Raw genomic sequence first — 113952 nt, 5'->3', positions numbered from 1 at the left:
ATTCACTTCCAATCTTAAGTATGTGTGCATATAACCAACCTCTGCAACAACAACAACAAAAAACACCATATTGTTCTGTACTGTACCATGGACGTGGTGTGCCCCTCCTTCCCCATAGCCAAGTAGTCCAAGTTCACTGTCTTCCTCGTGTTCATGTTCCAACTCTCCAGTCTAATCTTTCTGCTAATACCAGAATCAGGCTCCACGTCTTTTTTTCATAGTATATTTCCTATTGAGCCTAGTATAGGAGAGTTATAAAATCCTCCACTATAGACACAGTATATTTCCTATTGAGCCTAGTATAGTACCTATACACTACATGTATAGTAAACTTTTGTCTAGTACAGTAGCGTACTTCTGTTCCCTACATTGAGAGAAATTATTCATAATGTCAATCGGCTCGATCCTAGGAGAATGCACTGGTTGCAAAAATAGCGGGCCCCAAACAGGAAGTATATCTGGCGTTGACCTTGTTTGACTCTATCCTGTGGTCTCTGGAGGACTCAGCGTAGCGTAGCATAGCAACCCCTGTTAGTTATAGCACTAATAACATGCAGCAACTAACTGCACTAAACCATGAACAGACCTAGATGACTGTTTAACATGTAATGGCTACATCTTTCACTTTGTTCAATATTCATTCCTGTAGATTTGTTTAAAAGAAAACAAAGAATTTCATTTCATACAGGCCTATATCACTTATTAATATTGATACCAAATTTGACAATGAAGGTCTTATACTGAATTCAAGTTTACAAGCTGTTAGGATAACCCCTATTTTTCTTTTTCAGAACCATGTTATATTGGCTTCTACTATTTCAATTGAACAATAAAATATGTTCAATTCAATCCAAAACTTTTCCCTCGATTTTGTAGCAGTTGGATACATCAGAGTTAAACAAAACGTTCAATATTGTAATTTTTTTCCTTCTCAGTGGCCTTCAAGTATTATCAAATCGGATTGTTTGAGTATGCTTATAGTTCCTGATGAAGGCAAAGAGACTTTGTTCCTGGTAACCAGCGGGTCACTGTAACCGGGGGGAGGAGACACAAATAACAGGGGATATGAATGGCCTGGCTTCCAAAAGAACATATCATCAAGTAACATGACAAGTTCATCTGAGGAGAACACAAGGAACAAGGGGAGGAGAAGCTCCTTTTCTGTCTCTTCCCAACCTTCCCTGCCCCCACCCCTTTTTTTATATTTCTCTCTTACTGTAGCTTTGGCTTTCTGTACGCCGTGCTCTCTCTCTTTCTCACAAGCACACAAACATGCACATACACAACCATCACACACAAACACACTCACACACTAAGCAAATAATAGACTGTAGGTAATATTCTAAAACTGAAGAAAATAGTTTAGGCCTTGGCTACATGATGCTGTGCATTGTAGTAGGCCTACCTGTACTGACAAAATGTCGACTTTTGACGTTCCTTTGTTGAAAGTAGTTACTGCTAATAACCACGAGCCACTTCAACATAAATCCAGACTCGTTCTCTCGTCTTCTTCTACGTTGTGTCCATGAATGTGATCGTTTCTGCAGGATCTAAATGCAACACGCCAACAATAACAACTTAAACCTAAATTGGAAGTGCAGAAATGCTGAAAAGCATTCAAACATGCTCCTTCTGAAATTGAGACCCTACAATCATACTATACAGTACAAGTCCCTTCATGCATTGAACATTGCTTGCATCAGAATGATCTGGTTCATACTGGTTTCTGGACAGGTCTGTAGGTAACAGCAGTGACTCGACCGTTAGTTACCAAAGAAGTAGTTCCCCCATTCCTTATCAGCTCATGTAATGTTGTAATTCAGTTTGACATCTCTGTTTCACCATTTAACACATTTGGTAGAGAGAGCTGTTGTGTTACACAGCTTCCAGGGCTTTCTAAAGAGTTACCTTTTTAGATGTGACTGTATTATGACTTGAACTGTCATAATAATTCATGCAAAAACCTTGAGATCAGGGTCTCCATTTTGAAAATATATCAAATCACCCAAAACATCAACATATCATAACTGTTTGTGTGTGCAGAGATACAGTAAATATGTTACGGACACATTGTAAGAGACTTTGAACGCCTGAATATAATCAAAGAGCAAAACTGTCCATATTCATATTATGGCCGCTGATACTAGAGCCAACTTGTTGACTTTACTATGTTCTCTATAGAACTGCTCTATATTTGTGGGAGTCATCTTCTTTTGATCATACCAATTCTACATTCCAGTGTTTCCTCCACTACAGACAATGTAGGAGACTGGTTGCTGATTTTTCACTATGTTTTAAACCTTATGGGATTGAATTCTGCGAGAAAGATAAACCATAGTGTAAATATGCAAAAGTCCTTTTATCTCAAAGTACTTTCCTTTTAAAGTTTTGAGAGGCAGCGCTGGTGCATTTTTTTTTTTTTTTTTTAGGGCTGTAGGGTATAGTATTTATGGCATAGTAGTTTGATTAGGCTTTCTTTGCCTCATAACGATGCATTAAATGTTATTGTTCACTAAAACCTTGAATGGCCAGAGCCAGCCATGAGACCACTATGAGGCCTATTTCTTTATCCTCGGGTGACTGTTCTACCTAAAACGTCCTACACAAACAAAGCTGTCCATCACATTTCATATAAAAGAATGCATCTCATCCTGGGCGGCTGCCTCACACGCTAAACGTTTGACCCTGAAGTGAACAGCTACCACTATAGCAAGCTTCACTGGGTTAACAAAGTGCACACTATGCTCGTCGTCTAACTCATTCTCTCTACCTCTTCATCCAAAACTCTGCTTAATTTCTACAGTACAGTAATGGCGGAGATTCGGCGGCGGGGGCGAGGCAGACACGTGTACAGGAGGAAGGTGACGGTGGAAAAGAGGAATAGTTCAAAAGATAAAAGATATGAGTAAAGGAGAGGTAGATGAAAAACATAGAGTCACAGGGCGCTGGCATAGAAGCAGTATTAAAAATGGAAATACCTGGAGGTAGATTTAATAAAGGACAGAGCAGGGATCTCGGCAGACATGATCCAAGGGGAACAGGCCATGGTGGTGGAGAAAAAAGTGTGGGAGGAAAAGAGAGGAGAGCGCGTTTCTATATCCCTCTCTTTCCCTTGCAGGATGAGGGAAAGGCTGAGCGGCGTGCTGGCGAGCAACCCCACTCGAACAGGGGCTGGGGCTTGAGAGCAGTCTCTGCCATGCCCTCCTCTATCCCTGCCCTCCTCTATCCCTGCCCTCCCCTCTCCCTGCCCACTTTGGCCCAGCTGCCGAGAGCGAGAGAGAGAGAGACAGAGAGAGCATGAGGTCACAACAGCCTGCTCAAACAGATGACTTTCGAAAAGAAAAATCATATTTTGGGTTAGAACTGAAGTTGTTCAATAGCGGAAATTGAGCTCTTGAACTTTGAAATCCTCTCTGAAAGAGTGGTTGTAAGGAAGAATGAAACAAAGTCACCCCGCAAGGCCCTTAAACCCAAACACTGACAGTCTATCATCATCAACACACCTCACAGTAACACACTGAGGCAGAGGGAGCAGGAAAAAACACACGAACGCGGAGATAAGTATCAGAATGAAATACTTACATCGGTTCTCGCACCCCAAAAAGCTTTGCCAGACTTATTACATCAAAACAACTCAACGCTGGAGATTTCTGATGCATTTGGGGAGAAAAAGAGGAGGAGTTAAAGAATGCAGAGACTTCTCTCAGAGCGTGCAGTGAAGCCTTTTGTCAGCAGTTGGCATCAGTCCCAGGTAGTACATGCCTCACAATTCCCATTTTCGGTAGTCATTACAGACGTCTTTAGCTGTTCTGCACCTGCCTGTGTTTTTGTTTTGATTAGAAGCAAAACTAAGGGTGAGGAAAACTTCTGGGAACAGACGGCAGTAGTAAGATAAATCCAATGACAGAGTTCCACGGGACTCCATGCCAAAATAATCACCAAAATAATCCAGTGTCACTGTGCCAAAAAGTCTCTTTCCCTCCCTTCCTCCTCCGTCTGTCCGTCTTCCTCCTCCGTCTGTCCGTCTTCCTCCTCCGTCTGTCCACCAGAGAGCGAGAGAGACATAGACACATTCAGTATGTCACATAGACAAATGCTGCAGTCAAGAACTGTCATCATCCTCTTCTTTTCTCAGGCATTATCCCGGGCAGCTCTCTCTTTGACGTCATCTGCTCTTTTGTTATTTTCTCATTTATTTCTGTCCTTCAATGTTTCTCAATCCTCATACACGCTCCTCCCAATGTGTTTTATGTTTTCTTGTATATATTCCCCTTTTAATAAACCCTAACAATTATCTAGAAAGAAATTATGTTACCAATACTTCAGGAGCGAGCGCAGAGAGGAACAGGAGAATACTCCCTTTAAAAATCTTTCTCTGTGTCTCTCTCTTCCTGCTCACCAGCAGTGAGCTTGTAAAAGTTTCAGCTGCAATGGCTTGGGCCAGCCTCCATTGGCAGCGGTTCAAAAGAGCGCTGCCTGTTTCTAAGTCTCTGTTAGGCAGCTCGGGCTGGCTCCCTGCTCTCTCTCTCACTCCACCCTCAATTGGGAAAGCTTCAGGGGCAGTGGCCACGCTCAGGCATCCCTCTCAGGGCATTGCCAGTTCAGGCAGTGCACAGTAACCAGCCATCTTTTTCTGTTTTTTTAGGGCAAGGATCAACATCTCTCCAAGACTCTGACCAACACAATCACATACTGAACAGTAACAATAGGACTTTGTGCTGTCATCTCTCATGTGTATGTATGCCCAGCAGAGAGTGAGAGAGAAAATGCAGGCTGTTCTCTAATGCAGCGCTACTTCCTGGATCCCTTGTCCTCCATTTCAGATGTGTGTCAGGCAAGGCAGGCAGACAGGAAGGCAAGCAGGCAGGCAGGCACGCTGACAGGCAGGCAGGGCAGAGCAGGACAGGCAGACAGACAGGCAGCCAAGCAGAGAGGCAGGCAGAGCAGGGCAGGCAGACAGACAGGCAGCCAAGCAGAGAGGCAGGCAGGGAAGAGCAGGGCAGGCAGACAGACAGGCAGCCAAGCAGAGAGGCAGGCAGGGCAGAGCAGGGCAGGCAGACAGGCAGGACAGGCTCTCATGAGGTTCATGGCTGTTTGCTCTAGAGTTCATAGCAGGTTCTGAATGCCTCGCCCGAATTATTGTATACAACTCTGGACTGGGCTAGGCCCTGGAACCTCTGCCAAATATGTTCTTTCCTTTCATGTGAAGATTTTGATTTATGATATTTCTGTTGATTTTAATATAATTAATAGATTATGTTTTTCAATACAATATTTTTAGAAATGCGTACAGCTATTTAAATGTGATTTATTTTCAAAGGTTGAATAAAAATACAATAACAAATCTCGACTTGATATAGAGAATCTTTCATTGGTATAAAATGGGTAGTATAGCTTGATGGTTTACGATCAGAAAACAGTAACCCAACCACCCACCAACTACCTGCACATAGCTCTCCTGTTCCACAGAGACACTCGGGTGCTGTGACGGCCCTATCATTACAGTCTTGTTTGCACAACTGTGCCTCTCCCACAGCCAGTGTCAAATCAGGACACTGTCCTCCAGGCAAGATGTCACCCCGCTGCAGGGAAAGGCTGTGTTGTATCATGGGTAAATTGTGACTCACTGATCTACTAATAATAATGAGTAGTTATTTATTACATTTACATTTACATTTACGTCATTTAGCAGACGCTCTTATCCAGAACGACTTACAAATTGGTGCATTCACCTTATAGCCAGTGGGATAACCACTTTACAAATATTATTTTTTGTGGGGGTGGGGTGGGGTAAGAAGGATTACTTTATCCTATCCCAGGTGTTCCTTAAAGAGGTGGGGTTTCAAATGTCTCCGGAAGGTGGTGAGTGACTCCGCTGTCCTGGCGTCGTGAGGGAGCTTGTTCCACCATTGGGGTGCCAGAGCAGCGAACAGTTTTGACTGGGCTGAGCGGGAACTATGCTTCCGCAGAGGAAGGGGAGCCAGCAGGCCAGAGGTGGATGAACGCAATGCCCTCGTTTGGGTGTAGGGACTGATCAGAGCCTGAAGGTACGGAGGTGCCGTTCCCCTCACAGCTCCATAGGCAAGCACCATGGTCTTGTAACAGATGCGAGCTTCAACTGGAAGCCAGTGGAGTGTGCGGAGGAGCGGGGTGACGTGAGAGAACTTGGGAAGGTTGAACACCAGACGGGCTGCGGCATTCATTTATGATGCAAGGTAATTTGTAGATCGGTCAGTCTCGACTCGCCTTTAAAGCCGGCTGCAATGTCGAACGTGCCCATAGTCTCTCTGTGCCTGGCCCAGTACGACCTGTTCTTCATTTCAGGAAGGTGTTTCCTCCACTGCCTTTATTCACGACCCTTAAAAGATCTGATCGGACTGGATATGTTAAAGCCACATGGCGGAAACTGGGTGGTGAAGCTATTGCTTACACCTACCAAGTTGTCTCAGATTCATAAAAGGGGAGTGAAGGAGGACATAGGGGAGGGAAGTTCTTGGAATGAAATGCAGCCTGGTGGCTCTGCAAACAGCCTCAACCCTTGCCCAGTTATCAGGAAACACATTGACCCTTAACACAGCTAGCTGTCTGACAAATGGAAAGTCAGACGTGTTTCACATCTCTATGTAGGCTAGTGTTGTTGCAAGAGGAAGGAAGGGGCAGCAGTAGCATACTGTACGCTGTTTGTGTATAGTTGAAGGAGTGTGCTGTGGAAGAGAGATAGAGATATGAGTCACTCTAGGGATTAAAACACATGTGTCTGGATACGTAAATTCAGTAAATTCAAAAATGTACTCTATTCACCTATTGTCACTGAACAGAACTTTGTAAGTCTACAACAATTCATGGCAACTCTGAAAACGTATTGTGATGCAATCAAAACCCATGTATGCTGTGACTTTACTAAATGTCTGGCTGTTAATATATATATTTTTAATTGCATACAATGTACATCGCAAATTGGTCCTAATCATTTGCTAATCCCTTGCAAACCACACTGTTTTTTAAATGATGCTTAACGACTGTACATGTGAATATACAGTGCTCTGTGTGTGTGTGTATGTGTGTGTGTGTGTGTGTGTGTGTGTGTGTGTGTGTGTGTGTGTGTGTGTGTGTGTGTGCAGTTGATGTGGAATCTATTAACTTAATGGTCTCTGTAGCCCCAGAACACACACTCTCCACTGGGACCCTCCATTAGCTGCAGGCTTACGCACACACACACACACACACACACACACACACACAAACACACACAGGCACACAACCCTGGCCGTTGGTGGTGAAATCATCCTCTGGCTGAGCACATACATAACGGTTGCCCTTCTTCGGGGAATCCTGGCTTTCCTCTCTCTTCTATTTTTGCTTTCACCAAAGTATTTTTCAGGGTTTATCAGTTGAAGGCAAAAGCCAAGTGTAACATTATCCGGTTTTTCTTGTTTGGTTATTTTTAGTTTGTGGATTGGAAACACTAGAGAGGCTGAAGAGAAAAGTAAACAGGCCCTTGATTTTTTTCTTTGTTAGATTTCACACAGCACTGGATCGGCATCGGCCTGCTCTAGTAACCTTTTCCTAATGTCACCATTTGACTGTTGTCTCTTGTCTGTTTGCTGTGTGGAGTTTCACATGGTAGCCCTGAGGGAGAACACTGGAGTTCCAACAAAGAGATGGGCCTGTAAGTCACTCTGGATAAGAGCGTCTGCTAAATGACGTAAATGGAAATGGAAATGGAATGTGAGACCGCTGTTACTGAGAACTATCAAAATGTGATTCTCAGGAAAATGTGACGTCCTGGAGTTGAGTCTCACCGTTTTGTATTGTATCTACAACTAAATGTCTCAACTGATAAACATGTGGTTGTTTATTTCAAACAAATAAAACAATTCTGAAAAGGGTGGGGGGGAGGGGGGGGACAAAACCCCCCCTACCGCATCTTTCACTCAACAATCAAGAATATGGTTGCTACCAGTGGAGGCTGCTGAGGGACATTCTCATAATAATGTCTGGAAAGGAGCAAATGGAATGGCATCAAACACGTGGAACCCATGTGTTTGATGTATTTGATACCATTCCACTGATTCTAATCCAGCCTTTACCATGAGCCCGTCCTCCCCAATTAAGGTGCCACCAGCCTCCTGTGATTGCTACGTTTCCTTCCCTCATTGGTTGTGCTTCGCGGAGCACTCTGTCTGTAAATAGAGTTCAGAGAGGAGAAGGGCTTCTCAGGTGATATCAACCACACAACTCCTCATCAACAGGATCATGTTGGCCGGGATCTCTCTCTTGGACTCACACAGCCATGGCCTCAACTGGCTGAGTATACTGCCCTACAAAAGTACAGTATACTGCTCTATACAGATCAAAAATGTTTCACCAAATTCATAGTTACTGCACTTTGCCTTTGTTTTACGCTAGTATATACAGTTGAAGTCGGAAGTTTACATACACTTACGTTGGAGTCAATAAAACTCGTTTTTCAACCACTCCACAAATTTCTTGTTAACAAACTATAGTTTCGGCAAGTCGGTTAGGACATCTAATTTGAGCATGACACAAGTAATTTTTCCAACAATTGTTTACAGACAGATTATTTCACTTATAATTCACTGTATCACAATTCCAGTGGGTCAGAAGTTTACATACACTAAGTTGACTGTGCCTTTGAGTCAATTGGAGGTGTACCTGTGGATGTATTTCAAGGCCTACCTTCAAACTCAGTGCCTCTATGCTTGACATCATGGGAAAATCAAAAGAAATCAGCCAAGACCTCAGAAAATAAATTGTAGACCTCCACAAGTCTGGTTCATTCTTGGGAGCAATTCCCAAATGCCTGAAGGTACCACGTTCATCTGTCCAAACAATAGTATGCAAGTATAAACACCATGGGACCACACAGCCGTCATACCGCTCAGGAAGTAGACACGTTCTGTCTCCTAGAGATGAACGTACTTTGGTGCGAAAAGTGCAAATCAATCCCAGAACAACAGCAAAGGACCTTGTGAAGATGCTGGAAGAAACAGATACAAAACTATCTACAGTTGAAGTCGGAAGTTTACATACACCTTAGCCAAATACATTTAAACTCAGTTTTTCACAATTCCTGACATTTAGTCCTGGTAAAAATTCCCTGTCTTAGGTCAGTTAGGATCACCACTTTATTTTAAGAATGTGAAATGTTAGAATAATAGTAGTGAGAATTATTTCAGCTTTTATTTCTGGGTCAGAAGTTTACATACACTCAATTAGTATTTGGTAGCATTGCCTTTAAATTGTTTAACTTGGGTCAAACGTGTCGGGTAGCCTTCCACAAGCTTCCCACAATAAGTTGGGTGAATTTTGGCCCATTCCTCCTGACAGAGCTGGTGTAACTGAGTCAGGTTTGTAGGCCTCCTTGCTCGCACACGCTTTTTCAGTTCTGCCCACACATTTTCTATAGGATTGAGGTCAGGGCTTTGTGATGGCCACTCCAATACCTTGACTTTGTTGTCCTTAAGCCATTTTGCCACATCTTTGGAAGTATGCTTGGGGTCATTGTCCATTTGGAAGACCCATTTGTGACCAAGCTTTAACTTCCTGACTGATGTCTTGAGATGTTGCTTCAATATATCCACATCATTTTCCTTCCTCATGATGCCATCAATTTTGTGAAGTGCACCAGTCCCTCCTGCAGCAAAGCACCCACACAGCATGATGCTGCCACCACTGTGCTTCACGGTTGGGATGGTGTTCTTCGGCTTGCAAGCATTCCCCTTTTTCCTCCAAACATAACGATGGTCATTATGGCCAAACAGTTCTATTTTTGTTTCATCAGACCAAAGGACATTTCTCCAAAAAGTACGATCTTTGTCCCCATGTGCAGTTGCAAACCGTAGTCTGGCTTTTTTATGGCGGTTTTGGAGCAGTGGCTTCTTCCTTGCTGAGCGGCCTTTCAGGTTATGTCGATATAGAACTAATTTTACTGTGGATATAGATACTTTTGTACCTGTTTCCTCCAGCATCTTCACAAGGTCCTTTGCTGTTGTTCTGGGATTTATTTGCACTTTTCGCACCAAAGTACGTTAATCTCTAGGAGACAGAACGCGTCTCCTTCCTGAGTGGTATGACGGCTGCGTGGTCCCATGGTGTTTATACTTGCGTACTATTGTTTGTATAGATGAACGTGGTACTGTCAGGCGTTTGAAAATGTCTAACATGGATGAACCAGACTTGTGGAGGTCTACACATTTTTTTCTGAGGTCTTGGCTGATTTCTTTTGATTTTCCCATGATGTCAAGCAAAGAGGCACTGAGTTTGATGGTAGGCCTTGAAATACATCCACAGGTACACCTCCAATTGACTCAAATGATGTCAATTAGCCTATCAGAAGCTTCTAAAGCCATGACATCATTTTCTGGAATTTTCCAAGCTGTTTAAAGGCACAGTCAACTTAGTGTATGTAAACTTCTGACCCACTGGAATTGTGATACAGTGAATTATAAGTGAAATAATCTGTCTGTAAACAATTGTTGGAAAAATTACTTGTGTCACACACAAAGTAGATGTCCTAATCGACTTGCCAAAACTATAGTTTGTTAACAAGACGTTTGTGGAGTGGTTGAAAAACAAGTTTTAATGACTCCAACCTAAATTGTATTTATTTATTTATTTTATTTCACCTTTATTTAACCAGGTAAGCCAGTTGAGAACAAGTTCTCATTAACAACTGCGACCTGGCCAAGATAAAGCAAAGCATTGCGATAAAAACAACAACACAGAATTACATATGGGGTAAACAAAACATAAAGTCAAAAATACAAACAGAAAATATATATACAGTGTGTGCGAATGTAGTAAGTTATGGAGGTAAGGCAATAAATAGGCCATAGTGCAAAATAGTTACAATTTCGTATTAACACTGGAATGATATATGTGCAAAAGATGATGTGCAAATAGAGATACTGGGGTACAAATTAGCAAAATAAATAACAATATGGGGATGAGGTAGTTGGGTGGGCTAATTTCAGAATGGCTGTGTACAGGTGCAGTGATCGGTAAACTGCTCTGACAACTGACACTTACATTTAGTGAGGGAGGGTGGGTGTTGCTATGGTGACCAGTGAGCTAAGGTAAGACAGGGATTTGCCTAGCAGTGATTTATAGATGACCTGGAGCCAGTGGGTTTGGCGACGAATATGTAGTGAGGGCCAGCCAACAAGAGCGTACAGGTCACAATGGTGGGTAGTATATGGGGCTTTGCTGACAAAATGGATGGCACTGTGATAGACTACATCCAATTTGCTGAGTAGAGTGTTGGAGGCTATTTTGTAAATGACATCGCCGAAGTCAAGGATCGGTAGGATAGTCATTTTTACGAGGGCATGTTTGGCAGCATGAGTGAAGGAGGCTTTGTTGTGAAATAGGAAGCTGATTCTAGATCTAACTTTTGATTGGAGATGCTTAATATGAGTCTGGAACGAGAGTTTACAGTCTAACCAGACACGTAGGTATTTGTAGTTGTCCACATACTCTAGGTCAGACCCGCCGAGAGTAGTGATTCTAGTCGGGTGGGCGGGTGCAAGCAGCGTTCGGTTGAAGAGCATGCATTTAGTTTTACTAGTGTTTAAGAGCAGTTGGAGGCTACGGAAGGAGTGTTGTATGGCGTTGAAGCTCGTTTGGAGGTTTGTTAACACAGTGTCCAATGAAGGGCCAGATGTATACAAAATGGTGTCGTCCGCATAGAGGTGGGTCCGAGCTTCACCAGCAGCAAGAGCAACATCATTGACATACACAGAGAATAGAGTCGGCCCGAGAATTGAACCCTGTGGCACCCCCATAGAGACGGCCAGAGGTCCAGACAACAGGCCCTCCGATTTGACACATTGAACTCTATCTGAGAAGTAGTTGGTGAACCAGGCGAGGCAGTCATTAGAGAAACCAAGGCTATTTAGTCTGCCAATAAGAATGCGGTGGTTGACAGAGTCGAAAGCCTTGGCCAGGTCGATGAAGATGGCTGCGCAGTACTCTCTTTTATCGATCACGGTTATAATATCGTTTAGGACCTTGAGCGTGGCTGAGGTGCACCCATGACCAGCTCGCAAACCGGATTGCATAGCGGAGAAGGTACGGTGGGATTCGAAATGGTCGGTGATCTGTTTGTTAACTTGGCTTTCAAATACTTTCGAAAGGCAGGGCAAGATGGATATAGGTCTGTAACAGTTTGGATCTAGAGTGTCACCCCCTTTGAAGAGGGGGATGACCGCGGCAGCTTTCCAATCTCTGGGGATCTCAGACGTTACGAAATAGAGGTTGAACAGGCTAGAAATAGGGGTTGCGACAATTTCGGCTGCTAATTTTAGAAAGAAAGGGTCCAGATTGTCTAGCCCAGCTGATTTGTAGGGGTTCAGATTTTTCAGCTCTTTCAGAACATCAGCTGTCTGAATTTGTGTGAAGGAGAAGCGGGGGGGGGGGGGTGGGGGGGGGGGGGGGGGGGGGGCAAGTTGCAGCGGAGGGTGCAGAGCTGGTGGCCAGGGTAGTGGTAGCCAGGTGGAATGCATGGTCAGCCGTAGCAAAATGCTTTTTGAAGTTCTCGATTATTGTAGATTTATCGGTGGTGACAGTGTTTCCTAGCCTCAGTGCAGTGGAAGTTGGGAGGAGGTACTCTTATTTTCCATGGACTTTACAGTGTCCCAAAAAAGTTAGTGCTACAGAATGCAAATTTCGGTTTGGAAAAGCTAGCCTTTGCTTTCCTAACTGATTGTGTATATTGGTTCCTGACTTCCCTGAAAAGTTGCATATCGCAGGGGCTGTTCGATGCTAATGCAGTATGCCACAGGATGTTTTTGTGCTGGTCAAGGGCAGTCAAGTCTGAGGAGAACCAGGGGCTATATCTGTTCTTAGTTCTGAATTTTTTTAATGGGGCATGCTTATTTAAGATTGAGAGGAAAGCATTTTTAAAGAACAACCAGGCATCCTCTACTGACGGAATGAGGTCAATATCCATTCAGGATACCCGGGCCAGGTCAATTAGAAAGGCCTGCTCACTAAAGTGTTTTAGGGAGCGTTTGACAGTGATGAGGGGTGGTCGTTTGACCGCGGACCCATTACAGATGCAGGCAATAAGGCAGTGATCGCTGAGATCCTGGTTGAAGACAGCGGAGGTGTATTTAGAGGGTAAATTTGTCAGGATGATATCTATGAGGGTGCCCATGATTACAGATTTAGGGTTGTACCTGGTAGGTTCGTTGATAATTTGTGTGAGTTTGAGGGCATCTAGTTTAGATTGTAGGTTGGCCGGTTTAGGTCACCAAGCAGTACGAACTCTGAGGATAGATGGGGGGCAATCAGTTCACATATGGTGTCCAGGGCACAGCTCGGGGCTGAGGGGGGTCTGTAGGAAGCGGCAACAGTGAGAGACTTATTTCTGGAAAGGTGGATTTTTAGAAGTAGAAGCTCAAACTCAAACCTGGATAGTACGATAGAGCTCTGCAGGCTATCTCTACAGTAGATTGCAACCCCACCCCCTTTGGCAGTTCTATCGAGACGGAAAATGTTGCAGTTGGGGATGGACATTTCTGAATTTTTGGTGGCCTTCCTAAGCCAGGATTCAGACACTGCTAGGACATCAGGGTTGGCGGAGTGTGCTAACGCAGTGAATGACTCAAACTTAGGGAGGAGGCTTCGGATGTTAACGTGCAAGAAACCAATGTTTTTACAGTTACAGAAGTCAACAAATGATAACGCCTGGGGAGTAGGAGTGATACTGGGGGCTACAGGGCCTGGGTTAACCTCTACATCACCAGAGGAACAGAGGAGGAGTAGAATAAGGATACGGCTAAAGACTTTAAGGTCTTCTAGTGCGTTGGGTACAGAGAAAAAAAGGGGCAGGTTTCCGGGCGTTGTAGAATAGATTCAGGGCATTATGTACAGAAAAGGATATGGAATGATATGAGTACAGTGTAGGTAAACCTAAGCGTTGGGTAACGATGAAAGAGATAGCATCACTGGAGGCACTGATTGAGTTGGTCTCCGCGTGTATGGGGGGTGGGACAAAGGAGCTATCTATGGCAGGTTGAGCTGGGCTGGGGGATCTACAGTGAAATAGTACAATAATAAATAACCGAAACAGCAATAAGCAAGGCATATTGACATGGGAGAGATGCATAAAGCAATCACGGGTGTTATTCGAGAGAGCTAAGACAACAGCTGGTAATGGCGACAAAGTTTGGGCTGAGGCTAAACATAAACAGGATGCGGTACCGTATAAAGGAACAGTCCAGCAGGCATCAGCTGTATAGCTGAGTTATCATAAGGTCCGGTGAACAGCAATAGGAGAGTTCGGAGGTAGTTCGGGGGCTGCTATAGCACTAGCGAGCAAGAGGCCACGGCTAGCGTGTGCTAGTGGGCCGGGGCTAGCAGATGGATCTTCGTGGTCGACGTTGTAATGGGAAACCTGTTGTAATCGCATCAGACGATTTCATCGGCAGACCAGTCGTGTTGGATCGGCGGGACTCCGTGTCAACACTAGGAGGTCCCGTCCGGTTGACAGAGAGGTAGATAGCCGGGAGAAGGGCCTGGCTCACGGCTAGCTCGAGGCTGATTAGCCAACAACAACGTCCATTTGATTGCAGCTATCTAGCTACGATGATCCGGTGTTAAAGGTCCAGTGAATCAGTGATTCCGGCAGAAAAACCGATATGTTCTGGGTCGATAATGCGCTGTGCAGACAGTGCAGACTGTGCAGACAGTGCGATAATAGTCCAGGCTAGAGCTGGCTGGTAGATAGTGCAGGCCACGGACAATGGTGAGAAACCGCTAGCGGTGGCTAATGGCAAGTAACTAGTTAGCTGGCTACTCCCGTCCGGTAGACAGAGAGGTAGATAGCCAGGATATGGGCCTGGCTCAAGGCTAACTGGTGCTTGCTTCAGGGGCAGTGGTGATTAGCCAAACAGCAACATCCAATTCGGTTGCGGCTAGCTTGTTGCGATCCGGTGTTAATGTCCAGTGATTCAGTTATTCCGGCAGAAAATCCGATGTTCTGGGTGAAAACCGCTAACGGTGGCTAATAGCAAGTAGCTAGTTAGCTGGCTAGCTAGTATCAACTGGAGAGTCCTTCAGGCTCTGATCAGTCCCTACACCCAAACGAGGGCATTGCGTTCATCCACCTCTGGCCTGCTGGCTCCCCTACCTCTGCTGAAGCACAGTTCCCGCTCAGCCCAGTCAAAACTGTTCGCTGCTCTGGCACCCCAATGGTGGAACAAGCTCCCTCACGACGCCAGGACAGTGGAGTCACTCACCTCCTTCCGGAGACATTTGAAACCCCACCTCTTTAAGGAACACCTGGGATATGATAAAGTAATCCTTCTTACCCCCCCACCCCCCCCCCACCCCCCAAAAAATTGTAAAGTGGTTATCCCACTGGCTATAAGGTGAATGCACCAATTTGTAAGTCGCTCTGGATAAGAGCGTCTGCTAAATGACGTAAATGTAAATGCAAATGTAGATTCTAGATAAACGGTAAGTCAATAATAGAATCCGTTCCACATTGAGTGAGGTGGGTTGCAGGAAAGTATATTTTGTAGAAGGATGAAAAGTGTGATAGGGAAATATGTACGAAAAATACAAAAAATACAAAAAACTGGCTATTTACACAGACACACAACAAAGAACACGACCGCACTGCTATGCCATCTTGGATCCAAATGTTTGTAAACTTCCGACTTCAACTGTATATCGACATAACCTGAAAGGCCGCTCAGCAAGGAAGAAGCCACAGATCCAAAACCGCTATAAAAAAATCCAGACTACGGTTTGCAACTGCACATGGGGACAAAGATCATACTTTTTGGAGAATTATGTGGATATATTGAAGCAACATCTCAAGACATCAGTCAGGAAGTTAAAGCTTTGTCGCAAATGGGTCTTCCAAATGGACAATGACACCAAGCATACAAGTTGTGGCAAAATTGCTTAAGGACAACAAAGTCAAGGTGGCCATCACAAAGCCCTGACCTCAATCCTATAGAAAATTTGTGGGCAGAACTGAAAAGGCGTGTGCGAGCAAGGAGGCCTACAAACCTGACTCAGTTACCCCAGCTCTGTCAGGAGGAATGGGCCAATATTCACCCAACTTATTGTGGGAAGCTTGTGGAAGGCTACCCGAAACGTTTGACCCAAGTTAAACAATTTAAAGGCAATGCTAGCAAATACTAATTGAGTGTATGTAAACTTCTGACCCACTGGGAATGTGATGAAAGAAATAAAAGCTGAAATAAATAATTCTCTCTACTATTATTCTGACATTTCACATTCTTAAAATAAAATGGTGATCCTAACTGACCTAAGACAGGAATTTTTACTAGGATTTAATGTCAGGAATTGTGAAAAACTGAGTTCAAATGTATTTGGCTAAGGTGTATGTAAACTTCCGACTTCAACTGTATACTATATTTTATGTACCAATGCACAAATACATGCTCCATGGGGGAGGCAGCTCGCTCCTACACTACTGATGATTTCCAAACAGCTTACACCTATCCAATCATTTCAGATTTACAGGAGTGCCTATAGGGGGGGGGGGGGGGGGGGGGGTCTCGTGGTTGATTTGGAATGCAGTGTACGTGAAATACTCCATGCACAACGATCATAGATCAGATATTCCTGTTGTGTATAATTATTCTATTATAGTGCCCTGAGAGCCTGGTGCTTGTGCTTCTAGAGCCTCATGTTGTTTATAGTGAATAGTAAAGAGACCTCCTGCCATTGTCCCTGTCTTCAACTCTCCTCTGAACAACAGCTCCTTCAGGCCCTGATTCATTTAGCCCACATTTTCCTGTTTCGTCTTCATTGTTTGCCCTTCCTGAGATTCGGCATCTCTCTCTCTCTCTCTCTCTCTCTCTCTCTCTCTCTCTCTCTCTCTCTCTCTCTCTCTCTCTCTCTCTCTGTGTATGATTCACCAGGCTTTACAGTGCACAGGGTTCATGGCCTCAACCCAATGATTGCATATGAATGGACAAAGCCATCGATCACGTGACACCATTCATTCCAATGTGAAGACTCAATAGCGCATTTGAAGCCAAGGAAGTCAGTTAAGATGGCTTCTCATGAAGACATAACATGCGCAGTTTGAGCTACTCCAGGAAGTGACTTTGCAGGCTAGCTCAGTGCTGCCCCATCTCATTAAATAACAAAAGTTTGAGGCCAACCTGGGTACTGCAGGCTGCCATTAGCAACTAAATTATCATTACTACTTCTGTGTGTGATTTTTAAATAATAAAGGATATACATCTAGTGTATTAGAAGCAATTATTGGTACCATAAATGTATTATAGTTTGTATTTATTTACACAAAGCATCCTGTTCCATTTGCATCCTGTTTCTTGTGGTCCTCTGTAGCTCAATTGGTAGAGCATGGCGCTTCTAAGGCCAGGGTAGTGGGTTCGATCCCCGGGACCACCCATACGTAAAAATGTATGCACACATGACTGTAAGTCGCTTTGGATAAAAGCGTCTGCTAAATGGCATATCATTATTATTATTATTTAACAATGCCTGCAGTACCGTGGTTGGCCTTGAACTTTGTGGCTTCAATGAGATTGGACAGTCGTTCTCCCCTTCCTCAACTACACTGCCTGCTGGGTCGGCAATAAGTGGCAAACTGAAACATCATAATTTCCCCTAGAGCAGGTGTGCTACCACTACTTGGCTTTGTGTGCTTAATAACATAGTTTCCCGCTGGGTCACTGTCTGCACAACCTTAAGAATGAGTCTCCTATCCTGCCCTTTTATTTTTTTGCTATGTATTTTGTGTTTTGATTTTGTTCTGTTTTGTTGTTACAGTTGTTGATGTGTCAAGAATGTTGCTTTAACTAGCCTACTTATCATTATGGATGTAATGTTTACCCCCATCCTGTCATGAGTAACACATTCAGCACGAATAACAACAGCAGGCCTATAATATATGTCAAATTGCTGTGAACACACACACAATCCCCCCCCCCCCCCCCCCCCCCCCCCCCATTCCCCCAGTTACAGTCAGCTAGGAGTACTGTCTCTTTAAGATCTTGACGCCCTCTCCCCAACACCCCTGAGGTCATTGGCCTTCCTTAGGCTGTCTGCCAAGTGCCCTGTTACTGTCAAGGGTTTACAGAAATGGCAGCAAAGCCTATTAGTCTAGACTCTTTTCAACAGGCAACAGGCTGGCTAGTGTGAGGGGCCAAACGGAGAGGAGAGATGAGGGGAAGGGAGGGAGGAGAGGGCTTTCATTGAATACCCTGAATACTGATTTACTGTTGAAACACAGACAGGTGCAGTCTGCAGATGTACATGTGACCTACAGCACTGTATAGTGTAAAGGCTGTATAGTGTAAAGGCTGTATAGTGTACAGGCTGTATATTGTAAAGGCTGTATAGTGTAAAGGCTGTATAGTGTAAAGGCTGTATAGTGTAAAGGCTGTATAGTGTACAGACTGTATATTGTAAAGGCTGTATAGTGTAAAGGCTGTATAGTGTACAGGCTGTATATTGTAAAGGCTGTATAGTGTAAAGGCTGTATACTGTAAAGGCTTGATTACCAACAATGACGAGACCGCCTACAGGGAGGAGGTGAGGGCTCTGGGAGTGTGGTGCCAGGAAAATAACCTCTCACTCAACATCAACAAAACAAAGGAGATGATCGTGGACTTCAGGAAACAGCAGAGGGTACACCCCCCTATCCACATCGACAGGACCACAGTGGAGAAGGTGGAAAGCTTCAAGTTCCTTAGCGTACACATCACCGACAAACTGAAATGGTCCACCTATGCAGACAGTGTGGTGAAGAAGGCGCAACAGAGCCTCTTCAACCTCAGGACGCTGAAGAAATTCGGCTTAGCACCTAAAAAACCCTCACAAACTTTTACAGATGCACAATTGAGAGCATCCTGTCGGGCTGTATCACCGCCTGGTACGGCAACTGCACTTCCTGAAACCGCAGGGCTCTCCAGAGGGTGGTGCGGTCTGCCGAACGCAAACTACCCGCCCTCCAAGACACATACAGCACCGATGTCACAGGAAGGCCTAAAAGATCATCAAGGACATCAACATTTTACATTTTCATTTTTAGCAGATGCTCTTATCCAGAGCGACTTACAGGAGCAATTAGGGTTAAGTGCCTTGCTCAAGGGCACATCGACAGATTTTTCACCTAGTCGGCTCGGGGATTAGAACCAGCGACCTTTCGGTTACTGGCACTACGCTCTTAACCACTAAGCTACCTGCCGCCCTATCAACCACCCGAGCCACTGCCTGTTCACCCCGCTATCATCCAGAAGGCGAGGTCAGTACAGGTGCATCAACGCTGGGACCGAGAGAATGAAAAATAGCTTCTATCTCAAGGCCATCAGACTGTTAAATAGCCATCACTAGCACATTAGAGGCTGCTGCTGCCTATTGAAATCACTGGCCACTTTAAGAAATTGAACACTAGTCACTTTAATAATGTTTACATATCTTGCACTACTCATCTCATATGTATATACTGTATTCTATTCTATAATATTCTACTGTATCTTAGTCCATGCCGCTCTGTCATTGCTTGTCCATATATGTATATATTCTTAAATCCAATTCCTTACTAGTTTTGTGTGTTTTGGGTATATGTTGTGAAATTGTTAGATATTACTGCACTGTAGGAGCTAGAAGCACAAGCATTTCACTACACCCGCTATAACATCTGCTAAACACGTGGATGTGACAAATAAAATGTGATTTGATACTGTAAAGGCTGTATAGTGTAAAGGCTGTATAGTGTAAAGGCTGTATAGTGTAAAGGCTGTTTAGTGTAAAGGCTGTATACGGTACAAGTGATACTGTCATTACTACATTACGACTGATGTTACTGGTTATGCCTACTGATACAACAAATAATTAGACTACTACTACTACCACTACTAATACAACTACTACTACCAATACTACTACCAATACTGCTACTACAACTACTACAACTACTACTACTACTACTACTACCAATACAACTAATACTACTACCAATACTACTAATACTAGTACTACTACTACTACTACTACTACTACTACAACTACTACTACCAATACTACTACCAATACTGCTACTACAACTACTACAACTACTACTACTACTACTACTACCAATACAACTAATACTACTACCAATACTACTAATACTAGTACTACTACTACTACTAATGCTATTACTACTACTACTACTACTACTACTACTACTACTACTACTACTACTACTAGCATATGACCTACTAATGCTACTACTACTACTGCTACTACTACTACTACTACTACTACTACTACCACTACCACTACTACTACTATTAATACTACTACTATTACTACTAGCATATTACCTACTACCACTACTACTACTACTACTACTACTACTACTACTACTACTACTACTACTACTACTACTACTACTACTACTAGCATATTATCTACTACTACTACTACTAGCATATGACCTACTTCTACTACCTGTTGATTTGACTAACAATACATTACTCTCACACCTCTCTGATTCAGAGGGGTTGGGTTAAATGTGGAAGACACATTTCAGTTAATGGAATTCAGTTGTACAACTGACTAGATATCCTCATTTCCCTTCCCTTTTACAACTTCACCACCAGTATTATATTTACTAATAATATAGTACAATGAATGAAAATGGTGAAAATGTATTTACAGTTAGCAGTTAGTGAAGCCTAAATGCAATGTAAGTACACATTTATAATACATAACACATTATTATCATACATTTTACTTATAGAAACATCTAGCTGCAAAGTAAATATTGTAGGGGCCTGTGATTGACTGCCCCTTTGTTCAATGTTCTGTGCTATCTGGGTTCCTTGGGATGTCCCTACCCCAATGAAGTTGAAACTTTAAGGTAAGGGTTAAGGTTAGGGTTAGGTACGGGTTATGGTTAGGGTAGGGGTTAAGGTTAGAGTTTAGGGTAGGGACGTCCCAAGGATCCCATATAGCAGTGACTTTTATTCAATTTGCCTCTAATTAAAATGGCTGTGTACTGTATAATGGCTGTATAGAATCTCTCAAAAGTCTGATTTGCGCCCTCATGTGTTGGCGCTGGCTCCTGCAACGCTTGTGGTATACTGACATTCAGCAGCATCTGGTGGTAGAAAGTGGGAACTACAACTATGCATCATATGACTGTAGCAATATGCTGAAACACCATTCTCCACCATTGGTAAACACACACAGGTTCTCCTTCATATACCAGGGTGAATGTTGAATCTTTTTTTTTTTTATCGTGGCTAGGTCAGAGCACCCTTCAGATAGAGGTTGACACCAACCCTATCAGAACTCACAATTTATTATAAAAAGGATTGAAAGGTCCCCAGATGGTGCAGAGCTGATTCGGGTAAGCTGTAGTGGGGGGAGAGGGTCGGGTGGAGGGGTGAGGATGTCTTTTCCTGGTGGGGTGTGTGGTATTGGCGGCGACCCATTGCCCTGCTAGCAATCTGATTAACAGGTAGTACCCAAGTTGAGGGTAACAGAACCTTTTGTGGGAAATCCTCTTAGTGAAGTGGTCCTATGACCAGCCCACATGGCCAGGATCAGTATGGACCCCTGTGGGCAGTCACAGTGGAGGGCTGTGTGTGGGGAGACCACCTGACCACAACGCAGAGCACGTCCAATGATCAGCACCCACTTAGAGCCAGTCAAAGGTACATAAATATATATACATTCTGTAAATACACTACTGGTCAAAAGTTTTAGAACACCTATTCATTCGAGGGTTTTTCTTTATTTTTACTATTTTCTACATTCTAGAATAATAGTGAAGACATCAAAACTATGAAATAACACATATGGAATCATGTAGTAACCAAAAAAGTGTTAAACAAATCAAAACATATTTTATATTGAGATTCTTCAAATAGCCACCCTTTGCCTTGATGACAGCTTTGCACACTCTTGGCATTCTCTCAACCAGCTTCATGAGGTAGTCACCTAGAATGCATTTCAATTAATAGGTGTGCCTTCTTAAAAGTTAATTTATGGAATTTCCTTCCTTCTTAATGTGTTTGAGCCAATCAGTTGTGTTGTGACAAGGTAGGGGGGGTATATGGAAGATAGCCATATTATGAAAAGATCAGCTCAAATAAGCAAAGAGAAATGACAGTCCATCATTACTGTAAGACATAAAACCCTCAAATGAATAGGTGTTCTAAAACTTTTGACCAGTAGTGTATTTACAGTATGTATATATATTTATGTACCTTTGACTGGCTCTAAGTGGGTGCTGATCATTGGACATGCTCTGCGTAGGTGTGTCTAAACGTTTGACTGGTAGTGTGTATATACAGTGAGGGGAAAAAAGTATTTGATCCCCTGCTGTTTTTGTACGTTTGCCCACTGACAAAGAAATGATCAGTCTATAATTTTAATGGTGGGTTTATTTGAACAGTGAGAGACAGAATACCAACAAAAGAAATCCAGAAAAACGCATGTCAAAAATGTTATAAATGTATTTTAATTTTAATGAGGGAAATAAGTATTTGACCCACTCTCAATCAGAAAGATTTCTGGCTCCCAGGCGTCTTTTATACAGGTAACGAGCTGAGATTAGGAGCACACTCTTAAAGGGAGTACTCCTAATCTCAGTTTGTTTACCTGTATAAAAGACACCTGTCCACAGAAGCAATCAATCAATCAGATTCCAAACTCTCCACCATGGCCAAGACCAAAGAGCTCTCCAAGGATGTCAGGGACTAGATTGTAGACCTACACAAGGCTGGAATGGGCTACAAGACCATCGCCAAGCAGCTTGGTGAGAAGGTGACAACAGTTGGTGAGATTATTCGCAAATGGAAGAAACACAAAATAACTGTCAATCTCCTGGGGCTCCATGCAAGATCTCACCTCGTGGAGTTGCAATGATCATGAGAACGGTGAGGAATCCGCCCAGAACTACACGGGAGGATCTTGTCAATGATCTCAAGGCAGCTGGAACCATAGTCACCAAGAAAACAATTGGTAACACACTACACCGTGAAGGACTGAAATCCTGCAGCGCCCGCAAGGTCCACCTGCTCAAGAAAGCACATATACAGGCCCGTCTGAAGTTTGCCAATGAACATCTGAATGATTCAGAGGAGAACTGGGTGAAAGTGTTGTGGTCAGATGAGACCAAAATCGAGCTCTTTGGCATCAACTCAACTCGCCGTGTTTGGAAGAGGAGGAATGTTGCCTATGACCCCAAGAACACCATCCTCACCGTCAAACATGGAGGTGGAAACATTATGCTTTGAGGTGTTTTTCTGCTAACATTTACATTACATTTACGTCATTTAGCAGACGCTCTTATCCAGAGCGACTTACAAATTGGTGCAATCACCTTATAGCCAGTGGCATAACCACTTTATTATTTATTTTTTTATTTATTTTTTTTTTTTTTTGGGGGGGGGGGGGCGGGGTAGAAGGATGACTTTATCCTATCCCAGGTATTCCTTAAAGAGGTGGGGTTTCAAATGTCTCCGGAAGGTGGTGAGTGACTCCGCTGTCCTGGCGTCGTGAGGGAGCTTGTTCCACCATTGGGGTGCCAGAGCAGCGAACAGTTTTGACTGGGCTGAGGGGGAACTATGCTTCCGCAGAGGAAGGGGAGCCAGCAGGCCAGAGGTGGATGAACGCAATGCCCTCGTTTGGGTGTAGGGACTGATCAGAGCCTGAAGGTACGGAGGTGCCGTTCCCCTCACAGCTCCATAGGCAAGCACCATGGTCTTGTAACAGATGCGAGCTTCAACTGGAAGCCAGTGGAGTGTGCGGAGGAGCGGGGTGACGTGAGAGAACTTGGGAAGGTTGAACACCAGACGGGCTGCGGCATTCTGGATGAGTTGTAGGGGTTTAATGGCACAGGCAGGGAGCCCAGCCAACAGCGAGTTGCAGTAATCCAGACGGGAGATGACAAGTGCCTGGATTAGGACCTGTGCCGCTTCCTGTGTAAGGCAGGGTCGTACTCTCCGAATGTTGTAGAGCATGAACCTACAGGATCGGGTCACCGCCTTGATGTTAGCGGAGAACGACAGGGTGTTGTCCAGGGTCACGCCAAGGCTCTTCGCACTCTGGGAGGAGGACACAATGGAGTTGTCAACCGTGATGGCGAGATCATGGAACGGGCAGTCCTTCCCCGGGAGGAAGAGCAGCTCCGTCTTGCCAAGGTTCAGCTTGAGGTGGTGATCCGTCATCCATACTGATATGTCTGCCAGACATGCAGAGATGCGATTCGCCACCTGGTTATCAGAAGGGGGAAAGGAGAAGATTAGTTGTGTATCGTCAGCGTAGCAATGATAGGAGAGGCCATGTGAGGATATGACAGAGCCAAGTGACTTGGTGTATAGCGAGAATAGGAAAGGGCCTAGAACTGAGCCCTGGGGGACACCAGTGGTGAGAGCACGTGGTGCGGAGACAGCTTCTCGCCACGCCACTTGGTAGGAGCGACCGGTCAGGTAGGACGCAATCCAAGAGTGAGCCGCGCCGGAGATGCCCAGCTCGGAGAGGGTGGAGAGGAGGATCTGATGGTTCACAGTATCAAAGGCAGCAGACAGGTCTAGAAGGACAAGAGCAGAGGAGAGAGAGTTAGCTTTAGCAGTGCGGAGAGCCTCCGTGACACAGAGAAGAGCAGTCTCAGTTGAATGACCAGTCTTGAAACCTGACTGGTTTGGATCAAGAAGGTCATTCTGAGAGAGATAGCAAGAGAGTTGGCTAAAGACGGCACGCTCAATAGTTTTGGAAAGAAAAGAAAGAAGGGATACTGGTCTGTAGTTGTTGACATCAGAGGGATCGAGTGTTGGTTTTTTGAGAAGGGGTGCAACTCTCGCTCTCTTGAAGACGGAAGGGACATAGCCTGCGGTCAAGGATGAGTTGATCAGCGAGGTGAGATAGGGGAGAAGGTCACCGGAGATGGTCTGGAGAAGAGAGGAGGGGATAGGGTCAAGCGGGCAGGTTGTTGGGCGGCCTGCAGTCACAAGTCGCAAGATTTTATCTGGAGAGAGAGGGGAGAAAGAAGTCAAAGCATAGGGTAGGGCAGTGTGAGCAGGACCAGCAGTGTCATTAGTCTTAACAAACGAGGATCGGATGTCGTCAACCTTTTTTTCAAAGTGGTTGACGAAGTCATCCACAGAGAGGGAGGAGGGGGGGGGGGGGGGGGGGGCAAAGAGCAGGGAGGAGAATGTGGCAAAGAGCTTCCTAGGGTTAGAGGCAGATGCTTGGAATTTAGAGTGGTAGAAAGTGGCCTTAGCAGCAGAAACAGATGAAGAAAATGTAGAGAGGAGGGAGTGAAAAGATGCCAGGTCCGCAGGGAGCCTGCTAAGGGGACAGGACAACTTCACCGCATCAAAGGGACGATGGACGGGGCCATGTACCGTCAAATCTTAGGTGAGAACCTCCTTCCCTGAGCCAGGGCATTGAAAATGGGTCGTGGATGGGTATTCCAGCATGACAATGATCCAAAACACACGGCCAAGGCAACAAAGGAGTGGCTGAAAAAGAAGCACATTAAGGTCCTGGAGTGGCCTAGCCAGTCTCCAGACCATAATCCCATAGAAAATCTGTGGAGGGAGCTGAAGGTTCGAGTTGCCAAACGTCAGGCTCGAAACCTTAATGACTTGAAGAAGATCTGCAAAGAGGAGTGGGACAAAATCCCTCCTGAGATGTGTGCAAACCTGGTGGCCAACTACAAGAAACATCTGACCTCTGTGATTGCCAACAAGGGTTTTGCCACCAAGTACTAAGTCATGTTTTTGCAGAGGGGTCAAATACTTATTTCCCTCATTAAAATGCAAAACAATTAATAACATTTTTGACATGCGTTTTTCTGGATTTTTTGGTTGTTGTTATTCTGTCTCTCACTGTTCAAATAAACCTACCATTAAAATTATAGACTGATCATGTCTTTGTCAGTGGGCAAACGTACAAAATCAGCAGGGGATCAAATACTTTTTTCCCTCACTGTATATATGTAAGTGTGTGTGTGTGTGTGTGTGCGTGTGCAAGTAAGTGTGTGTGAGTGAATGTGTGTGTGTGTGTGTGTGTGTGTGTGTGTGTGTGTGTGTGTGTGTGTGTGTGTGTGTGTGTGTGAGTCTGAGCTTGTGTTTATGCCTGCATTTGTCTGTCTGCATATGTGTGTACCACAGGAGGTTGGTGACACCTTAATTGGGGAGTATGGGCTTGTGGTAATGTCTGGAGCGGAATCATGTGTTTGATGCCATTCCATTCGCACCGTTCCAGCCATTATTATGAGCGGTCCTCCCCACACCAGCCTCCATTGGTGTGTACATGCCTTTATCTATTAACAGAGAAAGATTAAGCACAATCATTACAATTGAAAAACACATCCTGTAAATCAATGTATAACATTAATGAAGAAGTCAACATATATTTTTTAAATCATATGCCTACAACAAAAACATGATTTTGTTCTTAATTTGTTCTTTAGAAGGGTTCCTCCCTCCCTTTTGAAATATGTTCAGAACAACAATCCAGTCCTCTAATACAACCACTGTCATTTCCTCTGATACAACCACCCAGTCCTACAACACAGCCATTATCATTTCCTCTGATTCCTACAACTCTCCTCAGAGCACTCATGCCTCTCCAGAAGGATATCCTCAGAGCAGTCTGGACAGATGACAGGTAAGATCTTGGTGCATATCTAAATCTGCAATTGCTACATCCATTGTTGGACTTTTAAATTAATTATATGTACCCATTGATTCTTGAAGAATATAACTTATAAATGCCTCATGAGCTTAGTTGAACTGTTGTACCCTATCAGAACCCAAAATATAAACTTGTTTTACTTAAATGTTTGTAAACAAAGGAAATGTAAACAAACACTATATAACATCAAAACATTGTAAAACATGGTGTTGATATCATGGATGATCAGTCCCTGCATCCATAGTTCTGTCTATGAATTTGAAAATAGTTACATTTCTTCAGCCCCAACCCTCAGATTTTTACAGAAACAGGGGCGGTGAGGCCGCTTAGTTATTGTTTCACCTGCTGATTGCCACTTTAAAGGTATATTTAATTATATTATATAGTATATTAGCACCCTTGCACTTTTCTTAAATAATTCCCTATTTCTTCTTAAATGCCCAGTGCAGTCGAAAACATGATTTTCAGGTGCCTTTTGGTAAACTCCAAGTGGGCTGTCATGTGCCTTTTACTGAGGAGTGGCTTCCGTCTGCCCACTCTACCATAAAGGCCTGATTGGTGGAATGCTGCAGAGATGGTTGTCCTTCTGGAAGGTTCTCCCATCTCCACAGAGCAACTCTGGAGCTCTGTCAGAGTGACCATCGGGTTCTTGGTCACCTCTCTGACCAAGGACCTTCTCCCCCGACTGCTCAGTTTGTCCGGGTGGCCAGCTCTAGGAATAGTCCTGGTGGTTCCAAAACGTATTCCATTTAAGAATGATGGAGGCCACTGTGTTCTTGGGGGACTTCAATGCTGCAGAAATGTTTTGGTACCCTTCCCCAGATCTGTGCCTCGACTCAATCCTGTCTCTGAGCTCTACGGACAATTCCTTCGACCTCATGGCTTGGTTTTTGCTCTGACATGCACTGTCAATTGTGGGACCTTTATATAGACAGGTGTGTGCCTTTCCAAATCATATCCAATCAATTGAATTTACCACAGGTGGAATCCAATGAAGTTGTAGGAACATCTCAAGGATGATCAATGAAAAAGGGATGCACCTGAGCTCAGTTTTCGAGTCTCATACAAAGGGTCTGAATACTTATGTAAATAAGGTATTTCTGATTCTTGGTTTTAATACACTTGCAAAAAATTCAAAAAAAACTGTTTTCGCTTTGTCATTATTGGGTATTGTGTGTAGATTGATGTAGATTTTTTTTATTTAATCAATTTTAGAATATGGCTGTAACGTAACAAAATGTGGACAAAGTCAAGGTCTGAATACTTTCCGAATGCACTGTAAATATTAGGACGAGCAATGTCGGAGTGGCATTGACTAAAATACAGTAGAATAGAATACAGTATATACATATGAGATGAGTAAAGCAGTAAAACATTATTAAAGTGACTAGTGTTCCATTATTAAAGTGGCCAATGATTACATGTCTATGTATATAGGGCAGGGTTGAGTAACCGGGTGGTAGGGTAACCGGGTGGTAGGGTAACCGGGAGGTAGGGTAACCAGGTGGAAGGCGGCTAGTGATGGCTATTTAACAGTCCAATGGCCTTGAGATAGAAGCTGGTTTTCAGTCTCTCGGTCCCAGCTTTGATGCACCTGTACTGACCTCGCCTTCTGGATGATTGCGGGGTGAACAGGCCGTGGCTTGGGTGGTTGATGTCCTTGATGATCTTTTGGGCCTTCCTGTGACATCGGGTTCTGTAGGTGTCCTGGTGGGCGGGCAGTGTACCCCCGGTGATGCGTTGGGCCGACCAATAAGCATAATGGCACAAACCAACCTCTGCTGGGCTGTGTTCAGGAGTATGCAATTCAATAGATATGCATTCACGTAGAACAGACATCACACTCTTTCATGAAGAATAATAAATAATGTCAGCTCTATTCATCACAATGTCATCTCTGTCAAGCCAGAACAAGTGTCTGAGAAAAGGAATTATTCAAAAGTGTCATGCTATTTCAAAATGTATTCCACAGGTCTCAAGATGACTCCACTCCACAGAAGGTAAAAGTCCACCATAACAAAAACCACATCTAGGTAGCTGGGCGTGCCTTTTTTGTCCATTGTTAAGACACTAGTTGTCCATATACATGTCTATTTGTGTCATTTCTTTGGTCCTGTGAGAATAAATTGTTGTGTCCGAGACAAAGTTGGTTGGCTATGAGTCACATCGGCCATTACATCAGGAGGGGGGTGTCAACACGTGTATAGTGGACCAGTGCTTGTCCTCTATGTACTCGTAACACACTCCTCACCCCTCCTCCCACGCCATGTTGGTTCGTCCTGTTGACATGTCTCTGTCTCTGAAGAACAGATGGCTTTACACATAAATCCTATTAGCAACTTTCTGCTGATGGTGAACCATTGAGTCAAAGGCTCCTCACTCTCTTTATTAACCTCCATTGCATTGAATTGCCTCTTTTTGTCTTCCTTTTTTACTAAGAACGTTTTTGGTAAAGAGGAGTTTGAGGTTTATTAGAGCCGAAGTCACTGGCCACACAATGTCTGCAGAGAAGGTAACGTTATAGAAACTGTGTTTTGAAGAGCTTTTGTTGTTGAAAGGATGCAAGAGAGAAGGAATAATGGTGATGGTTCTTATGAACTTAGAAAAAAAATTTATGTAGCATTTTGATTCAGATATACTGTCATGGTGTTTAGATGAATAAAGATGAACTACTTAAGGTTATTGCCCTCTAGATCGTTAGACAATTCAATGGATAGAAGACCAGTTTACCAGTAATCAGATTATTTCAACAGAATGCTGCTGTGGTATTGTTACAGTTGTAAAGTGTCTGATTTCCCCCAGCCTGGCCTGTCGTGCATTGTAGCGCTGGTTATGTAGAATTAGCCACTGGGTTGTGTGGAGGCTCTGGGATAAATGTGCTGTAATGTGGGAAAGACTTGGGGGGTTAGGGGGTTCTATGTTGACTGTCATTCATGAAACAACCAATCATGTCTCTCCTCCTATTTTATGGACATACTACCCAGATTTATTTAAGAAAGAGTGTTGTTAATGGACTGTGGTTGTCATTGGTTATCATGTCATGGTGAAAAACCGACAGGTGGTAAGATGAGAGTGGATCAATTGCCTCTTGCTTCTCTGCCCCACTGGCAGAGGCCTCGTGTCCATTAATACTGAGGGGGAAGGATTTACCCATCTGAAGGATACAAAAATATGAAATATATTGTTTCTTTAACATATTGATGCAGTTGATGCAATGAATTTGGTCATCGGTTTTCCCCCCTCGAAATTGCATGACGGCTTTGTCTATAGGCTGCCATTACTCAAGTGACAGCTTGTCTGAGGTGAGGACAGAAATAGAGCCACATCTTAATGGGATTACTGTGGACATCCATCGCTACACTTCGTCAGTCAGTGTTCAAATGACCAGCAGGATCACAGCACCTGACATCCTTCTTATTCTCGTGTCTAGGGATGCTGTAGTGTGTTGTGGTGTTTTGTAGTGTGTTGTGGTGTGTTGTGGTATGCTGTGGTGTGTTGTGGTGTGTTGTTATGTGGTGTGGTGTGGTGTGGTGTGGTGTGTTGTGGTGTGTTGTTGTGGTGTGTTGTGTTGTGGTGTGTTGTGGTGTGTTGAAAGGGATTTCTGGGAGGTTGGTTGACATAATACCAGAGCAAGGCTCATATAGTGGGACAACTGTCTGGTTACTGTGGGACATGGGACTGATTGGGAGAGAAGCTGTATGTACTTGTGTTTGAATAGAGTTGGGTTGTCCAGTGCACTTCCAACTGCAATGAGAAGAAAACATCTGCCCAATTTCAATAACATTTGCATTGATTTAAAGGTCCAGAACCATTCCTCTCAATACTCGTTTTCCCGAGCAGCCTTCTGTAGTTGATATAACTGTTTATTACTGTAAATCTCTAAAGCACTATTACTACAACCAGTATACAACTACATAACCTCTGTAACACTGGATGTGACGGAACATGTTTACGTGACTGAGGCAGCTGACTGTGATTCTCTCAGTCCTGACCAGTTTGTTTGGTCACTGTGTCATTAGAACAGGTTACATAAAATGGATTATCTAGAATATTCTAATGATTACTATCTGTTCCAAATGAAAACCTTAATGAATTTATCAGTATTTCCTTTTTGAAAGCAAATCGGTTTTAAGAGAATGTCTTGAAACTCTGTACTAAGAAAATATGCATTTTTGGATAATCAAGTGTACTGTATTTATAGTAATGTGATTTTAAATGTACAGTGTTTGATTTGTTTCTGTCTCCATACCTTTCTGCTTGCACTTTCCACTGTCTTTTGAATGGTAAGTCACTAAAATCCTCATGCTCCTACTCACACATTTCCAGTGATGGGAAAAAAGTACCCAATTGTCATACTTAAGTAAAAAATACCTTAATAGAAAATGACTCAAGTAAAAGTGAAAGTCACACAGTAAAATACTACTTGAGTAAAAGTCTAAAAGTATTTGGTTTTAAATATACTTAAGTATCAAAAGTAAAAATAATTTCAAATTCCTTATATCAGAGGTGGCCACTGATTGTCTGAATACCCGTGGTTGGAGTTGTCAACAAAGCAGCATGACAGAAATAGTTTTTGAACTACCGGTAGTTTCCTTGAGAAGATATATACAGAAAAGCGATCTGTGCATTTGAACAACAGCCTTCACTTTTGCATGTAGAAAAACGAATGACACACATGAATGACACACCGAATGACTGCACAGGCTGCCACTATTTTGAACAGATTAGATTATACTATTTAGAACAAGGAGTCAGCTCACGAAAGAACGAGTGCTCCAGGGAGAATGCAACAAGCATGCACATGCAATAAGTGAAAACACATTATCTAACTGGGGATAGCTAGCTAACATAATGTTACAAATCATGATGCGCTAGCCAGTTAACTTTCATTCTGAAATAACATCATATTTCTGAGTTAGTCAGATATTACTTTAGAAATAATTGAAATTGGCATGGGAGCTAACTAGCTAGCAAGCCACCTGCTAGCTATAGCTAGCTAGTTGCTTATCAAAGGTAGATAGCTTACGGGTTAATTTTACAAAATAATCAACCACTATATTTCTAAATGTTTCTCAAAGTTACTCTAGCTGGCTAATTCATTTGATCATGCGTTGTGATACACCCAGTTTTATGCTGTTTTAATCCGCACAACATGTCACCCAGTCATCTACAGCAGAACCTTATAAACAACATCAGGGGGGAACAATAACATTGGCCATGCTTTTTGTCCTACCAGATCCGCAAGGAGAAGGTTCTAGCTAGTGTATCCCTCTGTCCTTCGACTCTTGTTGGATGTAATTGTCTGGTTTATCAGATCCCAGGCTCCTATGACTGTTATGATTATTTATTTACAAGTTAATTACAATTAGCTTTTTGATTTAGCGCCATCTGTACCTGATAGAGCAGATCTTGTCTCACATGCGGAAGTAAAATGTCTGGCTGCGATGGACTCATTGGGGAAGGGATACTAGAGCAGATCCAGAAGTTCTGACTGAACGGACACTCATTTGAGCGCCCCAGGATGGTCCATTTACTTTGTGCTGTTCTAGTTTATGCTATCAAATCCTGCGGTTTCATTGGGGCAGTTTCCCCTCATAGCAAATAGCTGGCAAAACAGTCGAAGCAATGTTCGCATGACCTATGCGCCCACGGAGCTGGGAGTCACTGGGGGGCAGTGTAGTAAGTAACTGAACAGCTTGTTTTGAACAATATATTTTTGAAACAGGAAATTGTACGAATTAACCATACTTTTATGAGCATTTAAAACAGTACAATTAAATAGATTTTTTTTTTTTACCAATCACAAGTGGGGCACCACCCCTAATGCCCTCATGGGCGAGCAGCCACTGCCTTATATTAAGCAAACCAGACGGCACCATGTATGCCGTAAAAAGTACATTATTTTCTTTAGGAATGTAGTGGAGTAAAAGTAAGAGTTGTCTAACATATAAATAGTAAAAGTACAGACAACCCAAAAAACTACTTAAGTAGTACGTTAAAGTATTTTTACTTAAGTACCTTACACCTCTGCACAGTTCCCATTGACATAAATGCATGGTTCATACAAAAGGCAGAGTAATGCATGTACAGTGCCTTCAGAAAGTATTCACACCCCTTGACCCTTTCCACATCATGTTGTGTTACAGCCTGAATTTAAAATTGATTACATTGAGATTGTTTGTCACTGGCCTACACACAATATCCCATAATGTCAGAGTGGAATTATGTTTTTCACATTTTTTCTAAATCAATAAAAAATGAAAAGCTGAAATGTCTTGAGTCAATAAGTATTCAACCCCTTTGTTATGGCAAGCCTAAAGTTCAGGAGTAAAAATGTGCTTAACAAGTCGCATAATAAGTTGCATGGACTCACTCTGTGTGCAATAGTGTTTAACATGATTTTTGAATGACTACCTCATCTCTGTACTCCACACATACAATTATCTGTAAGGTCCCTCAGTTGAGCACTGAATTTCAAACACAGATTCAACCACAAAGACCAGGGAGGTTGTCCAATGCCTCGCAAAGAAGGGCACCTATTGGTAGATTGTGGGAAAAAAAGCTTACATTTAATATCCCTTGGAGCATGCTGAAGTTATTAATTACACTTTGGATGGTGTATCAATGTATCACCCAGATTTCACCATGAGGCCAATGGTGACTTCAAAACAGTTACAGAGTTTAATGGCTGTGATAGGATTGATCAACAACATTGTAGTTATTCCACAATACTAACCTAATTGAGAGAGTGAAAAGAAGGAACCCTGTATAGAATAAAAATATTCCAAAACATGCATCCTGTTTGCAACAAGGCACTAAAGTAATACTGCACAAAATTTGGCAAAGCAATTTTGTTGTCCTGATTACAAAGCGTTAGGTTTGGGGCAAATCCAATACAACACATTACAGTATCACTCTCCAAATTTTCAAGCGTAGTGGTGGCTGCATCATGTTATGGGTATGTTTGTAATCGTTAAGGACTGGGGAGTTTTTCAGGATAAAAAATTAACGGAATGGAGCTAAGCACAGGCAAAATCTTAGAGGAGAACCTGGTTTAGTCTGCTGTCCTCCAGACACTTGGAGATGAATTCACCTTTTAGAAGGACAAGAACTGAAAACACAAGGCCAAATCCATACTGGAGTTGCTTACCAAGAAGACAGGGAATGTTCCTGAGTGGCCAAGTTACAGTTTTAACTTAAATCAACTTGAAAATCTATCGCAAGACCTGAAATTGGTTGTCTAGCAATGATCAACAACCGATTTGACAGAGCTTGAAGATTTGTTTTTAGACTAATGTGCAAATGTTACACAATCAAGGTGTAGAAAGCACTTTGAGACTTACCCAGAAAGACTCACAGCTGTAATCACTGCCAAAGGTTATTCTACAAAGTGTTGATTCATGGGTGTGAATACTTATGTAAATTAGATATTTCTGTATTTCATTTTCAATATATTTGCTAAATTTTCTCAAAACATGTTTTCCTTTTTTTCATTATGGGCTATTGTGTGTAGGTGGGTGTGAAAAAAACATATATTCAATCCATTTTGAATTCAGGCTGTAACACAACAAAATGTGGAATAACTCAAGAGGTATGAATACTTTCTGAAGGCACTGTAGATCTCAAATTAGGATTTTGTCCTTACTTCATATCTGTGTCATCTGTCTCTGGTGTCTGACCCTCTCTCCTCTCCTCGTCTCATCTCTGACTCTTCTTCCTGTAGATAATGCTTTCTAGAAGCCAAAGAAGAAGAAGGCAGAGACAGCGAGCGCAGCCACCAACGGTGCCGATGCAAAGCCCAAAAAGAGCAAGAGCAAGAAGAGTGATGACCTGTCTGGAGAGGAGAGTCCTGCCGTTCAAAGTACAGACTGTTCTGCACAGTTCAGATGACATATCTTCCAATGAGATACATGCAAATTATTGTGTAAAAGTTCACCAACATTTTGGCAGCAAACAGACTGTCTGAGAACCCAGATGAAGTCATCTTGCTGCCAAAATGTTGATTCTTAAATGAATCATTTTTTATCTGAGATAGTGTGCCGCTTCAAAATGTAATGAATGAATATATCCATCACTCAAAACATATACATTTCTTCGGAGGTCATCCCTCTCTCAATCTTCTTAACGATGTTGTTTATTTTCATTATTTTTGTCAAATAGATGGAAAAAAGGTAAAGAAAAAGAAAGCAGATGAAGAAAAAACTGAAAAAGAAAAAGGGAAAGAAAAAGAGAAAGCCAAAGATGAGCCAAAGAAGAAAACTAAAAGCGTGCCAAAGAAAAAGAAAGGTAAGCAGTCAGAAACATAACTGAGATTATGCTCAAGGTGAACTGCATGTTACAGCATCAAAACGTCTGTAAAACCCAATAAAAATGTACTCTTCTTTTCTGCCCAAGGTTCAGATACAGAAGATGACGACGATGATGATGAGGAAGAGAATCCACAGAAGAAGACAAAGAAAAAGATCACAAAGGAAGGTTCTGAAAAAGATGGCAAGGAGAAGAAATCCAAAGCTAAAGGTGGGCAGATGTATAGGAAAGCAATTTTCTTAAAGGTGTTAGTAGACAACAAGAATAAGACCTGCTTTAAGAGGATTAGGTAGGATATTTAAGTGTAATGTTGAGTGAAAGGAAACACTAGTCCTGCACACGAGGTGGAAGGCCACAGCCTTATGCTGTCATCACCTAACAAGCTGTTGCAGATTAGACAACAAGACAGTGTGCAAAACATACAAAAACATATAAACAAGTTTCACGGCCTCCCGAGTGACGCAGCGGTCTAAGGCACTGCAGTGCTTGAGGCGTCACTGCAGATCCGGGTTAGATCCCGGGCTGTGTCGCAGCCGTCCGCGACCGGGAGACCCATGAGGCGACGCATAATTTGGCTGGCCGGCCGGGATGTCCTTGTCCCATCGCACTCTAGCGACTCCTGTGGCGGGCCGGGCGCATGCACGCTAAGACGGTCACCAGTTGTATGGTGTTTCCTCCGACACATTGGTGCGGCTGGCTTCCTGGTTAAGCGAGCAGTGTGTCAAGTAGCAGTGCGGCTTGGCAGTGTCGTGTTTCGGAGGACGTATGGCTCTCGACCTTCGCCTCTCCCGAGTCCGTACGGTAGTTGCAGTGATGGGACAAGACTGTAACTACCAAATGTATATCACGAAATTGGGGAGAAAAAGGGGTTAAATGTTTTTTTAAAGTAAAAAAACATTATTTATTTTTGAAACATAACACTGGTAACGAAATAGTATTTTCGTCACACATCTTTTTTCAGATGACAAAGAGTCTGACAAAAAATCGAAGAAAGACACCAAGAAAAAGGAACCAGCTTCTCTGTTCTCTGTAAATGGAGATAAGGATAAGTCAGACTCCAAGAGCAAGAAGAAAGGTACAGTAAGCGTTAACACTATAGCTTTAAGTATTCATTTTAAACTGCTGCAATTTTAGGGATAATGATCGACTTTGTGGTTGAAAATCTCTAACCCCATCGTCATGTATGATTTGTGTCTAAACATCAGAAGTCTCACACCCCTTTTGCAAGAGCACACACTGCAGTGTTACAGTACCATTGGAAAAACACTGTAGGTACACCGTAATATGATCATAACCTGAAGTGTATTCTCTTAAACCAGCAGCCAAATCGGATAGTGAAGACAGCGAACCAGAAACCAAGTCCAGCAAATCAAAATCAAAGAAGAAGGAGAACGCCAACCCAGCATCCATGTTCTCAGCAGGGGGAGACAAGGACAAGGACAAGGACAAGGACAAGGACAAGGACAAGGACAAGGACAAGGACAAGAAGAAGAAGAAGAAAGGCAAGTGTTTTAAGTTATAATTAAATACAGCTCTGTTGTTTGACTGTCTTCCTGCTGGTCAGTGAAGGAAAGTTGTCTGATATTTCCCTAATGTTCTATTTCCTATCAGCCAAAGCATCAGACAGCGATGATTCTGACCCAGAGGCAGAAAAAGGAAAAAAGAAAAAGGGAAAAGGGAAGAAGAAAAAGGTTTGTGTCTGTTTAGTTAGCTAGGTCACAGTCTGTTTAGTTAGCTAGGTCACAGTCTGTTTAGTTAGCTAGGTCACAGTCTGTTTAATTAGCTAGGTCACAGTCTGTTTAGTTAGCTAGGTCACAGTCTGTTTAGTTAGCTAGGTCACAGTCTGTTTAGTTAGCTAGGTCACAGTCTGTTTAGTTAGCTAGGTCACAGTCTGTTTAGGTAGCTAGGTCACTGTCTGTTTAGTTAGCTAGGTCACAGTCTGTTTAGTTAGCTAGGTCACAGTCTGTTTAGTTAGCTAGGTCACAGTCTGTTTAGTTAGCTAGGTCACAGTCTTGACACAGTGATGGCGGGGTGGGGTATACAATTCTGCAATCCTCTGACCTAAAAGGTCCCCAAATGAACATTGGTTAGAGATGCTGATAAGCTGATAACCATATTTTTTCTTGTCCCACATCCAGGAGGAGAGGCCTCCGTCCCCGGACATTGAGTTTGACAGCCTGGAGGAGTTTGTTCTGCAGCCAGCCCAGCAGGGGGTGACGGTCAAATGCAAGGTGACCCGGGACCAGAGGGGCTTGGACAAAGGCCTATACCCCACATACTATCTCCACCTGGACAATGAAAAGAAGGTGAGGCACTCCCAGAGGACAGGTTTAGGGGTTTTATTGTCATTTTGAAACCAATCCGAGATGGAGCCAACGTGAGCATAAAACCAAGTCGTGGACTTCAAATCAAATTAAATTGTATTGGCCACATGCGCCGAATACAACAGGTGCAGACATTACAGTGAAATGCTTACTTACAGCCCTTAACCAACAGTGCATTTATTTTAATAAAACAGTAGAATAAAACAAAAAAGTGTTGAGAAAAAAAGCAGAAGTAAAATAAAATAACAGTAGGGAGGCTATATATACAGGGGGTACCGGTGCAGAGTCAATGTGCGGGGGCACCGGCTAGTTGAGGTAGTTGAAGTAATATGTACATGTGGGTAGAGTTAAAGTGACTATGCATAAATAATTAACAGAGTAGCAGCAGCGTAAAAATATGGGGTGGGGGGGTAGCCATGATTAGCTGTTTAGGAGTCTTATGGCTTGGGGGTAGAAGCTGTTGAGAAGTCTTTTGGACCTAGACTTGGCACTCCGGTACCGCTTGCCGTGCGGTAGCAGAGAGAACAGTCTATGACTAGGGTGGCTGGAGTCTTTGACAATTTTGAGGGCCTTCCTCTGACACCGCCTGGTATAGAGGTCCTGGATGGCAGGAAGCTTGGCCCCAGTGATGTACTGGGCCGTACGCACTACGCTCTGTAGTGCCTTACGGTCGGAGGCCAAGCAGTTGCCATACCAGGCGGTGATGCAACCAGTCAGGATGCTCTCGATGGTGCAGCTGTAGAATTTTTTGAGGATCTGAGGACCCATGCCAAATCTTTTCAGTCTCCTGAGGGGGAATAGGCTTTGTCGTGCCCTCTTCATGACTGTGTTGGTGTGTTTGGACCATGATAGTTCGTTGGTGATGTGGACACCAAGGAATTTGAAGCTCTCAACCTGTTCCACTACAGCCCCGTCGATGAGAATGGGGGCGTGCTCAGTCCTCTTTTTTTTCCTGTAGTCCACAATCATTACATTTACATTTTTACATTTTTGTCATTTAGCAGACGCTCTTATCCAGAGCGACTTACAGTTAGTGAGTGCATACATTTGTATTTTTCATACTGGCCCCCCGTGGGAATCGAACCCACAACCCTGGCGTTACAAATGCCATGCTCTACCAACTGAGCTACATCCCTGCTGGCCATTCCCTCCCCTACCCTGGACGACGCTGGGCCAATTGTGCGCCGCCCCATGGGTCTCCCGGTCACGGCCGGCTACGACAGAGCCTGGATTTGAACCAGGAGCTCTAGTGACACAGCTAGCACTGCGATGCAGTGCCTTAGACCACTGCGCCACTCGGGAGATGGTCTCCTTTGTCTTGGTCACGTTGAGGGAGAGGTTGTTATCCTGGCACCACATGGCCATGTCTCTGACCTCCTCCCTATAGGCTGTCTCATCGTTGTCGGTGATCAGGCCTACCACTGTTGTGTCGTCTGCAAACTTAATGATGGTGTTGGAGTCGTGCCTGGCCATGCAGTCATGGGTGAACAGGGAGTACAGGAGGGGACTGAGCACGCACCCCTGAGGGGCCCCTGTGTTGAGGATCAGTGTGGCAGATGTGTTGTTACCTACCCTTACCACCTGGGGGTGGCCTGTCAGGAAGTCCAGGATCCAGTTGCAGAGGGAGGTGTTTAGTCCCAGGATCCTTAGCTTAGTGATGAGCTTTGAGGGCACTATGGTGTTGAATGCTGAGCTGTAGTCAATGAATAGCATTCTCACGTAGGTGTTCCTCTTGTCCATGTGGGAAAGGGCAGTGTGGAGTGCAATAGAGATTGCACCATCTGTGGATCTGTTGGGGCGGTATGCAAATTGGAGTGGGTCTAGGGTTTCTGGGATAATGGTGTTGATGTGAGCCATGACCAGCCTTTCAAAGCACTTCATGGCTACAGACGTCAGTGCTACTGGTCGGTAGTCATTTAGGCAGGTTATCTTAGAGTCCTTGGGCACGGGGACTATAGTGGTCTGTTTGAAACATGTTGGTATTACAGACTCAGTCAGGGACATGTTGAAAATGTCAGTGAAGACACTTGCCAGTTGGTCAGCACATGCTCGGAGTACACATCCTGGTAATCCGTCTGGCCCTGTGGCCTTGTGAATGTTGACCTGCTTAAAAGTCTTACTCACATCGGCTACGGAGAGCGTGATCACATAGTCATCCGGAACAGCTGGTGCTCTCATGCATGCTTCAGTGTTGCTTGCCTCGAAGCGAGCATAGAAGTGGTTTAGCTCGTCTGGAAGTCTTGTGTCACTGGGCAGCTCGCGGCTGTGCTTCCCTTTGTAGTCTGTAATAGTTTTCAAGCCCTGCCACATCCGACGAGCGTCAGAGCCGGTGTAGTACGATTCAATCTTAGTCCTGTATTGACTCTTTGCCTGTTTGATGGTTCGTCGGAGGGCATAGCGGGATTTCTTATAAGCGTCCGGGTTAGAGTCCCGCTCCTTGAAAGCGGCAGCTCTACCCTTTAGCTCAGTGCGGATGTTGCCTGTAATCCATGGCTTCTGGTTGGGGTATGTACGTACGGTCTCTGTGGGGATGACATCATCGATGCACTTATTGATGAAGCCAGTGATTGATGTGGTGTACTCCTCAATGCTATCTGAAGAATCCCGGAACATGTTCCAGTCTGTGCTAGCAAAACAGTCCTGTAGCTTAGCATCTGCATCATCTGACCACTTTTTTATTAACCGAGTCACTGGTGCTTCCTGCTTTAGTTTTTGCTTATACGCAGGAATCAGGAGGATAGAGTTATGGTCAGATTTGCCAAATGGAGGGCGAGGGAGAGCTTTGTATGCGTCTCTGTGTGTGGAGTAAAGGTGGTCTAGAGTTTTTTTTCCTCTGGTTGCACATTTCACATGCTGGTAGAAATTAGGTAGAACTGATTTAAGTTTCCCTGCATTAAAGTCCCCGGCCACTAGGAGCGCTGCCTCTGGATGAGCGTTTTCCTGTTGACTTATGGCCTTATACAGCTCATTCAGTTCAATCTTAATGCCAGCATTGGTTTGTGGTGGTAAATAGACAGCTATGAAAAATATAGATGAAAACTCTCTTGGTAAATAGTGTGGTCTACAGCTTATCATAAGATACTCTACCTCAGGCGAGCAAAACCTCGAGACTTCCTTAGTATTTGATTTTGTGCACCAGCTGTTGTTTACAAATATACACAGACCGCCACCCCTTGTCTTACCGGAGTCAGCCGTTCTATCCTGCCGATGTAGCGTATAGCCCGCTAGTTGTATGTTGTCCATGTCGTCGTTCAGCCACGACTCGGTGAAACATAAGATATTACAGTTTTTAATGTCCCGTTGGTAGGATAACCGTAATCTTAAATCATCCAATTTATTCTCAAATGATTGAAGATTGGCTAATAGGATTGATGGGAGCGGCAGTTTACTCGCTCGCCGTCGGATCCTTACAAGGCACCCCGACCTACGTCCACGATATCTCCGTCTCTTCCTCATGCGAATGACGGGGATTTGGGCTTTGTCGGGTGTCTGTAGGATATCCTTCGTTGGCTGCCTCGTTGAAGAAAAAATCTTCGTCCAATACGAGGTGAGTAATCGCTGTCCTGATATCCAGAAGCTCTTTTTGGTTATAAGAGACGATGGCAGAAACATTATGTACAAAATAAATTACAAATAACGCGGAAAAACACACATAATAGTACAATTGGTTAGAGGGCTGTAAAACGGCAGCCTTCTTCTCCGGCGCCATTATTATTAAGGCTAGATAACAGACTTGTGATACAGTGGTGACTAAAATGTAAATGTAAATGTATGATATGTATTTCAGGAATCATTGTCCAGGGGATTAATTATGTGTTTTTACAGGTCTTTCTACTGGCTGGGAGAAAACGAAAGAAAAGCACAACCTCCAATTACCTGATCTCCATAGACCCCACAGACTTGTCAAGGGGTGGAGAAAATTTCATTGGAAAGTTGAGGTATGCTGTAATATACACTACCGTTCAAAAGTTTGGGGTCACTTAGAAATGTCCTTGTTTTCGAAAGAAAAGCATTTTTTTTGTCCATTCAAATAACATCAAATTGATCAGAAATACATTGTAGACATTGTTAATGTTAATGCCTATTGTAGATGGAAACGGCAGATTTTTTATGGAACATCTACATAGGCGTACAGAGGCCCATTATCAGCAACCATCAGTCCTGTGTTCCAATGGCACGTTGTGTTTGCTAATCCAAGTTTATCATTTTAAAAGGCTAATTGATCATTAGAAAACCATTTTGCAATTATGTTAGCACAGCTGAAAACTGATGTGCTGACCTTCTAGGCAGAGTTGCAAAGAAAAAGTCCAGTGTCTGTGTTATTTTGCCCATCTTAATCTTTGATTTATATTGGCCAGTCTGAGATATGGCTTTTTCTTTGCAACTCTGAAGGTCAGCATCCCGGAGTCACCTCTTCACTGTTGACGTTGAGACTGGTGTTTTGCGGGTACTATTTAATGAAGCTGCCAGTTGAGGACCTGTGAGGCGTCTGTTTCTCAAACTAGACACTCTAATGTATTTGTCCTCTTGCTCAGTTGTGCACCGGGGCCTCCCACTCCTCTTTCTATTCTGGTTAGAGCCAGTTTGCGCTGTTCTGTGAAGGGAGTAGTACACAGCATTGTACGAGATCTTCAGTTTCTTGGCAATTTCTCGCATGGAATAGCCTTCATTTCTCAGAACAAGAATAGACTGACGAGTTTCAGAAGTTATTTGTTTCTGGCCATTTTGAGCCTGTAATCGAACCCACAATTGCTGATGCTCCAGATACACAACTAGTCTCAAGAAGGCCAGTTTTATTGCTTCTTTAATCAGCACAACAGTTTTCAGCTGTGCTAACATAATTGCAAAAGGCTTTTCTAATGATCAATTAGCCTTTTAAAATGATAAACTTGGATTAGCAAACACAACGTGCCATTGGAACACAGGACTGATGGTTGCTGATAATGGGCCTCTGTACGCCTATGTAGATATTCCATTAAAAATCAGCCGTTTCCAGCTACAATAGCCATTTACAACATTAACAATGTCTACACTGTATTTCTGATTAATTTGATGTTATTTTAATGGACAAAAAATTGCTTTTCTTTCAAAAACAAGGACATTTCTAAGTGACCCCAAACTTTTGAACAGTAGTGTACATTCATAGATCAAACTGTAACAATTCCATAAAACATGTTTTATTGCAACTGTAATCATGCATTTCATAAGCTCATTTAATTAATGGAGTGATTCTTTACACTCCATAGGTCCAACTACTTGGGCACTAAGTTCACAGTGTTTGATAATGCACTGCACCCAGACAGAGCTCTACCAGACATGTCCAACGCTCGCCAAGAATTAGCAGCCATTATTTACGTAAGGCTTTTGAAATGTACATTGAAGAACCATTTATAAAAGTTTTCCCAAAGGGTTCATAAGTATTTTATAAACTGCTGATTATTTTGGTATAGTTAAGCCATTAAATACATTTTTTAAATGGGTTATAAATGGTTTGTAAAGGGGCTATAAGTATACTGAACAAAAATATAAACGCAACATGCAACCATTTCAAAGATTTTACTGAGTTACAGTTCATATTAGGTAATCAGTAAATTGAAATAAATTCATTAGGCCCTAATCTATGGATTTAACATGACTGGGAATACAGATATGCATCTGTTGGTCACAGATACCTTTAAAGAAAGATAGGGGCATGGATCAGAAAACCAGTCAGTATCTGGCGTGACCACCATTTGCCCCCTGCAGTGAATTGGAACACGCTGTAGTACACATCGATCCAGAGCATCCCAAACATGCTCAATTGGTGATATGTCTGGTGAGTATGCAGGCCATGGAAGAAATGGGACATTTTCAGCTTCCAGGAATTGGGTACAGATCCTTGCAACATGGGGCCATGCATTATCATGCTGAAACAGGAGCTGATGGCGGCAGATAAATGGCACAACAATGGGCCTCAGGATTCCGTCACGGTATCTCTGTGCACTCAAATTGCCATTGATAAAATACAATTGGGTTCGTTGTCCGTAGCTTATGCCTGCCTATACCATAACCCCACCGCCACCATGGGGCACTCTGTTCACAATGTTGACGTCAGCAAACTGCTCGCCCACACAACGCCATACATGTGGTCTGCAGTTGTGAGGCCGGTTGGACATACTGCCAAATTCTTTGGAGGCGGCTTATGGTAGAGAAATAAACATTACATTCTCTGGCAACAGCTCTGGTGAACATTCCATGAGCCAGCATGCCAATTGCATGCTCCTTCAAAACTTGAGACATCTGTGGCATTGTGTTGTGTGGCAAAACTGGCCTTTTATTGTCCCCAGCACAAGGTGCACCTGTGTAATATTCATGCTGTTTAATCAGCTTCTTGGAATGCCACACCTGTCAGGTGGATGGATTATCTTGGTAAATGAGAAATACTCACTAATATGGAGGTAAACAAATGTGTTCACAAAATTAGAGAGAAATAAGCTTTTTGTGCATATGGAAAATTTCGGGGATCTTTTATTTCAGCTCATGAAACATGGGACCAACACTTTACACGTTGCATTTATATTTTTGCACAATGTACATTGCTTTGCAAAAGTATCCATCCCCCTTGGCGTTTTTTCCTATTTTGTTGCATTACAACCTGCAATTTAAATTGATTTTTGTTTGGATTTCATGTAATGGACATACACAAAATAGTCCAAATTGGTGAAATGAAAAAAATAACTTGTTTCAAAAAATTCTAAGAAATAAATTACGGAAAAGTGGTGCGTGCATATGTATTCACCCCCTTTGCTATGAAGCCCCTAAATAAGATCTGGTGCAACCAAGTACCTTCAGAAGTCACATAATTAGTTAAATAAAGTCCACCTGTGTGCAATCTAAGTGTCACATGATCTCAGTATATATACACCTGTTCTTAAAGGCCCCAGAGTCTGCAACACCACTAAGCAAGGGAAACTACAAAGCAAGCGGCACCATGAAGACCAAGGAGCTCTCCAAACAGGTCAGGGACAAAGTTGTGGAGAGGTACCGATTAGGGTTGGGTTATCCAAAAATATCTGAAACTTTGAACATCCCACGGAGCAGCATTAAATCCATTATTACAAAATTGAAAGAATATGGCACCACAACAAACCTGCCAAGAGAGGGCCGCCCACCAAAAATCACGGACCAGGCAAGGAGGACATTAATCAGAGAAAGAAAGAAAAAAATAAGCAAACACGTTTGGTGTTTGCCAAAAGGCATGTGGGAGACTCCCCAAACATATGGAAGAAGGTACTCTGGTCAGATGATACTAAAATTGAGCTTTTTGGCCATCAAGGAAAACGCTATGTCTGGCGCAAACCCAACACCTCTCGTCACCCCGAGAACACCATGTTTTTCATCGGCAGGGACTGGGAAACTGGTCAGAATTGAAGGAATGATGGCACTAAATACTGGGGCATTCTTGAGGGAAACCTGTTTCAGTCTTCCAGAGATTTGAGACTGGGAAGGCAGTTCACCTTCCAGCAGGACAATGACCCTAAGCATACTGCTAAAGCAACACTCGAGTGGTTTAATTGAAAACATTTAAATGTATTGGAATGGCCTAGTCAAAGCCCAGACCTCAATCCAATTGAGAATCTGTGGTATGACTTAAAGATTGCTGTACACCAGCGGAACCCATCCAACTTGAAGGAGCTGGAACAGTCTTGCCTTGAAGAATGGGCAAAAATCCCAGTGGCTAGATGTGCCAAGCTTAAATAGAAATACCCCAAGAGACTTGCAGCTGTAATTGCTGCAAAAGGTGGCTCTACAAAGTATTGACTTGGGGGTGGGGGGGGGGGTGAATAGTTATTCACGCTAATGTTTTCTGTTTAAAAAAAAATCTTATTTCTTGTTTGTTTCACAATAGAAAATATGTTGCATCTTCAAAGTGGTAGGCATGTTATTTAAATCAAATGATACAACCCCCCAAAAAATCCATTTTAATTCCAGGTTGTAAGGCAACAAAATAGGAAAAATACCAAGGGGCGTGAATACTTTCGCAAGCCACTGTAGTTCATAGACTGTTCATTATTAGATTGTTATTACAAAATGTTATTTTAAATTGATCTATGATGGAACCCAACTTCCCTAAAAATGTAATTCCTAATTCCGCTTCTTATCTCTCTGACCTTTGGGTATAGGAAACGAATGTCTTGGGAATGAAGGGTCCCAGAAGGTTGACCGTTATCATCCCAGGGATGGGCAAGGACAGTGAACGAGTACCCCTCCGACCTCGCAGTGTAAGAAAACCGTTGTTATACAGATGTCATTCTGTCTGAGTTATTGATTAGGACCGAACAACACCCCTCTTCATTAAAGACCTTTGTCATGATTTCATCTTTGTAGGATAAGTCGCTCTGGATAAGAGCGTCTGCTAAATGATATAAATGTAAATGTAAATGTAGGAGGTTACATGCTGTGTAGGCTACATACAGTATAGTACAGTGTATCTGATGATTTGCTTTTACCACAATATTCCTCATTGTCCATATTGTTATTGTGACCAGCTGGGTCGTCCCACCAATTCGGTACCTTTTGAGATGTGTAACTTGGTAAAACAATTACTTGATTTCACCTAATTGTAACATTCTGTCATAAAGAGCACATGTTCAACTTCATAAAAAAACAAATTTTCCCATCTCAAGATTTTAAATACAAATGTGACTATAGTATGTGTTAAATAAAGTCAAAGGGTTGACCGTACAGAGTTGATTATTTACATTTAGCAGATGCTCTTATCCAGAGCAATTACGGTTAAGTGCCTTGCTCAAGGGCACATCGACAGATTTTTCACCTAGTCGGCTCGGGGATTAGAACCAGTGACCTTTCGTTTACTGGCACACGCTCTTAACCACTAAGCTACCTGCCGCTACCTAGTTATATCATCTTAAATCAGCCATAAATCCCCTTGTGACATGGAGAATGGAAGCTTGTTGTGTGCAAAAGGGAGTGGCAATTGCAAGCTTCACAATGATTTATTTTTTTACATTCTAGCCTGTCTATCTATGGGTAACAGGGTTGACGTGTTATGCTCGACCCGCTCAGTTTTCCACCACTAAACACCAGAAAATGGCCAAAAAGAGTACAACCAGCTCACCTGCTTTTACTCTATGATTTGACTATTAAATGTTAAATGTTTCTTTTTTTTAAATATATTTCAAAAGGAAGTTTGACCTTATTAAAACGAGAGCTCAGTTCACATAACAGGGTTGACCTTAAAATGAGGGACAGGCGTAAATATATCACTAATCACATGAAATAAATAATCTTCAGAAATGACTTTGTCAAAGCAACAAAAAAAATCAGAATTTTGTAGTCTATATTAAACGACACTTCATTGAATATAACAGGCTTTTAAATTTCTATATTTGTGCCAAATTTCTACTTAAAATATTAATGGGAGGCAAAGGCACTTATTTTGTGGAATGACCCAGCTAATGTTGCTGCATTTCTTCAACCCCCATTTCTTCAGGACAACGATGGTTTACTGATGAAGTTCCAGAATAGAAAGTTGGACAATCTGATCGAACTCCACAACAAGACCCCCACGTGGAATGAGGAGACGGCGTCCCATGTGCTGAACTTCAACGGCAGGGTCACACAGGCCTCCATCAAGAACTTTCAGATCGTCCACAGCAAGGATTGTGAGAAGAGATTCAAACCAAAAATTCTCATTCGCAATCATTACATTACTTACATATTGTTAATTTCTAGTACATATCATAAACAATACAGGTGGACAAAAGTCTAAGAATAAAACAAGTTGAATAAGGTTGAATAAAGTCACAAAACTCCCAAATACAGTATACTTTCTGGGAGTTTTTAGCTAAAGTGTAATTTGCCATTTTCCTGTCAAAAATGTAAATGTTAACTGTTTTTTGTTTGTGTGTGTTTAAAATATTCTATTTATTCTGTTCCAGTGGACTATATTGTGATGCAGTTTGGACGAGTAGCAGACGATGCCTTCACTCTGGACTATAGCTACCCCATGTGTGCAGTGCAGGCCTTTGCCATCGCTCTATCAAGCTTCGATGGCAAAATAACCTGTGAATAAGAGGAAACCATATAGGCTCTGGTGCTTCCTCAAGCTGCTGCAACTCCTTATTGGCATACTACAGATGCCCACTACCAGAAAGAAGAATATCCTTCACCATTCCTCAACATCAGTGCAAGGTACATAGAAGCATTTCATAACACATGGACTGCCTCAGGGATTGTTTTGTTTGTTTGTGTCTCATTGCAATGATAATCATGAGCTGACGGATGTGAGTGGATGCTGATGCTTCATGCAAGTCTGAGCAGCGGAGCTTTGGTGTGCTTTGGCATTACACCATTTCAGTGTTGGGGGATGAAAGTGACATCTGAAGAGTGAGAGCCTATCTTCCACCTACATCAATGATTTTATAGCATAGTACATGTCCAATTTTCATTCATTCTGTTGCTTTTAATTTGGAATGCAAATCCAGTAATGTGTAATCTATTGGTTAAAAATAAACTGTGTCTACGTGTGTCTAATTCATTTCAAAATATGTCAAAGTATATTTATTTAGTACTACTTGTTATTATTATTTTTAGGGTTATGTTTGTTTCCATGCATTATTTCCAGATTATGAAATTGACTTCATTTTACAAATTAGAGGTTTCATTGTGAACAGTTAAAAGGCAGAGGTATGAGGCAATATGCTTTTATCATGTGACTGTGGACAGTCACATGTGTTTCTCTAATCATCTTATTTGCTGTTCTCATTCCACTCAAGCCACAATGTTGTTGTTGTTCTGATACCTGCTTTTTTAAGTTCTATGTTCTCTCTTAGGCTAGATTCTGTCTTTGTATGAATCATGTGGACAAGAGCCTTATATTGACAGATATTGACAAATATATGGCACTGATGTGGACCATTGTTGTTTTGATAAGGATAGTTAATGTATGTTCCAAAGGTAAACAATGCATTTCAGTCTCTTGTCAACTTCTCTTGAATGAAAGTCAAAGTGCCGGCTTGAAGATAACATGCTCAAATAATAATGAATGAATTAATCTGCAAATAAAGTATTACATGTTTCAAACGAATTCTTACAGGAGAAGTGTATTGTTGTATACAGTAAAACCCCAAATATCATGCTGTATAGTTTACTGTGCATTTGACACAGTACTATAGTAGTCTTAACTTTATTGCTAATTGGCAACTCAATTCTCACTGGGAACCTGCATTGATTCAACCTCTTGCTTTTGAATGACAATATTTGTTACTAATGATTTTTAGGATAATGTCAGCAGTTATGATGAGAAAATTGGTTTCAAATTAATCAATTGTTAGTTTTCTAGTTGTAGAGACACTCATACTGTTCTGCAGATGTTGTTACCTTACAAAATGTGAGGTGAGAGAAGAAACTTGAATTTAGGATGTAAAACCTGTTTGGGCTGACAGCTGAGGATCCTGAGAGCCAGGGGAAGGTGTGCTCTCTGCCCGAACCTGCTCCGGCAGTTGTCCAAACTCGCAGAGGCAATGAAGCTGATCACAGACAAGGTTTTTGGACAAATGCAGTGCAATGATGTGCACACTTCCTCAGAGTTGACTTCACAGAAAGTTGTCTTCTTGAAGTGTCCTGTTTAGTTAACAGAGCGAGTTATGACTATGACCCTGTTATTTTACCCACACGTTTTCATTGTCGCCTACATTTCACTAGGCCGACGATAGTTTTTGTTTTGTTTTTTTGTTTAAAAAAAAACATATTTTCAGCAGCAACCAACCCCATTAGGCCTGTAGGCCTACTTCCAATGCCAACAATCGCAATCATTATTTTGACCAACAGAGGGAGCTATTCTATTGTCGGATGTGAATAGGCCTACATGTTCAAATTAAAGCTTCTAAAACATTTAATGAATTCGAACCTGAAAGGGTTACATCATGGAGTGTGACACTTGACATGCATAATGACATTTTCGACCTATATTCGACCTTACTTCAGTGGAATGTGTAATTTCCTCGGCAGGAAACATACAGTAATGTAATAATAATAATAATAATAATAATAATAATAATAATAATAATAATAATAATAATAATAATGACACTGTTTAATGTTTGTGTAGACTAAATGTTAACAATGATATTATTGTTGTTGTTGTGATATTATTACTATTTTTGTTGTAATTATTATAACTTTATTAATTGTAGTCTACAGGTCACAATATAACACACTTAATTTTGCATGAATTATCTATTCCACTGGCTTTACAACAAAGTAGGCTAATAATAGCAATAGAACGTTTCACACTGAGCCAAACAAACCATGTGATATTTGCTGATACTATAAACATTTTACTGCATAGCTGATGTTGTCATTTTATGTGGCAGGGCCAGAGAACAAAAGGCAACTTCAAAGAATAATCATATATTGATAAAGACCTCTCTGGAATATCCTCCTGTAAAAGTCCTCGGGGTGGAGATTTGAGTGCAGGCACTGCCCCTAAGTATTTTGATTGACGGTACCCAATGGCTCCTCCTTGAAAGTTTTTTTCTTCGTTTTCCAGTGTAGTGCGTTCATTGATTTCATACCAAAGTCATACTTAACATTCCACTTACACTGTCAAACCAGGAGAAATATTACTGAAAACTATAAGGCGCCAAAAAAAATCTAGTATAAAAATAAGTAAGCTATCTTCGCTTTTTTCAGGAGGGGTGACTTCCAAAAAAAGGTGAGTAAGCATGAATTTGTTCCCTTTGTTTAAGAGCTTTCGGTGAAGTTTTCATGCTCTCATGGTGAAGTTTTCAGATCATTGTAATTTTTTGCATTTTTCCGTGGAACTCCCTGCCTTTGGGAGGGAAGAAAATTACGGATTGATCGGCTATATATATATATATTGTGTGTGACTTTTTCTGTGTGCAGGACATCTTTGCTAAGCTTTAACTATATTGACTCTACTCATTGACAACCATAAGACGTTAGGAGGCTATTGCTTTCTTTGTCATTACTATGGGACAACAAGCATGTTTCCTTTCTTTTTCGTACAGCTTCTTGGATCTGGATCACTTTCCTCCTAACTTGTTCTCCAGAAGAATCAAGTCTTTACATACCCGAGGATTGACAGACAGAAAAAGGCAAATTGGAGGAATATATAAGTCGATATTTTACGCGCTGTTTTACTGCGCCCCATAGGTAAGTGAATCACCCAATTTGGTAACATTGTGTCGAAGAGAAGAGGCCATATACGAGCCCCCCAACCAATTCATATTGCTAGCTACCGTTGCATCTTTAGAAGCTGACGTTTCAGTAACCAAAAACATATTGTGTCAAGTAACCAAAAACATATACGCACTACTAGGCCTAGGTCAAGAATACACATTTATTTAATCGTATTCTTCATCTTATTACGGTAATCTATTCTGTTATGTGTTCAATACAGGTTTACATAAAACATTAATAGAAAATGGCAACACTGACAAAACAAATCTCAGTTTCACGCGAAACATATACACTGCTGATCTTGCTACATTTTGACATGGTTATTTATGCATATTAATAATATAGGTAAATATACAACAGAGACAAAATATAGCAATCATACCATAACTTAGTCATAACTTATCATAACGTTAGTACACACACCAGAGCACCGTTTAAATGCACTGTTTGTTGTCTACCAAACTTTCAGATTGACTTAGGACACGTGGAAAGTATTTCCTATTTTTGTTCAAAACACATTAATTGTCTGTTTTTATTTTTTATTTTGTATTAATTTGTATTTAGATGTGCCATAATGAATGATGTATTATTCATTTGTGTGTATCCCTTTCTGACTTTGATGAGAAGGATTCTAGTATGTTACGTGTTGCTTCAAGACAGTACTCCACAGTCAAACAGTCTGACAAAAAAGACAGTAGTATTTTTATTAATACTTGTGAAATTATACCACCCAATAGTTTAGAGTCTTAGGTAACAACCCTATTACAGCTGAGTCAATGCACAATAAATGTAGGCTACATGACAATTAGATGCCTCATCATCTCAGTTGTAATAACAGTTTGGACAGCCAAATTAGTGCAGATTTATAATCAAAACATTTCACAGTAGCCTACTGCCGGTATTTAAAGAAAACCTGACTCTTTCCAACAGTTTCTTTCAAACATCCTTTCTATTGTATGGGTAAATAATGTTTAAGTAAGGGGTTTGTACTTTCTTTAGAGTTGTGGATCTTTCTTGATCTCCTCCACAGGGACCAGTGACGTTTCACTGGAAATCCTTACTTAAGGATTTAATCCTTATGTTAGGATTTACAATGCATGGATCTGTGTGCTTATAATTGTATGACTATATAAATACCTCTTCAAGCATCACACCTTTCCTGTTTCGCTTATTAGAAATACAAAAATGTGTGCGATGCTTTGCATAAGATGTATTATTGTTCTTCTTTCTTAACAATCGTGTAAACAGGTGTACACAGCGATGCTACAGTACAATCAGTGTCATTCAACAGGTTTGGCCAAAAAATAGAATGTTGTCTTTCAGGTTCCTTGCTAGGTAATGTTGATAGCCTGTTAACATTTACGGTTGACATTATAGACACAATCTGTGTCTTTGTCATATCTCACACTGTCAAACATTCCTCTGTTACGTTCAAATGGTAAACGAGCCATTCATGTTTATTTTTTTCTCAAAAAAATACTCTGAAATGAGAACAGATTATTACAAAATATTTGACACCACTCGGAAGATGCAACCAGTCAGTCACCATTTGGTCAAACCAAATCACAATTTAGGGCTTGTTTATAATTGACATACGAACATTGACATAATGACATAATGGATCCATTCAAAGTTCCAAACACTAGTCCCAGGTCATCTGAATCCTACAGGCCCAACTGTAACTCTTTCAGATGGACTGAGTTGTTGAAGCACTGCAGGCATTCCCAGTTGCAGTTACACGTTCTCTGACTCTCGAGGAGATAGACCAGTGTTTGCCTATACTGTCAAATCAAATCAAATACATTTTAATTTGTCACATGCGCCGAATACAACAGGTGTAGAACTTACAGTGAAATGCTTACTTACAAGCCCTTAACCAACAATGCAGTTTTAAGAAAAATACAGTTGAAGTCGGAAGTTTACATACACTTAGGTTGGAGTCATTAAAACTTGTTTTTCAACCACTCCACAAATTTCTTGTTAACAAACTATAGTTTTGGCAAGTCGGTTAGGACATCTACTTTGTGCATGACACAAGTAATTTTTCCAAGAATTGTTTACAGACAGATAATTTCACTTATAATTCACTGTATCACAATTCCAGTAGGTCAGAAGTTTACATACACTAAGTTGACTGTGCCTTTAAACAGCTTGGAAAATTCCAGAAAATGATGTCATGGCTTTAGAAGCTTCTGATAGGCTAATTGACGTCATTTGAGTCAATTGGAGGTGTACATGTAGATGTATTTCAAGGCCTACCTTCAAACTCAGTGCCTCTTTCCTTGACATCATGGGAAAATCAAAAGAAATCAGCCAAGACCTCAGAAAAAAAATTGTAGACCTCCACAAGTCTGGTTCATCCTTGGGAGCAATTTCCAAACGCCTGAAGGTACCACGTTCATCTGTACAAACAATAGTATGCAAGTATAAACACCATGGGACCACACAGCCGTCATACCGCTCAGGAAGGAGACGCGTTCTGTCTCCTAGAGATGAATGTACTTTGGTGCGAAAAGTGCAAATCAATACCAGAACTACAGCAAAGTACCTTGTGAAGATGCTGGAGGGAACAGGTACAAAAGTATCTATATCCACAGTAAAACAAGTCCTATATCGACATAACCTGAAAGGCCGCTCAGCAAGGAAGAAGCCACTGCTCCAAAACCGCCATAAAAAAGCCAGACTACGGTTTGCAAGTGCACATGGGGACAAAGATCGTACTTTTTGGAGAAATGTCCTCTGGTCTGATGAAACAAAAATAGAACTGTTTGGCCATAATGACTATCGTTATGTTTGGAGGAAAAATGGGGCTGCTTGCAAGCCGAAGAAAACCATCCCAACCGTGAAGCACGGGGGTGGCAGCATCATGCTGTGGGGGTGCTTTGCTGCAGGAGGGACTGGTGCACTTCACAAAATAGATGGCATCATGAGGAAGGAAGATTATGTGGATATATTGAAGCAACATCTCAAGACATCAGTCAGGAAGTTAAAGCTTGGTTGCAAATGGGTCTTCCAAATGGATAATGACCCCAAGCATACTTCCAAAGTTGTGGCAAAATGGCTTAAGGACAACAAAGTCAAGGTATTGGAGTGGCCATCACAAAGCCCTGACCTCAATCCTATAGAAAATGTGTGGGCAGAACTGAAAAAGCGTGTGCAAGCTAGGAAGCCTACAAACCTGACTCAGTTACACCAGCTCTGTCAGGAGGAATGGGCCAAAATTCACCCATTTTATTGTGGGAAGCTTGTGGAAGGCCACCCGAAACGTTTGACCCAAGTTAAACAATTTAAAGGCAATGCTAGCAAATACTAATTGAGTGTATGTAAACTTCTGACCCACTGGGAATGTGATGAAAGAAATAAAAGCTGAAATAAATCATTCTCTCTACTATTATTCTGACATTTCACATTCTTAAAATAAAGTGGTGATCCTAACTGACTTAAAACAGGGAATTTTTACTAGGATTAAATGTCAGGAATTGTGAAAAACTAAGTTTAAATGTAATTGGCTAAGGTGTATGTAAACTTCCGACTTCAACTGTAAGTGTTACATAAAAAAAAGATAACTAAAACATTTAAATAACAAATAATTAAAGAGCAGCAGTAAAATAACAGTAGCGAGGTTATATACAGGGGGTACCGGTACAGAGTCAATGTGCGGTGGCACAGGTTAGTCTGTCTCCAGTACAGATTGAAGTTGACATATGCTGTTTGGTTGATATTGTGATACAAGTGTTGCTTTTTACAACTAGTACAGTTATACATATAGTAAGTGTAGTGTGTGATGTCTGTTGGAGCATTGTGGCAATATGAGTTTCAGTATAGGGAAACAGTATTTATGCTGACTGAGGGACATGTTTACGTCCCTGTTAGTGAGCATTTCTCCTTTGCCAAGATAATCCATCCAACTGACAGGTGTGGCATATCAAGAAGCTGATTAAAGGGCATGATCATTACACAGGTGCACCTTGTGCAGGGGACAATAAAAGGCCACACTAAAATGTGCAGTTTTGTCACACAACACAATGCCACAGATGTCTCAAGTTTTGAGGGAGCGTGCCATTGGCATGCTGACTGCAGGAATATCCACCAGAGCTGTTGCCAAATAATTGAATGTTAATTTCTCTACCATAAGCTGCCTCCAACATTGTTTTAGAGCATTTGGCAGTACGTCCAACCTGCCTCACAACCGCAGACCACGTGTATGGTGTTGTGTGGATGAGCAGTTTGCTGATGTCAACGTTGTGAACAGAGTGCCCCATGGCAGCAGTGGGGTTATGGTACGGGCAGGCATAAGCTACGGACAAAAAACACAATTTGAATGCACAGAGATACCGTGACGAGATCCTGAGGCCCATTGACGTGCCATTCATCCGCCGCCATCAGCTCATGTTTCAGCATGATAATGCGCGGCCCCATGTCGCAAGGATCTGTACACAATTCCTGTAAGCTGAAAATGTCCCAGTTCTTCCATGGCCTGCATACTCACCAGACATGTAACCCATTGAGCATGTTTTGGATGCTCTGGATCGACGTGTACAACAGCGTGTTCCAGTTCCCGCCAATATCCAGCAACTTCGCACAGCCATTGAAGAGGAGTGGTACAACATTCCACAGGCCACAATCAACAGCCTGATCAACTATATGCGAAGGAGATGTGTCGCCCTGAATGAGGCAAATGGTGGTCTCACCAGATACTGACTGGTTTTCTGATCCACACTCCTACCTTTTTTTAAAGGTATATGTGACCAACAGATGCATATCTGTATTCCCAGCCATGTGAAATCCATAGATTATGGCCTAAAGAATTTATTTCAATTGACTGATTCCCTTATATGAACTGTAACTCAGTAAAATCTTTGAAATTGTTGCATGTTGCGTTTATATTTTTGTTCAGTATACTTCCAAATATTAGAGGTGATGCCTTGTAGAGCAGCCTGCTTTATATCATATTAGTGCAACCAAACACAAAAGCACTCTGGCCTATTGTAGCCTACACTCTTAGAAAAAAAGGTGCTATCTAGAACCTAAAAGGGTTATTCGGCTGTCCTCATAGGAGAACCCTTTGAAGAACCCTTTTGCGTTCCAGGTAGAACCCTTTTGGTTCCAGGCAGAACCCTTTTGGGTTCCATGTACAACCCTTTCCACAGAGAGTTCTATTTGGAACCCAAAAGGGTTCTACATAGAACCAAAAGGGGTTCTACCTGGAACCAAAAATAGTTATCCTATGGGGACAGCCAAATAACCCATTTGGAACCCTTTTTTTCTAAGAGTGTAGATAGTATTGGAGATTTTTTTAGGATTGACTGTGAAGTAATTGGAGCTACATGCACGAACAAGTAAAATACAGTTTTATGGCTGTTATTAATTATTTATACACTTTACTGGCAAAACATGCCTTTAGTTTCACAATTATGTTGTGTAATGAAACCAGGGAAATAGAGTCTTGTCTCTACCTATTTTGAGTGGTCCATTATAAAACAGAACCCATCAAACCATAATTTGAAGTTACATATTGTTGGTTTCAGTTTCCTGTGTTAGAACTGTGTACTGCACTGTTGGAGCTAGGAACACAAGCATTTCACTACACCCGCAATAACATCTGCTAAATATCTGTATGTGACCAATACATTTTGATTTGATTTGAAGTGTAATCCAACACGAACACTTGGTTGACTGAGGAAAGTTGAGACTGAAGATTGATCACACTTAATACACTTTAATATCTACAAAGCTGGACCAAATTACTTTTTCTCTGAACATGTGGAAATTGTGTGCATGTGGAAACAAAAGAAAGCAATGGAAGTATCCTTGGTGAATGAAGGTGTGATATATTAGATTGCGATGGAAGACAGAGAAGAGGAGGGTAAATCTGGGAAGGATTAACATTCTGCTGCTCTGACAGATTCTCCCTCTGTTCTCAGTGTGTTTATGCAACATGCATGTAGCAGGCTAGAGCTCTTGCTCTGCTCTCAGTCCCAACACAATCAGTTCTTCTCAAACAAACTGCAACACTGCAACTCATAGTCTGAATCTAGTCCATGGGCTAAGTATATTTTTACGTCACGCAGCTTTACTTGTAAGGCAAAAGGCCGTAGCTGCCTGTCTGCTTTAAGGCTCCTGGTCAATTATTAGATTATTTTAACCATATCCTCTTAGTGTCTCGTTTCTCTGTTGGTCTCCCTAGCTGTAGTTCCTCAAGCCAGGACAGAAAGGTGGTAGGACTGTTAAGTGCAGAAATTAACTTACAACTAGTTATGGGGGTGAAAATAAAGTTAGATCTCGAGATATCATTTTTGACCATATATCATATAGTTTTGACAATATCACAATATTATTTTTGCGCTAGTTGGCTGTACCTGCACCAAAACTGCTGTATTTTTCCTTCATAGCTTGTTCTCCATCTTCTTTTTAAATAGGGAGCCAATTTGTTTTCAGCATTTTTTATTTCCATGACTGATTTCTCATGGCTCTCTCTTGGCCCTCAGCAGCAGACATATGGTGAGCAATATGTTTGGAACATCAAATCGCAAATAAAATCACTGTATCGAATTGCAATACATGTAGAATCGTGAAAATCGCAATACATATCGTGTTGGCACCTAAGTATCGTTATAATATCGTATCGTGATGTCCCTGGTAATTCCCAGCCCTACTTACAACACGTCCTTTTCCAATTCAAAAGCTGATAATATACGGTAGGTTGATGAGGAAAGTGCAATTTAGGAAACTTTTTTTTAGAAACTCTTTGGAGGGTGATGATATGGCTATTGTCCAGGCATTCATCACTCAGATCTTCATGCATTGGCATGAGTAATGTCATGTGTCCCTATCTTGGGTAATTTAACAATGTAATCAGGAAAATCTTTTTTATGTTGCCACAACTGTGATTTTCATGGTCATTAATAAAATGGGCTATTTGCTGTACTGCAATATAAACAGAGTGACAAGTCAAAAATATTTGTATTTTTAAAATCAACTTTTTTAAAAAGGTAACTGAACTCAATGACTATCACCCCGTAGCATTCACTTCTGTCATCATGAAGTGCTTTGAGAGGCTAGTTAAGGATCATATCACCTCTACCTTACCTGACACCCTAGACCCACTTCAATTTGCATATCGCCCCAATAGATCCACAGACGATGCAATCGCCATCGCACTGCACACTGCCCTATCCCATCTGGACAAGAGGAATACCTATGTAAGAATGATGTTCATTAACTATAGCTCACACTTCAACACCATAGTACCCTCCAAGCTCATCATTAAGCTTGGGGCCCTGGGTCTGAACCCTGCCCTGTGCAAACTGCCCTGTGCAACACCCCAGGTGGTGAAGGTAGGAAACAACACCTCCACTTCGCTGATCCTCAACACAGGAGCCCCACAAGGGTGTGTGCTCAGCCCCCTCGTGTACTCCCTGTTCACCCATGACTGCGTGGCAACGCAGGCATCCAACTCAATCATGAAGTTTGCAGACGTAGTAGGCCTGATTACCAACAATGACGAGACAGCCTACAGGGAGGAGGTGAGGGCCCAGGCGGAGTGGTGCCAGGAAAATAACCTCTCCCTCAACGTCAACAAAACGAAGGAGCACGCCCCTATCCACATCGACGGGACCGCAGTGGAGAAGGTGAAAAGCTTCAAGTTCCTCGGCGTACACATCACTGACAATTTGAAATGGTCCATCCACACAGACAGTGTGGTGAAGAAGGCGCAACAGCGCCTCTTCAACCTCAGGAGGCTGAAGAAATTTGGCTTGGCCCCTAAGACCCTCACAAACCTTTACAGGTGCACAATTCTGAGCATCCTGTATGGCTGTATCACCGCCTGGTATGGCAACTCCACCGCCCGCAACCGCAGGGCTCTCCAGAGGGTGATGCGGTCTGCCCAACGCATCACCGGGGGCACACTGCCTGCCCTCCAGGACACCCACAGCACCCGATGTCACAGGAAGGCCAAAAATATCATCAAGGACATCAACCACCCGAGCCACGGCCTGTTCACCCTGCTACCATCCATAAGGCGAGGTCAGTACAGGTGCATCAAAGCTGGGACCGAGAGACTGAAAAACAGCTTCTGTCTCAAGGCCATCAGACTGTTAAATAGCCATCACTAGCCGGCTACCACCCGGTTACTCAACCCTGCACCTTAGAGGCTTCTGCCCTATATACATAGACATGGAATCACTGGTCACTTTAATAATGGAACACTAGTCACTTTAATAATGTTTACATACTGCTTTACTGATTTAATATGTATACACTGTATTCTATTCTACTGTATTTTAGTCAATGCCACTCCGACATTGCTCATCCTAATATTTATATATTTCTTAATTCCATTCCTTTAGATTTGTGTGTATTGTTGTGAATTATTAGATACTATTGCACGGTTGGAGCTAGGAACACAAGCATTTCGCTACACCACTTCTGGGGGTAGTGCTAAAAGGCAACCAACGTCTGCACAAATGTGCAGAGCTCATTAGTCATTCTTCTGTGGCTTTAACACAAACCAGTGAAGTAGGGCTGTCCCCGACCCCCCCCCAAAAAAAATCTTAGTCGACCTAGTCATCTGTTCTTTTCAATCGATTGGTCAAAATTTTTAAACATATATATATATTTTTTTACATTTAGACACATCCTATGTGTTTTAATTAAATCAACTATATGTATGAGCTTGTCTGATGCTTTAAGCACACAGTGATTAAATAATTAACACACACAAATGACCAGTGGTGTGAGGGGATCCCGAGTGGCGCAGTGGTCTGATGTGTACGCCGAGGAACTTGTGTGACCAACAAAATTTGATTTGTCAATTGTCTTTTGTTTGTAGCGCCCCGTCAATGTTGAGTAAGGACGCACACCTGATTATACAGTGGGGAGAACAAGTATTTGATACACTGCCGATTTTGCAGGTTTTCCTACTTACAAAGCATGTAGAGGTCTGTAATTGTTATCATAGGTACACTTCAACTGTGAGAGACGGAATCTAAAACAAAAATCCAGAAAATCACATTGTATGATTTTTAAGTAATTCATTTGCATTTTATTGCATGACATAAGTATTTGATCACCTACCAACCAGTAAGAATTCCGGCTTTCACAGACCTGTTAGTTTTTCTTTAAGAAGCCCTCCTGTTCTCCACTCATTACCTGTATTAACTGCACCTGTTTGAACTCGTTACCTGTATAATAGACACCTGTCCACACACTCAATCAAACAGACTCCAACCTCTCCACAATGGCCAAGACCAGAGAGCTGTGTAAGGACATCAGGGATAAAATTGTAGACATGCACAAGGCTGGGATGGGCTACAGGACAATAGGCAAGCAGCTTGGTGAGAAGGCAACAACTGTTGGCGCAATTATTAGAAAATGGAAGAAGTTCAAGATGACGGTCAATCACCCTCGGTCTGGGGCTCCATGCAAGATCTCACCTCGTGGGGCATCAATGATCATGAGGAAGGTGAGGGATCAGCCCAGAACTACAAGGCAGGACCTGGTCAATGACCTGAAGAGAGCTGGGACCACAGTCTCAAAGAAAACCATTAGTAACACACTACGCCGTCATGGATTAAAATCTTGCAGCGCACGCAAGGTTCCCCTGCTCAAGCCAGCGCATGTCCAGGCCCATCTGAAGTTTGCCAATGACCATCTGGATGATCCAGAGGAGGAATGGAAGAAGGTCATGTGGTCTGATGAGACAAAAATATAGCTTTTTGGTCTAAACTCCACTCGCCGTGTTTGGAGGAAGAAGAAGGATGAGTACAACCCCAAGAACACCATCCCAACCGTGAAGCATGGAGGTGGAAACATCATTCTTTGGGGATGCTTTTCTGCAAAGGGGACAGGACAACTGCACCGTATTGATGGGAGGATGGATAGGGCCATGTATCGCGAGATCTTGGCCAACAACCTCCTTCCCTCAGTAAGAGCATTGAAGATGGGTCGAGGCTGGGTCTTCCAGCATGACAACGACCCGAAACACACAGCCAGGGCAACTAAGGAGTGGCTCCGTAAGAAGCATCTCAAGGTCCTGGAGTGGCCTTGCCAGTCCCCAGACCTGAACCCAATAGAAAATATTTGGAGGGAGCTGAAAGTCCGTATTGCCCAGCGACAGCCCCGAAACCTGAAGGATCTGGAGAAGGTCTGTATGGAGGAGTGGGCCAAAATCCCTGCTGCAGTGTGTGCAAATCTGGTCAAGACCTGCAGGAAACGTATGATCTCTGTAATTGCAAACAAAGGTTTATGTACCAACTATTAAGTTCTGCTTTTCTGATGTATCAAATACTTATGTCATGCAATAAAATGCAAATTAATTACTTAAAAATCATACAATGTGATTTTCTGGATTTTTGTTTTAGATTCCGTCTCTCACAGTTGAAGTGTACCTATGATAAAAATTACAGACCTCTACATGCTTTGTAAGTAGGAAAACCTGCAAAATCGGCAGTGTATCAAATACTTGTTCTCCCCACTGTACATAGAAGTAGGCCTAGGCTACCTGGCCTGTGTGCAAATGTGTCCATTTGGGGATCTGATACTATTTCTGATTGTCTTAACTCATCACCGCTGTGGAGCTTCTCAAAGTAATTTTTTCTTTCTCCTCAAAACAGCAAGTAAACAAAGTATTTTACACCCATTGAGACTGACAATAGTTCCTCAACGTAGCCTATTTGAAAAATCTTTCCAGCTCTCTTTCGATAACCACTCGGCGTGAAAGGGGAAAATGTCATGCTCTGATCCGGTGGAAGCGTCATAAAATAGGCCTACCTGATTACTTCTTATCCCTTGTGCAAATAGCCTACAGCTATGTCTGCTAGCACCAGCTTCAGACCAGACCCAAGTTAATTGTTGATACAATGTTTCAAGTTCCTTGCAGACAGGCCATGCGTAGCCAATGTGATTTATAGTCTATTTATTTTTCATCAGGATATGTTCTACTTGCGGGCTGCAATGTTTTTATTTGTTGGCTTTATGTATGCTATTTTTACATAGTTGGCAATGGCAATAGAAGTTACTTTTAGAATTTGTATTAACCACATAAGGATTTTTGATACAAAGACTTTATTATAAGTTAAATGAAACTATTCCATGAAAATGTGCATATGAAAATCATAACTTGCACGCAGATCGGTAGAAATGGTAAGATAAATTGGCCTTTTACCTACCGGCAACTTCAGGAGCGTAACAGCAGAATCTGCTACCTCATCCCCATATTGTTATTTACATTGTTATTTATTTTGCTAATTTGCACCCCAGTATCTCTATTTGCACATCATCGTCTGCACATCTATCACTCCAGCGTTAATACTAAATTATAATTGTAATTATTTTGCACTATGGCCTTTTTATTGCCTTACCTCCATAACTTACTACATTTGCACACAATGTATATAGATTTTCTATTATGTTATTGACTGTACGTTTTGTTTATTCCATATGTAACTCTGTGTTGTTGTTGTTTTTACCGCACTACTTTGCTTTATCTTGGCCAGGTCGCAGTTGTAAATGAGAACTTGTTCTCAACTGGCTTACCTGGTTAAATAAAGGTGAAATAAAAATAAAAGGTCGGGAACAGTTTTTCTTTCTTCTGGTTAGGCTATCTTGATCTCTGGCTCCCTCTTGAGTAATTTGCAGTGGTGGAAAAAGTACCCAATTGTCATACTTGAGTAAAAGTAAAGATTCCTTAATAGAAAATGACTCAAGTAAAAGTGAAAGTCACCCAGTAAAATACTAAAAGTCCAAAAGTATTTGCTTTTAAATATACTTAAGTATGAAAAGTAAATGTAATTGCTAAAATATGTTTAAGTATCAAAAGTTAAAGTATAAATAATAAAAAAATGTCTTCTATTAAGCAAACCTCATTTTCTTGTTTTTTATTTATTTACGGATAGCCAGGGGCACGCTCCATCACTAAGATATAATAAGCTTGTGCTTAGAGAGTCCGCCAGATCAGAGGCAGTAGGGATGAACAGGGATGTTCTCTTGATAAGTGCGTGAATTGGACCATTTTCCTGTCCTGCTAAGCATTCAAACTGTAACAAGTACTTTTGGGTGAAGTAAAAGTAAATGTTGTCAAAAATATAAATAGTGAAGTACAAATACCCCAAAAAACTACTCAAAGTAGTACTTTCAAGTATTTTTACTTAAGTACTTTACACATTTTTAACATTTTACATTACATTTTAGTCATTTAGCAGACTAGCAGTGCTAGCTGTGCCACTAGAGATCCTGGTTCGAATCCAGGCTCTGTCGTAGCCGGCCGTGACCGGGAGACCCATGGGGTGGCGCACAATTGGCCCAGCGTCGTCCACGGTAGGGGAGGGAATGGCTGGCAGGGATGTAGCTCAGTTGGTAGAGCATGGTGTTTGCAACGCCAGGGTTGTGGGTTCGATTCCCACGGGGGGCCAGTATGAAAAAATAAAAAATGAATGTATGCACTCACTAATTGTAAGTTGCTCTGGATTAAAAAATGTGGGGGTCCCTCGTGGGAATCGAACCCACAACCCTGCTCTACCAACTGAGCTACATCCCTGCCAGCCATTCCCTCCCCTACCCTGGGCCAATTGTGCGCCACCCCATGGGTCTCCCGGTCGAACCAGGATCTCTAGTGGCACAGCTAGCACTGCGATGCAGTGCCTTAGACCACTGCGCCACTCGGGATCCCCTCACACCACTGGTCATTTGTGTGTGTTAATTATTTAATCACTGTGTGCTTAAAGCATCAGACAAGCTCATACATATAGTTGATTTAATTAAAACACATAGGATGTGTCTATATGTTTTTAAAAAAAATACGTTTAAAAATTTCGACCAATCGATTGAAAAGAACAGATGACTAGGTCGACTAAGATTTTTTTGGGGGGGGTCGGGGACAGCCCTACTTCACTGGTTTGTGTTAAAGCCACAGAAGAATGACTAATGAGCTCTGCACATTTGTGCAGACGTTGGTTGCCTTTTAGCACTACCCCCAGAAGTGGTCTTCCAAATGGTGGCCACTTACCCTTCTGTCAACAGAGGTCTGAACAAATACCACTTGTGACTGTTGCAGACACACAGAGAGAGCCTCAGAGAGATCTGGCCTTTACAACATAGTATAACATCTAAATCAGGCCTCAAGAGTGCATATTAGTTGTATCATTAAGAATATTAATTTGGTAAAATTTTACTTAAATCAGGGTCACACAGAGTGTTTATTGGTAGTCTTAAACAAATCTACTTTGAAACAGAAGTATACACCTCACACACATGGTTATGTGCTTAAAAGAAGACACCTGTACTATGTCAGCTATAGAGTTGAGTTCATTTCTAAGTTTGCATCCCAATATTACAATGTATATATACTATATATACAAAAGTATGTGACACCCCTTCAAATTAGTTGATTCAACATCAGTGCCCGACCTCACTAATGCTCTTGTGGCTGAATGGAAGCAAGTCCTCGCAGCAATGTTCCAACATCTAGTGTAAAGCCTTCTCAGAAGAGTGGAGGCTGTTATAGCAGCAAAGGGCAGACCAACTCCATGTTAATGCCCATGATTTTGGAATGAGATGTTCAATGAGCAGGTGTCCACATATTGTTGGTCATGTATTGTACATCACAGAAGACTGAAATTTGACAAGCTGACTTTTTGGAAAGGTGGCATCCTATGACGGTGCCGCGTTAAAAGTCACTGAGCTCTTCAGTAAGGACATTCTACTGCCAATGTTTGTCTATGGAGATTGCTAGATTTTATACACCTGTCAGCAACGGGTATGGCTGAACTAGCCAAATCCACAAATTTGAAGGGGTGTCCACATACTTTTGTATATACAGTGGGGAGAACAAGTATTTGATACACTGCCGATTTTGCAGGTTTTCCTACTTACAAAGCATGTAGAGGTCTGTAATTTTTATCATAGGTACACTTCAACTGTGAGAGACGGAATCTAAAACAAAAATCTAGAAAATCACATTGTATCATTTTTCAGTAATTAATTTGCATTTTATTGCATGACATAAGTATTTGATCACCTACCAACCAGTAAGAATTCCGGCTCTCACAGACCTGTTCGTTTTTCTTTAAGAAGCCCTCCTGTTCTCCACTCATTACCTGTATTAACTGCACCTGTTTGAACTTGTTACCTGTATAAAAGACACCTGTCCACACACTCAATAAAACAGACTCCAACCTCTCCACAATGGCCAAGACCAGAGAGCTGTGTAAGGACATCAGGGATAAATTGTAGACCTGCACAAGGCTGGGATGGGCTACAGGACAATAGGCAAGCAGCTTGGTGAGAAGGCAACAACTGTTGGCGCAATTATTAGAAAATGGAAGAAGTTCAAGATGACGGTCAATCACCCTCGGTCTGGGGCTCCATGCAAGATCTCACCTCGTGGGGCATCAATGATCATGAGGAAGGTGAAGGATCAGCCCAGAACTACATGTCAGGACCTGGTCAATGACCTAAAGAGAGCTGGGACCACAGTCTCAAAGAAAACCATTAGTAACACACTACGCCGTCACGGATTAAAATCCTGCAGCGCACGCAAGGTCCCCCTGCTCAAGCCATCGCATGTCCAGGCACGTCTGAAGTTTGCCAATGACCATCTGGATGATCCAGAGGAGGAATGGGAGAAGGTCATGTTGTCTGATGTAACAAAAATAGAGCTTTTTGGTCTAAACTCCACTCGCTGTGTTTGGAGGAAGAAGAAGGATGAGTACAACCCCAAGAACACCATCCCAACTGTGAAGCATGGAGGTGGAAACATCATTCTTTGGGGATGCTTTTCTGCAAAGGGGACAGGACGACTGCACCGTATTGAGGGGAGGATGGATGGGGCTATGTAGCGCGAGATCTTGGCCAACAACCTCCTTCCCTCAGTAAGAGCATTGAAGATGGGTCGTGGCTGGGTCTTCCAGCATGACAACGACCCGAAACACACAGCCAGGGCAACTAAGGAGTGGCTCCGTAAGAAGCATCTCAAGGTCCTGGAGTGGCCTAGCCAGTCTCCAGACCTGAACGCAATAGAAAATCTTTGGAGGGAGCTGAAAGTCCATATTGCCCAGCGACAGCCCCGAAACCTGAAGGATCTGGAGAAGGTCTGTATGGAGGAGTGGGCCAAAATCCCTGCTGCAGTGTGTGCAAATCTGGTCAAGACCTACAGGAAACGTATGATCTCTGTAATTGCAAACAAAGGTTTCTGTACCAAATATTAAGTTCTGCTTTTCTGATGTATCAAATACTTATGTCATGCAATAAAATGCAAATTAATTACTGAAAAATGATACAATGTGATTTTCTGGATTTTTGTTTTAGATTCCGTCTCTCACAGTTGAAGTGTACCTATGATAAAAATTACAGACCTCTACATGCTTTGTAAGTAGGAAAACCTGCAAAATCGGCAGTGTATCAAATACTTGTTCTCCCCACTCTATACTGTATAACAAAAACGTTTGACATAGAAACACCACATTTTCGTCAGTAAAAAAAAAGAAGAAACGTTAATTTATTATGAAATTATGAAAAATATTAATAACATTCCACCCATGAGGCCACGAGTTCATTTGACTGCAGGAATGGGCTATAGCCCGGTTCAACCCTCTATGATTCGGTTATAAACATACAGTATATGATGCTATCCTTATTTCCAGGGTCCAATTCAATGTACCCCTCAACAATGACTGTGTCTTAGTAGCCTAATTAAAATACCATTAATCAGCATTTGATTAATGTTAATGCATTGAGGCTTGTTTACATATTCTCCAAATGCAGCAAGGCCCTAACTAACAGAGAAGTTAGAAGACTTCTGGCCTCCCCGACTGCTCAATGGAGGCGCTTGGGAGTGACCTAGAACAGGATAGTCTTTGTGTCCGTTTTTCCCAAATGGCTAAACATTTCAGTTGCTCTTGTTGCGACCAACTGTTGATAGTGACGAACTATACAAACCAATCCTCTAATGTATCCAGAGAATGACAACAGAACTCTGTGGGCCCAATGACCCTTGCTTTATACAGCAGTAAACAGTAGAGCTGTATGAATCTGTTTGTTAGTTTGGGTCTCTAGCTGGTGTCCATTATAAATGACGGGGGCAACAAACCGGGCTTGGCTATCCGGGATCTAGTCCTATGCCTGATGTGTGTGGCCATTGTGTTGGAGTGGTGCTCCAATGACTTTAAGGGGTACTCACTCATACCAATACTTGCTCTTAATCCCTGCCTTTAGAGTGTGGAGTTGGAGGACGACCCCTTTAAAGCCAAACCACACACTTACTGAAGAATTTAGACCATACTAAGCATCATACTTGTCCAGAAGTGTTTTTTAAAGGATCAACATGATTTGTCTGTTAAAGAGTTGTAGGCTACACAATGGCTGTGAAGTCATTTTAAAATGATGATCACCTCTGGGTTTGGGTTTGAAAGTTTGTTCCTTTATTTATTAAAAGCCCCTCTCTCTTCTCAACCTCCTTATTGTTCTTGCAATGCAAGTACCACATCTTAGCTATCCTTTGTAGCCGGACTCCATAAATGATATGGGTAGATGAGTGGCTTTATAAGCGGGTATACTTGTGCATAAATTACGCATGTCGTAAAAGATTAGGGCACCAAACCGCTGGCCTCACCACAGAATGACCAACTCAGGCGAGGAGGAGAGGATGACTGGAAAATGTCAGATTAAACTGCTGAATCAGGCTGTAAAAGAAGCAGTCTGGCACTCTCTCTGCTTTGTGTCAGTCTTTCCTCTGTTTGTCGGCCAGATTAAGGCTTTACTCCATGGGGCCCGTAGGTAGCCTAGCGGTTAAGAGTGGGCAGTAACCGAAAGGTTACTGGTTTGACTCCCCAAGCCGACTAGATGAAAAATCTGTTGATGTGCCCTTGAGCAAGGCACTTAACCCTAATTGCTGTATAAGTGCTTCTGCTTAATGACTAAAATGTAAAGAAAAGACACTGAGGTAGACCCTAGTCTGTGTTGTAGTAGGACAGAGGGATACCTAGTCAGTTACACATCTGAATGCATTCAACCAAAATGTGTCTTTTGCATTTAACCCAACCCCTCTGAATCAGAGAGGTGCGGGGGCCTGCCTTAATCGACATCCACGTCATCAGTGCCCGGGGAGCAGTTGTTGCTAGGGGTAAACTGTCTTGCCCAAGGGCAGAACTGCAGATTTTTCTACCTTGCCGGCTCGGGGATTCGAACCAGTGACCTTTTGCTCCCAATGCTCTTAACCACTAGGCTACCTGCTGCTATTAGTCAATCATTGCCTCATTCAGGTCCTGGGTTGATGTTTTGTACTCGAAGGAACACATTTTTTTTTTATGTGTCATGGCAGGTTGTGAAAGATATAACATTTATATCTCTTTCTGTCAGACTTGGAAATATGTTGGTTGATTTCAGACTTTTCCAACTCAAACATGCCTTTTAGGTTGTATCGAAATGGTATCAAGCTGTGAACTGCCTTACTGACTGTAAATATATGCCCCCCTCTCTCTCTCTCTCTCTCTCTCTCTCTCTCTCTCTCTCTCTCTCTCTCTTTCCCTCCCTCCCTCCCTCCCTCTCTCTCTCTCTCTCTCTCTCTCTTTCCCTCTCTCCCTCTCTCTCTCTCTCCTTCTCACTCTCTCTCTCCTTCTCTCTCTCTCTCTCTCTCTCTTCTCTCTCTCTCTCTCCTTCTCTCACTCTCTCTCTCTCTCCTCTCTCTCTCTCTCCTTCTCACTCACTCTCTCTCACTCTCTCTCTCTCCTTCTCTCTCTGTCTCTCTCACTCTCTCCCTCCTTCTCACTCTCTCTCTCTCTCTCACTCTCTCACTCTCTCCCTCCTTCTCACTCTCTCTCTCTCTCTCGCTCTCTCTCTCTCTCTCTCTCTCTCTCTCTCTCTCTCTCTCTCTCTCTCTCTCTCTCTCTCTCTCCTTCCCTCTTCTTCCCTCTCTCTCCCTCTGCCTCTTGCCGTGTGAGCTGTTGGTCGTCCTCTCACCCTCAGCTCTGATTGTTTCCTGAGCGCCGTGCCAAAGAGGAAGTAGGAGGAAGTTATTGGAGGAGCTGGAGAGAATTTATTAGGGCCAAACACAGACAGGGGAGGGGGAGGGGGAGCTCCTCTAGTGCTCTGTGATGGGGCTCTCATACTCTTGGGAGTCTAGGAGGGGAGGGAGGGCTGGCAGTGTCTTGGCCCTCTCTCTCTCAGAGGCAAGACTCGATGAGGCTACTCAATAGGCACCTCACTTTCCTTTTCAACTGTTGAAATTGAACATTTTTTAAATGGATTTAAACCTGTGTGTGTACTGTAACCTAGTGGTAAAATAAGCTGCTTTTGAGTAGAGAGAGAAAGAGCAAGAGTGTGTGGGTGGGTGGGTGGGTGGGTGGGCTGGTTAAGTGTAAGGCAGTGTCTCCAGCCCTGTCAGAGAGTCTAAAATGTTTACTGTATCTGTAATCTGACCTAAGAGAGCAGCTGCTCCTTCAGTCGCCAAGTCCTGTTGTTCTCCTTGTCAAGTGTGTGTTTGTGAGCCCCGGAGTGTGTGGGTGTCTCCGAGAAAGAGAGAGAATGTGTGCATCTGTGTGTAATTGTGTTTGAGAGTATGCCCTTCAGCCATGAGAATGGGATTTTTTTTCTGGGATTGTGTGCAGAAAGAGAGAAAGATTTTCAAATAATTTGTGCTTGAGTGAGTGTGAGTGTGTGTGTGTGTGTGTGTGTGTGTGTATGTGTCTGGTATAAGTGAAAGATGGGTGTGTGCAGGGCATGGGGTCTGACCTCGGGGGCCATCTCTCCCTCACCAGCAAGTGTCCCAGCTGCAACAGCAGTCCTAACAAAGCCTGCATTCTGACAGACAGGAACAATCTGACTAAAAGCATTATGAATAGATAGGGGGAAGACCATGCAGTCCACCAACATGTACCGTTTTTAAGTTGTTTAGTCATTTAGCAGACACTCTTATCCAGAGCAACTTACAGGAGCAATTAGGGTTACGTGCATTGCTCAAGGGCACAGCCACAGATTCAAACCAGCGACCATTCAGTTACTGGCCCAACACTCTAAACTGCTAGACTACCTGCCGCCCTTTTTCCCTGTAAACAATAATGAGTTGTTAGGACGTCCCCGGGACATCACGAAATGGTCACCTAAAGCCATCAGAACGTTATGTCATGGTCCCCTGGAGGTTTTGTTTAGTTCCCGGTTTGTCCCGAGGACGTCCCCCCCCCCCCCCCCCCTCCCCCCTCCCAAAACAAATGTTTTACCCAGTGCACCCTAGTTTCATTACACATCACCCAGAGCATGCACACCCTAATTTCATTACACATCACACTTTGTTACTGTTGCCAAGCCCCTCAAGACCCTGATTGGTGAACCACTGATCCAGTCACAGCTCTTTGTCTTTTGGCAATGCTAGGGACACCACACATACAGTGCTTTTAACATGTTTTTCAACTTACACATTTGACACACCTGTACATGATTACATTGGGTATGTTCATTCATACAGTAATTATTATTTAACTTGTCCTCACTTGGGATTTGAACTCACACCCTCTTGGTTCATGTCATTCCAATCTTCCTGCTACGCCACCATGTCTGTATCAAGGACTGATTTCACCTGTAGGCCAGGGTTTCCGTTAGGCAAATGTGGCGCCGAACAACGTGAGGGGGAAGATGGTAATTTACCGACCATTTGAGAAATTTACCGGACACATATGTATTGGGTGCATAACCCATTAGGGCATTCACCCACGGTGCTCAGAATGACAGAAATCACATTTAGATTATGGTAATGCATCTTAACAGAACATGCAACTAATGTAATGAAGCAGCCAATAAAACTTCATTTTCAAGCATTTTACAAAATGCAATTTGCGGGAAGACACCATTCTAACAGCGCACCAGATAGCGGTTCCATATGTGACAGAGATGAATAGCTCTGTTAGAAACGTACATGCTGACTAGACCGGGCACGCGCATGTTGATTTTGTCCATCCACACCAGACGCGATCAGGACACGCAGGTTGAAATATCAAAACGAACTCTGAACCAACTATATTAATTTGGGGACAGGTCGAAATGCATGAAACATTCATGGCAATTTAGCTAGCTAGCGTGCTGTTGCTAGCTAATTTTTCCTGGGATATAAATATTGGGTTGTTATTTTACCTGAAATGCACAAGGTCCTCTACTCCGACAATTAATCCACAGATAAAAGGGTAAACCTAGTTAGTTTCTAGTACTCTCTCCTCATTCAGTCTTCTTCTTCTTTGGAATTTATATGGAGGTTGGCAACCAACTTTAAGGTGCATTACCACCACCAACTGGACTGGAGTTTGGACCTCAGTTCATCTTTCAATCACCCACGTGGGTATATACTCCTAATAACCAATGAGGAGATGGGAGAGGTGGGGCTTGCAGCGTGTCAAGCGTCACAAATAGTACCAAGTTCTATTTTAGCGCCTGGCTATGCAGATGCTCGTTGATTTGGCGAGCAGTTTGGATTAAATTATTGAATAACGTATGTGTAAATTTATTTTGCAACGTTCGCGCACATAATGCTAGCGGGGTGGTCAGCATGTTAGAAAGAAGTGGAATCTAAAAATGCAACAACTAGGATGGGTTGCTAATATGAGTAGGATTGTGCCTTTGGCTTCTGGACAACGAAAGAAGATTGATATGAAAATCAATAGAACAGGAGAGAAATGGCATAGCGCTGGGTCCAATAGGGAAGTAAATGGAAATAACTTTGCTAAAATGATGCAATTACTCCTGTCAATACAGAAATAAATAAAATAATTCAAAATACTTCACCAGAAAGCATGAGTTAGCCACAGAGGAATCAAGCATAATTAGCTTCTTAAAAAAAAATTGCTGTGGATTGTTTCAAATCACAAGCTCGTAGGCCAATGCCTATTTGGGAAGGCCGCATTTTGGGCAGCGCGCGTGGCAACAGGCCTAGCTGATTATTGAGTTGTGGCTGTCAGTGAAAAGCATATAAAGTACATGTGAAGATAATATGTCTTGAGTATAATTTAAAATGTTGAGACAAGAAGAAGGGGGGAGGGGTGTGTGGCGAAGTCTCTCTCCAGAATGGCTCAGCGGTCTCCTACCAATTCTTGCGCATTCATTGTTTCATTGTGTGAATTGTTTGCCCTTTGATTTAAAATAAATAAATTCCCCATTACATATGTCACCAGTAGTAATTGTACCCTTAAATCCCTGTCATTTGGTTAAATTCATTTCTGTTAATACATGTATTAGTTACAGTAATTTACCGGTCTCATTCTCAGAATGAAAATGTTGTTTGCAGAGTTCACAACCTGCTACACTTGTGAGAAGCAAGTTTTGGTTTGTTTCCGAGATTAGTAAATTTAGTTTGGAGTGCTGTTTGAAACTGTTCCTCGAAAATGTGCATATGAAAGTCATAACTGGCACGCAGAATGGCAAATGGTAAATTGTAAGCTTCCCCAAATTTGAAACTCACGCGCCGCCTAGGAAGTCTTTATAAATGAATTGCCTCCACGTTTACATGGTCAGATTTGGCCTATAGGCTACTTTGAAGCAAGATAAGACATGCCTCATAATATAAAATAAAACATTCAGGTTTCAAACAATTAAGTATGTTTTCAAAATGCATACCGTTTCCAGCTCACATTGTAAAGTGGTGGGTGACGCACTGATAGCCTGTTGCCTGCACTTGAATGGTGAATGGGAGACGTGCTTAAATTACCAGTTGAGAAATAAAAATAGTAGCTCTTTTTAATCGTGCACCAAAACAGTTTTTAACACGCGATTACATTTAGAATTATTGCACAATGAATGGGCTTATAAAAGCTGAGGAGCTGCAGGAGAAATCCTGCTCAAAATAAGCTCTGAATGCTGTGCACTTGTGATAGTTTTGTTGGATAAATAAGATACACTACCGTTAAAATGTTTGGGATCACTTAGAAATGTCCTTGTTTTCGTAAGAAAAGCAAATTTTTTGTCCATTAAAATAACATCAAATTGATCAGAAATACAGTGTAGACATTGTTAATGTTGTAAATGGCTATTGTAGCTGAAAAACTGCTGATTTTTTATGGAATATCTACATAGGCGTACAGAGGCCCATTGTCAGCCACCATCAGTCCTGTGTTCCAATTGCACGTTGTGTTTGCTAATCCAAGTTTATCATTTTAAAAGGCTAACTGATCATTAGAAAACCCTTTTGCAATTATGTTAGCACAGCTGAAAACTGTTGTGCTGATTAAAGAAGCAATAAAACTGGCCTTCTTGAGACTAGTTGAGTATCTGGAGCATTAGCAATTGTGGGTTCAATTACAGGCTCAAAATGGCAACAAACAAATAACTTTCTTCTGAAACTCGTCAGTCACACATGGGGTGTTCTGAGAAATGAAGGCTATTCCATGCGAGAAATTGCCAAGAAACTGAAGATCTCGTACAACGTTGTGTACTACTACCTTCACAGAACAGCGTAAACTGGCTCTAACCAGAATAGAAAGAGGAGTGTGAGGCCCCGGTGCACAACTGAGCAAGAGGACAAATACATTAGTGTCTAGTTTGAGAAACAGACGCCTCACAGTTCCTCAACTGGCAGCTTCATTAAATAGTACCCACATAACACCAGTCTCAACATCAACAGTGAAGAGGCGACTCTGGGATGCTGACCTTCTAGGCAGAGTTGCAAAGAAAAAGCCATATCTCAGACTGGCCAATAAAAATAAAAGATGGGCAAAAGAACACAGACACTGGACAGAGGAAGATTGGAAAAAAGTGTTATGGACAGACGAATCGAAGTTTGAGGTGTTCGGATCACAAAGAAGAACATTTGTGAGATGCTGGAGGAGTGCTTGGTGCCATCTGTTAAGCATGGTGGAGGCAATGTGATGGTCTGGGGGGTCTTTGGTGGTGGTAAAGTGGGAGATTTGTACAGGGTAAAAGAGATGTTGAAGAAGGAAGGATATCACTCCATTTTGCAACGCCATGCCATACCCTGTGGGCGGCGCTTGATTGGAGCCAATTTTGTCCTACAACAGGACAATGACCCAAAGCACAGCTCCAAACTATGCAATAACTATTTAGGGAAGAAGCAGTCAGCTGGTATTCTGTCCATAATGGAGTGGCCAGCATAGTCACCGGATCTCAACCATATTGAGCTGTTGTGGGAGCAGCTTGACCGTATGGTACGTAAGAAGTGCCCATCAAGCCAATCCAACTTGTGGGAGGTGCTTCAGGAAGCATGGGGTGAAATCTCTTCAGATTACCTCAACCAATTGACAACTAGAATGCCATTGGTCTGCAATGCTGTAATTGCTGCAAGTGGAGGATTCTTTGACGAAAGCAAAGTTTGAAGGACACAATTATTATTTCTATTAAAAATCATTATTTCTAACCTTGTCAATGACTACATTTCCTATGCATTTTGCTATATTTCCTATTCAAACTCATTTCATGTATGTTTTCATGGAAAACAAGGACATTTCTAAGTGACCCCAAACTTTTGAACGGTAGTGTACATGATGACTAACAACAATACAGACAGGCCAATTTAATTCCATAAAATTATATAAATTAACCTATAGATCAATAATCTATAGGTTAACCCTGATGTAGCCCTATTCCTACACTTTGCACTTCTAAGTAAGTCTCACCTCTGTTAAAAATACACTGAATTAAGACTATTATATTCATCATATTGATTCAGGAGTAACATTAAAACACAATAATATGCCCCACCAACATTAAACAACTATACTGAAAACCCAAACTCAAATTGCTCAAATAGATGAATGAAATCAATGAGTGAATAGTCAGATTAACTGATAACTAAAATAGCAGTTTAGATGGTAGGCTTGGGTGGTATCAAGATTTTTCATATCGTCATACCGTCCTTCTCTCATAATGGGATTTGCGGTATTACTGGCATAGCACACAAGGGGCCGCTAAAAACGTAAGAAAAGCGCATTGGGCCTCTTATTACCAGAATGCTAACAAAATTAGCACAAACTAATAGTGAAATCACATAGCTAAATGCAAACCTGCGAAAACCAACATAAATTAATTGCAAAGACAGGCAAATCCAGCTCATACAGTTATACAAGCATAGCTAGTAGCTACCGAATGTCATTTTCGTTGAGTGTGGACATTTACACGTGAAAGTGAACGAGAGAAATTGTGCAAATGAACAAAGTTGTGATGCATGCTTTTCTGAAGGAAGGGCAGAATGTGTACACAGAGCAGATGGGAGAAGAATGGAAGAGAGTAAAAACACTACTAGGAAGCACAGGGGAAAATGGCAGCTGTACAGATAACTCATCCAGTGCTCTTTGACTTCTGGCAGAAAGACATTATAAGGTATCTGATGGCAAACATTTAGTAGTGATTTGAAGTGTAACTTCATGACCTCATGTACGCAGCACAACAGAGACTCACCGATAGATACAGAACGCTATATCTAGAATGCAATGGACTCACCAGCTCCCAGTAAGCTTCATCATTTTAAATAATCTTACAGGTGAAATGAAGAACGCAATCTGCTTTATCTCCTAAGGTATTGCACAAGTTGACTGCAGGTAATAACTTAAAAAGTTAAACACCCCGGTATATGGTATTTACGGTATACCGCCCAAGCCTAGCCTAGCAGATGGCACGCTTTTGCTAAATGCAGAGAGGTATTATAGGTAATGAATGTGTAGGGCACTTCTGAAATTCTGCAGACTTTGTGGCATAGCAGAAAGATCAGCATACCCCAAATCCACAGGTTGGGAGTTCAAATCCCAGGTGGGGTCATATTGAAAAGTTAGTAGTAAGTGATCATTTTAAATATTGTCATTGATTAAAGATTTGTACACTATTTTAGCTGAACAGCGTACCACTTACTTTAAAACCCCATACCATTTAATTACTTTACCTATAATGGTTTGGGACACCTGGGACCATCACTTAACAAAAACCTTCAGGGCACCATGACACAATGTCCCAAGAACGTCCACGGGACAAATCGGGAACAATAAAAAGGTCCCCCAGAGAACGTTCCCATGGGACCATCACGCGCCATCCTAAGGACTAGTAAAATGAATGTCCTGAGAACGTCCTAAAAGGGTCCTGATATGGTCCTCAGTGACGTCCTGGTAGCTTACAGGGAACTACACAAAGGTCCCCCAGAGAATGTTCTCTTGGGACCATCACAAAACCGTTAAGGGATCTATTGGGAACGTCGTCGAATGTCCTCAGGATGTCCCCTGTTAGCTGGGTTGTTACTTTGTTTTAAACGTCACTGTTGACTACATGAGATACAGTTTCATGGCCTTTGTATCTCTAAGGTTACAATTATTTTATTGTTTATGGGCATGACGTTGAGCAAATGCATGTCACTTCAGTATTATCCCACAATTTCAATTTGTAGTGTCACAGTTGAGCGTTGTGTGTTTGTCGAGAGCATTTTACACATTAACTTGAAGTGACTTCATGGTAAGATGACTTCATTTGATTGACATTGTTGGTTGGCTGTCCAGTCCTTGACTACCTTGGGAGGATGGTGTCTGTCTGAAGCTGGTTTCCTCGTCAGTTACACCATTGTCCTAGCTCAATAGGCAGACTTCTCCCTCTCAGGGTATGTCTCTGTAAAACTATTATTTATTTCTGAAATTAATCATGTTTGTTTCGAAGTGCAGCGTACGAATGAAACGTGACTTTCCCACCACTTTTGGAATGGAGCAAGGACAGTCCCCATGTCTCATAGGGTTATAGGATGGCCACCTGCTGTCTCTTTAGAGTTGCGGTTGTCTGTTACTTTTTATCCCCCTCTCTCTCGACAAAAACATATTTTGAATGCATCAGCATGATCTCATCTACATGTACTGTGTGAGTGAATAAATCACTGGTTATCCCTTTACAATCCTCCACCCACAGCCAAAACACACAACCTCTATTTTGTTTTCCTGTCTGTGGCTGTCTGTTTCCCACGTTGACTTTGGACAGTAATACACATGTTATAACACACATACTCTCAGGAGTCTCATGGAATCACATCCTGTGTTTATACCTGAAACCTTCTATAGAAGAAGACATATCAATAGCATATCAAGCATTACATGGGATGTATTAGTTTAGGAGGAAAAGGATAGCAAACTTGCAGAGGCTTTGTAGAAGAGGCCTGTGCAGAGATATACCAACGTGATAGCTGTATGAGGCCTGGGAAAACAGGATTTCTGGGCTGTGAATGGTGGAGTTTGAATGAATGTGCGAGGTGCATAGCTTTCCACTGGTATTTACATTCCTGCTGCACATTGGAATTCTGTAGCATGATGGTCTCAGTCAGGTCTGTGGCTGGACGCACTCCCAGACAATGTGGGAGGGGAAGTGTGTGTGTGTGTGTGCATGTGTGTGTGTCTCACCTGACTTTGTGCTCAATCTGAGCGTACCGTGTCATTCAATCAAGAGGCCTAATATCCCATCTGGCAACAGGTGAAAGACGCTATTCATGGAAAGCATTCTAGAAGAGTTTGTGTGCGATGTTTGTAAGTGTGTGCTTATATTTGTGTCTGTATCAGTGTGCCTCCCATCACAGGCGTGTTGCGTTTCACCCATAAGGAGTCAAAGGGCCTTTCGTCTTTGTGAGGAACAGTTGATTTGATATACAGTCTGTGTCTTCTAAAGGGTTTTGAAGGTTTTACATTTTTGAAGGCCCACATGGTCATGGAGTGCGGAGGCACTGATTTACAGTGTTCTCCCACTACTGTTGTTATGTTGGCATTCCAGGTCAAAGTCATATTGTAGTCTCCTTCAGCCTAATGTAACCTTATGTTACAAAACTCCTTATAATTCCTATGTATGGTTTAGTGTTTTAATAACGTTAACACTGTCTAATAACGTTAACACTGTCTAATAACGTTAACACTGTCTAATAACGTTAACACTGTCTAATAACGTTAACACTGTCTAATAACGTTAACACTGTCTAATAACGTTAACACTGTCTAATAACGTTAACACTGTCTAATAACGTTAATACTGTCTAATAACGTTAACACTGTCTAATAATGTTAACACTGTCTAATAACGTTAACACTGTCTAATAACGTTAACACTGTCTAATAACGTTAACACTGTCTAATAATGTTAACACTGTCTAATAACGTTAACACTGTCTAATAACGTTAACACTGTCTAATAACGTTAACACTGTCTAATAACGTTAATACTGTCTAATAACGTTAACACTGTCTAATAATGTTAACACTGTCTAATAACGTTAACACTGTCTAATAACGTTAACAGTGTCTAATAACGTTAACACTGTCTAATAACGTTAATACTGTCTAATAACGTTAACACTGTCTAATAATGTTAACACTGTCTAATAACGTTAACACTGTCTAATATTGTTAATACTGTCTAATAACGTTAACACTGTCTAATAATGTTAACACTGTCTAATAACGTTAACACTGTCTAATAATGTTAATACTGTCTAATAACGTTAACACTGTCTAATATTGTTAATACTGTCTAATAACTTTAACACTGTCTAATAACGTTAACACTGTCTAATAACTTTAACACTGTCTAATAACGTTAACACTGTCAAATAATGTTAATACTGTCTAATAACGTTAACACTGAAATGGTTGATTGCCTTGGTCCCAGGAGTTCCCAATTATCATAGGCATATTGTAGCATCTGACATTTTAACTTTGTAAAATCATTGTTAATAGTTAAATACACAATCACACAGTTATACGCAGTTGTCTCATTTCCCTTTGTTGTGTCATGGACAATTTGGACTATTCTGCGCTGTTCTACTGCATCGAATTGAATTACCCAGTAATATAGTGAAACAGTCTATATAGGCATAGCGTTGACAATGCCGTCTCTCTCTCTGCTAGTTAACGTCAGGCAGCGTCATGGAGAGGCTGTGAGTGTGGTTGTGTCTCTCTCTCTCTGTCTCTGCTGATGTTGCATTCCAGCAGAAACAATCCTACTGTTTTCCAGACCCCGAAGTGGACGCCTAAATTGGACAATCCGCCCCCCTCCCCTCTTTCCCCTCCTCTCTCTCCCCCCTACATGTATCCCCTGGTCTCCCGTCCTTATTTGGGCAGAGACGTTCTGAGCGCTGGGCGGAGGGGTGGAGTGGGGGAGGGGAGGGGAGGGAGGGCGTCGGGTTGACACAAGGGAGGCAGAAGGAGAAACAGTGAACGCTCACAGCCCTTTCTTAATAAGGACATGTCTGGAATTTAAGCCTCGTTCTCCATGAGAGCTGTTTCACACACAGCATAGCAGCACCCCGCTAAACCCACTCATATACTACTATAGCCTACTACTCAGGGATTCTGATCGGTATTGTCAAATCCCCATGACAAAACCTTTGAGACACTCAGAATCACTCTCACTATTCCACAAGTTAGTCCCTGTTAGCTAGGAGACCCTTACTCCATACCTATACGTCTAGCTTGAATCGGAGAGAAACAGCTTAGTTAATATTTTAATATCTAATATCTTTACACATTCTAAATGTGCCTTAACACATAGTGGTCTTGCTGACCACGCAGACAGTGTTAAAGAAGGATGGGCTTCCCACCTGTGTCTTCACTACTAGGATAAACACTAGGACTGCCTCCAAAAAAATTAACACATCAATTGGACACACTTGACAAAACATTGCTGGTCTCAAGAGACCCGACATGCAATGGATTCTGCTAGATCAGTGCATTTGCATTATGCAATATGCACCCACACTTTTCTACCGCAGTGGACGTTTACTGCAGTGATTGCGGAATTTTCTGGTCATTGGAACTGCTCATCTTGAGTTGTGTTGGGGTAGATGTATAGCTGCAGCCTGATCTCTGTGGACTTTTAGCTTGAATACTTGCTGCTGACTTACCTGCTGACTGCTGGGCGAGTGCTGCTCGAATTCTGCCGTGATCTCCACATTCAGTCATTGGGTTTTTACACCAACCCTGGTTCTGGGGGGCCCAAAGCGCTCAGCTTTACCTCAAAATCGCATACTGTCCCTCAACCAGACTGTCCCTCAATCAGACTGTCCCTTAACCAGACATACATTTACATTTACATTTACATTTTAGTCATTTAGCAGACGCTCTTATCCAGAGCGACTTACATGAGCATTTTAGGGTTAAGTGCCTTGCTTAAGGGCACATCGACAGATTTTTCACCTTGTCGGCTCGGGGATTAGAACCAGCGACCTTTCGGTTACTGGCACAACGCTCTTACCCACCAAGCTACCTGCCGCCCTGTACTTGACTTAGTTAGAGATGTTAGCTAGCAACTAACCCTGCTGGTTTGTGTCAAGCCTACTGTGTTACATTCAGGCCTAGTCAGACTGGATGTTTTCCTGCCTTTGATCTGATGTAATTCAAAGTACTAGCCTGTCATATACACTGAGTGTACAAAACATTAGAAACACTGATCGTTCCATGACATAGACTGACCAGGTGAAAGCTATGATCCCTTATTGATGTCACTTGTTAAATCCACTTCACTCAGTGTAGATGAAGTGGAGGTGAAACAGTTAAAGAAGGATTTGTAAGCCTTGAGACAATTGAGACATGGATTGTGTGTGTGCCATTCAGAGGGTGAATGGGCGAAACAAAATATTGAAGTGCCTTTGATTGAGGTATATAAATAATAAATAATTGGTCATTTAGCAGACACTCTTATCCAGAGCGACTTACAGGAGCAATTAGGGTTAAGTGCCTTGCTCAAGGGCACATCGACAGATTTTTCACCTAGTCGGCTCGTATGGTAGTTGGTGCCAGGCGCACCGGTTTGTGTCAAGGACTGCAACGCTGCTGGGTTTTTCACGCTCAACAGTTTCCCGTGTGTATCAAGAATGGTCCACCACCCAAAGGACATCCAGCCAACTTGACACAACTGTGGGAAGCATTGGAGTCAACATGGGCCAGCATCCCAGTGGAATGCTTTCGACACCTTGTAGAGTCCATGCCCTGACGATAAAGCATATAAAATGTCTGGATTTGATTAGAGCTTTGATTGGCATTGAAATTCAAGCATTTTATGAGCCCAAAAAAGCTCACATGATTGTACCGTTATCCAATACATAGCCTATGATATATAGGGTTCCGCACCTTACGCATGACAGAAAAACACAGAAGCTCATAAATGTAGCTATGCATTCTTGGGTAAATAAATGAAAGCATCTCCAGTAGGCTAATATTTTTGAGTGTAGACTGTGTTACTGTACTGTGTTGTATTATACTGTATTATATGGACTGGAGTTACTCACCTCATTCAAACCATGAAGCTGGGAGAGAACGTGCAATGCTGGTGCAGGACATCCGGCCTACAAAAGTTACAATTATAGGCTAGTGAATTTGATTTACATTTTGAAATTTAATAGGGCCTATTTTAAATTTGTATAATTAGTAGGCTGACGCATTTCATAATATTTCCCCTAATGTTGTGTGACGGGCGTATTAGCCTACCTCCTCTTTCTCTATCTAGTGTTGCTTCATTCCTTCCTCGCTTTCAACAGTTAAATGAAATATATTTTGTTGTCCTTATTTTCAGCATTGTAATGATGCCTGAATAATAGAAGAATACTATGCAGACGGCTATAACTTCTCTTCACGAAGATTGATTGGTTATGGGTCTGAGTAAATAACTGCTTCCGACATCACGCGTTTTCTCTTCTTTCAAACCCTGTGAGTTCTAGTGACTGCTGTATTTAACATTCAGCAAACAAGAGCTTGCATCCCTCTTCCAATAATATGAAGTATAAGAAATGCATTTAGTCTGGCTTTTCTTGGGACTCCAACTCCAAGAGCTGAGGAGCGTTTTTTAAGGAGACAGGCCAGTTGAGCGCAGGTGCGTAATGCGCAAGAGACAGAGGCTATAAATGATATGCTTATGCATAACCCATCATTCATTAGCTAAATATAAGGCTAACTGCATTGAATTTATTTCCTGAAAGAGGTAGGCTATGACATCTATATATACTAACAAAAATATAAACGCAACATGTAAAGTGTTGGCCCCATGTTTCATGAGCTGAAATAAAAGATCCCAGAAATGTTCCATATACACAAAAAGCTTATTTCTCTAAAATGTTCTGCACACATTTGTTTACATCCCTGTTAGTGAGCATTTCTCCTTTGCCAAGATAATCCATCCACCTGACAGATGTGGCATATCAAGAAGCGGATTAAACAGTATGATCATTACACAAGTGCACCTCGTGCTGGGGACAATAAAAGGTCACTCTAAAATGTGCAGTTTTGTCACACAACCTAATGCCACCGATGTCTCAAGTTTTGATGGAGCGTGTAATTGGCATCCTGGCTCCCGGAATGTCCACCAGAGCTGTTGACAGAGAATGTAATGTTAATTTCTCTACCTTAAGCCGCCTCCAACGTCGTTTTAGAGAATTTGGCAGTATGGTCCAACTGGCCTCACAACCGCAGACCACGTGTAACCACGCCAGCCCAGGACCTCCACATACGGCTTCTTCACCTGCGGGTTCGTCTGAGACCAGCCATCCAGACAGCTGATGAAATTGAGGAGTATTTCTGTCTGTAATAAAGCCCTTTTGTGGGGAAAAACTCATTCTGATTGGCTGAGCCTGGCTCCCCAGTGGGTGGGCCTATGCCCTCCCAGGCCCACCCATTGCTGAGCCCCTGCCAAGTCATGTGAAATCCATAGATTAGGGCCTTATGAATTTCTTTATATGAATGTAACACAGTAAAATCGTTGAAATTGTTGCATGTTGTGTTTATATGTTTGTTCAGTAATATATACTGCATATCAATCTTGAACAGGATTAGGCCTATCTATTTTGGATGCAATTTTGATGGAGAGAGAGAAAGACTGTGAGAGAGTGCTCGAGTGCGCACAGATTTAAAGCAATAATATTCGAGTGATAGGGTGTTTTAAAACTCTGCAGCTGCAATAAAAAAAATCATCTTTACAATGAAAAAAATCCAGATGGAGATGTGTAAATGAAACGTGCATTCAGTCCTTTATATTACTGTAGCATAGGCTAGGATAGGCTATAGTCTTACCTTTCACAATAAAAAGTTACCATGATGAGATGATACATGCATTGCTCCATGCTGAGATGCGCTGTCTGTCCCCACCCTGAGTGTTGATAATTGATCGTGCAGATAGCAGAGTAAGGCCTTAGAGAAGCCAGATTTAGACATTGCATATAATTTAACAGTTACATTTCACGTCATGCTGTTCATATAAATAATTTATTATAATTTACCGGTTTCTCGCAGTTATTTATCCCGGGAAAAGGGAGTGGGTTTGGGCAGGAAAACTAGCTAAATCTCGGTAACCCGGTTCCCGCTATTCAACACTAGTGTGCATCTTTTGAAGAGACATGTTCATGTAGTAGTTGTGATTTTTAGTAAACAATACAATAGCTTTACTTTTCACATCCCTCTTAATCCTCCACTTCATATTTTTGAAGTTGCGTTGTGGAAGTTTTCAACACTGCAACTTTAAAATGTTCCAATGATGAATTTGTTTTACAAAATATTATTGTAACGTGAGGAGTGAGTTTACCCTTAGGACCATCCCAATTGGCCTTTCCAATATTTGTCCAATATGTGTATTTTTTTCAACATCTGCCATATTTCAAATCTAAAAACAATGGAATGATGGATACTTAGGGGACTCTTGTTTCAGAAACAATACAGTGAAGAAGAGGCAGCTTGAAAAATACTTAAGATCTCGGCCTGCTCTCAGCCATAAAGCGACCACATTGGGAAGCAGTCCCCTAACCACAATAATTATTTGAGGTCAGTGCTGATTAGTTTGCTATTTAAACAAGGTTTTATAGAATAGCTTGAATTCATTTGGCACTTTTAGACACATACAAATGTGTCAATGATAACTATAATCAAGGGCTGTATTGTTTGTTCACACAGATGTAATGATTTCAATGAAAACGGACAGCTAAGACCGAAGGAGTCTACTTTATACGGCTGAATTGTAAACGTACTCGCCTGCTAATGGTGACAATGATGATGAAGTTGTTAACAGCGAATTCAACGATGATGATGATAATGATGGTGTATCCTTCTCTCTTTCTCTCTCTTTCTCTCTCTCCCCCCCAGATCCTCTGACTGTGGGGCTCGTCGTCGGGCCCAGGGGGAGCCGCCACCATTGCTTCCAACGAGTGGAGTGCCAACGGTAGCCCGGAGGATGGGCTGGAAGAGGGGAACGATGAGCTGGACAAGGCCATGGACGGGGACGCCGAGGGGGTGTGGAGCCCAGACATAGAGCAGAGCTTCCAGGAGGCCCTGGCCATCTACCCTCCCTGTGGACGGAGGAAAATCATCCTCTCAGATGAAGGCAAGATGTATGGTGAGTAAGACTCAAGCAGGCCATCTCACACAATACATTTTTATGGTACCGTTTTTCATCATGGGCCATTTATGGTCTTAAAAACATCAAGTAGAATTTGAGAAATTACTTGATATGTCAGGCAGTCAAAACAGGGTGCTATGGTTTGATTGCCACATCGTTGATGTTTGACCTTGAAATAAACTTTCTTTGTCATCAACCAAACCATTCTAGACAGTAGTTTATTTGTGTAGTTATACCTAACATACTTTTTCAAATTCTTATTTCTTAACTAGATATAGAACTAAGTCATTTATGCACTTCTGTACTATTTGGTACACACACACACACACACACACTCTCTCTCACACACACACACACACACACACACACACACACTCTCTCTCTCACACACACAAAAATAAATCCTACTCATTCCATGTGTTAATCTGCCCTGCATCACTTTCTGGCTCATGTATTGAAACACCTGTGGCTTAATGTGTTTGGATCCCATTCCCTTCTGTAGTGAGGGAGGAAAATAACATCTCAGCAGTTTGTAGTCTATAAGTTATTATCAATAAATGTCACAGTAAGGTGCACCTCCAGCTCTGCTAAAACCTGAAAACTGTGTGTGGTTTTCAAGAGATTGACAAATACATTTTGCAATTATTTGGTTGTAATATGATCACCTCTTGAAGATATCAGAACTACTAATTTCCGATTATTCCATGCAAGATAATTGTGCACATTAAGCTCTAGGACAGGGGTAGGCAATACCCTGGTCCTGGAGGGCCGCAGGCACTTCATGTTTTTGATTGAACTGACCTGGAAGACCAGGTGTGTTGGATTGAGCTGATCAGTTGGTCAGGTGTGGTGCCGAGTTGAAACAAAATTGTGTAGTACCGGCAGCACTCCAGGGACAGGGTTGCCTACCCCCTGCTATAGTCTATATCATAGTTACACAGCAAGTAACTGCCTGCTTTTTATGATCAGTAAACTTTCGGGGTGTAACGGTACACATATTCGTACCGAACCGTTCGGTATGGGGACTTCGGTTCTGTATGGGGACCTTGGTTCGGTATGGGGACCTCGGTTTGGTCCACACTGTGAATGAATACATTAAAACATGTATAAAATAAAAACACTAGGCCTATAGCAGCATTTCCCAAACTCGGCCCCGGGGAACCCAAGGGCTGTACGTTTTATGTTTTTGCCTTAGCACTACACAGCTGATTCAAATGATAAAATCTTGATAATGAGTTCATCATTTGAATCAGCTGTGTAGTGCTAGGGCAAAACCCAAAACGTGCACCCCTTGGGATCCCCAGGACAGAGTTTGGGAAACGCTAGCCTATAGGCTATGCCTAAGTTGCGTTGTAGGCCTATGCCTCTTGAGTAAATCTGAGCTGAAAAAAAACAACATTTCAGGCTATTCCGTTAAAACAACTAGAGCCTATGCGTACGTTGTAATCAAAATGTAAATCTTAATTGCCACATTTCAAACTGTCCTTGTGTGAGGCGCAGCCAGGGACTAGTTCTGTACAATGGAGAGTGGTGGGGTCAATAAACCAGAATGGGAGGATCCTCCATCATCATCGTTTCAATTTACAGTTTGGGAACATTTTGGCTTCCCAGTAGATTACAATGGCGATGGACAGAGAGTTGTGGATAAAACGTTAACAGTATGTCGCCACACTCAACGAGAATAGCCTATGCAGCTGCCAGCACCTCAAATATGTTGACCCATTTACACCGACATCACCCCAGTAGCCTATACCGGAGCAAGACGGAAACGCAAAGAGACAACAACACAACATCTTCTCCCCTCTGCATTCAAGCAGCTCTTGGCAGCTGATTCTGACCAGGCCAAAGAAATTACAATAACGATTTGTTTTGGTTTATTGCCGTGGATATGTGCCCATTCTCGGTGGTTGAGAATAGGATGTTTCAGGCAGCACCTCGTGAAAGTGCTAAGTTACGAACTTACCTCTTGCACCCATTTCAGCAAACAGGTAGTGCCCACTCTTGCAAACTGTTACAGCTTGCAAGAAAAGCATTTCACTGTACTTGTGCATGTGTCATTCAAACTTGAAGCTTGAAACTAAATAAGTACGCGAAAGCCGAAGTTTTCAATGAATTGGCCAATGCACCCTGTGTTGTGCTTACTTAACAGTGACAGCCCATCACATTACCCTGGAGTGGGAGATGTAAGGCGCTACAGACACGCCCCCTTTATGAGTCACAAGTGCGCATCTGGCACTGAAGGAGGCAGTGTCATGGTGCGTTAGTAACCAAGATGGAAGTGGGAATTTACCCATAGAGATAGATAGAGGACTTATCTTTGTATCTGTGCCATTGTAGCGCCTGTGACAGCAGTGCTCCATTCAGGCAACCTTCATTTTGAAGTAGTACATTTTTTTGTTCACGATTGGCTGATCCCTCCTGATGACCCGGTTGGACATGACTCTAACAGGGTCACCAGGAGGGATCGGCCAATTAAGTTGGAAGTCCCACCCCACTGGGCACACACTGGTTAAATCAACGTTGTTTCCACATCATTTCAATGAAATTACTTTGAACCAACGTCTGTGCCTAGTGGGACCCAGTTAACTACATTGTAACGGTGGAAGCCCTCAATGGCACTGTCCATGCTAACAATGAATTTTGCCCACTAGAGGCCTCTATCATTTTCTATGGAGTTTACCACATATGACTGGGAAAACTCCACCTGAAGGGCCCTCCAACTGGTATTTACATTTTAGTCATTTAGCAGACGCTCTTATCCAGAGTGCTTACATTTTTCATACTGGCCTCCCGTGGGAATCGAACCCACAACCCTGGCGTTACAAGTGCCATGCTCCACCAACTGAGCTACAGGAGGCCATTTACTTGTGGGAATCTCGTCTATCTATCATCCTGAGCACCCACTTCTCCCACCTCTGACGTCAGCTACTAAGGAAATGGCCTCTATAACAGCATTTTCGGCAGTTAAATGCAAAAACAAAACCTTTTTTTTTTTTACTCTATAATTTGTTTATTATGGAACGCCGTTTGGGTCTTTGCATATCAAAAAAGACACACGTCAAATAACACTATTTGACGCGTCAAATAAGCTTTTAAGCTCTAAAATATATTATAGAATGTTGTGTGTGCTGAATTTGCACCTGTAAGCCAAGCGCCAAAACGACCACCAAAACTACCATCAGTAGCACTGTCAAAGCTGTACAAAAAAAACAAGTCTGCGAACAAGCACACACACCGGCCACAATGTGTTTACAATACCGCGTTGGTAATAAGGCATTATTGGTTCGACCGAATGGGAAAACGTCTGTGTGAGCATTTGAAATAAGAGCAGGATCAAACGAGCAGGATCCAAAAAAAATTATAATATCTTTGATACAGATGTTATTTGGAACTTTCGCGTGGTATCATCCTAGCTAGCACCAACGCAACCAGCCTGAAAACAATAACCAGTAGAAACTGCAGTCATTATCAATATTCTTAGCAATGATTTAGGAATCCATGTGAGTAAGTATTAGCTAGGTAGCCACTTGTTGTTCTCCTATTGAAATCGAACTTCAGTTCATGAAAATAACTACCTAGCTTAACCCTGTTGCCCAAAGCTAACGTTATAGCAGCTAGCTAGCTTCATCTAGCTAGTGAGGCTTGACCGGACCGGGTTATGTGCTATGAAGCTAGCCACAATAAGGACTAGCCACAATAGTGGAATTTGCGGTTCGCCTTCAAAATAAAAGTCGCTATTTGAAAGTGACGCAAATGGTTACAATTGGTGGAATCATGCCATATTTAGACTAGATAATGTTAAACAAGGTTGGAGTGTTGGAATGAGGAGCAATGAAATGCGGTATCAATCTACTCGGTTACACCCACAGAACACAACTGTGAAGAGTTGCTCATCCAGGCTCTGTCGTAGCCGGCCGTGACCGGGAGACCCATGGGGTGGCGCACAATTGGCACAGCGTCGTCCAGGGTAGGGGAGGGAATGGCCGGCAGGGATGTAGCTCTGTACAGCCTTACCTAAGGATTGGGGATCAATTAAATGAGGAATCAGTCTGCTCAGTACCCAAGTGCTATTTTCCTCAAGAGTTATCAGACTCCAAAACATCCACGTTGTATCGTTTTTCCTCTAGAATAGTGTTTAATACACATTGTAGGTTGACTGGTACAATAAATGTGGCTCATTTCACAGTGCTTTCAGTGTCCCGCAATAAGAGCTACGACGCTAATGTTCTCTGGGTGTCACTGAGTAGACTGATACCCCTGTCATTGATCCTCAATCCATAGGTAAGGCTGTACAGTGAAATAAATATGCTCCCAATGCAATTCTAAAGTCTAATGCATCCACGGTGTGATTTCAACAGATTTTTGTCAAATTAGCAAATTGTCTTTTGTTGAATTTATATAACAACATTCCAAATTAATTTAGCATGATCTATTCTATTATGGCACTATTTGCATCACTTTCAATTAGATACTTTTATTTTGAAGTCGAACCGCAAATTCAACTATTGTGACTAATCCTTATTGTGGCTAGCTTCACATAGGTGGGTCCGACCATCGTTAATCAAATAACTGTTTTATAAATGAGGGGTATTTTAGATTATGACACCTAGCTAGATAGTTAGTTAGCTAACTATAGCTACTGAAACAGATTAGTCGTTTCGCTATGTTTTTGGGAAAGAACATTGTTTGCATCCATCAGCTAGCTAGCTTTTTTTATGACCAGCACTGTCCCAGAGCTTTCAAGTGTAGCAGGTGCGCGAGACAAAACTTTACCAGCATCATAGCATACGTTTCGGTGATTCGCTGTGACTAATGAAATACGAGTGATAGTGTAATCAATTTGTAATAACCTACATAAAAAAGTAATGAACGTGTTAAATTATTATGTGGTGTGCAGTCATATTCAGGTCCTGATTGGTCAACAGGCTTATTTGATGCGTCAAATAGTGTTATTTGACAAGTAAAATAACGCAATCTTTTTTGACACGCAAAGACCCAAATGGCGTTCCATAGTTTATAAGCCTGATAGCTGTACTTTTAGTTTATGGATGATGCAGCTTGTTGGCCATTAGCCAATCGGCGTTTCTCAACTAGTTAAAATCACATGAATGCACCCAACTGTTATTAAGGACTTTACAAATGGTAAATTCCCACCTCCAACATCACAACAGACAATGCCAGGAACATTGTGAATGCTGAACATTGTGAATGGCATGAAGCCCTTTCCTGCAGTCAAATGACCTAGTGGCCTCATGGGTGGAATGTGATTAATATTTTTCATAATTTCATAATTAATAAACATTTAAAAATGAAAAAAATGAAATTTGGTGTTTCTAAGTCAAACGTTTTCGTTATATTTCAGTCTTGTGATGTATATAAAGTGTAATATTGGGATGCAAATTCAAAATGTAATACATTTCAACTCTATATCTGACATGGTACAGGTGTCTTCTTTTTTTAAAGCCCATAAACATGTGTGTGAGGTGTATACTTTTGTTTCAAAGTAGATTTGTTTAAGACTACCAAGAATCACTCTGTGTGACCCTGATTTAGCCCACTGCAGTATTAATATTCCCTCTGTACCGAAATCAAACCTTGACCCCAAAACCGCAATACGTACGTACCGAACCTTGGGTTTGGTGAACTATTACACCCCTAGTAAACATCATGTAATTTCAGATAGGCTACGTGAGGGTAGCATATCCATTTGGCATGTAGCTAAGCAAACAACCTGTATCATTTAGCTTGCTTCATCAGAGAAGGTTTTTGGAAAGAGCTTGACATCGGCAAGTAGCCTACATTTTTAGTCTAAACTTGTCCTGGTAAAGTTGTCTGTCTTGACTACTGTCATTACTACTATAGGCAATAGGTATAGATGGTCCATTAATCAATGTCTTTAGAAGTTGGTTTCCAGCAGCATTTGTGGTTAAACAGCCTTAAAATCAATGTTGAATGAGGTGTAATATTAGCTAGCTAAGGTATGTTGGTTGGAGATAGAAGTATATAACTTACCATAATGTTTAGGCGACTTTACAAAGTTGCTAGCTGGCAAACATATTTCTAGCTAGTGTTACATGGGCAATTGCGCCCTTCTGCTGCTTGACAGGCAGAGGCCACAATGGATGGAAAATTTACCTAAACCACACATACTTGTCAGGTAAAGTACAGTTTTATTTTATATCACTCAAATATCCAATTAATTGGGGGCCAATATACTGAGAGATGTAGGTGTACTCCAGCTGTGTTCTGCTCTGTAATGCATTGGAGCGTGCTGTGGCTTGCCCCCCAGCTGGGAATGGAATGTTTCAATATGATGTTATTGATAACGACCTATAGAAAGAAACATGCTGTTTCTTTTATGTTCAATATTACTGTTACTTGATATTTTTCTTAGCATTCTAATCACCACATCATGGTGAGGCTCTAGCCGTCCTTGCTCAGTGCATATAAGCAAAGAAAGCAACGTTTCCCACTCTCCCATACGATTTTGTCATGGCAATTTTTTCAGAGAGTGCTCTACCGAACAAGTCTGAGCCTGCCCTCCCCTGACCCAGGGCCTGGTTCTTCCAGTCTCACTAGAAACATAGCATCAGTGCTGGAGCTGAGTTACCCAGAAGACACCACAGGCAGTTCCCCTTAGCCTGGTTTTCACCTGGCTTTCCTTAGCGCTCCAAACCGGTTCTGTCAGTGTCATCACCTGTCAGTGCTGTCTCCAACTATTTGCCACCTGCCATTTATTGCTCTTCTGTTCCTCAACTGCAGTCCTTAGACCTACTGTGAATTAGGAAAGTGGCAAAACCTATTATCTGCTTTTGCAGTAAAACCAAGTGTCCTTCATAACTTCATGTCAGTCTAACACACTAAGGTGCTTCTTGCAATAACCAGTTATGCACTGTCGCTCACCTGGTCTCCAGAGTAGCTTTTGCTGCTTCTTGAACCAGTTGGACCGACTTTGCAATTGGTATCTCAACGCCATAAATCAAACCATGGAAACAAAAACATTGCAAAGAGCGCTATAAAACCTTCACAAGGTCCTATAGGGATCTAAGTTATTTCCTCCACCAGCATGTTCATTAAATAGTAGGTGGAGAGTGCACTTTACGTGCTGAAATCCTCTGCATCCAGAGGGAGAAATTGGCAAGTTGCTGGTTAGAATCATGAAACATCTAGGTGTTAGAAACTGGCTGCATTTGTCTAAAGTTACTCTTTCTCCTTATGATGGGTGAGAAAACAGGGGATTGGCTGGCTGGGCTGCTGATGGGTGAGAAAACAGGGGATTGGCTGGCTGAGCTGCTGATGGGTGAGAAAACAGGGGATTGGCTGGCTGGGCTGCTGATGGGTGAGAAAACAAGGGATTGGCTGGCTGAGCTGCTGATGGGTGAGAAAACAGGGGATTGGCTGGCTGAGCTGCTGATGGGTGAGAAAACAGGGGATTGGCTGGCTGGGCTGCTGATGGGTGATAAAACAGGGGATTGGCTGGCTGGGCTGCTGATTTGAATAAGACAGCCAAGTTGGAGGACATAAAACAGCTTGAAATTTGAATGGGCAGGAAATGCATGGAGCATGGGTTGAGATGGGGGCTTATTCAGGGGGTTTGACTTCACAATGTCCTCACGAAACCTCTTATGTTAACCAGCATGATATAGGCTGAGTCTCCTCCTCAAGTCCCGTTGTGTAACCATCAAGTCCTTTCATTATTGTTAATGTCTCATAAACTTGAATTGAATCCTGCACCGTTGAAACCATTTTAAATCCACCATCGGCTTCTATCAGAAAGTGTTTAAAGACTGTATATATTTAGGGGATTTTTTATTTTTATTTTCATGGCTGTCTGCGTTGTTGTTCTGTCCTTGCTGCTGTAAGATGGAATGTTTAGCATGCGTCTGTCAGGAATGTCGTTCTTTGGGTTCTGAGACAGATTTGATTGTTAGTGGACAGACAGATGACTAAGCTGCTAGCTGTCGCTGTGCTAGCTTCCGTTGTGCTAACTGCCATTGTGTTAACTGCCGCTTTGCTAGTTGCCGCTGTGCTAGCTGCCGTTGTGTTAACTGCCGCTGTGCTAGTTGCGTTTCTGGTTAGGCTGGCTGGGGTCTAAACAAGGCCGGAAATCTGACTGGCTCTCCTCTCCTGGGAGATGTGGTGTGGAGTCTGCCTCCGGTTACAGTTACGTCATTTTAACTGTATCTGATCTGACTGGATGGCTAGCCAGCTAGCTTATGAGCATATTCAGTGACCTGGCTATATGTCAGAGGGACCTGTTGCTAAATGCTATTTCATAGTTGGCTTGTTGGGTGTTACAGGTAACCTACTATGAATGAAAATGGGCCAGTTTAACACCACTTTCATGTGTCTGTGAATTTGTTTATTTATTGCCAATTACGCGATGATGCATTAATAGCACTGCAGAAGTGCACAGTTTGCTCTGACAGCATTGCCATGGTTTAACCTCTGTCTGTCTATTGACCTTCCCTTGAATCTATTGAAGAAGATACTTAAATGGAAAAGCAAGATGGTGGCTCCTCTCCTGGTTTAGCAGGACAGTGAAGTGTTCAGAACCTTTAGCTCAGTGTTATTTGTCAGAAAAGGAGCACAACAGAAGTGGCAAGTCGAACCACAGCGTGTTCCCTCCCTTCGCAGCACACTGTCAGGACCCCCAGTAGAGGTCAAGAAGAGCGGCTGCTTTCTTTTTTCCAGACCAGTAAACACCCTATCGATTTACGTCATCTGAGGCCCTCCTGGCAGCGAGGCATGCCCCCAGCCCAGAAGAAGCCTTCTCACAAGGCGATGACCTCAGACATCTAAATTCTGCCCTGACGCGAGGCCAGGGGAATTTTAACGATTGCACTGTGCGTAATACTGTCTACTCTACAGTCTCTGACTGGGGGAGCGCTGCAAGCCCAATGCCGTGGCCTCCAAAACCAGGCAAGTCATCATCATCCCTCCCGTTGGGAATTCCATCTGGATCTTTCCACAAGGAATGTTCTTGTGGGAAATCGGTAGTGTTCCGTGATGACTACTGACCACAGGTATCATGTGGCGCTCAGAATTGACCAGGTTTCGCACCTATGGTAAAGAATGTCAGATGACCTTGAGATGAAAAATAGAATTTGGAATGAAAAATCAATAAGTAGAACACCCCCAAAATGGTTGGAACATGGAGGCCATGGTTCGTCTGTGTATATTGGGCCACCACCCAGCAGAGTTCAGGGGACAGGTGGAGGAGAGGATGTAGGGAGGATGAATGTGTGTAAAAAATAAAATAAAATTGTGGCCTGTCTTGTTTTGTGGTGGGGCACTGCTGAAATATTGTTCACCTGTGTTATCTCGCTGGAGGAAGTCATGCTGCCAAGCCCTGAGCACACATTCTCCTCCTGCAATGCACTCTGGGTAAGAAGGAAAAAAACAGAAAAATAGGGCACTGGAGGGAAACATGTCTCCTAGTGACCTTTGCGCGCTATGAATGAGCGATGGGTTCATTGCATGCACAGAGTTAGTAGAAGGACAGAGTAATAGAAGCAGCAGTTGGTGGATGAGTATGCTAGTTGGGCTGAACATCAGTTTGATAGACAAGATGGGAGTGGAAAGGAAAGCAGCGTGTGATGACGAAGAGGGCCTGGTGTTTCCCTGTCAGCGTCTAGCTGAGATGTCAGGAATGTTGTCTGTCATGGCCAAACAGTATGTTAGCAATTTATGATTACCTCAATGTGAAAGGTGGGAGAGAGCGAGAGAGAGGGAGATAGATATACAGGGAGCGAGAGAGAGAGAGGGAGCTAGAGAGAGAGAGAGAGAGAGAGCGAGAGAGGGAGGGAGATAGATAGACAGGGAGCGAGAGAGAGAGGGAGCTAGAGAGAGAGGGAGGGAGGGAGGGAGGGAGGGAGGGAGGGAGGGAGGGAGGGAGAGAGAGAGAGAGGAGAGAGAGAGAGAGAGAGAGAGAAGCAGTGAGTTACCTCTGCTCCCCATCTCAGTGTGTAAGTGGAAAATTCCAGTTGACATGCAGTAAAAGAGGAGGATAGGCCTGTCCTGGCAGGGAAGAGGTTAATCACGGCAGAGTCAGCCTGCGGGGCTCTGCAAACTGCCTAGGTGTTGAGCAATCTGAGAGAGAGAGCGTTAGAGAGAGAGAGAGAGAGAGAGAGAGAGAGAGGGGGTGGAAACAGGGTGAAGTAGAGTGGTTGGCGATATAGATAGAGGTAAGAAGGCAAGTGAGGGAGATGTACAGAAAGTTATTGTGTGTGCGTACACTTGTGCATGTGTGTGTGTGTGTTAGCTGTCCTTTGTTTGTAACTTGGACTGTGAGTGTGTGTGTGTGTGTGTGTGTGTGTGTGTGTGTGTGTGCGTGCACTTGTTGTCTTCCTCTGCGGTGTGTGTGTGTGTATTAGCTATCCTTTGTTTGTAACTTAGACTGTGAGTGTGTGTGCCAACCTGTCCACCACCTTACTTGAGGCCTGGGACACCCCTTCTCTTCCGCCTAGCTGTCCCTTCTGTCTGTCTAGTCTGAACAGGCCTAGCCAGTCTGCCTCTCTAAATCAATCTTCTTCTTTGCAAAAGTCCTGTCTAAAAGACTTGCTAATTCCATGGCTCACAACCCCAGTCAGTTACTTATGTTACAACCTTTAATGAGGACACACAGAACACATTTTTTAAAACTGCCTTTGTAAATTAAGCTCAATTCCAGTTAATTTTGTGTTGAAAATGTGTATTCGGTACAGAGGGCACAGATTCTATCAGCCATTAGTTTGTTATTTAGTTCCACTGCTCCCTCAGTCCAGAAGATTGATAGTAGCAGTTGGGCTGAAGAGGGTAGGGGTCGGGGGCCAGGCCAGGGGTGTAGGGGGGTTGTAATTGTTCTCTCCCACCTCCTGACTGCGACAGTCAGTGGCAGGTGTTACTGTCCGTTGGGTAAGGGGTCACACACTGGTTATTTTGGGAAGGGAGGGCTGTGTATGTGTGTGTGTGGGGTGGGGGTAGCAGTTGTTGGTTAAAGACAGTTATGGCTTTGTGTCTCCTCCAAGAGTTACAGCCTCAGCTGCCCACCTACCCCCTCCACCCCCTACCCCTCACCGTCCAAACCCTCACCCTCCACCACCCCAACCACTCACCCTCCACCCCCTACCCCTCACATCCCCTCACCCCCCTCCTCAACCCCTGACCCCATACCCCGTACCCCTCACCCCCAATCCCTCACCCCGTACCACGTATCCCTCACCCCCAACCCCTCACCACACCCTCAACCTTCAGCCCCGCCAGCCAACCCTTGCTTAGTGCTGTGTGCATGTGTGTGTCCGCAGTCCACACTGGCACCGGCTGCGCTAGCAGGGCCCTGGCCAATCAGACTGGCTAGCACAGATGTGACAGGCTGGGAGGAATGCTAGGAATGTGGAGGCGCTGGGGCGGGCGTGTCCCTCCTAATCCTGGGGGAGGGGCCGGCCGGCCGGCTGGCTGACTGACTGGCTGCTTTAGTTCAGTATCGGCAGGCCAGGCAGCTCAGCTTAGTGGAGAGAGAGGGAGAGAGAGAGTCAGAGAGGGGAGATAGACAGAGGGGATAGAGAGAGAGGGAGAGAGAGAGTCAGAGAGGGGAGACAGGCAGAGGGGAGAGAGAGAGAGACAGAGAGAGAGAGAGAGACAGAGAGAGAGACAGAGAGAGAGAGGGGAGAGACAGAGAGGGGGGAGACAGACAGAGGGGAGAAAGAGAGAGACAGAGACAGAGAGAGGGGAGAAATAGAGAGAGAGAGAGAGAGAGAGAGAGAGAGAGAGAACAAAGAGAAAAGCTAAACATGTGCCTTTTTCCTTGGCCTTCTTTAGGCTCTGCTTGGTGTAATTTACATAACAGTACTACATGTCAGGAGAGGAGTGCAGGCAGGCCATCTCTAGCAGGCTATCCTTGTGCCCTCTGTCTCTCTCTCTCTCTCCCCCCCCTCTCTTTCTCCCCTCTGTCTGTCTCCCCTCTCTCTGTCTCTCTCTCTCTCTCCCCTCTGTCTGTCTCCCCTCTCTCTGTCTCTCTCTCTGTCTCTCCCCCTCTCTCTCTCTCTTTCTCCCCTCTGTCTGTCTCCCCTCTCTCTGTCTCTCTCTCTCTCTCTTTCTCTTGTTTACTATCTACTTCACTTGCTTTGGCAATGTTAACATACGTTTCCCATGCCAATAAAGCCCTTCAATTGAATTGAGAGGGGAGACAGACAGAGAGAACAAGGAGAGAGAGAGAGAGGGGAGACAGACAGAGGGGAGAAAGAGAGAGAGAAACAGAGGACACAGTGGGCTCAAGGATAGCCTGCTAGAGATGGCCTGCCTGCACTCCTCTCCTGACATGTAGTACTTTTATGTTAATTACACCAAGCAGAGCAGAGCCTAAAGAAGGCCAAGGAAAAAGGCTTGTGGGGACATTTCGCTGGGGACAAGGAAAAACGCTAATTTAAATTTAGGGATTAGGTTTAGGGTTACAATTAGGGTTACAATTAAGATTAGGAGTTAGGGGTTAAGGTAAGGGTTAGGTTAGGAGTTAGGGATAAAAGGAGTTTGAATGGGAATAAATTGTTTGATTCCCACAAGGATAGTAAAACAAACGAGTGTGTGTGCGTGTTTTAGAGGGAGTGCCATGAGCGCATGGCTGACTCTCAGTTACTGTCAGCGTGTGGGGGAGTTTAGGTCATTATTCATGATAGTGCAACTGTTGTCTCTCTTTCTCCCTTTATTAATCTATCTCCTTCTTTCACATAAATACACCTACACTCTGATACACAGACACATACCGATCCTCTTAAGGGGAACTTCCAATCATTACTCTAACTAGTCAGCAAATGTTAAAGTGAGATGTTTTGAAATGCAGACCTCTCTACCGAGTACAAAAGAAACCCAAACTGTACCTGGAAAATACTAATCACTTAGAGCATTGATAGATTCCACTGTTCTGTTGCTCTCTCATTTGAAAAACGTCCAGATAAGTTGCATTCAGAGAAAAGTAACCCCTTTAAAGCCCCTGTCATCTGTCTGGGCTAAAGCCATTAAAGCCAAGAATAGAAGGCCCTTCTCTGCCCGACCTGTTTGTGCAGAATGTCAAGTGTAGATGTTACATAATGAACAACATGTTCCTTCTATTTTTTTTAAGTACTGTGTCTGTAATTATGTGACCGCAGGAGGTGTCAGACGAGCTAATGAAATCAAAGCTCCTGAACCAGCCAGTTGTCGTTGTTTTATTCGCCTGTTTAAAACATTCTGCAACTCATGTCCCAGGGTCAGTGCTATAAACAAATGTTCACCTACTGACTGAAAGGTTGAGTAATGTGTGTGCTCCTAATAAGAACCTTTTTGGAGGTCGACGGTTTGCTGCACCTAGCATTGTGTTGAGCTCCTGGAGATATTTAGCAGCAGACCTTTAGCTCCACCTTGTGTTTGTTGTGTATAATCATGTTAATGTAGACGTTGCCCACAGACACAGATCTAGGATCAGCCTTTTCTTTCCAAATCTGAACAACCTTTAGGGTGAAAAATGCTTAACTGACCTTAGTTCAGTGCCTACTCCTTTATCATCTGTGTACCAGCTATAGAAAAGCTAATTTCACAAATGGTTGCTAAATGTGTGAATGAGATTTGTCTTTGTTTTCAGGTTGTATTCTTCATGGTATTGTTCACCTCTCTGTTCCAGGTCGTAATGAGTTGATAGCTAGGTACATCAAGCTGAGGACAGGCAAAACCCGCACAAGAAAACAGGTAACAATACTTTTTATTTTACAGCAATGAGTTGATAAAAATGTTTTACCACTCAGACTTTATAATGACTTCATTTTACATTACATTTACATTTAAGTCATTTAGCAGACAAAGTCATTTAGCAGACACTCATATCCTGAGCAAATGTACCTCAATTTATATAAGTCTACAAGACTTATTAGATATCCTGTAGGTGTAACATTTGGAACATGGGAACTAGATAAATATGGATTGCAGTAATAGCTCAGCCAATTGTGTCAGTATTCTTTTAGTTTGTAGAAATTAAATCTCTTCTATTTGTACTGAAGACAAGTAACACCATCCAACTCAAATCAAAGATTAAAAAAAAAAAAATACAAATAAAGTAACGTTGTGTGAATCGCCTTCATTTGATGTTTGAGGAGCTGTATAATATTGTGTGTGTGTGTTTGGTGTGTGTGTATTTGGTATGTGTGTGTTTGGTGGGTGTGTATGTATGTATCCATATGTATGTCCGTGTGTGTGTGCATACTCTATATGTTTATAACTGTCTCGCACCCCTTTAGGTATCTAGTCACATACAGGTGTTAGCACGGAAGAAAGTTCGAGAATACCAAGCAGGTATCAAGGTAGGTGCTACTGAACGGGCCTCCTGCCAACTGTGACTGGGCATCTCTTTCCTCCTTGGTTACGGCCTCTCTTCTCTTCTCTCTCTCTCTCTCTCTCTCTCGGTCTCCTTTTCTCTTCTTCTCTTGACTCTTCTCCTCTTGGCTCTTCTTTTCTTGGCTCTTCTCCTCTTGGCTCTTCTTCTCTGCAGGTTTCTAGCCATTTGCAGGTTCTCGCCCGGAGAAAATCTCGCGAGATCCAGTCAAAGCTGAAGGTATGCGCTTCTCTGCGGGCTGGGCTGGGCGGGGCTGGTCAAGGCTTGGCTTTGCGCTAACCAAGTAGCTAGACGTTGTGCACTTCAGTTCCTCTTACAGCCGTAGATGGATAGGTTCTCCATGACTAGAAAATACCAACCATGGTAAATAGTACAGTAGGAGACTCTCTGTCTGCATAGGGGTGTATTGGCTTGAGGTCACCGTGTGACTCATCATGTAGGCTAACGTGTCTCGGAGAGACTAGAGCAACAAGTTATAGCTAGTAGCTACCATGCATGCACGGAACAGGGAGAAACGGCTAAAAACATGGTCATCTGTTGACCACTGAAATACATCTCAATGCTTAGTACAGTACTGTACAAAGCTGTAAAGAAATGACATTATAGGAGCTGTCTTTAGTCTACTGGTTATCCTGTATACAGTCACTCAGCCTGTGGTGTAGCCTAGAGGAATGCTGTGAGCAGTATGATCTGTCTGTGGTGAACGGTGTTGCTGCATGATGGCCTTGTCGCTACAGCTCCACGTCTGTCCCTATTGTACCTATGCCAGCCATGCTTCTGCCTATAGGCTTTCCTCAAATCTTCCTCTGCCTTCAACCCTTCTCTCCTCTCTGACCCCAATCTCCATTGGATCTCTCTGAATGTTCTTTCTTCTGTATGAGAGTCAACTACTCCAATCGTATGCAAAGACCTAAATGTTAGAATTAAACCATCATATGGTTTGCACTACTATAGCAGTGTGCTTAGAACAAGTGTCCTACCTGTATACTTCTGCTATACTACTTGAATTTCTAGATAATAATGAGTGTGCCCTATTCCTCATCATGCTCCTCTGCGTATATTCAGCAGAATATATATCTACAGCGCATTTGGAAAGTATTCAGACCCCTTCACTTTTTCCACATTTTGTTACGTTACAGCCTTATTCTAAAACGGATTACAAAAAAAAAACATCCTCATTAATCTACACACAGTACCCTATAATGACAAAGCAAATAAATACAAATGGAAATATCACATTTACATAAGTATTCAGACATTTACTCAGTACTTTGTTGAAGCACCTTTGGCAGCGATTACAGCCTCGAGTCTTCTTGGGTATGACGCTACAAGCTTTGCACACTGGTAATTGGGGAGTTTCTCCCATTCTTCTCTGCAGATCCTCTCAAGTTCTGTCAGGTTGGATGGGGAGCGTCGCTGCACAGCTATTTTCAGGTCTCTCCAGAGATGCTAGATCGGGTTCGAGTCTTGGCTGTGTGTTTACGGTCGTTGTCCTGTTGGAAGGTGAACGTTCGCCCCAGTCTGAGGTCCTGAGCACTCTGGAGCAGGTTTTCATCAAGGATCTCTCAGTCCTTTGCTCCGTTCATCTTTTCCTCAATTCTGAATAGTCTCCCAGTCGCTGCCACTGAAAAACATCGAAGGGATGGTGCCAGGTTTCCTCCAGATGGGACGCTTGCCATTCAGGCCAAAGAATTCAATGTTGGTTTCATCAGACCAGAAAACTTGTTTCTCATGGTCTGAGAGTCCTTTAGGTGCCTTTTGGCAAACTCCAAGCGGGCTGTCATGTGCCTTTTACTGAGGAGGGGCTTCCGTCTGGCCACTCTACCATAAAGGCCTGATTGGTGGAGTGCTGCAGAGATGGTTGTCCTTCTGGAAGATTCTCCCATCTCCACAGAGGAACTGGAGCTCTGTCAGAGTGACCATTGGGTTCTTGGTCACCTCCCTGACCAAGGCCCTTCTCCCAAGATTGCTCAGTTTGGCCGGGCGGCCAGCTCTAGGAAGAGTCTTGGTGGTTCCAAACGTATTACATTTAAAAATGATGGAGGCCACTGTGTTCTTGGGGACCTTCAATGCTGCAGAAATGTTGGGGTACCCTTCCCCAGATATGTGCCTCGACACAATCCTATCTCTGAGCTATATGGACAATTCCTTCGACCTCATGGCTTGGTTTTTGCTCTGACATGCACTGTCAAATGTGGGACCTTATATAGACAGGTGTTTGCCTTTCCAAATCATGTCCAATCAATTGAATTTACCACAGGTGGACTCCAATCAAGTTGTAGAAACATCTCACGGATGATCAATGGAAACAGGATGCACCTGAGCTCAATTTCGAGTGTCATAGCAACGTGTTTTGCCACAGGTCGACTCCAATCAAGTTGTAGAAACTTTAATACATTTAAAATTAAGGCTGTAACGTAACAAAATGGGGAAAAAGTCAAGGGGTCTGAATACTTATGAATATATAATGAATACATGCCACTTGTCTTCATTCCATCATCAGAGGACTGCAGGCAGAGGTGTTACAGTTACACTAATCCTCATCCAGCTTTAGATCTTCATTATATCCCTCAACCCCAAAACAACTGCAAACACAAAGTGAATCAGCGTACACTTATAGTGTGCCTGAGGAAATTATTGTGTTAAAGTGTATATTACTGTCAGTTAGCATACTGTGTAAATCATTTTACAAAAATGTAGTTGCTAGTTCACCCTTTGCCTTCATTGAAGTTTATTGGACCTTCTTTATTTAGACTTCTCTATTTATTTTCTAGTAGACTGTATCTAGTAGACTGATAAGGAACCTGCATTATTGTAACCACCTCAATGTTTGGACATTTATTGGAATGAGAGGGATATACTCTACCTTTCCCTACATTATTGTCCCTAGCGCAGTTCCTGTCCCAGTTAAATTCAGCTCCCATTTCCTTATATCAGGGCTCCTTATGGGGTATTTAGAAAGAACTACATAAGAGATGTTGCAGTTGGTTTAGTATTAATTTGACTGATGTGAGATATATGCGGCCCACCTGTTGTATGTTTAACACCCCTGGCTTAGAGCCAACAGATATAGTGCATTATCACTTGTTATAAGTCCTTATAATGTTTTATTATTTACTCTTTCTATGTTCTGCCTTTGTATGTAACAGTTTTTCAACAGGCTCAAAAGGAGATGATACTAAGTCATTATAAAGTCTTGCAATGCATTTATGAGCGCATCATAATGCATTATACCGTCTATCTCTATAATGAATTATACCTGTTGTCTTTCAGTTAGTGTTTCCTAGCTTTTCTTCAGGGATAAGAACATTCATTTTATGTCAACATCCTAGTGACCTACAGTACAGCTAGAACTTGTCCATTATTGCTGATTTTAGTTTGTACTGACACAGCCTATAAGCAAACCCATAGTTTATCACAGTATCCCTGTAAGTATATGCCTTTAGATGTGTATACTAATGGTTTCTCTTTCCTTTGATTTAGGCCATGAACTTGGTAAGTGGATTTGACTTTTGAGATTTGCTTCCCTCCTGCTTGGCGGTGCCAGAGCATTGTCCACTCCGCTAATGCCCTCTGCTGGCATGGCAACCCAACCCCACTACTATCCCATAATAAACCAGATCTTAGGAATAGGAAACGTGTGTGCTTGGAACCACATTGCTGTGCATCGTATCTGATCATGATTGATTATCATGTTTTTGCAGGGTGATTCTGCTTCTCTGAGGACATACTTCTTAACACTTGTTTAGTTTATGCTACATATGCAGACACAAAAAAAAGTCTGCAACAGCATTAGCAAACATTACATGTCAGTTCCAAATCAAATCAAATCAAAATGTATTGGTCACACACACATATTTAGCAGATGTGCTAAATGCTTCCAATTCCATAGGCTATTGTTGATACAAAACTGTGATCCAAGAGAATGTTCAGGCATGGTGAAATCTGGATGCAAAACCAGAAACTTTTTCTGATCAATACTTTGAAGGACCAATATCACGATCCGATTGAGCGTCCCCTAGATAATATTATAATTATTTTCACAGATTGTTTTGTCCAATTATGAGGCAGTGCATTTACAGTTGAAGTCGGAAGTTTACATACACTTAGGTTGGAGTCATTAAAACTTGTTTTTCAACCACTCCACACATTTCTTGTTAACAAACTATAGTTTTGGCAAGTCGGTTAGGACATCTACTTTGTGCAGGACACAAGTAATTTTTCCAACAATTGTTTACAGACAGATTATTTCACTTATAATTCACTGTATCACAATTCCAGTGGGTCAGAAGTTTACATACACTAAGTTGACCGTGCCTTTAAACAGCTTGGAAAATTCCAGAAAATGATGTCATGGCTTTAGAAGCTTCTGATAGGCTAATTGACATCATTTGAGTCAATTGGAGGTGTACCTGTGGATGTATTTCAAGGCCTACCTTCAAACTCAGTGCCTCTGTGCTTGACATCATGGGAATATCTAAAGAAATCAGCCAAGACCTCAGAAAAAATATTGTAGACCTGCACAAGTCTGGTTCATCCTTGGGAGCAATTTCCAAATGCCTGAAGGTACCACGTTCATCTGTACACACAATAGTACGCAAGTATAAACACCATGGGACCATGCAGCCGTCATACCGCTCAGGAAGGAGACGCGTTCTGTCTCCTAGAGATGAACGTTCTTTGGTTCGAAAAGTGCAAATCAATCCCAGAACAACAGCAAAGGACCTTGTGAAGATGCTGGAGGAAACAGGTACAAAAGTATCTATATCCACAGTAAAACAAGTCCTATATTGACATAACCTGAAAGGCCGCTCAGCAAGGAAGAAGCCACTGCTCCAAAACCTACATAAAAAAGCCAGACTATGGTTTGCAACTGCACATGGGGACAAAGATCGTACTTTTTGGAGAAATGTCCTCTGGTCTGATGAAACAAAAATAGAACTGTTTGGCCATAATGACTATCGTTATGTTTTGAGGAAAAAGGGGGACTTGCAAGCTGAAGAACACCATCCCAACCGTGAAGCACGGAGGTGCCAGCATCATGATGTGGGGGTGCTTTGCTGCAGGAGGGACTGGTGCACTTCACAAAATAGATGGCATATATTGAAGCAACATCTCAAGACATCAGTCAGGAAGTTAAAGCTTGGTCACAAATGGGTCTTCCAAATGGACAATGACCCCACGCATACTTCCAAAGTTGTGGCAAAATGGCTTAAGGACAACAAAGTCAAGGTATTGGAGTGGCCATCACAAAGCCCTGACCTCAATCCTATAGAAAATGTGTGGGCAGAACTGAAAAGGCGTGTGTGAGCAAGGAGGCCTACAAACCTGACTCAGTTACACCAGCTCTGTCAGGAGGAATGGGCCAAAATTCAGCCAACTTATTGTGGAAGGCTTGTGGAAGGCTACCCGAACCGTTTGACCCAAGTTAAACAATTTAAAGGCAATTCTACCAAATACTAATTGAGTGTATGTAAACTTATGACCCACTGGGAATGTGATGAAAGAAATAAAAGCTGAAATAAATAATTCTCTCTACTATTATTCTGACATTTCACATTCTTAAAATAAAGTGGTGATCCTAACTGACCCAAGACAGGGAATTTTTACTAGGATTAAATGTCAGGAATAGTGAAAAGCTGAGTTTAAATGTATTTGGCTAAGGTGTATGTAAACTTCTGACTTCAACTGTGTGTAGAGCATAGGTTCAGCGATCTTCTATACTGTACACAGTTATATGACCCCATCCACTACCAATGTGTACGGTACTACTTAACCTAGGGATGCACTTACACCATTTAGTGCTAGAATCATCACAGCACAGTGTGATACTGTAGAGAAACATAAACATTACCTGTGTTCCTCTACCTGGTCAGAGTCTATAGTCAGTTATGGCTCAGTAAATCACTGATACCAGTTTCACACAGTGCACTCACTGTGTTTTGTAACTTTCATTTTGACTTTGTTGATGCTAAAGATTTGGCATTTGGAGATTCTTTAGGTCAGCTTTCTGCTGCTTCTACAGGTACATCTCTTTCCTATTTCAAGACGGCAGTAATACTACCAACAAGGCAAATGTAGGATAATGTTGTTTCTCCTGCTAAGAAATGTCACATAGTTGCACAGTGATGAGAATACACCTAAAGGTGTTGGCCTTTAGAGATTTTACCTCACGGCTCCCACAACTGTGGGGACTGGGGAGTTTAGTGCAACTTAACTATCCTCTCTCTCTCTGCTTTGTACAATGACAATATGATTGTAATATTGCTATGAGGGTTAGATACTGGTTCTAGTGTGGTGAGGCACACACAAAGTGCTGTTTCTGATGTTTCAGTGTTATTTTGCTGGTAGACATACAGTAAAGTTAAATGCTCTTGAATGTCCAGGTACAATAATGCCAAGCTTAATCATCTACGCTTTTCTTTTCTATCACTGACCATTACAATCAGCAGAACGTTCCAGACAAATCACCTTCATACCAATTGCAATCTGACCATATACAGTGCAGTGTACTGGCCAATGCAGCCATTAGTCCTACAGTATATATTCATCTAGAGTCCTCTGAAACAGAGGAACTTTTTACTATTGCAGTCTTATTTTCTATTTTACTGCCTTTTTCCATAATAAGAGTGGTCTTTCTGCAAGAGGCTTTTCCTTCAAGGTCTCTACTAATTAGAATCATGTGACTCCTGGAATGTTCTGTTTGATTATGTGGCTTAAAAGCTTTTTCATCTGCTCTTCGTTGAATGGTACAATTAATCATATACATGTTCTCTTCATGTCTTATTAATTATTGTAGCCTGGTAGTACTCCAGACATAGTGGCAGTTAAGACTCAGATCTGCTTTTTGTTTACTGAAGATCCTAATGGGAGCACATAAGAAGCTCAGAGAATGTTATATTTACAGTATAAATATAGTAGTGATAGCTAGTAGTAATAGTTGTAACTATTGAACCAACTGTGTTCCTCTTGGGGCACTGTGAGTACTGTAGTAGTTATGTCAACCAGGTCAGTGTATACTAGGTGTTAGACTGCCCCCTAGTGGTGCATCTCCCTCACCTACTCCTCCTCATCCACAGGACCAGGCATCTAAAGACAAGGCCCTCCAGAACATGGCAGCATTGTCGTCTGCTCAGATCGTGTCTCCGAGCCTGATCAAGAGCCAGCTACCCCCACTGCCCCACTCTCCCTACCCCCCGCAAGCCAGGGTGAGCTCTTCTACACTGGGTTTGGGGTTGCAATGATTGCTTTTGTTCTGCATTGACACTATTTACAAGTATTATGTTATTGTTGTACTAGTAATTGATGTAGGCTATGGGAATACAGTACAGTCCCTGATCTACTTCATGTAAAGCTTGACCAAATGAGCCTGTGAATATATAGTTGAAGTCAGAAGTTTACATACACTTAGGTTGGAGTCATTAAAACTCGTTTTTCAACCACTCCACAAATGTCTTGTTAACAAACTATAGTTTTGGCAAGTAATTTAGGACATCTACTTTGTGCATGACACAAGTAATTTTTCCAACAATTATTTACAGACAGATTATTTCAGTTATAATTCACTGTATCACAATTCCAGTGGGTCAGAAGTTTACATACACTAAGTTGACTGTGCCTTTAAACAGCTTGGAAAATTCCAGAAAATGATGTCATGGCTTTAGAAGCTTCTGATAGGCTAATTGACTGACATATTTCAAGGCCTACCTTCAAACTCAGTGCCTCTTTGCTTGACATCATGGGAAAATCAAAATAAATCAGCCAAGACCTCAGAAAAAAAATTGTAGACCTCCACAAGTCTGGTTCATCCTTGGGAGCAATTTCCAAATGCCTGAAGGTACCACGTTCATCTATACAAACAATAGTACGCAAGTATAAACACCATGGGACCACGCAGCCGTCATACCGCTCAGGAAGGAGACGCGTTCTGTCTCCTAGAGATGAACATACTTTGGTGCGAAAAGTGCAAATCAATCCAAGAACAACAGCAAAGGACCCTGTGAAGATGCTGGAGGAAACCAGTACAAAAGTATCTATATCCACAGTAAAACGAGTCCTATATCGACACAACCTGAAAGGCCGCTCAGCAAGGAAGAAGCCACTGCTCCAAAACCGCCATAAAAAAGCCAGACTATGGTTTGCAACTGCACATGGGGACAAAGATCGTACTTTTTGGAGAAATGTCCTCTGGTCTGATAAAAGAGAAATATAACTGTTTGGCCATAATGACCATCGTTATGTTTGGAGGAAAAAAGGGAGCTTGCAAGCTGAAGAACACCATCCCAACCGTGAAGCACGGAGGTGGCAGCATCATGCTGTGGGGGTGCTTTGCTGCAGGAGGGACTGGTGCACTTCACAAAATAGATGGCATATATTGAAGCAACATCTCAAGACATCAGTCAGGAAGTTAAAGCTTGGTCGCAAATGGGTCTTCCAAATGGACAATGACCCCACGCATACTTCCAAAGTTGTGGCAAAATGGCTTAAGGACAACAAAGTCAAGGTATTGGAGTGGCCATCACAAAGCCCTGATCTCAATCCTATAGAAAATGTGTCGGCAGAACTGAAAAGGCGTGTGTGAGCAAGGAGGCCTACAAACCTGACTCAGTTACACCAGCTCTGTCAGGAGGAATGGGCCAAAATTCAGCCAACTTATTGTGGGAGGCTTGTGGAAGGCTACCCGAAACGTTTGACCCAAGTTAAACCATTTAAAGGCAATTCTACCAAATACTAATTGAGTGTATGTAAACTTCTGACCCACTGGGAATGTGATGAAAGAAATAAAAGCTGAAATAAATAATTCTCTCTACTATTATTCTGACATTTCACATTCTTAAAATAAAGTGGTGATCCTAACTGACCTAAGACTGGGAATTTTTACTAGGATTAAATGTCAGCAATAGTGAAAAGCAGAGTTTAAATGTATTTGGCTAAGGTGTATGTAAACTTCCGACTTCAACTGTATAACTTGAGGACAGAGCTTTTGTGAAACTCTGTTGAACCGACTCCGTTACCTTTGCCTTCCAGTTTTGGCCAGGCCCTATCCCAGGACAACCCGGCCCCTCTCAGGAGTGAGTATGACTGAATGTGTTTACTATCGGTTGAGTGACAGGTTCAGGTGTTTGGACTGTGCGTTTGATTGGTTGTTTGATTGATTGACACTTGGTGTGATTGGAATGGCGGGTTCTCTTTGGCACGTTTAACGGATCGCATTTGTGCACATCAGGCTGATTCTAGAGCTCAACCAGGGAAGGACTCCTGGGTTTGGCCGCACCAGCTATGCGTAAGTTTCCTCCTGGTCCAGCTGTAGCACCAAGGCAGCACTAACTCTGCTTCAGTATGTGTCCTGCTCCTGCACTAACTTTACGACCAGGGCACAACCAGCTTCACATCTGAGAGCGAGAAGACCAAACATGCTGTGAAGTTGTTTGCGAAGTCGTTCCGTTCTGGCCATTTGGGATGTAAAGACGTTACACGATAGGGTGATTTCATGACAAACTGGGGGCATAGTGGTACATTAGTCTATGACAACACCTCACTTGAGATCCATGTTTGTCACTCCAATTTTAAAGCAAATCTTCCATTGACATTTATGCATGACTTGCACAAAAAGCGTATCTGAAGTTAGGATTTGGCCCATTGTGAACGTTCACATGTCACACTTAAATGATGTGCCACAATCACATGAGCAGAGAATGTCCGCAGAGAAACATCAATCAAATAATCAATCCACCAATCAGTCAGCGTACGTTAATAGCATCACTATGTGTATGGTGTAGAGCAATATGACAGAGTGAAGCAGAGGTGGACTTACACCTAGCTGGTGCAGCCACAGACACATGCCTATGTTGAGAAACGTGTCATAATACTGTGGATCCACGTCTGTCTGACATGCCTATGTTGAGAAACGTGTCATAATACTGTGGATCCACGTCTGTCTGACATGCCTATGTTGAGAAACGTGTCATAATACTGTGGATCCACGTCTGTCTGACATGCCTATGTTGAGAAACGTGTCATAATACTGTGGATCCACGTCTGTCTGACATGCCTATGTTGAGAAACGTGTCATAATACTGTGGATCCACGTCTGTCTGACATGCCTATGTTGAGAAACGTGTCATAATACTGTGGATCCACGTCTGTCTGACATGCCTATGTTGAGAAACGTGTCATAATACTGTGGATCCACGTCTGTCTGACATGCCTATGTTGAGAAACGTGTCATAATACTGTGGATCCACGTCTGTCTGACATGCCAATGAAGCCCAAAGCAACATGCCACTAGCATAACCAGGTTTCACATGGAATTTCACTTTTGGAAATATGTGGAATAAACACAGTTGGATGAAAACTGAAAAGTTTGACTCCTCAACTGTGGTGTGATAATCATTCTCTCTTTCAGTATCAAACCTTTTGCACCGTCTCCATACACAACTCTACCAGGCCCCCCCCCTCCCCCTATATCAAGTGAGTATGGAGTCAAAGTCAGTTAGCTTTCATCTTCATTCATACATTCATACAGTACGTCCTCATTCATGATATCTAAAAGGGAGAACTGTCCAAAGATGGCAGTAATGAAACATGTGATATAACATACACATCATCAATATATCTGGTGCTTAACATTAATACAGAAATTAAAATCAGTCTCTCTCTCTCTCAGACTATGAGCCTTTGGCACCCCCCCTGCCCCCGGCTGCTACGGCGGTGCCCGTGTGGCAGGACCGGACCATCGCCTCCTCCAAGCTGCGGATGTTAGAGTACTCTGCCTTCATGGAGGTGCAGAGGGACCCCGACAACGTGAGTCACCAAACCAACTACACCACCAAACCACATTAACCAACCACACTAACCAACAAGTGCTAATCAAAGTTGTCAATAAAGGCCTTTGTTTTGCAGTCCACATAGTTACACTAGTCAGACTCAATGTCTAGCGCTAACTCAGTATGGTCAAGCTAGACTTCTGTCATGGCGGCTAGTCTGACCATCTTCCTCTCTCTCCCCCTGCAGTACAGCAAACACCTGTTTGTCCACATTGGCCAGACCAACCCATCCTACAGCGACCCTCTGCTGGAGGCAGTGGACATCAGGCAGATCTACGACAAGTTCCCAGAGAAGAAGGGCGGACTCAAAGAGCTTTATGAGAAAGGCCCCCAGAACGCCTTTTTCCTAGTCAAATTTTGGGTGGGTGATGATGACGTCATCCGGTTCAATTATGTATTTATACTGATGGTTTGACAAATCAATTTAATTATTGTTTTATCCTCACCTTGAATTATTTTACTGGGCAGTGTATGGATTTTAAACCTACACTGTCACACCGTCGCACATTCACACTGTCACACATTTACACTGTCACACAGTCACACAGTCACACTCTCACACAGTCACACTCTCACACAGTCACACTCTCACACAGTCACACAGTCACACTCTCACACAGTCACACAGTCACACTCTCACACAGTCACACTCTCACACAGTCACACTCTCACACAGTCACACAGTCCCTTTTGGTAGTTTGAGTATTCTGTCCTTTATTGTTTTATCCTCACCTTGAATTATTTTACTGGGCAGTGTATGTATGTGTGATTTTAAACCTACACTGTTATACCCTAACATATTCACACTGTCACACATTTACACTGTCACACAGTCACACTCTCACACTCACACAGTCACACTCTCACACTCACACAGTCACACTCTCTCACAGTCACACTCACACAGTCATACTCTCACACTCACACAGTCACACTCTCACACAGTCACACTCTCACAGTCACACTCTCACACTCTCACACAGTCACACTCTCACACAGTCACACTCTCACACAGTCACACAGTCACACTCTCACAGTCACACTCTCACACTGTCACAAAGTCACACTGTCACACAGTCACACTCTCACACAGTCATACTCTCACACAGTCACACTCTCATACAGTCAAACTGTCACACAGTCACACTCACACAGTCACACAGTCACACTCTCACACAGTCATACTCTCACACAGTCACACTCTCACACAGTCACACTCTCACACAGTCACACAGTCCCTTTTGGTAGTTTGAGTATTCTGTCCTTTAGAGTAGAATAAAACCAAAGGGTTTAGGCCTGTTATCTTAGCTTTAATCTGACTTGTCCTGTGTGTGTCCTGTCTCTGCAGGCGGATCTGAACAGCAGTGGCATGCAGGACGGCCCAGGCTCCTTCTACGGAGTTAGCAGCCAGTACAGCAGCTCTGAGAACATGACCATCACCGTCTCCACCAAAGTCTGCTCCTTCGGCAAACAGGTGGTTGAGAAAGTTGAGGTGAGGCCGTTGTCCACTGGGTCTGCTTTATAGTCACAAAAACAGCTGTCAGGTCGTTCCAGGTAGAAGATAAAGGTTAAATTAAATGTACTGTCAGACACTATAATTGCATTTCATGCAATCACGTTTACCTCAAGTCAGATGTTTGCTGTTTTGCCGAGTTTTAAAATCTCTCCTTTTGTGAATTTCAGACGGAGTACGCCCGGATGGAGGGAGGGAAGTGTGTCTACAGGATCCACCGCTCTCCCATGTGCGAGTACATGATCAACTTCATCCACAAGCTCAAACACCTGCCAGAAAAATACATGATGAACAGTGTTCTGGAAAACTTCACTATACTTCAGGTAACATTATGCTTTATTACAAGATAATAAGATAGTAACTAATTTACAATTTGAGAATACACTGTGACTATTTCAACCTAGAACAATAGATTATATGTTTTTGACCTCATTGGTTTTGCTTCATTGTTCCTCCTTTTGTTGTGCTTCGTGAATTGATTGATTGATTGATATGTCACCTACTGTATAGGACTACAAGTATACGACTACAAGTGGATGACCTGTATTTGACCTGGTGTTGTCCTACTTCTGTTCCATTCCCCAGGTGGTGACAGACCGTGACACCCAGGAGACCTTGCTATGTATAGCTTTTGTGTTCGAGGTCTCGACGAGTGAACACGGGGCACAGTACCACGTCTACAGGCTCGTGAAAGACTGACCCACCCACCATTCTGCTACGTCTACAGTCTCGTCGAAGACTGACCCACCCACTGTTCTGCAGGGAGGTTTGGGAATCAGCTGACGAAGCACTGCGTGACAATATGTACAGTACAGACTGCTCAACTGTAACATTCAAAACGACGTTAGGATGAACTGACATGAACACATTTTAAACTTCCACACAGTTATTTGTAATATAGGAAAAAGGATGACGTCTCTCAATAGACAAGAAAGGAAATGAGGAGAATTCATTGTTTTGTTTTAAGGGCGACTTTTTAACCCATATAGTTAAATGTGCTGAGACAAGTTGGGTCAAATTGGTAATGACAGTAAATGTACAGTAGGTTGAGATTCACTGAGGGCATGAGAAAGTGAACAAGGCTAAGAGAGTTGTCTCCAAGGAAACACACTCTAAGCAATATAAGAAGAAGTGGATAGATTGGAATGGTACAGATACAAAGACCATGGAAGAAGAACAAACACAAAAGAATCCAAAAGTAGAAGGGTCCTACCGAGGGGTGTTGATCAATTAGATAGGATGGCAGCCAAGTGCCTTTCTCCAAAGACACATATTGATCAGTTGCCAGACACTCTGGAATGCCTTATGTACTACCTCTTGTCTTTAAATAAACAGAAAGAAACCGAACGGATGTAAATGCATCAATGAATTGGAAACTGAACATGATTATGCAGTTCACCCTTTCTTATCTAGATCCTTGAAGCACACTTCTGATCCAGGCACATTATGTTATGGATTAAACTATTATTCATTTTTCTATTGATGTGTTGTATTGAATGGTTACAAGTTTAGATGCAGTCCACGTGTACGGCAAGTGGATAGCATGATCAGATCATTCAGTTTCTAGTCCCTAGGCTTTTATGGGTCTAGACAACAACACATCTATGTGCTGTGGTGCACTTAAAAGGTCACGAAGGGGTGAAGCAACAAAGAGTTGTATTTTCAGCCTTTAGTTATGTTATTGAAATGAACCGTTTCTGTACTGGGAGTCTGTGGATGCTACAGGAATATGTGTTACATAGGATACTTTTTTGGGGACGTGTTTATATTTGTGATTCACTTTAACACTGTTTTCTTAAAAACATGGCTTGTGAATTCACCAGATTCGACATTGCCAAATTGGAACTGACCAAATTTAACGGTGAGTTTCAACTAATGTAAGAAATCCAGGTATTCTAATCCAATCTCCCCAATCGAGAGATAACCAAAAGTTTGCTGGTTTGAATCCCCGAGCTGGCAAGGTGGAAAAATCTGCTGTTCTGCACTTGAGCAAGGCAGTTAACCCCCCTAACAACAACCGGCTGCCGATGATGTCCCTTAAGGCTGCCCCCCTCACCTCTCTGATTCAGAGGGGTTGGGTTAAATGCGGAAGACACATTTCGGTTGAATGCATTCAGTTGTGCAACTGACTATGTATCCCCTTTCCCTAAGCCTACATAGTGTAAGATAAGTTTCTCTTTCCTAAATTGTATTAATAAAAACAAAAGCTATCTCTTATTTTATGAGCAAACCTTCAAGAAATTAATCTTAATTTGCCAATGCCATCAGTCAATGAAAAACAGCTTTTATGTTTTGAAAGAGAGCTATCCTCTGTACTGTGGTGTGTGACCATTGATTGTTATTTATATTGAAACGAATGGTGGGAGGGCAGGGCTGGGCTGGGAAATGGGCCATGTGTTTATCCTTTGCCATTGAAATGGAGGTGTTACAAGTATTGCTGAGCTGAACTTTATACTAAAGACACAATAACCTTAATCCCCTAGCTAGGGGATGGTCTCTGCCTTGGACAGTTCACTGGACTTCTGTCATAAGAATTCATACATCAGACTTTGTATGGTGGATTTAGTACTTCAAGAGCTAGACTTAAAACAACTGCTAAATCCTTACTAGCAGACTTCTCAATTTTACCTTTTTTTACAGGCCCTTGTTTTTTATTATCATTATAACAATTAATACTTTTGTTTTCTGTTCGTTTTTTTTGACTTTCAGCAGAAGCCATATGCATCCGTTGAAAACGTGTGTTTTTGTTGACATTGATGATGAGATGCTGTATCTTATGTATCATAATCTGAATGGTGTGGGCAAGTTTGTTTGGTTAAAAGGTGGTTTATTGTGGCCTTGGTTACCAATTGTGCATTGCATTTTAGTATTTTCTGTTATCTTCAAACTAAGGGGGTTGTACTATATACTCAAATCAAAATGTGTAATCTAACAATTAAAGACGCATGGTGCCTTTGGGGCCATTTTCCCCTGAAAACTCATTAAAACAGGTTTATTCATTTGAGTGGTTAATGCAGTTTCCTTCACAGATTAGATACATTGTAAACTACTGTAGATGGCAGTGTTATACTGTTCAAACAGGTATTGCATATACAGTATTTCTATGTTGTACTGCACACTTTCCTTGGTCTGTTACATTTCTACTGAGGACCAGGAGAACACAAGATTAGGCCTAGTAGACCCAGGCAGACCTATGATATGAGTACACTAAGAAAAAAAGGGTTCCAAAAGGGTTCTTCAGCTGTCCCCATAGGATAACCATTTTTTGCTTCCAGGTAGAACCCTTTTGGGTTCCATGTAAAACCCTTCTACATGGAACCCAAAAGGGTTCTACCTGGAACTAAAAAGGGTTCTTCAAAGGGTTCTCCTATAGGGACAGCCGAAGAACCCTTTAAGGTTCTAGATAGCACCTTTTTTTTTTAAGAGTGTAGGCTTTATTCAGGTATATTGTCA

The 113952-nt window shown here is 42.5% G+C and overlaps 2 protein-coding genes across 2 annotated transcripts; both read left to right on the top strand.

The window, feature by feature from the left end:
- Positions 1-29176: 29176 nt before the first annotated feature.
- Positions 29177-47385, top strand: LOC311137998 (tubby-related protein 1-like; the record flags this gene model as incomplete). Its single annotated transcript, XM_084172644.1, has 13 exons — positions 29177-29191; positions 34417-34540; positions 34840-34965; positions 35074-35196; positions 35948-36061; positions 36306-36488; positions 36598-36677; positions 37125-37292; positions 41136-41248; positions 42557-42665; positions 45473-45571; positions 46804-46975; positions 47252-47385. 13 exons carry the CDS (start codon positions 29177-29179, stop codon positions 47383-47385), a joined length of 1560 nt encoding a protein of 519 aa, XP_084028770.1.
- Positions 47386-49854: 2469 nt separating this feature from the next.
- LOC311138484 (transcriptional enhancer factor TEF-5-like) lies at positions 49855-113500 on the top strand. The gene is made up of 16 exons (XM_084173179.1): positions 49855-50028; positions 50345-50489; positions 83570-83819; positions 97456-97520; positions 98066-98128; positions 98317-98379; positions 101644-101655; positions 105240-105368; positions 107188-107231; positions 107387-107443; positions 108566-108630; positions 108827-108963; positions 109174-109347; positions 110335-110478; positions 110670-110822; positions 111085-113500. The coding sequence occupies exons 3-16, from the start codon at positions 83696-83698 to the stop codon at positions 111196-111198; spliced, it is 1344 nt and encodes a 447-aa protein (XP_084029305.1). The 5' UTR covers positions 49855-50028; positions 50345-50489; positions 83570-83695; the 3' UTR covers positions 111199-113500.
- Positions 113501-113952: the final 452 nt, after the last annotated feature.

Source organism: Coregonus lavaretus (assembly GCF_964263955.1).
Source record: "Coregonus lavaretus genome assembly, chromosome: 12".
NCBI classification, from domain to species: domain Eukaryota; kingdom Metazoa; phylum Chordata; class Actinopteri; order Salmoniformes; family Salmonidae; genus Coregonus; species Coregonus lavaretus.
Note: the sequence above shows the minus strand (reverse complement) of the source record. Positions and strands in the feature narration are given on the sequence as shown.

What these genes read in the sequence shown, in the direction of transcription:
- LOC311138484 (XM_084173179.1), top strand. Translation starts at nt 83,696, where the DNA reads ATGGACGGGGACGCCGAGGGGGTGTGGAGCCCAGACATAGAGCAGAGC. An exon ending in CCTACCCCCCGCAAGCCAGG is followed by an intron (nt 105,369 to 107,187) that starts GTGAGCTCTTCT and finishes TTTGCCTTCCAG; the next exon opens with TTTTGGCCAGGCCCTATCCC. An exon ending in TGCAGAGGGACCCCGACAAC is followed by an intron (nt 108,964 to 109,173) that starts GTGAGTCACCAA and finishes CTCCCCCTGCAG; the next exon opens with TACAGCAAACACCTGTTTGT.